The sequence below is a fragment of the Oncorhynchus keta genome, unplaced genomic scaffold (assembly GCF_023373465.1).
Source record: "Oncorhynchus keta strain PuntledgeMale-10-30-2019 unplaced genomic scaffold, Oket_V2 Un_contig_5916_pilon_pilon, whole genome shotgun sequence".
In the NCBI taxonomy this organism is placed as follows: Eukaryota; Metazoa; Chordata; class Actinopteri; order Salmoniformes; family Salmonidae; genus Oncorhynchus; species Oncorhynchus keta.
Genome location: NW_026288583.1, coordinates 406,195 through 550,373, shown reverse-complemented (window position 1 = coordinate 550,373; position 144,179 = coordinate 406,195). Strand labels below are relative to the sequence as shown.

Sequence of the window (144,179 nt, the reverse complement as noted above, 5' to 3'; positions counted from 1 at the left end):
CCATGTTTCTTGTGACATTTTGAATGACATGTAGATGTTTTGTTGTTGCTAGATGGAGTTATGGTCTCATTGTGCCTACCTAGACTTGTATTCCTGTAACTACACATTGGATCCTGTAAGACAGTCATATTTAAATGTATATCAAACCATTTTACAATTTTGACCATGATGTCACACATTGTAAGCATTTCACTGTAAGGTCACCTGTTGTATTTGGCGCATGTGACAAATAAAATTTGATTTGATTGGGCCCTTTATTTATAGAACGACCCACATTGTCACGATCGTGAGGAGAGACGGACCAAGTTGCAGCGGATTTATTATAAAGTGAAACTTAGCAAAACAAAACAATAAATCAAATAAACTAACAACGAAACGTGATGCACAAAACACAAAATAATATCACACAAATGCAGGTGGGAAAACAACCTGCCTAAATATGATCCCCAATCAGAGGCAACGATAAACAGCTGCCTCTAATTGGGAACCATATTAGCACCCACATAGAAATATCTATACTAGATCACCCCCCAGTCACCCCCTGACCTACTACACCATAGAAAACTAAGGGCTCTCTATGGTCAGGGCGTGACACACATACACATACAAACATATATATGCAAGCACACACACACGCTCTATATCACTCTGGCGCATGTAAGCACACCCCAAAAATATATATACAAAGTGTGTCAGTGCTTGCCTTTGTGTACATTTGCTTAAGTGTTGAGTGGAGACATGCTGCAGTTGATGTTTGTGTGTGCATCAATATCTGTTTCAACTTTCGCTGTATTTGTGTGTGTGCCAGAGTGATAGAGGAAGTGTATGTGGTTGCATACATGTGTTTGTGCAGTGTGTATATGGGTCTGTACAGTGTGTGTTCATAGAATGCATCTGTGTTCTTACAACAAGATGTCTGACATCAAATACTACAAATATTTGCTCCCACCACTAATTTCTTGTGACTACTAAGACTTTGTCATTGAATACTCTTGGTTGGAGGATAATTAACAGTGGTGTATTGTTCCACATGACAACTATCTGTTATTCTATGTGATCACTCATCACATTCTTGGCTTCTACCACCTCAGCACCCGGCTGCTACCCACTGGTGTCCTCACAGACCTGCTAAGGTATGCAATACTGCAGACCACCTACTACACTGCATGGTAAAAGAGCATTTTAAAAATAAGCCACGTGGGAGATGGCCCAGTATAATGCTTTAACAAACAGAAATGTGTATGTTGGAAATAGGAATGGACACAATTAGCTCTGGTGCTGGAAGATAGAAGCCATAGCCATTTATTTTGTATAGAGTAGAGAGCGAGAAAGGGGGGGAGAGAGATAGACCTGGGATTGGTTGTTGCTGCTACAGATGTAGGATCTTAATTTGATCATCCTGTTGTAGGATAACTTTCCTAGTGTATTTTTAAAAGGCTTCTGAAGTTTGTGATTTCCAATTTGACATTTCAGATTCGATTATCCCTTACGAAAAATGCATGAACCTCTAGAAAAATGTCCATTAATTATAATCCACATAATAATTCACATTTCCTGTTGCTGGAGGATTATTTTCCTGCTGTAGCAAACTGGCTCAAATTAAGATCATACATTTGTATAGCTGTCTGAGATCTTGCATTGGAGCTCGTAGAGAGAGAGTCATATAAAACCACATCTCTGCCCAAATATCAGCTGTAAAGGCCGTCCGGTTCAGCCACACACACATATAGGAAGCCTTTATTAAAGCCGTCATTTTGAACTGTCAGCCATGAAGTATAAGTCACGCAAACGCAAGTGCACACGAATGTGCGCACCAACACAAACAAGCATGCAAACACGCACCCACACACACACACTCTAATGTGGATACTCATTGAGTGTTCGACAACTCAGACTCGTTACGCAAGTGACAAGGACTACAGACTTTCTGTTCGATTGAAAGTTAGAATGGGCAAAACTAGTGACCTAAGCAACTTTGAGTTGTATGATCATCAGAGCCAGGCACGCCGGATCCAGTATCTCAGAAATGGCTGCCCTCCTGGGCTTTTCACGCATGACAGTGTCTAGGGTTTACCGAGAATGGTGTGACAAACAAAAAACATCCAGTCAACGGGCAGTTCTTTGGGGCGAAAACAGCTCGTTGATGAGAGAGGTCGAAGGAGAATGGCAAGAATCGTGCAAGCTAACAGGCAGGCCACAAACAGTCAAATAACAGCGCTGGATAAATCTTCTTTAGGGATAGGGGGCAGTATTTTCACGTCCGGATGAAAAGCGTGCCCAAAGTAAACTGCCTGTTACTCAGGCCCAGAAGCTAGGATATACATATAATTGGTAGATTTGGATAGAAAACACTCTAAAGTTTCTAATATGGTTAACATAATGTCTGTGAGTATAACAGAACTGATTTGGCAAGAACAAACCATCCAGGGAAAAAAAATTGAGGTCATAGTATTTCCCAATAGGTTTCTATGGGAAGCCCTATTTAATAGGAACCTGGTTGCAGTTCCTATGGTTTCCACTAGATGTCAACAGTCTTTAGAAATTGTTCAATGGTTTTCTTTTGAGACATGAAGAAGTAAGGCTGTTCTTTGTAAGTGTCACTCCAGGTGGACTCTACTGTTTGGTGCACTTGAACTGGAACGCGCTTCACGTTTTTTTCGTCCGGTATTGGAAACAGTTTATCCCGTCTTAAATTTGAGCAATTATTTACGTTTTAGGATACCTGAGGTTGGATTAGGAACGTCGTTTGAAATGTTTGGACCAAGTTTACAGCTAACTTATAGATACTTTGTAGTCATGTTGGGCGAGTTGGAACCGGTGTATTTCTGAATCAAACGTGCCAAATAAATAGACATTTTGGGGATGTAAAGAAGGAATTTATCGAACAAAACGACCATTCATTGTGTCACTGAGACGTTTGGGATTGCAAAATGAAGATCTTCAAAGGTAAGGCATTTATTATATCGTTATTTCTGACTTTTGTGTCGCCACCTGCCTGGTTGAAAATTATTTTCATGTGTTTGTATGATGGAGCGCTGTCCTCAGATAATCGTATGGTCTGCTTTTGCCGTAAAGCCTTTTTGAAATCTGACAGTGCGGCTGGATTAACAAGAAGTTAAGCTTTATTTTGATGTATTACACTTATATTTTCATGAATCCTGAATATTGATGTTTCTGTAGTTTGAATTTGGCACTCTGCAATTTCACTGGATGTTGTCAAATCGATCCCGCTAAAGGGATTGGCGTGCGAAGGGATCACTAACAGGATAACAGTAGTGTGCAGAAAGGCATCTCAGAACGCATAACTCCTCAATCCTTGTCATGGACAACCACACCAGGTTCCACTCCTCTATCAGCTAAAAACAAGAAGAATCGGCCAACACTGGACAATTGAGGAGTTCCTCGGTGTACACATCACGGACAAACTGAAATGTTCCACCCACACAGACAGTGAGGTGAAGAAGGCGCAGTAGCGCCTCTTCAACCTCAGGAGGCTGAAGAAATGTGGCTTGTCACCAAAAACACTCACAAACTTTTACAGATACACAATTGAGAGCATCCTGTCGGGCTGTATCATCGGCTGGTATGGCAACTGCTCCGCCCACAACCGTAAGGCTCTCCAAAGGGTAGTGCGGTCTGCACAACGCATCACCGGGGGCAAACTACCTGCACTCCAGGACACCTATACCAGCCGATGTCACAGGAAGGCCAAAAAGATAATCAAGGACAACAACCACCCAAGCCACTGCCTGTTCACCCCGCTATCATCCAGAAGGCAAGGTGCATCAAAGCAGGGACCGAGAGACTGATAAACAGCTTTTATCTCAAGGCCATCAGATTGTTAAACAGCCATCACCAACCAGTGGCTGCTGCCAACATACTGACACAACTCTAGCCACTTTAATAATGGAAAAATGTATGTAATAAATGCATTACTAGCCACTTTAATTAACTTCTTTGGGAACAGGGGGGCAGTATTGAGTAGCTTGGATGAAAAGCGTGCCCAAAGTAAACTGCCTGTTACTCAGGCCCAGAAGCTAGGATATGCATATTATTAATAGAATTGAATGGACAGCACTCTGAAGTTTCTAAAACTGTTTGAATAAAGTCTGTGAGTATAACAGAACTGATTTGGCAGGTGAAACCCCGAGCACATTCCATCCAGGGAAAACATTTTTTGAGGTCAATCTGTTTCCCATTAGTTTTCTATGGCAAGCCCGTGTTAATAGAAACATGCTTGCAGTTCCTATAGCTTCCACTAGATGTCAAGAGTATTTAGAAATTGGTTTATGTTTTTCTTTTGAGAAATGAAGAAGTAGCCCTGTTATTTTTGTGTGTCATTCCAGGTGCACTCTAATGTTTTGGTGCGCATGACGTGGAACGTGCTTCACTTTGTTTTTGTCCGGTATTGAACGCAGCTTATCCCGTCTTAAATTTTAGCATTTTGGATTTTGGATAGCATTTTGGATATATAACGACAGAATTAATCGAAAAAAAGGACCACTTGTGATGTTTATGGGACAGATTGGAGTGCCAACAGAAGAAGCTCTTCAAAGGTAAGGCATGAATTATATCTTTATTTCTGAGTTTCGTGTCGCGCCTGACGGGTTGAATTATGATTGTCTGTCTTTGTTTGATGGGGTGCGGTCCTCAGATAAGAGCATGGTTTGCTTTCGAAATTCTAATAATAATATGCACATTAATCCACTGCGCCAGGATTAACAACAAGTGTAGCTTTAATTTGGTGTATTGCTTGTGTGATTTCATGAAAGTTTAATATTTCTAGTTAATTTGAATTTGGCGCTCTGCCATTTCACCGGATGTTGTCAAATCGATCCCGCTAAAGGGATTTGATCCATAAGATGCCACTTTATATAATGTTTACATACCCTACATTACTCATCTCGTATGTATATACTGTACTCTATAACATCTACTGCATCTTGCCATCTTGATGTAATAAATGTATCAGTAGCCACTTCAACAATGCCACTTTATATAATGTTTACATACTCTACATTACTCATCTCATCTACGGCATCTACATCGCTTCTCTCCCTCCTTCGGCAAGTGTTCGGAATCAGAGCCTGAACCCATGGAGGTAGGGGTTTTACACACCTTCTCGTAGCGCAACAATGCCAGTCCATCTGCTCCTCCCCCCCAGTGTATGACGTCACCAGAGTACTAACCACCGGTCCAGGGATTCATCATCATTATGATTCACACCTGGACTCCATTACCTTTATAATTTCCTCCCCTTTATGTCACTCTCCCAGGTTCACTCACCAGTTGGTATTGTTCTTGTGCCTTATGTTAGTGTCGTGTTCTTGTTTTTTTGTTTTTTTTCACCTACTTCCAACTCAATTTTTCTTTAGGGCAAATGAAGTCTGACATTTCAAAGTTGAAATTCACAGCAACACAATCAAATTAAGACTACATCTGTACGACTAATAACATTTGAAACACACACAGGCCCTGTATATTTATCCTGATTCAGGTCACATCTTGAGGACTGTGGCCTGACAGTACTAACAGCACCAGTGTTTGTTTATTGGTCTACCCCGTTGTAATGGCAAAGGATTGAATACCTCTGAAAGGACGGGTGGGATGGATGGACCAGTGTGTCGGAATGCTCGGTCTGTGTCACTTGGGTCTGCTGGGGTTACTTTCTATCAGGAATTAAACACTCTGTAAACACTCTGTAAACCTTGACCATTTTCATATACAGTTCACTGTTAATTTCAAGGAAAGATGCAAGGGTGTACTCAAACAGGGGTTCACACACATACTATGCAGACATAGCCTGCTTCTTTCCTCCCCATTGTCTCATCTCTCTCATCTAAACACACACACGGCCAGAGCTATATTTAGGGGTGGCTAAATGACTGGAGGGGTGTGGGTCGCTGGCTCATCTTGCTAAAGTCCTTTTCAGGCATCAATGCTGAGGACAGAGCCTGACAGATTGGTTGGGTGGACTGTGTGTGTGCGTATGTGAGGATGCACGCTACATGAGGGTAAGTAGTGGTCAGGGACATTTGAGGGGAGGCCTGGAGAGTGATCTGTGGTGAAAGTGACCTGTCTCCTATGAGAGAGTCAGCCAACAGTCAGACTCAAGGGGTTAGACTGTTACTGGACACTCATATTCAGTGTGTCAGCATTATCCGAGTTATGAATGTCTTCCTCTTTTAGAGAACATTGCCATAGACGCACATCAAAACAGACATGTCCTGAACTGAGACGCCTGACATTAAACTTGGGGAACAAGCAGATAAGTGGCAGCAGGCCTCAAGTTGTCCAGGCTCACAGATTACTATGACCTAGGAAGTGAGTGACCAATCACAGTCTAGATGCTGAAGACCACTCATTAATGGAAGCTGGTGTCCTTTACATTGGAGGATGGGCTCATTGTAATGGCTGGAATGGAATGAATGGACACTGAGTGGTATCAAACATGTTTGATACCCTTCCACTCATTCCATTTGAACAATCCTCCCTCCACCACAATTCACTGCAGCTGACATGAGTTCCATGACATCAAATCATTTTTTTTTAATTGTCTCATGCTCCAAATACAATAGGTATAGATAGACCTTACAGTGAAATGCTTACTTACGAGCCCCTAACCAAAAATGTAGCTAAAAGAAAGACGGATAAGAATAAGAAATAAAAGTAACAATTAATTAAAGAGCAGCAGTAAAATAACAATAGCGAGACAATATACTTGCAATGAAGTCTGACATTTCAAAGTTGAAATTCACAGCAACACAATCAAATTAAGACTACATCTGTACGACTAATAACATTTGAAACACACACAGGCTTCCTGTACATGTAGGTAGAGATATTAAAGTACTATGCATAAATGATAACAACAGAGAGGAGCAGCAGTGTAAAAGGGGGGGCGGGGCAATGCAAATAGTCTGGGTAACCATTTGATTAAGTGTTCAGGAGTCTTATTGCTTGGGGGTAGAAGCTGTTTAGAAGCCTCTTGGACCGAGACTTGGCGCTCCGGTACCGCTTGCCGTGCGGTAACATGCTCTTGATGGTGCAGCTGTAGTACCTTTCGAGGATCTGTGGACCCATGCCAAATCTTTTCAGTCTCCTGAGGGGAATAGGTTTTGTTGTGTCCTCTTCAAAACTGTCTTGGTGTGCTTGGACCATGTTAGTTTGTTGGTGATGTGGACACCAAGGAACTTGAAGCTCTCAACCTGCTCCACTGCAGCCCCGTTGATGAGAATGGGGGCCTGCTCTGTCCTCTTTTTCATGCTGTCCACAATCATCTCCTTTGTCTTGATCATGTTGAGGGAGAGGTTGTTGTCCTGGCACCACACGGCCAGGTCTCTGACCTCCTCCCTATAGGCTGTCTCGTCACTGTCAGGCCTGTCAGGAAGTCCAGGATCCAGTTGCAGAGGGAGATGTTTAGTCCCAGGGTCCTTAGTTTATTGATGAGCTTTGAGGGCACTATGGTGTTGAACGCTGAGCTGTAGTCAATGAATAGCATTCTCACATAGGTGTTCCTTTTGTCCAGGTGGGAAAGGGCAGCGTGGAGTGCAATAGAGATTGCATCATTTGTGGATCTGTTGGGGCGGAATGCAAATTGGAGTGGGTCTATGGTTTCTGGAATAATGGTGAGCCATGACCAGCCTTTCAAAGCACTTCATGGCTACAGACGTGAGTGCTGCGGGTTGGTAGTCATTTATGGAGGTAACCCTAGTGTTCTTGGGCACAGGCACTATGGTGGTCTACTTAAAACATGTTGGTATTACAGACTCAGACAGGGAAAGGTTGAAAATGGGGAGAGGTTGAAAATGTCAGTGAACACTCTTGCCTATTGGTCAGCACATGCTCGCAGTACACATCCTGGTAATCCATCTGGCCCTGCGGCCTTGTAATATAATAATAATAATAATATATGCCATTTAGCAGACGCTTTTATCCAAAGCGACTTACAGTCATGTGTGAATGTTGACCTGTTTAAAGGTCTTACTCACATCGGCTGCAGAGAGCATGATCACACAGTCTTCCGGAACAGCTGGTGCTCTCATGCATGTTTCAGTGTTATTTGCCTCAAAGCGAGCATATAAGTAGTTTAGCATATCTGGTAGGCTCGTGTCACTGGGCAGCTCTTGGCTGTAAGTCTGTAATGGTTTGCAAGCTCAGCAACATCCAACGAACATCAGAGCCGGTGTAGTACGATTCGATCTTAGTCCTGTATTGACTCTTAGTCCTGTATTTACGCTTTGCCTGGTTGATGGTTCGTCAGGAGGCATAGAGGGATTTCTTATAAGCTTCCAGGTTAGAGTCCTGGTCCAGGTTAGAGTCCTGCTCCTTGAACGCGGCAGCTCTAGCCTTTAGCTCAGTGCAGATGTTGCCTGTAATCCATGACTTCTGGTTGGGATATGTACGTATGGTCACTGTGGGGACGACGACGTCATCAATGCACTTATTGATGAAGCCAATGACTGATGTCATTTCAGTCTGTGCCAGCAAAACAGTCATGTAGCTTAGCATCTGCTTCATCTGACCACTTTTTTATTGATCTAGTCATTGTATACTCTGCCTCAGACGAACAAGAGCTTGAGACTCCCTTAGATATCGTGCACTAGCTGTTATTTACAAAAATACATAGTCCGCCACCCTTTGTCTTACCAGATGCCGCTGTTCTAGATGCCGCTGTGCTCCAGTTTAAACTGTTCTGCCTTATTACCCATGCTGGTCAGAACATTTGTCTTGGTCATGTTGATAATCTCTACCCGGGTCATCCCGTTCAGGTTTCCATTTTGCTCCATGGCTGAACTTTGAGATATCAGCTGAGTCCTATATAAATAAATTTGATTTGATTTGATTTTTATTTGTTCTATCCTGCCGGTACAGCGTATTACCAGCCAGCTGTATGTTGATAGGGTCATCGTTCAGCCATTGCTCCATGGCTGAACTATAGTAGTCCCTTTGGTAGTTTAATCTTGAACGTCGGTCAGCGATTTTATCCTCCAAAGATTGCACGTTTGCTAGCAGAATGGAAGGAAGTGGGGGGTTTATTCGATCGCCTACAAATTCTCAGAAGGTAGCCCGCCCTCTGGCCCCTTTTCCTCCCCCTACTCTTCACGCAAATCACAAGGATCTGGGCCTGTTCCCGAGAAGGCAGTATATCGTTTGCGTCGGGCTCGTCAGACACGTTAAAAGAAAAAAAGGATTCTGCCAGTTCCTGTTGAGTGATTGCAGTCCTGATGTCCAGAAGTTGTTTTCGGTCAGTGGCAACATTATGTACAAAATAAGTGACAATATATGTTACAAAAAAATCTAATAAATGAACAAAAAAACACGATCGATTGGGGACAAGTAAAATGACTGCCTTTTTCTCCGGCTCCATTTTAATAGATCATATGACATTATCTATATATCCATCCAATTTGCGACAGAGTTTCATGCAAATATTCTCAAATCTGCCTAAAATAGAGATGTGTTTCCACCAAAATGATTTATTGAGGATAAAAGTCTGAGTGTTATGACGTAGTGCACATACAAATAATGTTACAGGTTCAATGGGTTTCCATTGGATTTCAACTCTACTGATAGTTTTGTCACAAAAACTGTTGCGCACACTCTGGTCTTGGCACGTGTGCTCTACCCAACAGCTGGCAGATACAGTGCGGGTAGGTTACTTACATTATGAGATTATTATGGATAATATATTTTTATTTGTCAAAAGGCAGGCAAGCATCAATCCTCATGTCACCAGAATAAGACCCTCAATATTTATTGGAAAGGAGCATCAAGCCTATCACGTGCACTTTCACCACCTGTGCAGTTCATCTTAATTTTTTTAATCTGTAGCCTAATAAACTGAGTTGTTTCCCAAATTGTAGTGGGAGGACCACACAGCATATCATTGTGTGACTCCAAGTTTACTTCGATATGCTGGTTATTATATCAATAATTCTGCATAAAGGCATGTCCACCGCAATTTCTGCATAATGAATTTTACAGACACAAAAATATCCAAAATTATGACAAACAAATTGGCTGCATTTATAAAATTGTACCTGCATATCCTGTTTCCATCAGCCCAGTCATTACTTTGTTCATGCGTCAGGTAATTAATCTGCATTAAATGGTTGGATCGAAACCTGGTTAATGTAAACCCCTTAAACATTAAAGGACATCTCCACTCGAGTCCAAGGCTGCTACACCTGACTGCCCTAGAGCCAGGAAAAGCCCTAGGGAGAGTAATGCAGAGCTGTGCCCCTTGTAAAAAAATCTATGGCTAAGTCAGTCGTTGGCTCCATGGAATTCGCCTCTTTGGAATTCCTTAACCCTTTTAATGAGTTGTTTTCCGAGAAATGAGCTATTTTCCAACAGTTGTATTCTCAGACAGTGTTCCATTCCTGAATTCCACGGAACAGACGGAGTTAGCAGTCCTAATTCTGATGGCATCAATCAGTTTGTGCAGCAATGGCATGACATGCCAGCAGTGCTTGAAAGAGTTACACATAGCTCTGTGTGGAATGTGTTGAGTGAGGGCCATTGTCTGTAGGGGTGGTGCATTGTGTCATTTCCTCAGGGCAGGTGGCTGAGGACAGGTGAGGGGGCTACAGCATATAGGACTATAAATAGCTCTATAAATAGCTCACTAACACATGCCAAGAAACTCATGAAGCAATTTCAGTTCACTCTTAAATGGCTTTTAACGAGTTAAAAACTTTATGGCAAAGATAACCAATTACATTTTTCCATGTCAACCAAATAATCCCGGCATACTCCAAAGTCATTCTAGTGAGACTCGACATGTTTTGAACGACCTTGTGAAAACATTTGGTTGCACTATAATTAGAATCAACTTTGTTCCCATAAAGGGCGATTAATTCTGCCCTGTTGTGCATTTTTTCGGTATCCTTCCCAGGTTTGTCATTCTACTTTGATTAAGTGTATTTATTTTAGGCATCGGAATGTAAATAGTGACCTCATTACTCTTCATCACACTTTTGGCGAGAAAAATAAAGAAAAACAAAAGAAAGAAGACATTTTATTGAGAGTTGTTTCTCGAACACAAGCTCAATGGAGAATATTTTGTTCAGGGATGTGTTGTATATGTGTTTCATATGTGTTCTACCATAGTCACTGCTGCTCACTTCTACTTATTCTTTCATCTGCGAGAAATCAATCCCTAGAGTCGAGCCTTGTTCCGCAATAGAACCTTGAATTTGTGTATCAATGTGTTACCCAAGCAGAGGATAACAACAGAACACAGTGCCTGACAAAATTACAAAAACATAGAGAAGAAACCCAACCCATATCCCAACACCTACACCCCTCCCCCCTGACCCTGCCACCAACCAAACAGCCAACACCACAGAGCACGAGACAGGGTGTTTGCGAAACACAGGAGTCGGCTCAATAAGTGATCCTACTCACGGGGCACAGATTTCAGTTCAACGTCAAGTTTTGATTTATATTTAGTTGAGTTGTCAACTAATGTGAATTCAATGTGGGGGAAAAATGTAATTGGAATGCATTTACACTGATTAGTTTTTTACAAATCCAATTCGTTTTCCACATTGATTTAACGTCATCACATAGATTTTTGGGGGTTGAAATTACATGGAAACAACGTTGATTCAACCAGTTTTTGCCCAGTGGCTACTTTTCCACACTGTGGTTTCACAGACTCTTTCCATCGCTGCACACATCTGCAGGTTATCAGTAGGACACACATTCCTGCTCTCTTTCTCTCCTTCTCCTCCCTCCCTCGCTTCCTCTCTCTTTCTTTTGAATCTGATATTTACACCTACAGTAGAGGATAATTGGAGGTGTCGTCATAACATGGGGTTGGACGGTGGGTGGAAGTGTTTGGGCAGTCAAAGGGCTGGGTGCTCCATGGCTGCTGCAGGAAAACCCATCACATAATCTCGCTCTGTAATTAAAGCCTCTCCTGTTTCTCTCCCTCTGTCAAAGACGCACACACACACAAATACACACACACAGAGAAAGCTGCATTCCTGCGACAGTTCTGGTTGCAATTTGTAGGATTAGCGAACGGAAAAGGGTTACAATGACTGAGGAGAAAGTCCACTCAGCATCACCTGAAAGGACAAAGGGGCCTAAGAAAAATATTGGAATTTAAGTCCAGGGTAATGAAATGAGACTCTGGCTGGGATTCAAACAAACCGGGATTCAGACAAAGGCAATTTTCCTGACGTTGGAGCAAATCACATTCAAAATACCTTTAAACCTCAAGTGCAGTGCAATGTTAGCACATTGCGGTTTGTTTGAATCCTGGCCTATATATATATTCTTAGTGTGTGCTGCAGGCAGTAGTCTTAAAAGGGCAAGTTCAACCGGTTAATCCATGATTCATGGCCACTGGACCATGTTGGTTATCAGTGAGGTCGACGGTCATAAAGAGAGAACTACATCAGTGGTCAGTAACGGCTCTGAGAGGACCCAATGTAGCTCCACTGTTAACCTGTAACATCTGAACTCTCTCTCTCTGAGGTAGGGACCATTGACCTCTGACCCCAGACTAGTTGGGGTCGTGAAGTCAGGTGCAGTCCTCTATGGGGCGTTAGGGTGCTTGCCCCCCTCCCCTTTAAGCCCCCAAGCCAGATGACTAGTGATGTAGTGGCCAAATAAATAGGTAAACTCTGCTTGCTGGTTTTGGTGAAAAAAGTCATGCTTCCAATACTTAATGCATTTGTCCACAAAAGATGAGAAGACTGTGCAGCAACAACGAAAAAGTGGGTAAATTGTGTTTACTCACATTTACCCTCCACTACACCACTGCAGATAACAAGGTTTAACTACAGTGAGGAAGTCAAACAATAAAACAAAAATAAACAAAATAAAACAAAATAAAACAAATAAAACATCTAACTTTATACACTCCCTACAAATGTTTCCATTTATTATGGTTTGGCATTAGTCATAAAGAAACAATACAACCCTTTATCTTGAGGTATCATCAAAATGTTATCATCAGAGTACTGCGTTTATGTTTTGCAGACTGTAGTTTCTGATTAGCTACATTGTATATCCGACTCTGTACTGTATATTACCTGGGACCCAACCCAGTGGATTTGAGATGGATGGAAGTGACACACTGTTAACTGTGTAGCCAGAGTTTAATAGCTGGGTTGTGAAACACTGGTTATTTGTAATTACAATGTGTGGGTGGTCTCAGCTTTCAGCTTCCACTAATAATGATTCAACAACAACAAAAACAGAGGGAAGGGGAAATTATTCTGCACAGGAGAGAAGCCTCACGTGTCCTAAAATTACCACAGCCTAGCCCCTGTGTATGTGTGCTTCTACACGCCGTACTTCTGCATTGCTTGCTGTATGGGGTTTTAGGCTGGGTTTCTGTACAGCACTTTGAGATATCAGCTGATGTAAGAAGGGCTTCATAAATAATTTTGATTTTATTTGATATGAGAGTGAGTGTGATGAGAGAGAGAGAGAGAGAGAGAGAGAGAGAGAGAGAGAGAGAGAGAGAGAGAGAGAGAGAGAGAGAGAGAGAGAGAGAGAGAGAGAGAGAGAGAGAGAGAGAGAGAGAGAGAGAGAGAGAGAGTGTGTGTGAGTGTGTTACCTGACACACACACACAAACACACACACAGACAATGTCCAGCTACTTGCTATTATCAGCTCTGAGGGAAGAAGCCTGGGACAATGTTCCAGGTCCAAGCTCAGGTCAGGTTTGATTGACTGCAGCTGCCAGGGGAAGGTCAACTTCTGTGTCTGTCCCACATCTCTGTTAGAGACAAATTTATATCTTTATTTTGGGAATTAACGAGCCTGTTTTGTAAATCAGACATTTCGGATTCCTTCACTCTTAGCTTTAAATTGAAATCATGTGGGATTTACAAGACATGACTAAAAGTATGTGGACACCTGCTTGTCATACTTCTCATTACAAAATCATGGGTATTAATGTGGAGTTGGTCCCCGCTTTGCTGCTATAAAAGACTCCACTCTTCTGGAAAGGCTTTCCACTTGTAGTTGGAACATTACTGCGGGGACTTGCTTTCAATCAGCCACAAGAGCATTTTGAGGAGTCGGGCACTGATGTTGGGCGATTAGGCCTGTTTTGCAGTCAGAGTTCTAATTCATCCCAAAGGTGTGCGATGGGGTTGAGATCAAGACCTCTTTTTGTGTACAGGGGCATTGTCATTCTGAAACAAGAAACAGCCTTCCCCAAATTGTTGCCCCAAAGTTGGAAGCAGAGAATCGTCTAGAACAGTGGTTCCCAAACTTTTTATAGTACCGTACCCCTTCAAACATTCAACCTCCAGTTAGCACCAGGGTCAGCGCATTCTCAAATGTTGTTTTTTGCCATCATTATAAGCCTGCCACACACACACTATACGATACATTTATTAAACATAAGAATGAGTGAGTTTTTGTCACAACCCAACTCGTGGGAAGTGACAAAGAGCTCTTATAGGACCAAGGCACAAATAATAATATAATAATAATTAATACATTGGCTCTTTATTTAATTAACCATCTTACATAAAAACACATCATCTGTATTTGACATTGTGTTGTTATTTCCCTCGTACATCCCAAATGTAATTTTATTTTGGGTTGTGAAACGAGGCTACTCATGCAAGAAAAAAAACTCACCCAAATCTATAGCCCCGTTGGAAAATACTGTTTGAAAATGTGAAGGAAAACAAATTATATATATATTTATATATATTTATATTTTATTTGAATCTCATTTTTATTTGGCGTACCCCCGACGGCATTGTGGTACCCCAGTTTGAGAATACCTTGTCTAGAATGTCATTATATGCTGTAGCATTAAGATTTCCCTCCACTGGAGCTAAGGGGCCTAGCCCAAACCATGAAAAAAAGCTCCAGACCATTATTCCTCCTCCACCAAACTTTACAGTTGGCACTATGCATTCAGGCAAGTTGCGTTCTCCTGGCATCTGCTAAACCCAGATTTGTCCGTCGGACTGCCAGAGAACGTGTTTCCAGTGCTCCAGACTACAGTGCTTACAAATCAAATCAAATCAAATGTATTTATATAGCCCTTCGTACATCAGCTGATATCTCAAAGTGCTGTACAGAAACCCAGCCTAAAACCCCAAACAGCAAGCAATGCAGGTGTAGAAGCACGGTGGCTAGGAAAAACTCCATAGAAAGGCCAAAACCTAGGAAGAAACCTAGAGAGGAACCGGGCTATGTGGGGTGGCCAGTCCTCTTCTGGCTGTGCCGGGTGGAGATTATAACAGAACATGGCCAAGATGTTCAAATGTTCATAAATGACCAGCATGGTCGTATAATAATAAGGCAGAACAGTTGAAACTGGAGTAGCAGCACGGTCAGGTGGACTGGGGACAGCAAGGAGTCATCTTGTCAGGTAGTCCTGGGGCATGGTCCTAGGGCTCAGGTCCTCCGAGAGAGAGAAAGAAAGAGAGAATTAGAGAGAGCATATGTGGGGTGGCCAGTCCTCTTCTGGCTGTGCTGGGTGGAGATTATAACAGAACATGGCCAAGATGTTAAAATGTTAATAAATGACCAGCATGGTCGAATAATAATAAGGCAGAACAGTTGAAACTGGAGCAGCAGCACAACACTTCATCTGACACTTGGCATTGTGCATGGTGATCTTAGGCTTCCGACGAATAGTTATTGTGCTGATGTCGCTTCCAGAGGCAGTTTGAAACTCAGTAGTGATTGTTGCAACTGAGGACAGATGATTTTTATGAGCTATGCGCTTCAGCACTCGGGGATCCCATTCTGTAAGCTTGTGCGGCCTACCACTTCATGGCTGAGCCGTTGCTGCTCCTAGACCTTTCCACTTTACAATAACAGCACTTACAGTTGACCGGGGAAGCTCTAGCGGGGCAGAAATTTTACGGATTGACTTTTTGGAAATGTGGCATCCTATGAAGGTGTCACGTTAAAAGTGACTGAGCTCATCAGTACAGCCATTCTACTGCCAATGTTTGTCTATGGGGATTAGATGGCTGTGTGATCGATTTTATACACCTGTCAGCAATGGGTGTAGCTGAAATAGCCGAATCCACTAATATGAAGAGGTATCCACATAATTTTGTATATATAGTGTATCTGCCTGGTTGTTTCCATAGAAATGCTTCTCTAGTATCACTGTGAGATTTGTGAGTTAGTTGTTTGTGCCTCTTGAACAGCTGGTGGGTCCATAGTGATACCATGAGGTGTATAACAGCAGGCAGGCTGGCTGGCTTTAACAGTGTCATGGAACTGTGGGTTACAACAAAAAACAGGTGCTTACGCAGGAAACTGGCCCTGTTGTCAGAGATCTGATTGGTCAGTCTGAGAAGGGTATTTCAGAAGGGAACTCATCACCTCCACCCAGCTGTAGCCTTGACACAGCAGCTTTATAACTAACCTGGTGGGGGTGGTGATGATGAACATTTTGAAAATAATCAAATCACCACCATCAATAAATCAATCAAATGTATTTATAAAGTCTGTTTTACATCAGCCGATGTCACAAAGTGCTGTACAGAAAGACAGCCTAAAAAAAACAGCAATCAATGCAGGTGTATTGTAACGGCTTTCTTCCGTAGAAGGAGAAGCAGAACAAAATGCAGCGTGTTGGTTACTCATGTTCTTTAATGGAAAATGAACGATACATGAAATAACTTAAATCTACAAAACAACAAACGGAACATGAAAACCTATACAGCCTATCTTGTGACAACAAACACAGAGACAGGAACAATCACCCACGACATACTCAAAGAATATGGCTGCCTAAATATGGTTCCCAATCAGAGACAACGATAATCACCTGACTCTGATTGAGAACCGCCTCAGGCAGCCATAGACTATGCTAAACACCCCACAAAAACCCCATGACAAAAACGCACCACAATAACCCATGTCACACCCTGGCCTGACCAAATAAATGAAGACAAACATACATACTTCGACCAGGGCGTGACATGTATAAGCACGGTGGCTAGGAAAAACTCCCTGGAAAGGCCAGAACCTATTAGCAAACCTAGAGAGGAACCAGACTCTGAGGGATGGCCAGTCCTCTTCTGGCTGTGCCGGGTGGAGATTATAATAGATCATGGCCAAGATGTTCAAACGTTCATAGATGACCCATAGATGGGTCAGATAATAATAATCACAGTGGTTGTAGAGGGTGCAACAGGTCAGCACCTTAGGAGTAAATGTCAGTTGGCTTTTCATAGCCGATCATTCAGAGTTAGAGACAGCAGGTGCGGTAGAGAGAGTCCATAACAGCAGCTCTGGGACAAGGTAGCACGCCCAGTGAACGTCCACCACCACCACCACGTAGTTATTAAAGTCAAAAGTGTTCTAATGAACTGTATTGAAAACCAGCCCAGAATAGTGTACGCAGTATATACTGTATTTTATGGCTTTAAAAGTCTTGATCAACTAGACATGAAGGTCACTGCTATATGTGTTAACCAACCCTGCACTGAGCAGCACACTATTAGTCCTGTCATCCTCACTTGATAAACTCAGATGAATCATCTGGTTTCTGAGGAGGTCATGACTGAGCAAAAGGGACTTCCGCTGCCTGACCAGTTCTCCTAAAATGGAGGATGTAGATTTGATAGGTTTGAGACTGGTTGGACAGTTAAAGAGCTGACCTGTTAAAATCTTTACAAATATTTACAAATCTCCTTGATGATTGTTCTCATGATACCAAATCAATACATCAACAAAACACCATTATTAGAGCTGGAGACATGGATTGCATTCATGCAGAAACAGAGCTCGCATAATTACAATTTTAGCCAAAATAGAGAGCATTGTCCATTATATTTGCCATTCTTTACAGTAGTAAAGCTAGCTCTCACAGGCTATGGCCACTCCCTAGTTGACTGTATAAAAAACAACCATTTTGATGACTTCCACTTACTTCTGTTCTAATGGTAATGGTAATGGTTTGATTTGGGGTCATGGTATCCAACTCTGTGGAGAACCACAGGAATATGGTCTAACCCTTAGCAATGAACATAAACTCACACCCCCAAGCTAAGGTCTTGGTAATGTGATCTATACGAGTTAGTAGTGGGCTAATGACCCAATGACCTATGGTTGTGTTTCCCTGCTCTACAATCTAACAAGGGTCTCCACAGAACACTCCACAGGGCTTGGCATCCCACTTTTGTGGGATGTGTTTCCCCAAAACTATTTATTTCAGCTAAAGGAGTGTGCATACGCACACTCACACACACATACATGGACGTCATACACACCAATTACCGCTGGTTGTGGTCATGTGTGATTTGTGATTCTGGTGTGAAGCATGGCTCCAAAATTATGATGTAGCGGCTGAATGGAAGAAGGATTGTTCTGATGTGGGCATACCCATCCGTCCCTCCCTCTCTCTACTTTCTCGCTGCCTGCCTCCCTCTTTCTCTTTCTCTCTGTTTCTCTCCATCTCTCTCTTTTCTCTCGATCGATCTCTCTTTCTCCCTTCCTGCCTCCCTCTTCTTTCTTTCTCCTTCTCTCCTCGCTCTCTTTCTCTTTCTCTCTTCCCTCCCACCACAGGCACTCAGGTGCATATCTGAGCAGGGAAACCCAGAGGTCAGTAAGCCCATGAAAGAGCCTCCTCTCTGGGGAAGAGAGAGAGAGAGGAGCCAGGGGGTGGTGGTGGCGGTGGTTGGTGCCTAGTGTGGATATGAGTGGGACTCCCTTAAAGATGCACTCCAGGATCTTAAGCACAACAAATCAGTAACATATACTACAAATTGGATTCATAATATAACATACAAGTAGAAGAAAAAAAAATATATATATATATATACAGTACCAGTCAAAGGTTTGGACACACCTACTCATTCAAGGGTTTTTCTTTATTTTTACTATTTTCTACATGGTCAAAACTATGAAATAACACATATGGAATCATGTAGTAACCAAAAAAGTGTTAAACATATCAAAATATATTTTAGATTTGCATTCTGTCAACCCTGCTGGTTAAGTGTGTCTTGAATTCTAAATAAATCACCAACAGAGTCATCAGGAACGCACCCACACACCATCACACCTCCCCCTCCATGCTTCACGGTGGGAACCACACATGCGGAGATCATCCTGTTCACCTACTCTGTATCTTATAAAGACACATTTTTGAAACCAAAAATCTCTAATTTGGACTCATCAGACAGATTTCCACAGGTCTGATGTCCATTGCTCGTGTTTCTTGGCCCAAGCAAGTCTCTTTTTTTATTGGTGTCCTTTTGTAGTAGTTTCTTTGCAGCAATTTGACCACGAAAGCCTGATTCACACCATCTCCCCTGAACAGTTGATGTTGAAATGTGTCTGTTACTTAAACTCTGGGAGGTGCATTTAATTGCCCATTTCTGAGGCTGGTATCACTAATGAACATATCCTCTACAGCATAGGTAACTCTGGGTATTCCTGTCCTGTGGCAGTCCTCAGTTTCATCGTAGTGCTTGATGGTTTTTGCGACTGCACTTGAAGAAACGTTCAAAGTTCGTGAAATCTTCCGGATTGACTGACCTTCATGTCTTAAAATAATTATGGACTGTCGTTTCTCTTTGCTTATTTGAGCTGTTCTTGCCATAATATGGATTTGGTCTTTTACAACAGGACTATCTTCTGTATACCAACCCTACCTTTTCACAACACAACTGACTGGCTCAAACGCATTAAGAAGGAAATAAATTCCACAAATGAACTTTTAACAAGGCACACCTGTTAATTGAAATACATTCCAGGTGACTACCTCATGAAGCTGGTTGAGAGAATGCCAAGAGTGTGAAAATCTGCCATCAAGGCAAAGGGTGGGTACTTTGAAGAATCTCAAATATAACATATATTTGATTTGTTTAACACTTTCTTGGTTGCTACATGATTCCATATGTGATATTTCTTCTCTATTATTCCACAATGTAAAAAATCGTAAAAATAAAGAAAAACAGTACTGTATATATACACATAAAATACATAATAATAATAACACTTTTTACAGGACCTAACATATCATACGAAATGAACGATGTGTTACACAATTTGATGGCGTGGTACACAAAAAACAAGGACCACATTTGGCTTGTGAGTGCCACATTCAGAACTATTGGCTGAAATTCTACAAAAGTTAGAGTGCATCTTTAATTGTACCGTAATCACAGCTGTTGTTCTGAGACATATAAAGTTGGGCAGCGATTGAGCTCCACGTGTGTCTGGTGCCCCCTCACAGCTGGTGCACTTAAGGGAAGGGAGAGAAGGTGGAACGGGGCATTTTCCAATATGGTGCTGGTGAGATTACAAAGGCAACAAACAGCTGAGTGACTACCATCGTGTCCACCACACAGGGCTGATCTCGCACCCTCTGGTGCTTAGTGCACAAGGCTCAGGTTGTAGTGTGTGTTAACATTTGTAACTTGGTATCAACTCAACCAATGTTACAACTTTTTAATCAGGTTTTTACCTATGTAACTTCTATCAATAAAGATACCTCTAAATGTGAGTATATGTTTGAATTTAAGCTTAACTCTTTACAGCATGGAAAATGGGTAATAACATGGTAATAAAGATGGAAACTAGTTGTAATTTATTTAAGTGCTACCGCGTTAGGTACTATAAGAATAACTAAAATATAATGCAAGGTTAAGAATACAGTACAGCGCTTGTGACCTATCCAGTGTGTTCTATTCCTATTATAACCTGTACCACATAACACTGATCGCAAGGTAGAGTTCACCATTAATATTAGCTCTAAATTGACGTGGCATATTGTCTTTGAAGGTATTTTTTTCTCTTTAAACACAACAACAATGCCCCCCACAGATTCAGCTTTCAAAAAACAACAGCATTTGTTTTTAGTTAAGTACACACAGCTATTAGATTTTTATGAGTTAAATCAAAAGCTTTTGATTTAAAGCTTTTTCCCAATAAAACCACACCACGTGACTATTCTCAGAACCTTACTTTATGCTAACGTCAGCATAACTACAGCCGGGAACTTCATCCCTGCCACAAACACAACCTCACAACTAAATAGGCCGATCGGTTGACCATAGAAATAGAAAGACTTAAACAGATACAATTCTAAATTACTTTTGACTGTCCATTTTTTGCAATCTTTTGTCAACGCAGGACCAATAGGCCATGGTCCTGCGTTGACAAAACCTATCTTTCACCCCTAAACATCAGCTTCCTTCCTCTGAAGTTAAGTGAACTGAACTCCTGTGGTGCTTTAGAGCTGTCACTACACTGACCACAGTCAGGCTAAACACCATAGAGCTCTATTTACTATGTAAAGCGCTTTGAGTACCTCAGTAGGTAGAAAGCACTATATAAATCAAATCCTTTCATTCATTAGAAGCCTCTGATGTGGTGGGAAGCATGTCCATTGACCCAGCAGGGGGTTGGAGTGTTGGAGGGTGGAAGTCTCTCCAGGGACTCTATGAACCCCAGGCGATAGGGGTGTGTGTGGGCCTCAATAGTGACAAGTGACAGCCTCCACCTCCACCCAGAGAGGCGCTTAAACAGGCTGTCAATCCTCTTCTATTGAATCATATGATCAAATAGGGTTGTATGAAGTCCAGCACAATGTACAGTTCACACATGCACGCATGCATGCAAGTATACATACACACACACAGAGAGAGACACACACACAGAGAGAGAGAAACTAAACCCTTTATAACAAATAGTAAATGCCTTTATCAGAGGACCGATAATCCTTGATGAGTGACTGGGCTGGCAGGTGTTTAAGATCAGTGTAAGTGATTGCATTAATTTATCCCTCCCCAGTCTCTGATTGCAGCTGGTAGTCAGATGCAGAGCAGTATGACATTACCGAAATTTCCAATGAAACACCACCCCTCTCTCACCTGTGACCTCTCAACCTATGTCTGAGGTGACGAAATCCCCTAAAACACAAACAGACACATGTGCAGAAACATTCACGCACCCCTCCGCGTGATAGCCTAACAACTCCTGTCAGAATGGTGGAACAGAGGAGGAGGTTTGGATTAAATTGAACGATTAAGAAAATATGAAATCCCTACCTTTGAGCATGCCCTGCATACCCATCTTCTTTCACCTATACCCCAAGGTCTGCCTCTATCTCTCTCATCTCGAGGCCCTGGGGTATATATTAAACTAAAGAGACAGTAGAGTTAACTGGACTTCCCTCAAGCCTAGGAGATGTCCCATCCCCCAACAGCTGAGCCAAGAGGCAGGAAGTTAGGGAGGTCTGAATGGAGAGGAGAGGAGGACACGTCGTGGGGAAGACAAGCACATCTGCAGAGATAAGAGTAAAGGGGAAAGAACAAATCACTTATCACCCCATTCCCTCAAGAAGTCATCAAATTAACCCCCAAACATGAATGAATGTAATGATTTAGATTAAACTAATGAGTAGATAATACAGTGCCTTGCGAAAGTATTCGGCCCCCTTGAACTTTGCGACCTTTTGCCACATTTCAGGCTTCAAACATAAAGATATAAAACTGTATTTTTTTGTGAAGAATCAACAACAAGTGGGACACAATCATGAAGTGGAACGACATTTATTGGATATTTCAAACTTTTTTAACAAATCAAAAACTGAAAAATTGGGCGTGCAAAATTATTCAGCCCCTTTAAGTTAATACTTTGTAGCGCCACCTTTTGCTGCGATTACAGCTGTAAGTCTCTTGGGGTATGTCTCTATCAGTTTTGCACATCGAGAGACTGACATTTTTTCCCATTTCCTCCTTGCAAAACAGCTCGAGCTCAGTGAGGTTGGATGGAGAGCATTTGTGAACAGCAGTTTTCAGTTCTTTCCACAGATTCTCGATTGGATTCAGGTCTGGACTTTGACTTGGCCATTCTAACACCTGGATATGTTTATTTTTGAACCATTCCATTGTAGATTTTGCTTTATGTTTTGGATCATTGTCTTGTTGGAAGACAAATCTCCGTCCCAGTCTCAGGTCTTTTGCAGACTCCATCAGGTTTTCTTCCAGAATGGTCCTGTATTTGGCTCCATCCATCTTCCCATCAATTTTAACCATCTTCCCTGTCCCTGCTGAAGAAAAGCAGGCCCAAACCATGATGCTGCCACCACCATGTTTGACAGTGGGGATGGTGTTCAGGGTGATGAGCTGTGTTGCTTTTACGCCAAACATAACGTTTTGCATTGTTGCCAAAAAGTTCAATCTTGGTTTCATCTGACCGGAGCACCTTCTTCCACATGTTTGGTGTGTCTCCCAGGTGGTTCAAGGGGGCCGAATACTTTCGCAAGGCACTGTATGAACAGATGTATGAATGAATGACGGATGTATGAATGAATGGATTTAGAGAATATATGCTATTATTAATTTAATAGAGATATAACCAGCAGTGGTGTAAAGTGGTGTAAAGTACTTAATCAGTGGTGTAAGTAAAAACACTTTAAAGTAATACTTAAGTAGTTTTTTGGGGTATCTGTACTTCACTATTTATATTTTTTAACAACTTTCAATTTTACTTCACTACATTCCTCAAGAAAATATTTTTAAGTACTTAAGTATCAAAAGTAAATGGAATTGCTAAAAGTACTTGTCACATTTTGACAGGAAAATGGTCCAATTCACACCCTTATCAGGAAAACATCCCTGGTCATCTCTACTGCCTCTGATCTGGCGGACTCACTAAACACAAATGCTTTGTTTGTAAATGATGTCTGAGTCTTCGAGTGTGCCCCTGGCTATCTGTCAATTCCTTTGGACGTCACTCAAATATTGCTTAATCTATGATGATGTAGGCCTACTGGGTTTGTGCCACTACTTGTGTGATGCTACTTGGTTACAGAGTTTGAGAGAAGCAGCTTCATTGTAACCTCATCGAATGCAGGCGTGTCCTCGGATGATGAGTTAAATTCAGTCCAAAAAGTAGGATTGCAATGGGCCACTTGTATCCATCTTCTCAGTCTCTCCACTGTCAGATTTTTTTCATAAACATGCTTATCTAAATACTCCTCCGTTCTTTTGCAAGCACACTCTTCAGTTTTCCCCGGATCAGATAGAGGGGATTTTCCTAATAGCGATGCTTCGGCCAGATAAGCGTCAACTGCGTGAGCAATTTTCCAAAAGCAGCAAGTGGGTGTGTAAATACAGTATATGTTGTCATTCGGGAGTTTTTCCTAGACACTGATCTAAGGTAAGTTTTGAGTTTCCCCTGACCTTCATTTGGGGAGTTTAAGCTGGTCCTAGATCTGTGCGTATGTGTTTGATAGGAAGCCTACAGGTGGGAGGGGTCAGAAAGCGCACGAAGGAAGGGCGGTAAAAAGGGAAGAGAGAGAGGAGTCTTGGGTAGGGGGAGAACAGTCATTCAGATTCTGCTGCGCTTGAAACGCAAGCCACCTTCCTCGCAGTTTTGCGTCGCAATAACTTCTTACTAACTGACTGAAATTAAAACTTTTTCTTGGCAAAACTGTAACCCATTTCAACGTCTGGAAAATAACGGCAGGCTCGTGGATGCGCCTGGAAGTGTCTTATCGCATTTACAAGAATAATTAAGGGAATAGCAGCTGCTTTTGGACATATTTGAAGGGAACATAAGTGCTATCAATCAGGGGACTAATAATATAGATGTAGAAGTGACGGTTTGAGATACCGTCTCACATCCCGCTGTAGCCTAACTATGGGTCGATAGTATGGACTTATCCGATTCTGGAGAGGAAGAGTGCGTCACGGCTGATAGGAATTTACTTCCACACTATTCGTGTGGAATAAAAGTTCATTGACAAACGAGAGGATTCTGCCGCATCACTTTTTTTGTTGTTTCTTGCGAAGGCATGGCGGGACCAGTTCTGTTTCTTGTGCTGTGGGTCTTCACATGGTCCGGGGAGGTTCGTTGTGCTTCGTACCCGCAGCGGTATAATCTCTATTCCGGACAGACCCAGGCGCAGCCACAGAACGGCGCACGGGCAGCGAGCAGACACAGGTAACACACACACACACACACACACACACACACACACACACACACACACACACACACACACACACACACACACACACACACACACACACACACACACACACACACACACACACACACACACACACACACACACACACACACCTCTCTCTCTCATCACACTCACTCTCATGTCAAAGGGTACCAAACATTCACTCTCATCACACTCACTCTCACTCAAAGGGTACCAGACATCTGGAAGGAGCATGATAAAGGAATTTAGCAGTGAAAAAAACAATAGATAGTGTTGAAATGACCCACAGCCATTATTCTATATAAGAAACTGAACTATTAGATGTTTTAAAACCAAAGTTATTTTTTATTTTTCTCCCATGTAGTCTAAACTCTAAACATCAAAGATTGTCAGCTAGAGTAGTCTCTCCCTCTCTCTCTGCTCGCTCTCTCTCTCTCTCTCTCTCTCTCTCTGTGTGTGTGGCTGAGTGTGAGAGTAAATGTAACACAGATGAGCAGTCCTTCTCTCATCCAAATGTTCCATGAAAACTGTCTCTTTCCCCCCTCACTGAGCAGATCTGAAAGGAGCTCTATGGAGGAGCCACAGTGTCTAATAACCCCAGCGAAAATTAATCCGGCCTGGTGTTGCTATAGATGTGACAATATAGGTGTTGCTATAGATGCGACAATATAGGTATTGCTACAATGCTAAAAAGACTGTCTTCAGCTATATTTATGATTTTCTGCCCTCATCAGAGCAGTACTCACAGTCACACATGGACAGAGATACACTTGCTTTGTTATGTTTTCTCTCTTTCACTGTACCTCTCTATGTATCCCTCCCTCCCTCTCTCTCCCTCTCTATCCCTTTTTTTCTCTCTCCCTCTTTGTCCCACACAGGCACACACACATACACACACACACACATTTCACACATTGCATTTCCTTGATTCTGCACATCCTCTCTCCTCGCCTCTTTCTCAAAAACCATTGGATGTGTAGTGTGTGTGTTTGTGCTGGTGCACCTGCGTACGCATGTGCACGTGTTTACATGTAAGTGTGTGTATGCACATACTCTCTCCGTCGGTTTCAAAGATGTATTAGTCATGCGCAGATCAGCAGTTTTTTCGCCTGCACCCACACACAATTTCTAATAACCCATCTACAACTGACTATATGTGTAATGATATTCGTCTGTTGTTTGAAAGTCAGACCGAAATGCAGCGTGTAGGTTACTCATGACTTTTAATGAAGCTAATACGGTACATGAAATAACGGAAGAAGAAAACAACAAACGAATGAAACTCATACAGCCTATCTGGTGACTAACACTAAGACAGGTACAATCACGCACGAAATACAACGCGCACTCAGGCTGCCTAAATACGGTTCCCAATCCGAGACAACGAGAATCAGCTGACTCAATTAGGAATCGCCTCAGGCAGCCAAGCCTAACTAGACACACCCCTAATAATACACACTCCCAATTAATACAAACCCCAATACGAAATACAACATATAAACCCATGTCACACCCTGGCCTACCCAAACATATAACAAAAACACAAGATACAATGACCAAGGCGTGACAGAACCCCCCTAAGGTGCGGACTCCGGGACGCACCTCAAGAGCATAGGGAGGGTCCGGGTGGGCGTCTGTCCATGGTGGCGGTTCTGGCTCGGGACGTGGACCCCACTCCATAAATGTCCTAGTTCCTCCCCTTCGCGTCCTAGGATAATCCACCTTCTCCGCCGACCATGGCCTAATAGTCCTCACCCTGATCCCCACATAACTGAGGGGCAGCTCGGGACCGAGGGGCAGCTACCGAGGGGCAGCTCGGGACAGAGGGGCAGCTCGGGACAGAGGGGCAGCTCGGGACAGAGGGGCGGCTCGGGACAGAGGGGCAGCCCGGGACCGAATACTGAGGGGAAGCCCGGTACTGAGAGGAGCCCAGTACAGAGAGGGAGCCCAGTACAGAGAGGAAGCCTAGTACTGAGAGGAAGCTCAGTACTGAGAGGAAGCTCAGGCAGGTAGTAGGCTCCGGTAAATCCTGGCTGGCTGGCGGAACTGGAAGATTCAGGTTGACGGGCAGATCTGGAAGATTCAGGTTGACGGGCAGATCTGGAAGATTCAGGTTGACGGGCAGATCTGGAAGAGACTGGTTGTCTGGCAGATCTGGAAGAGACTGGTTGTCTGGCAGATCTGGAAGAGACTGGTTGTCTGGCGGCGCTGGGCTGACTGGCGGCACTGGCGGCGCTGGGCAGACTGGCGGTACTGGCGGCGCTGGGCAGACTGGCGGTACTGGCGGCGCTGGGCAGACTGGCGGTACTGGCGGCGCTGGGCAGACTGGGAGCACTAGCGGCGCTGGGCAGACTGGCGGCGCTGGGCTGACTGGCGGCACTGGCGGTGCTGGGCAGACTGGGAGCTCTGGCGGTGCTGGGCAGACTGGGAGCTCTGGCGGTGCTGGGCAGACTGGCGGCGCTGGGCTGACTGGCGGCACTGGGCAGGCGGGAGACTCCGATAGCGCAGGAGAAGAGAACAGCTCTGGTTGCACTAAACAAGCGGGAGACTCCGGCAGCGCAGGAGGGAGAAAAGCACTGGCTGCGCTGAACAGGCGAGGCGCACTGGAGGCCTGGTGCGTGGTGCTGGAACTGGTGGTACTGGCGCGAGGACACGCACAGGAAGCCTGGTGCGGGGAGCTGCTACCGGAGGACTGGTGTGTAGAGGTGGCTCTGGATAGACCGGACCGTGCAGGCGCACTGGAGCTCTTGAGCACCGAGCCTGCCCAAGCTTACCTGGCTCGATGCCCACTCTAGCCCGGCCAATAGGAAGGGCTGGTACGTGTCGCAGCTGGCTCTGCACCCGCACTGGAAACACCGTGTGCTCCATAGCATAACACGGTGCCTGCCCGGTCTCTCTAGCCCAACGGTGAGCACAGGGAGTATGCGCAGGTTTCCTACCTGGCATAACTATTCTCCCTTTTAGCCCCCCTCAATATTTTTGGGGGATGACTTTCCGGTTTCCAACCGCGTCACCGTGCTGCCTCCTCATACATGCGCCTCTCCGCTTTAGCTGCCTCTATTTCCTCCTTGGGACGGCGATATTCTCCCGGCTGCTCCCAGGGTCCTTGACCGTCTAATTCCTCCTCCCATGTCCAAATCTCCAATTGATGCAGTCTCTCCCATTGCAACTGCTCTTCACGATCAACAGGGAGAGTAGGCTCAGGTCTATTCTCTGACTCAGCCACTCTCTCTCTGCGCTTTCCCCGTTACCTTCGGTTTTCGCTCTGTATAGCAATGCTTTCCTTCTCGATTCCATACTGTATAGCCCTCTTCGCATTGCTGTAGGGAATCCCAGGCGGGCTCCTGCACTCGCTCTGGGTCGGCCGCCCACCTGTCGATTTCTTCCCACGTCGTATAATCCCTGCTTCTGCCGTCCATAGCGTCCTCCTTTAGATCCTGCCAGTTCACACGCTGCTCGGTCTGTGAATGGTGGGTGATTCTGTAATGATATTCGTCTGTTGTTTGAAGTAAGTCAGACCGAAATGCAGCGTGTAGGTTACTCATGACTTTTAATGAAGCTAATACGGTACATGAAATAACGGAAGAAGAAAACAACAAACGAATGAAACTCATACAGCCTATCTGGTGACTAACACTAAGACAGGTACAATCACCCACGAAATACAACGCGCACTCAGGCTGCCTAAATACGGTTCCCAATCCGAGACAACGAGAATCAGCTGACTCCAATTAGGAATCGCTTCAGGCAGCCAAGCCTAACTAGACACACCCCTAATAATACACACTCCCAATTAATACAAACCCCAATACGAAATACAACATATAAACCCATGTCACACCCTGGCCTACCCAAACATATAACAAAAACACAAGATACAATGACCAAGGCGTGACAATATGTGATAAAGGGAAAATCTGAGGCCTGCACCCGACGCGCAAAAACAGAAAATGTGCTGCACAGTTCCCTTTTTTATTGAACAATTATTTTTACTTCAACATTTCTTCATTTATTTATTGAACATTTAGGCCTATTGAAGAGTAGCCTAAGGTTTTGCAAAAATAAATAGTCAAACAATTCCCTAAATTGACACCTTGCGCATGCTTTTGTTAAAAAAAAGTTTAACAATAATTTGACACCTTGCGCATGCTTTTGTTTAAAAAAAGTTTAACAATAAATTACACCTTGCGTATGCATTCATGAAAAAGCTTCCACACTAATGCCAGATAAAAAAAAACTTTAAAAAAAAAATAATGTAGCCTATAAATATGAATTGCACAATAATTCTACATTTATGGAATTTTTGTATGCATTGTTTTTACTTTATTCAACCTACTTGCCACAAAACCTCCATTCATCCACACAATATTTTCTGAAGCTAAACCTGACCCACCCGAGTTATGAATCAACCCGTGTGTGTGTGTGTGTGTGTGTGTGTGTGTGTGTGTGTGTGTGTGTGTGTGTGTGTGTGTGTGTGTGTGTGTGTGTGTGTGTGTGTGTGTGTGTGTGTGTGTGTTTGCGTGTGTGTGTGTGTGTGTGTTTGAGAGAGAGAGAGAGAGAGAGAGAGAGAGAGAGAGAGAGAGAGAGAGAGAGAGAGAGAGATAGTAAAGTGACTCTGACCCCGGTTCATAGGGCATTTTTTAAATTGATTTTATTTCACCTTTATTTAACCAGGTAGGCAAGTTGAGAACATGTTCTCGTTTACAATTGCGACCTGGCCAAGATAAAGCAAAGCAGTTCGACACGTACAACAACATAGAGTTACACATGGAGTAAAACAAACATACAGTCAATAATACAGTAGAAAAATAAGTATATATACAATGTGAGCAAATGAGGTGAGATAAGGGAGGTAAAGGCAAAAAAATGCCAAGGTGGTGAAGTAAATACAATATAGCAAGTAAAACACTGGAATGGTAGATTTGCAGTGGAAGAATGTGCGAAGTAGAGATAGAAATAATAGAGTGCAAAGGAGCAAAATAAATAAATATATACAGTAGGAGGAGAGGTAGTTGTTTGGGCTAAATTATAGATGGGCTATGTACAGGTGCAGTGATCTGTGAGCTGCTCTGACAGCTGGTGCTTAAAGCTAGTGAGGGAGATAAGTGTTTCCAGTTTCAGAGATTTTTGTAGTTCGTTCCAATCATTGGCAGCAGAGAACTGGAAGGAGAGGCGGCCAAAGAAAGAATTGGTTTTGGGGGAGACTAGAGAGATATACAGTGGGGCAAAAAAGTATTTAGTCAGCCACCAATTGTGCAAGTTCACCCACTTAAAAAGATGAGAGAGGCCTGTAATTTTCATCATAGGTACACTTCAACAATGACGGACAAAATTTGAAAAAAAATCCAGAAAACAACATTGTAGGATTTTTAATGAATTTATTTGCAAATTATGGTGGAAAATAAGTATTTGGTCACCTACAAACAAGCAAGATTTCTGTCTCTCACAGACCTGTAACTTCTTCTTTAAGAGGCTCCTCTGTCCTCCACTCGTTACCTGTATTAATGGCACCTGTTTGAACTTGTTATCAGTAAAAAAGTCACCTGTCCACAACCTCAAACAGTCACACTCCAAACTCCACTATGGCCAAGACCAAAGACCTGTCAAAGGACACCAGAAACAAAATTGTAGACCTGCACCAGACTGGGAAGACTGAATCTGCAATAGGTAGGCAGCTTGGTTTGAAGAAATCAACTGTGGGAGAAATTATTAGGAAATGGAAGACATACAAGACCACTGATAATCTCCCTCGATCTGGGGCTCCACACAAGATCTCACCCCGTGGGGTCAAAAGGATCACAAGAACGGTGAGCAAAAATCCCAGAACCACACGGGGGGACCTAGTGAATGACCTGCAGAGAGCTGGGACCAAAGTAACAAAGCCTACCATCAGTAACACACTATGCCGCCAGGGACTCAAATCCTGCAGTGCCAGACGTGTCCCCCTGCTTAAGCTAGTACGTGTCCAGGCCCGTCTGAAGTTTGCTAGAGAGCATTTGGATGATCCAGAAGAAGATTGGGAGAATGTCATATGGTCAGATGAAACCAAAATATAACTTTTTGGTAAAAACTCAACTTGTCGTGTTTGGAGGACAAAGAATTCTGAGTTGCATCCAAAGAACACCATACCCACTGTGAAGCATGGGGGTGGAAACATCATGCTTTGAGGCTGTTTTTATTTTTAAGGGACCAGGACGACTGATCCGCGTAATGGAAAGAATGAATGGGGCCATGTATCGTGAGATGTTGAAAACCTCTTTCCATCAGCAAGGGCGTTGAAGATGAAACGTGGCTGGGTCTTTCAGCATGACAATGATCCCAAACACATCGCCCGGGCAACGAAGGAGTGGCTTCGTAGGAAGCATTTCAAGGTCCTGGAGTGGCCTTGCCAGTCTCCAGGTCTCAACCCCATAGACAATCTTTGGAGGGAGTTGAAAGTCCTTGTTGCCCAGCAACAGCCCCAACACATCACTGCTCTAGAGGAGATCTGCATGGAGGAATGGGCCAAAATACCAGCAACAGTGTGTGAAAAACTTGTGAAGACTTACTTTGTTATTGACCAAATACTTTTTTCCCACCACAATTTACAAATAAATTCATTAAAAAATTCTACAATGTGATTTTCTGGATTTTTTTTCTAATTTTGTCTGTCATAGTTGAAGTGTACCTATGATGAAAATTACAGGCCTCTCTCATCTTTTTAAGTGGGAGAACTTGCACAATTGGTGGCTGACTAAATACTTTTTTGCCCCACTGTACCTACTGGAGCGCATGCTACAGATGGGTGCTGCTATGGTGACCAACGAGCTGAGATAAGGGGGGACTTTACCTAGCAGGGTCTTGTAGATGACCTGGAGCCAGTGGGTTTGGCGATGAGTATGAAGCGAGGGCAAGCCAACGAGAGCGTACAGGTTGCAGTGGTGGGTAGTATATTGGGCTTTGGTAACTAAATGAATGGCACTATGATAGACTGCATCCAATTTATTTGAGTAGGGTATTGGAGGCTATTTTGTAAATGACATCGCCGAAGTCGAGGATCGGTAGGATGGTCAGTTTTACAAGGGTATGTTTGGCAGCATGAGTGAAGGATGCTTTGTTGCAAAATAGGAAGCCAATTCTAGATTTAACTTTGGATTGGAGATGTTTGATGTGAGTCTGGAAGTTTACTGTCTAACCAGACACCTAGGTATTTGTAGTTGTCCACAAGTCAGAACCGTCCAGAGTAGTGATGTTGGACGGGCGGGCAGGTGCAGGCAGCGATCGGTTGAAGAGCATGCATTTAGTTTTACTTGTATTTAAGAGCAATTGGAAGCCACAGAAGGAGAGTTGTATGGCATTGAAGCTCGTCTGGAGGGTTGTTAACACAGTGTCCAAAGAAGAGCCAGAAGTATTACAGAATGGTGTCGTCTGCGTAGAGGTGGATCAGAGGCTCACCAGCAGCAAGAGCGACATCGTTGATGTATACAGAGAAGAGAGTCGGTCCAAGAATTGAACCCTGTGGCACCCCCATAGTGACAACAGGCCCTCCGATTTGACACACTGAACTCTATCAGAGAAGTAGTTGGTGAACCAGGCGAAGCAATCATTTGAAAAACCAAGGCTATCGAGTCTGCTGATGAGCATGTGGTGATTGACAGAATCAAAAGCCTTGGCCAGCGGAGAAGGTATGGTGGGATTCGAAATGGTCGGTAATCTGTTTGTTGACTTGGCTTTCGAAGACCTTAGAAAGGCAGAATAGGATAGATATAGGTCTGTAGCAGTTTGGATCAAGAGTATCCACCCTTTTGAAGAGGGGGATGACCACAGCTGCTTTCCAATCTTTGGGAATCTCAGACGACACAAAAGAGAGGTTGAACAGGCTAGTAATAGGGGTTGCAACAATTTTGGCAGATCATTTTTAGAAAGAAAGGGTCCAGATTGGCTAGCCCGGCTGATTTGTAGGGGATCAGATTTTGCAGCTCTTTCAGGACATCAGCTGACTGGATTTGGGAGAAGGAGAAATGGGGAAGGCTTGGGTGAGTTGCTGTGGGGGGTGCAGTGCTGTTGACTGGGGTAGGGGTAGCCAGGTGGAAAGCATGGCCAGCCGTAGAAAAATGCTTATTGAAATTCTCAATTATGATGGAATTATCGGTGGTGACAGTGTTTCCAATCCTCCGTGCAGTGGGCAGCTGGGAGGAGGTGTTCTTATTCTCCATGGACTTTAAAGTGTCCCAGACCCTTTTTTAGTTTGTGTTTCAGGAAGCAAATTTCTGCTTGAAAAAGCTAGCCTTGGCTTTTCTAACTGCCTCTGTATACTGGTTTCTAGCTTCCCTGAAAAGATGCATATCACAGGGGCTGTTTGATGCTATTGCCGAATGCATTGGATGTTCTTGTGTTGGTTAAGGGCAGTCAGGTCTGGAGAGAACCAATGGCTGTATCTGTTCCTGGTTCAACATTTCTTGAATGGGGCATGCTTATTTAACCTCTTAGAACTACCCCTCCTGGCTCCGGGAGAATTGTCATAAGCAACCGCTGAATAGCATAGCGCAACAGTCCAAAAATATTACTAGAAAATATTAATATTCATGAAATCACAAGTGAAATATTTTGAAACACAGCTTAGCCTTTTGTTAATCACCCTGTCGTCTCAGATTTTGAAATTATGCTTTACAGAGAAAGCAATACAAGCGTTTGTGTAAGTTTATCGATAGCCTAGCATAGCATTATTTCCACTTTGCATCAGGAAGCTTGGTCACGAAAATCAGAAAAGCAATCAAATTAACCATTTACCTTTGATGATCTTCAGATGTTTTCACTCACGAGACTCCCAGTTAGACAGCAAATGTTATTTTTGTTCCAAAAAGATATTTTTTATATCCAAATACCTCAGTTAGTTTGGTGTGTTATGCCCAGGAATCTACCGGACATAGCGGTCACGACAACGCAGACAAAAATTCCAAATTATATCCAAATTATATCCAAATTATATCCATAATGTCGACAGAAACATGGCAAACGTTTTTTATAATCAATCCTCAAGGTGTTTTCCAAATATCTATTCGATAATATATCAACCGGGACAGTTGGCTTTTCACTAGGACCGGGAGGAACAATGGCTGCCTCTCTCTTTTGTGCAAGAATCACTCTGAGAGCCCCCACCTATCCACTTATGCAATGTGGTCGTTCACGCTCATTCTTCAAAATAAAGGCCTGAAACTACGTCTAAAGGCTGTAGACACCTTAGGGAAGCCATAGAAAAAGGAATCTGATTGATATCCCTTTCAATGGTCAATAGGGATGCATAGGAACACAGAGCTTTCAAAATAAGAGTCACTTCCTGATTGGATTTTTCTCAGGCTGTCACCTGCCATATCAGTTCTATTATACTCACAGACAATATTTTTACAGTTTTGGAAACTTTAGAGTGTTTTCTATCCTAAGCTGTCAATAATGTGCATATTCTAGCATCTGGTCCTGAGAAATAGGCAGTTTACTTTGGGAACGTTATTTTTCCAAAAATAAAAATAGTGCCTAGCTTCAAGAGGTTTGGATGGTGAGGAAGGCATTTAAAAAACAATAACCAGGCATCTACTGATGGGATGAGGTCAGTATCCTTCCAGGATACCCTGGCCAGGTCGATTAGAAAGTCCTGCTCGCTGAAGTGTTTCAGGGAGCGTTTGACAGTGATGAGTGGAGGTCGTTTGACCGCTGACCCATTACAGATGCAGGCAATGAGGCAGTGATCGCTGAGATCTTGGTTGAAAACAGCAGAGGTGTATTTAGAGGGCAAGTTGGTTAGGATGATATCTATGAGGGTGCCTGTGTTTACGGCTTTGGGGTGGTACCTGGTAGGTTCATTGGTCATTTGTGTGAGATTGAGGGCATCAAGCTTAGATTGTAGGATGGCTGGGGTGTTAATTAAGCATGTTCTAGTTTAGATCGCCTAGCAGCACAAGCTCTGAAGATAGATGGGGGGCAATCAGTTCACATATGGTGTCCAGAGCACAGCTGGGGGCAGAGGCTGGTCTATAGCAGGCGGCAACGGTGAGAGACTTGTTTTTAGAGAGGTGGATTTTTTAAAGTAGAAGTTCAAATTGTTTGGGTACAGACCTGGATAGTAGGACAGAACTCTGCAGGCTATCTCTGCAGTAGATTGCAACATCGCTCCCTTTGGCCGTTCTATCTTGTCTGAAAATGTTGTAGTTAGGGATGGAGATTTCAGATTTTTTGGTGTCTTCCTATGCCAGGATTCAGACACAGCTAGAGTGTGTAAAAGCAGTGAATAAAACACACTTAGGGAGGAGGCTTCTAATGTTAACATGCATTAAACCAAGGCTATTACGGCTACAGAAGTCATCAAAAAAGAGCGCCTTGGGAATAGGAGTGGAGCTAGGCACTGCAGGCCCTGGATTCACCTCTACATCACCAGAGGAACAGAGGAGGAGTAGGATAAGGGTATGGCTAAAAGCTATGAATCCTTCTACACCAGCTCTGATGGCTCGTTGGATGTGGCAGGGTTTGCAAACATCATGGATTGCAAAGGGAAACACAGCCACGAGCTGTCCAGTGACTCGAGCCTACCAGACGAGCTAAATACCTTCTATGCTCGCGAGGACGGCAACACTGAACCATGCGTGAGAGCACCAGCTGTTCAGTACAAGTGTGTGATCACGCTCTCTCTAGCCCATGTGAGTAAGACCTTTAACAGGTTAACATTCACAAGGTCGCAGGGCCAGACAGATTACCAGGACGTGTACTCAGACCATGCGCTGACCAGCTGGCAAGGTGTCTTCACTGACATGTTCAACCTCTCCCTGACCCACTCTGTAATACCTACATGTAAGAAAAAGAGATATGCTCTTGTAACGGCTTTCATCGGAAGAAGAGGAATCGTCAGACCAAAATGCAGCGGGATATGTGTTCATCTTTATTATAAGGAAAACCCGAAACAGAAATACAACTACCCACAACTAAAAGTGAAAAAACAGGCTACCTAAGTATGATTCCCAATCAGAGACAACGACAGACAGCTGTCCCTGATTGAGAACCATACCCGGCCGAAACATAGAACTACAAAAATCTAGACATACAAACATAGAATGCCCACCCAAATCACACCCTGACCAAACAAAAATCAAAACATACAAAGCAATCTACGGTCAGGGCGTGACAGCTCTCTGCAAGGTTTTGTATATCTTACCTATCATATGAACATCCATTTTTCTGACTCATATAAGATTCCCTCAAGGTTGCTTGAAATCGAAATTTCGAAATATGTAACTTTTTCAGTTGCGTGTATTTGAAAATATCTACATTGGTCAGTTCAAAATTGCTTTTTAATTCTGTAATTTCCTCTTACCAATTAATTTACGGTTTATATGCCTTTAGCTTTCCATGTTGACCAATTTATCGGTGAATTATGTAAAGCTTTCCAAGGATTGTTCCACAGGGTTGTGTTTTAAGGGAGTGATATTGGTTCTTGTAGAATACGTTTAATTTTTTTCCCATATTGTTATAGTGTTCATAACTATGAAGTTGTTAATGTTCTTAGCTTTATCCTTTGAAAATTCTGGGAATGAGCATGCACATCTTCATTATGTACCTATTGTTTCTCTTTAGACATTTAACTATATGTCGTAAGTAAAAGCCTTGGGTAGCGAATTGATACAATTCCAAGTCTGGTAGGTTAAAATCACCCACAGACTTAGGGAGATAGAAAACGTCCCTTTTTATTCTATGATTTTTATTTTCCCATATGAAGTCTGTTTTGACCAAGTATACTTTTTTAAAGAATGTCTTCGTGGGTAATTGGTATTACCGAAAATATTACAGATATATATTTTATATATATTGTTGAGTAATGGAATACGGTTATCTTTATATATTTGTTGTTTGTTGTCACTTATTAAACATCCTAAGTATTTCATATTTTCTGTGGTCCACTTAAAGGATTTCTGTAGTTTGTGAGTTACACATGAGTGTTTTTCCAAAATATGAATCACCGTACTTAAAAATGTAGGCAAATTACTTACTTTGAAGAAGGAAAATAATAATTGATTAAAAATCCTTTGAAGAGACACAGGTATGGATGACAGCAGTCCAGCCCCTACACCATGCTGCTGACAGGTTTCTAATGGTTAATAATGGCCAGACACAGTGGCCCAAGGGCTTGACTGTTTCACAGATTTGTGAAGGGTCTCCAGAGGAGGTGACCAGAGGTCAGAGGTCAAGGGACAATGATCAAAACACAGGTGTCCTTTTAAAATTATGACGTCCACCTGGACACAGTACTTGGAGGGCAGGTAGAAGTTCTTTGTTGACACAAATGTAGGATCAGCTAACCCTCGCCTAATCCTATCTTCTTGGAGCTGGGGTGCACAACACCTTGAAGGTTGCAGTGTCTGCTGGTTTTTCATCTTTTCTTTCAAATCTGAGACTGATTACCTCATACCCAGACAACATGTGTGGAGTTTCTAGTTGATCAATGACATTCTCTGGAGAAAGTGGAGAAAGGGTCACCAGCAGGACTCTGGCTCATGAGGGTTAGAGTTGGTCACCCCTGATTTAACAACATATTGCCAGCCATATTGAAACCTGGCAAGGGGAATCGGTGTGAAAAGGCAAGATATTACCAATTCAACGGTTTAGACAGTTATTTGAGTTATTTGATCTCAGGCCAAGAGTTATAGTGGGACACACTAGACATAAAAATGGTGTCTGTGTTTGGGTTGTGTGTTCTTATATGAGTTAATAACTGATTTGTCATTCAACTGGCTACATTCAGGCATTACAATGTAAATGTACGTTTAATCTGTCTGTCTGCATATGTCAAGACATGGCATATGACGTGGTAGTGATATACCCGATGGCTTGGCCGATTTTCTTCTAATCACTCATCTTGAAAAAACGGATACTAAAAGCGTGGAAATGAATCAATCCACCATCATTAAAATAGTGGAAAAATCAAATTATTTGTTATTTAAATATTGAAAGTGTCTAAGCTATGGAGAGAAGCAAAATGGTGCCGTTTCAGGTTGGTGTGTGTGCTAGTGAGTCATTTATAAGACATTTATGTCACGTATACTCCCTCTCCGGCCTCTAGATCATCAGGCTGCTGATTATCCTGCACACCTGTCACCATCGTCAAGCGCACCAGTGCCTCATGACACTCACCTGAACTCCATCATCTCCTTGAATATCCTCCCTATACCTTTCACTCCACTTGGTTCTTTCCTCAGGTGTTATTGACTCAGTTTTAATGTCGGTGAGATGTTTGTGTTTTGTATTCATTGTTTCTTTTATTTATTAAAACACTCACTCCCTGAACTTGCTTCCTGTCTCTCAGCGCACTCGTTACCATTTGTGAAAATTCTATAGCAATATATAGTGGGAAAGCGGCCTTGTGTTTGGAAAATTAATAGTTACTGCCGTAAATACAAATCTAACAAAAACATCTGTCCTGTCCAGAACCGGAGTCTACGCAGACCGGTGCACCATAGACAATCAGATCTACAGTAGGCCTAAATAAGCCATTTGCCACACGGGCCCTGCCATTATTCACTTTGAACTGGACTGTGTGTTTACAGGCAGTAGCAACAGCGCAACTTTAGATCATTAGAAGGCATTCGCCAAAAGCCACTAAAATACACTCAATGGAATTCTGCAACTATGTAAATGTCATGGGAGTTCTCTTAAATTTGGAAACTTCACAATCCTATTGATCCAAACAACCATGAAAAGGTATGCTTTTCTCCCTCAGTTGCCTATCCACATAAACAACAACAAAATCAACAACTAATGCTAGCCAGAGTGAGGTGAGCTAAAATCTAAAGAGGAAACATCAGACAAACCCTCTCAAACCTTTTCAGCTAGTTGGCCGTCAAAATTGCACTGATAAACATTGGGGAATGCTGCAGCTTGCCTGCCAATGCATGCTTGTCCCTACCCACGTTTTGACAACTGAATGGGAACTTGCTTGCCTGCCCGCCCATTTGATGGATGCCAACTGCATTTGATTGACAACTAAGAGATATGTTATCTGTGGAAAACAGTCGTTCAAGTTCAGTGAAGGTAGCTAGCAATGTGATTCACATTTCTAGCTAGCTAACCAAATTACACCTGCAGCATTTCTAGCTGTAGCCAACGAAAATCTAAATGACTGTGGAAAAAGTCAGTCACTCACCCACTCCTCCAATGATAGGACATCCTCCCTAGGTAATGTTAGGTTTTGTGTTTTTAGGTTGCTAAATAAAAATCTAGTTACACAATGTGACCCGTTTTAAGAAACTAGTCATATGTTGCACGTCGCTACTTCAGAGGAGAGGCATGTTACCTTTTTATTCATTTTTAATCAAAATATGTTTTTTTGGGCAGAAATGCCTTCTGGAACACCTTAGTAACAAACTTGTATGTCATCTGTAAATACAAGTAAAATTGTTAAATGACGAGTCTAGTTTGTTAAGCTACTGAAACATACAGGAACCTTCCCACAAGCCGTGATTAGCTGAGATAATGGATGGACTGGACATGACGAGAGATTAATTCGGGTTGGTCTGCCATGTAGCATACTTCTGTCTATTACATGATTTGTTAAGTATGTGAGGATAATTCTGTCTACCGCAGCTTTTTTTTAAAGATATCATGAAGAAATGAAAAAGTTTTAATACTGCTCTTAACATTGTTGCCCTGAAGTTAATAGCACTATTGACAAAGCTCAGTGGGAAAACATTGTTAAATCTCTGATTTAAGTAAAAACATTTCAATTGAACCAGACATTTTAGAGTTTTCTGTTGAAAATGGTGGGGACAAAACAGTGTCATTGTCACAGAAGAAGTTGACAGAGTTTTGAAATCCGTGGAATGCCCAGTGGAAGCAGAGAGCAGCAGAGAGGTGATCGCCAAATACGCCAAATGGGGAGAGAATCCAAAAAGAGAACACAGAAAGAAGTCTGTTGTATAAAACGTATGTCTCTGGATCTTCACACTAAGGGAAACCATGGCATCCATGATAGAGGGAGAAGCCCTCATCCATGTATACAGCTACGTTTTCAGATATTATACATTTCTAATTTTGTCAAATTAATTTTCATTGCGAGCTAAAGCGTATTGTTAGCTAGCTAGATAGCTAAAGTTAGCTGACTGGCTCGCTAGCTAATGTTATGTGTATGATCTGTGTAGGAGCTCTAGAAAGAGGCCCAGTTGTTTTGAACGTGGCAGTAGAGTTGGGATTATGGTTAAAGTTTTTGATAGCTAACTAAATGTCTAAACAAAAGACTCCACTATGCAAGTAACCATTTCACTGTAACATTTACACTTTCTGTATCCTGTGCATTTGACAAATAAACTTAGATTTGATTTGATATAGTGTGTTTACCAGAGACGGTAAAGTGAAGAACAACATGACCTGCACCAAAGTTAGATTAGGATATAAACCAAGGACTAGATCAAGTGTATTTTTGCTACAATCAAGTGTATTTTTGCCGTACTTTCACCACTTTTAGTCTTGAAATCTTTGGTTGTTTACTACACCGTGAATCCTTAAAGAGATGGGTGGGACTAAGGCTTAAGAGTGGGGTTATAAATTCAAAGCATAATTACTTTCTCATTGTTCCTCAGCTACATTGTATGATATACCAATTTCTAGCTCGGAGTCTTTACATTTATGTAAAAAACACCATTTCAAATTTTGCTACATAGGACCGAATCCAGTTGGTGGGTCACAAAAAGATATGCTAACTCAGGGGTGTTAAACTCAATCAGCGCACGGGCCAATATAAAAAAAAAACACAACGAAATCGCAGGCCAGACATAGCCTATTTGATTTGACAAAAAACGGTAACTGTGACCCTAACTGTCCATTGTTTTATTAGAAAAAATATGTCACTTTTTAATGTCCACTTATGATGCTGTATATAGCATATATACACATATTAAAAAATAATAGATCAATAATATGTCCAGCTTTTTCTGCTATGCTTGCAGATGTGCATAATATGCTGCAACCCTAATTTAATAACTCCAAATAACAAAAACGTAGTTATAGGTTGTTGTAACATTTAAACTTTTAAACATGTTTTCTTTGTTTTTTTGCACTGCTTGGATCACCGATGGAGTTGAATGCCGTCTTGTTGTATGGTGCACTCAAAATGTAATGTAGTTGAATAGCCTACCTAGGCTACTGCTGTAATAGGCCTACACGTTTCTCTTTTGCATGGTGTTTTGGTTTTTGGTTATTCATTGTCAAGCTTTAAAAACCGAAGCCAGACAGCAGCATTTTAGTAGGCTAGCTAAGACTGTGGCATGTGTCTGTACACAAACACTGTAAACAGGACACACGAAAGCAGCGTAATTAAAGGTGAATTCGTTGAGTACATCACTCTGTAATTTCATAAAGTTCTACTTTTGGGTCATTTAGACTTGCTTGTGTGTCCTATTCAGCCCGCGGGTCTTGTGTTTGAAACCTGTGCGCTAGCCTATTAATGACTGACTTTTCTGATCATTGCCCTTGCTAGTTTGATTGTATTGACATTCCCAGCCTTAGTTACATTGGTCCGTTTCTGTTCAAAATATTGAAACTGAAACAGTGCTTCAGTTGGTGGAGGCAGCAAACAATGTCCCAAACCAGCTGTGATTTACAACCTGATAGCAATATTGTTTGGACTACAAAGAAATGTGTTGGTGAATTATATTAATCATGCATTGAACTGCCTCTCAAGTGATATCTATTCTGCCAACAATGCCTTATTGTACGTCATGGAATTTTGAGTGAAATATAACCTATTTTTAAAACCTTTTATGAAGTTTGTTTTGAAGCATAAACTGGGAATTTTATATTTTTGACTGATTCATATCTGCAAAGTAGTTAAAAAGCTGTCAGTTCCACTTTAATTTCCTCCCTGTCTCAGGTTCTCCAAGTTTTCTTTGGAATGTGTCATACCCTATGTAATTCTGGAATTCTGGTCAGGCTTATTCAGATGATGTGGTTGGTGGACAGTTTATTTTCCCTGTGTGTGTGTGTGTGTGTGTGTGTGTGTGTGTGTGTGTGTGTGTGTGTGTGTGTGTGTGTGTGTGTGTGTGTGTGTGTGCGTGCGTGCGTGCGTGCGTGCGTGCGTGCGTGCGTGCGTGCGTGTGTGTGTTTGTGTGTGTGTGTTTTTGCATGAGTCTGTGGGAGGGAGATCCCTGTCTTTGTCAGTGTGTTTAGTTGATAATATTGTTTGTGTGGCATTGTGTTTAGTGTGTATTGTATCACCTCTTAGTGTGTATTCAGGCCCTGATGGCAGGGGTGGGAGCTACCTTTAGACCCATGTTTATTACAGTCCATCAGTGTTAGGTTTTGGGAATGGGGGATACCTAGTCAGTTGGCAAACTGAATGTATTCAACTGAAATGTGTCTTCTGCATTTAACCCAAACCCTCTGAATCAGAGTGGTGCGGGGGGCTGCCTTAATCGACATTTACAGCACCCGGGGAAGAGTAGGTTAACTGCCTTGCTCAGGAGCACAATGACAGATTTTTTAACCTTGTCAGCCCAGGGATTCAATCCAGCAACCTTCTGGTTACTGGCCCAACGCTCTAACCACTAGGATACCTGCTGTCTAGTGTGTTTTATCCTCTTTATAGGCCTGTAGTATATTACCTGTCTTTTAGGGTCTTTTAGTACATATAATTAGTTATTCTCAGCTAGTTCCGTTGTTAGTGATAGAATTTGATGACCTTGTCTTCCCCTTTTTATCCTACGTCTCTTTCTCTTTAACTCGCTTTCTTCTCTTTCTCTCATCCCTCCCTTAACCCCCATCTTTCACTTTCCATTTCCCCCATCTCCTTTTTTGCTCTCTCTCTCTCCCCTCTCCTACCTATCCCCCCCCACCCCCACCCCTTGCTGGTTCTCACATTATTACACCCTCGAGGCACCCAGGCATATTCTACATCCACAATTATGGTAATATAAAACATGCTGCTGCCTCTCATCTCACACAGGGATAAGGCAGGACAAGGTCTTCACATTCCACTGTGGAGAACAAGCTGTTTCGACCACCCAGGGAACTCTGACACTCTCCTTACATGGGTTATTGAAGCATTTATCCCCGCAACATTGGGACAGATTTTTTTTTAAATTGCAACCAAAATCGCTATCTCTTTCAGTTTCTCTCTCTCTCTCTCTCTCTCTCTCTCTCTCTCTCTCTCTCTCTCTCTCTCTCTCTCTCTCTCTCTCTCTCTCTCTCTCTCTCTCTCTCCCCTCTGTCAGTCTCTCTTGAATGTGTCAGTGGCTGTTATCTTGGTGCCAGTCTAAACGCTGGCTGCAGTTCTACTCTAAAGTGGTGCCAGCAGTAGTGATAGGTATTCGTGGGACACTGCTGTTTTGTTCAGTCAGATCCTTGACTTCATCGACAGTATGCATGCATGCACCCAGGGACTCATTCACACACACACGCACGCACACACGCACACACACACGCACACGCACACGCACACGCACACGCACACAGTTTTGGTCAATCATTGAGCCTCCTCATGTTGAAGCTCCTCTGTCAAAGCCTTCCATTCACACCCCAGTCAGTCAGTCTCCTTCTATATGTTGTGAGTTCCACTGGATGATAAGATGATGAGACCTGTCTCAATTGGTTTCTATCTATGTTTGTTTAAACAATCAATTATTGATTAATGCAACTATCCCTGATGCTTCTCCCTCTTTTTCCTTTATTTACAAACTCCCATGGTTTGTCCTTTATTTAAAGAGGGAGATCAAGCTGATCCCAACTGTAAAAAGCCTATTTCTATTTTGCCCTGTTTATCAAAAGTGTTGGAAAAACTTGTCAATAATCAACTGACTGGCTTTCTTGATGTCTATAGTATTCTCACTGGTATGCAATCTGGTTTCCGCTCAGGTTATGGATGTGTCACTGCAACCTTAAAGGTCCTCAATGATGTCACCATTGCCCTTCATTCTAAGCAATGTTGTGCTGCTATTTTTTTTGACATGGCCAAAGCTTTTGATACGGTAGACCATTCCATTCTTGTGGAACGGCTAAGGAGTATTGGTGTCTCTGAGGGGTCTTTGGCCTGGTTTGCTAACTACCACTCTCAAAGAGTACAGTGTATAAAGTCAGAAAATCTGCTGTCTCAGCCACTGCCTGTCACCAAGGGAGTACCCCAAGGCTCTATCCTAGGCCCCATGCTCTTCTCAATTTACATCAACAGCATAGCTTATGCAGTAGGAAGCTCAGTCATCCATTTATATGCAGATTAACCTTGTTCTGAACACCCCCAAAACAAGGGTAATGTGGTTTGGTAAGAAGAATGCCTCTCTCCCCACAGGTGTGATTACTACCTCTAAGGGTTTAGAGCTTGAGGTCGTCACCTAATACAAGTACTTGGGAGTATGGCTAGACAGTACACTGTCCTTCTCTTAGCACATATCACAGCTGCAGGCTAAAGTTAAATCTAGACTTGGTTTCCTCTTTTGTAATTGCTCCTCTTTCACCCCAGCTGCCAAACTAACCCTGATTCCCCATCCTGGGAATCATGTTAGATTGTTGTTAGATTACGGAGACATAATTTATAGATCGGCAGGTAAGGGTGCTCTCAAGCGGATAGATGTTCTTTACCATTCGGCCATCAGATTTGCCACCAATGCTCCTTATAGGACACATCACTGCACTCTATAATCCTCTGTAAAACTGATCATTTCTATATACCTGTCGCAAGACCCACCGATTGATGATTATTTATAAAATCCTCTTAGGCCACACTCGCCCCATCTGAAATATCTACTGCAGCCCTCATCCTCCACATACAACACCCATTCTGCCAGTCACATTCTGTTAAAGGTCCCCAAAAAACACACACATCTCTGGGTCGCTCCTCTTTTCAGTTAGCTGCAGCTAGTGACTGGAACGAGCTGCAACAAACACTCAAACTGGACAGTTTTATCTCAATCTCTTCATTCAAAGACTCAATCATGGACACTCTTACTGACAGTTGTGGCTGCTTTGCGTGATGTATTGTTTTCTCTACCTTCTTTCCCTTTGTGCTGTTGTCTGTGCCCAAGTAATGTTTCTACCATGTTTTATACTCCTACCATGTTGTGTTGCTACCATGTTCTTGTCATTTTTTGTTGCTGCCTTTCTATGTTGTTGTCTTATAGGTCTCGCTTTATGTAGTGTTGTCTCTCTTGTGATATGTGTCTTGTTCAAAATGTATATTTTTATTTTTTATTTTAAATCCCAGGAGGCCTTTGTAAATAAATATGTGTTCTTGACTGACTTGCCTAGTTAAATAAAGGTTAGTTTAAAAAAAGTAAAAGGAATAATAATACTTTTGTGTTCACAGTACACAATCAGATTATGAGTAATGTGATACTCGTGACCCATTCCCCTTTTCCTGGGATTCTAAGGCTTTTTAACCCGCCTTCTCTCTCTCTTCACAGCTGTATCACTTTATGACATTCAATACCTCTCTTTTCGCTCAGTTAATTCATTATTGTGTACTTAGAGTAACCTTCTCCTCTTTATCGCTCTATTCTCAGTTGTCTGAGAAGAAGACTCCTCTTTCCACTCTGTCTGGTTCTATTGGTGACACAGCATGTCCTGGCCATTCTCCACCCGCGTTCCCCCTGCCTCTCCCCCTATTTTCCCTCTGCCTCCTGTCTCCCCCTTGTCTGTCTGTTTGTTGTGACTGTGAGGCAGCCTAGGGGACCCCTCACAATGCAGCAAAGCTTTCCGTCTGGATTTAGGAGACAGGGCCTTGTGTTAAGCGCCCTTGCTCCAGAGAAGGGCTCTCGTTTCTAGGTTAGTAACGTGCAGTTGTCTGGGTCAATGGTGCTTTTGAGTGGGTATTAGTGTTGTGGTTAGGATACCCAGGGTACAGGGCCTCGATGTGGTAGTGTCATTGCAATACACACGCACATGCACACTCACACACACATACACACACACAGTGATCTGTGCGTGAACCACTTGAGGATTAAATTAATGGAGGCTTTAGATGAGTAGGTAGTCGAGGAGTCGTACCTTCTTTATCTATGCTTTAAATACACTCAGGGAAACTTTAGCACTCTAAACAGTAATTGATGAATTAGATTAAAATACAGCCTCTATATTTTTCCCCAAAGTCCCACTTAAATTTTGGGTGTGGCTGAATAGGGAATCTGCACAGACTTATACACAGCACATTCTATAGGCATTTTGATAAAGGACAGATAATGAAGGTTGGTATGTCCTCTTTTACATTGTGAAAGATCTGCAGTGTGTAGGGCTTGGCTCTGTTTGTGGTAACAGTTACTGTGTTGACTGTGTGTTTAAATCATTGTGTATTCCTTAAGGCTCAGTTTACATGCAATATGGGCCTGTACACAGATTTACAGAGAGTGTTTGTGTGTGCGTGCAGCCATAAAATGGGCAAAAAATTGCTTTTTAGACAACTATTACTCAAGCTAGAAATTTGCTAGGACTGCCTGGGTGTGGTGTCAGTGTGTAATGGAAGACCCCGATGAAATGGACAAAAATTAATGGCAACTTATTGGCATTGGGTGAACCATGTACACACTCACAAATACCACACAAATGGCCGGTAGTTCATCAAAACCATATTGCAACCGGAACATTGCAAATGCCAAATGTCATTAACCAAAAATCCCATAGGGGGTGAGTGCGCTCCACCGTAGATTTTCATATGGGAAATGGTCCCAAGGATGACATTTTAAAACCTCATAAAAAGTGCTTTTTGGGCAGTTTTTCTTATTGTTTTTTCTTATTGTTTTGTTTTTGTCAATTATACATATAAAGTAACCATATGAACATACATTTGTCTTATTTTATTGAGTTTGTCCATAAGGCCAATGTTTTGTCCATATACAATTTGAAGTCGGAAATTTACATACACTTAGGATGGAGTCAAACCACTCCACAAATATCTTGTTAACAAATTTTAGTTTTGGCAAGTCGGTTAGGACATCTACTTTGTGTATGACACAAGTAATTTTTCCAACAATTGCTAACAGACGGATTATTTCACTTATAATTCACTGTATCACAATTCCAGTAGGTCAGAAGTTTACATACACTAAGTTGACTGGGCCTTTAAACAGCTTGGACAATTCCAGGAAATTATGTCATGGCTTTAGAAGCTTCTGTTAGGCTGATTGACATCATTTTAGTCAATTGGAGGTGTACCTGTGGATGTATTTCAAGGCCTACCTTCAAACTCAGTGCCTCTTTGCTTGAAGGAAGAAGCCCCTGTTCCAAAACCGCCATAAAAAAGCCAGACTACGGTTTGCAACTGCACATGGGGACAAATATCGCACTTTTTGGAGAAATGTCCTCTGGTCTGATGAAACAAAAATATAACTGTTTGGCCCTAATAACCATTGTTATTTATGAAGGAAAAAGGGGGAGGCTTGCATGCTGAAAAACACCATCCCAACCATGAAGCACGGGACTGACAAAGCGTGTGCGAACAACAAGGCGTTACATTTTTTTTTTAGAAGAAGAAGAAATTAAAATATAGCACTCTTTTGTTGTGGAATTTCTTACTTTGTGCAGTTGCTTTCTACCAACCTGACTCAGTTACACCAGCTCTGTCAGGAGGAATGGGCCAAAATTCACCCAACTTATTGTGAGATGCTTGAGGAAAGCTTCCCAAAAAGTTTTACCTAAGTTAAACAACTTAGGTCAATACTAATTGAATACTAATTAAATGTATGTAAACTTCTGACCCCCTTGGAATGTGATGAAATAAATAAAAGCTGAAATAAATCATTCTCCCTAATATTATTCTGACATTTCACATTCTTACTATAAAGTTTTAATCCTAAATGACCGAAAACAGGGGATTTTTACCAGGATTAAATGTCAAGAATGGTGAAAAACTGAGTTTAAATGTAATTGGCTTAGGTGTATGTAGACTTCCGACTTCAATTGTGTGATCATAGGAAGTTGGCATCTGAACCCAAACGCCATTGAAATATGTCCAAATGGCATACATACTGACCAAATGATATATGTTAAGCCCTGAATCAACCTAGAAGGTATATTTGTCATGTTTGGTCATAGGAAGCAAGAATTTCTCATTGATGTTCATTCAGCATGTCCATTTCGCAATAGGAAGTCCTTGTGGATAGAAACTCAGCAAAAAAAGTAACGTCCTTATTTCAGTACCCTGTATTTCAAAGACAATTTGTATAAATCAAAATGACTTCACAGATCTTCATTGTAAAGGGTTTAAACACTGGCCATGCTTGTTCAATGAACCATAAACAATTATTGAACCTGCCCCTGTGGAACCGTCATTAAGACACTAACAGCTGACAGACGGTAGGCAATTAAGGTTACAGTTATGAAAACTTGGGACACTAAAGAGGCCTTTCTACTGACTTCTGAAAAACACCAAAAGAAAACAAAGATGCCCAGGGTCCCTGCTCATTTGCGTGAATGTGCCTTAGGCATGCTGCAAGGAGGCATGAGGACTGCAGATGTGTCCAGGGCAATAAAATGCAATGTCCGTACGGTGAGACGCCTAAGACAGCGCTACAGGGAGACAGGACAGACAACTGATTGTGGCAGAACACATGTAACAACACCTACACAGGTTCGGTACATCCAAACATTACACCTGCGGGACACGTGCAGGATGGCAACAACAACTGCCTGAGTTACACCAGGAACGCACATTCCCTCTATCAGTGCTCAGACTGTCCGCAATAGGCTGAGAGAGGCTGGACTGAGGGCTTGTAGGCCTGCTGTAAGGCAGGTCCTCACCAGACATCAACGGCAACAACGTCGCCTATGGGCACAAACCCACCAGCGCTGGACCAGACAGCAATGTCAAAAAGTGTTCTTCACTGATGAGTCACAGTTTTGTCTCACCAGGAGTAATGGTCGGACTTGCGTTTATCATCGAAGGAATGACCATACACCTGTACTCTGGAGCGGGATTGATTTGAAAGTGGAGGGTCCGTCATGGTCTGGGGCGGTGTGTCACAGCATCACCGGACTGAGCTTCTTGTCATTACAGGCAATCTCAATGTTACCGGGAAGACATCATCCTCCCTCATGTGCTACCCTTCCTGCAAGTTCATCTTGACATGAACCTCCAGCATGACAATGCCACCAGCCATATTGCTTGTTCTGTGCTTGATTTTCTGCAGGACAGGAATGTCAGTGTTCTGCCATGGCAAGGAAAGAGACCGAATCTCAATCCCATTGAGCACGTCTGGGACCTGTTGGATCGGAGGGTGAGGGCTAGGGCCATTCTTCACAGAAATGTCTGGGAATTTGCAGGTGCCTTGGTGGAAGAGTGGGGTAATATCTCACAGCAATAACTGACTAATCTTGCGCAGTCCATGAGGAGGAGATGCAGTGCAGTACTTAATGCAGCTGGTGGCCACACCAGATACTGAGTCTTACTTTTGATTTTGACCCCCCTTTGTTCAGGGACACATTATTCAATTTCTGTTAGTCACATGTCTGTGGAACTTGTTCAGTTTATGTCTCAGTTGTTGAATCTTGTTATGTTCCTTCAAATAAACTCAGTTGACAGTGAGAGGATATTTCTTTTTTTGTTGAGTTTACATTGGCAATGGACACTGTCAACTTGCAGAAGAGCATGTTCACACTGACGATATAGGATATGTGTGATGAACACTGTCCAACACCGTTAGTATTGAGTTTAGCCTCTCCATTTGGGGATGGCAAATCCCTCATTAAATACATTGGAAATGGACAAATGTTAACTGTCCATTTGCAATGTCTTATAATGGGGACACCAATCGGTAATTTCAGACTACTGCTGAAATGCCCAATTTACATTTAACATTTAAGTCATTTGACTGGCTTGTTGAACTCAGGATGGCCGAGCAGTGATAGTGGTTCCTCTCCATCGCTCGTTTGTGTTGATTTCAGCCTGTCCATTTGGTGATGATAAATCCCCCATTAAATACATTGGAAATGTACACTGTCCATTAGCAATATAAAATGTACAAAGCCAATATATTATACTGCCATCAAGTCACCCCTCATTCAATAAGATATCATACTGACACCAAACTTATACATACTGATACCAAACTCACTTTGTCCAACTCTTTGAAAAGCCAACTATTACATATGTCAGAGCTGGCCCACAATTCATAGCGCCTTCTGTTAAAACCATTTTAAAAACTTGAAAAAAAAACAGTTACATTTTAGATGATATTCTGATATTATGTGTAGGCCAAGCTGAGGCGACCCGGAATCCCTAGTTTCAAGTCAATAGGTCATTCAGAGCCCGAGCAGCGACCTTAATTAGTGATGAAAATTCACTTATTTCGGGGGTTCCCTGGACAAGCTATCTGCCAGAAACATGTAGGGTCAGTCTCTATGGGCCGAGGCGGTTTCAATGCACCTAGGCTTGTGATTCTGGGACTTTTCTAAATGTTGTCATTTTTGAGACATTAAAAATTATTTGAAGTTATTGCAAGTGGACGAGGCTGTTTCTCGGCCTGAGAACCTTCTAGAGCCACATACCTCACCATGCATTACTGACTTAAGCTCTAGAACAGGTTTATGAAGTTTCAGAGCTCTAGGTCTGATGGTTCTTTGATGGCTCGAACGCAGGTAACTATTGCAGGCTCTGTGTTTCTGTAAGCCCCACACTGTGTCACTCCACATTAATAGTGTGTGTGAGAACAGAAAATCACATAATTCACGAAGAGCTCCGAAACCCGCCTTGACGGATTTTCCTTAACACGCTGCAACTGGATCTATAAAAAAAACATTGGTTTAACCATCATCATGGATGTTGTATGATTTCTTGTAAATTACGATAAATAAATGGCTGGTTCTATTTTTCCTTACACCTTAGGTTTATGTACTTTTACATGAAGTAGTCAAATTCGCGCTGTATTACCATTTTCAACCTTTAATCACAGGAAATGGGCATTAACTCAAAGAGCGTTGAGGCCTCAATGCCATCTTGTTTCTGGGCTAAAAGTACATTTGGTCAAACCTGTGCTCACCAAGTTTCATCTTCGAAGTCTTTTCTGTTTACGAGAAAAGTCCAGTTGGTGACGTTTTGTCCATTTGCAATAAGGAGCCAGTCGCTATCTGGTGGAATTTTCTGGTACAGCAGAAAAATATCCCAAAATGTAACATTTTATAATGCCAGATGTCCGAGAGACTTTATTTGATGACTTCCCGGAAGATCGGGCCCTGGGGAATGAACTGATGCCATCGGCCTATTTTAATAACACCCACGGACTTCTAGTAAGGGACCGTACATTTACAATATGGAGATCCTCATCAACCATTCCGGAAATGCCACACACGTCCCTTATGTAGCGAGGGTAAAACTGAAAATTATCTGGTATTGGCAGAGGTTTGACAATCTCTTGCTTTAGAAAATATCTCTGTTTTTATTTTACCTTTATTTAACCAGGCAAGTTAGTTAAGAACACATTCTTATTTTCAATGACGGCCTGGGAACAGTGGGTTAACTGCCTGTTCAGGGGCAGAACGACAGATTTGTACCTTGTCAGCTCGGGGGTTTGAACTCGCAACCTTCCGGTCCAACGCTACGCTGCCGCCCCTATTAACAAATTTACCACATGCTGATGTCACCATGGAAAGCCAAAACTCCCGCCCATGCGAACTTGCTGATTAGAAGGTCCTGTGTAGACTGTATTTCCAATCAGCAAGTATCACGGCATAACACTGATCGAAAACGTTCCAATTTTTATAGTGTTAGATTCATTAGCTGTTGTAAAATATGATATAAACCACAGGAAAAACAGGGCTTCCTAAACTTCTCTGGGTGGTGACCCACCTAAAATTGTATCCTATTTTCTTTTAGCTCTTCAAATAAAAACACATGTTTCTAGCCACAAACCCATGGCCCAATAGGAATTGTCTCACTAGTATGTCTAGTCGGTATGTGAAGCCCTGGTTTGGGCTCAAGAGTCTGTGGGTTGGATGTGACCAAAGATCGGAGGATTTGTGTTCCAAGTGCAAGTAAGACACATTGGTCCTGTTTTTCTTTCACCTTCTTCCCTTCTCTCTTCCTCCCCCTTTCACCTCCTCTCTCCTTCATATGTAGTGTTTGACCTCTGCCGATCTCTTCTCCTGACGGAGGTCCTGGTTTGAAAGGCCACAGATCCCACAGATGAAGAATGTGACAGGCCCACTGACCCCCACTGCCCTTTTCTCCCTCTATCTGTCTGTCTGTCTCTTTATCTATATTTTTCCATCCCCGTTCCCTCTCTCACCATTGGATCTGCTTTCCCATGCATTTCTCTCTCTCTCTTTCTCTCTCTCTCTCTCTAGCCCTGACATGGGTTTGGGGATAACTGATAAGGATGACAACAACATGGAGTCTTATCTACAGATCAGCATGTGAAATCAATTTGGATGAACACATCCCCGCGTATCCAAGTATTGTTGTGCTGATAGGAGAATGGAGACCTGTGGCCGGCTGGTAATGGTATTTATCCATGTCCTGAGGGTTCAGATCCCTCTGTGTGTCCCGCTTGGCTCTCTATTTATTTAGCACTTTTCTATATACATTGCCTTGCAAAAGTATTCATCCCCTTTGGCATTTTTCCTATTTTGTTGCATTACAACCTGTAATTTTAATGGATTTTTATTTGGATTTCATGTAATGGACATATACAAAATAGTCCAAATTGGTGAAGTGAAATGAAAAAAAGAACTTGTTAAAAAAAAAAATTAAAACATGAAAACGGAAAAGTGGTGCGTGCATATGTATTCACCCCCATTGCTATGACGTCCCTAAATAAGATCTGGTTCCACCAATTACCTTCAGAAGACACATAATTAGTTAAATAAAGTCCACCTGTGTGCAATCTAAGTGTCACATGATCTGTCAAATGATCTCAGTAGAAATACACCTGTTCTGAAAGACCCCAGAATCTGCAACACCACTAAGCAAATCAAATCAAATTTTATTGGTCACATACACGTGGTTAGCAGATGTTAATGCATATGTAGCGAAATACTTGAACGTCTAGTTCCGACCTTGCAGTTATATCTAACACGTAATCTAACAATTTCACAACAACTACCTTATACACACAAGTGTAAAGTAATGAATAAAAATATGTTCATATAAATATAAATATATGGATGAGCGATGGCCGTGCGGCATAGGCAAGATGCAGTCAATGGTATAGAGTACAGTATATACATATGCGATGTAGGGGATGCAAACATTATATGAAGTGGCATTGATTAAAGTAACTAGTGATACATTTATTACATCCACTTTTTAATTATTAAAGTGGCTAGAGATTTGAGTCAGTATGTTGGCAGCAGCCACTCAATGTTAGTGATGGCAGTTTGAAAATAAAAGAGAGCCGCACACTCTAGGAGCTCAGAGGCAAAAATGTAATACCATCGTTTCGACAGCCAAGCTGTCTTCATTAGGGTGTGTGTGATGGCTGTTTAACAGTCTGATGGCCTTAAGATAGAAGCTGTTTCTCGGTCCCAGCTTTGATGCACCTGTATTGACCTCGCCTTCTGGTAGATAGTGGGGTGAACAGGCTGTGGCTCGGGTGGTTGTTGTCCTTGATGATATTTTTGCTCCCAGACATATTAAAAAACTGCTAAGCTCGCTTTGAGGACAATACAGTGCCACCGACACGGCCCACTACCAAAAACTGCGGGCTCTCCTTCACCGCAACACTGGGACCCCACAAAGGTGCGTTCTCAGCCCTCTCCTGTACTCCCTGTTCACCCATGACCGCGTGGCCTTGCAGTCAATTTGGCTTGTCACCGAAAACACTCACAAACGTTTACAGATGCACAATCGAGAGGATCCTGTCGGGCTGTATCACCACCTGGTACGGCAACTGCTCCGCCCACAACCGTAAGGCTCTCTAGAGGGTAGTGAGGTCTGCACAGCGCATCACCAGGTGCAAACTACTTGCCCTCCAGGACACCTACACCACCCGATGTCACAGGAAGGCCAAAAAGATCATCAAGGACAACAACCACCCGAGCCACTGCCTGTTCACCCCGCTATCATCCAGAAGGCGAGGTCAGTACAGGTGCATCAAAGCTGGGACCGAGAGACTGAAAACAGCTTCTATCTCAAGGCTATCAGACTGTTAAACAGCAATCAATAACACTGAGTGGCTGCTACCAACATACTGACTCAAATATCTAGCCACTTTAATAATTAAAAATTGGATGTAATAAATGTGTCACTAGTCACTTTTAAGCAATGCCACTTTATATAATGTTTACATACCCTACATTATTCATCTCATATGTATATAATGTACTCTACACCATCTACTGTATCTTTCCTATGCCATTCGGCCATCGCTCATCCATGTATTTATATGTACATATTCTTATTAATTCCTTTACACTTGTGTGTAAAAGGTAGTTGTTGTGAAATTGTTATAGTACTTGTTAGATATAACTACATGGTTGGAACTAGAAGCACAAGCATTTCGCTACATTCGCATTAACATCTGCTAACCATGTGTATGTGACCAATAAAATTTGATTTGATGATTTGATTTGATATGCGTCGCAAAAGTTAGAGTAGCAATGATCCAGAATGCTGCCAGCCCAGGTCGCGCATTTGATATGCTAATAAAATTTTGGGAGCCTTGTCTTCAGATTAGCTTGTTCAATTAAGTTCTTTCAGGGCCTTCACCGTGTCTGGGGGCTGTGATTATAATCGAAGAGAATTCTCTTGGTAGATAATGCGGTCAGCATTTGTTTGTAAGGAATTCTGGGTCAGGTGAACAAAAGGACTTGAGTTCCTGTATGTTGCTTTGATCACACCATGACTCGCAAGGAATACACCCTGCCCTTCTTCTTACCAAAGAGATGTTTTTTTCTGTTGGCGCGATGCTTGAAGAAACCGGGTGGCTGTACCAACTCTGATAACGTATCCTGAGAGAGCCATGTTTCCGTGAAACAGAGAATGTTACAATCTCTGATGTCTCTCTGGAAGGCAACCCTTGCTCAAATTTAGTCTACCTTGTTGTCAAGAGACTGGACATTGGCGAGTAGTATACTCGGGAGCGGTGATCGTTGTGTCCGTTTACGGAGCCTGACCAGAACACCGCTCTGTCTGCCCTTTCTGCGGCGCCATTGTTTTAGGTTGTCTACTGGGAAGTGGCACCATGGGGCAAGTGGCACCACAAAGCAAGAGACACCATGAAGACCAAGGACCTCTCCAAGCAGGTCAGGGACAAAGTTGTGGAGAATTACAGATCAGGTTTGGGTTATAAAAAAGTATCAGAAACTTGGGAAAAAATGGAAAGAATATAGCACCACAACAAACCTGCCAAGAGAGGGCCGCCCACCAAAACTCACAGACCAGGCAAGGAGGGCATTAATCAGAGAGCCAACAAAGAGACCAAAGATAACCCTGAAGGAGTTGCAAAGCTACACAGCCGAGATTGTAGTATCGGTACATAGGACCACTTTAAGTCGTACACTCCACAGAGCTTGGCTTTATGGAAGAGTGGCCAGAAAAAAGCCATTTATTGAAGAAGAAAATAAGCAAACGCGTTTGGTGTTCGCCAAAAGGCATGTGGCAGACTCACCAAACATATGGAAGAAGGTACTCTGATCAGAGAAGGTTACTCTGGTCAGAGACTAAAATTGAGCTTTTTGGCCTTCTTGGAAAACGCTATGTCTGGCGCAAACCCAACACCTCTCATCCCCCAAGAATACCATCCCCACAGTGAATTATGGTGGTGGCAGCATCATGTTTGGGGATCTTTTTCATCGGCAGGGACTGGGAAACTGGTCAGAATTGAAGGAATGATGGATGGCGTTAAATACAGGTAAATTCTTGAGGGAAATCTGTTTCAGTCTTCCAGAGAATTGAGACTGGGACCGAGGTTCATCTTCCAGCAGGACAATAACATTGACAATGACCAAGCTTATAGAGACATGTCCTAAGAGACTTGCAGCTGTAATTGCTGCAATAGCAGGTATTGACTTGGGGGGTGAATAGTTATGCACGCTCAAGTGTTCTGTTTTTTTGTCTTATTCCTTGTTTGCTTCACAGTAAAACATATTTTGCATCTTCAAAGTGGTAGGCATGTTGTGTAAATTAAATGATACAAACCCCCCAAATCGATTTTAATTCCAAGTTGTAAGGCAACAAAATAGGAAAAATGGCAAGGGGGGGTGAATACTTTGTATATAGCCATTGTATATATTTTTGATAGCGCTTGTCCAAAAGGGACAAAGTCATATGGTGAATGTCACGCCTTGGTCATTGTATTTTGTGTTTTCGTTATATTATTTGGTCAGGCCAGGGTGTGACATGGGTTTATATATTGTATTTTCGTATTGGGGTTTGTAGTATTTGGGATTGCGGCTGATTAGGGGTGTTGTATAGGCTTGGCTGACTCAATCTGAGTCAGGTGATTCTCGTTGTCTCTGATTGGGAACCGTATTTAGGTAGCCTGAGTTTCGCTTTGTATTTCGTGGGTGATTGTTCCCATCTCTGTGTAGTTTCACCAGATAGGCTGTAATTAGGTTTCACGTTTCGTTTGTTGTTTTGTATTTTGTATAGTTATTTCATGTGTCACTTTTTCCATTAAAGTCATGAGTAACCACCACGCTGCATTTCGGTCCGACTCTCTTTTGACAAACGAAGAACGCCGTTACAGTGAAGGGTTCGTTATGGATCTTTGTCTTCAATACTAACAGTTGTGTTATCCAGGTGATGGTTGTTGTTGTGGAACCAGAGAGTCCTGAGACTTCATCACAAATTTAAGCACTAAAATTAAGAAAGGACCGTCTTCTCTGCTGCCAGTAGAATTCTTTATTGCCCTCCAGTATATCTCTATGCATTCATAATACACCGGCTGGGATTTCACATAAAGACTATAGACTCATAAACTATAATAGATTGGGCTTTCATGCAAAGAAGACTATGCTATACACAATCGCGAGAGTCATGTGATGGTGACAATGGAGTTTTTTTTTTTATCTTGCGTTAGGGTTTTCTCACGGTGACATAGATGAAATCCCTGTTTTAATGTCCTAAGGCTCAGATGACACCCTATTCTCCAGTGTGTAGTGCACAACTTTTAAGGAAGCAAACTGTATGACTATATCTAAGGCTCTGGCAGTGTGTCAATAATACCAAATTCCCCCTTTAGTGCACTATATTTAATGCACTTTGTGGAGAATAGGGCGGATGTGTCAGGGTTACCGGGACAAATTGAAAGATGGTCTGGCTGGCTAACTGCAGTGTAATCAGGGAGGAGGTAATGGCACAGTACGGCTAGTTTGTGGTCTCCCCTCCCTCCCTGACTTAATTCTACCCTTCTCCTCCCTCTCCTCAAAGCACCACTCCTGAAGAAGGAACTGTGAACGAGCCAGCTGTAAAGTGTGTGTGTGTGTGTGTGTGTGTGTGTGTGTGTGTGTGTGTGTGTGTGTACGTGAACGTACATGCCTGCATGTGCATGTGTGTCATTACCTGTGCACCTTCCTATTCCACCAATATCTCTATAGCATTTGGTTATTTTACAACATCATACTCTATAGTAGAGAGGCTGGAGAGATATTATACTACCTTAAACTACCTTTTATAATTACCTGTGCATGCCTCTACCTAGAAGCGCTAAGTATAGGTCTTCTGTGTAAAGCAGACTTTACTGTACATTTCATTACACACACTGTCCAGTGTGTGTGTGTGTGTGTGTGTGTGTGTGTGTGTGTGTGTGTGTGTGTGTGTGTGTGTGTGTGTGTGTGTGTGTGTGTGTGTGTGTGTGTGTGTGTGTGTGTGTGTGTGTGTGTGTGTGTGTGCGTGCGTGCTTTGGTCTGTTTGCAGTAAGTACAGCTGTAGGCCGGTGGCTCCAGAGGACTATCCTTGAGGATCATCTTAAAATCAGCTCATGTAATTACAGAGTTATTCTCATTCCATATGTAACGCTGTGATTATTACCGTCTGTTTCACTGTTGCATCTGTACTGAAGAAAGCAGAAATAAGCCATTGAGATTAGTGGCTCCTCTGAAGCATTGCCATTTCATTAGTAGCTACATGTGGGGGAACATTTCCTGTTTCTCACATCACAGAGAGGTCAAGCTCTGCGGCAACGACCTGCTTGGTCGAGCGGTGAGTTGGGTTCAAGGCGAGGGAAAGGTGACTGGTGACGAGCGTAAAAAGGAGGAGGGAAAAGGGTATTGTAAAAGGAAGAGGTCATTGTGACAATGTGTCTGACTAAGTGGTTAAGAGAGTGGGAGGATGGATGGTCAGATGTGTGTGTGTTTTTTTTTATGTGTGTGTGTAAGCGTGTGTGAGGGATTTTTGCTCACTGACATCGTCCAGAAGCCCAAGAGACATTTTCTCGAAACACAAGCTCCCCTTGGCAGCCTCAGCACCGTGATGTCAACAGCACAGCGAACGTTTGTAAATGAGGGTCCAAACTAGAGGTCGACCGATTAATCGGAATGACCGATTAATTAGGGCCGATTTCAAGTTTTCATAACAAACGGAAATCGGTATTTTTGGGCGCCGATTTCCAAAATATTTTTTATTTGATTTTTTAATACCTTTATTTAACTAGGCAAGTCAGTTAAGAACACATTCTTATTTTCAATGACGGCCTAGGAACGGTGGGTTAACTGCCTTGTTCAGGGGCAGAACGACAGATTTTCACCTTGTCAGCTCAGGGGATCCAATCTTGCAACCGTGCAGTTAACTAGTCCAACGCTCTAACCATTGAACTCCACGAGGAGCCTGCCTGTTACGCGAATGCAGTAGAAGCCAAGGTAAATTGCTCGCTAGCATTAAACTCATCTTATAAAAAACAATCAATCATAATCACTAGTTATAACTACTAATCCAATTTAGCAGGCAATATTAACCAGGTGAAGTTGTGTCATTTCTCTTGCGTTCATTGCACGCAGAGTCAGGGTATATGCAACAGTTTGGGCTGCCAGGCTCATTGCGAACTAATTTGCCAGAATTTTATGTAATTATGACATAACATTGAAGGTTGTGCAATGTAACAAGAATATTTAGACTTAGGGATGCCATACCGAACGGTCCCGTATTTCACTGAAATAATAAACGTTTTGTTTTCGAAATGATCTTTCCGGATTCGACCATATTAATGACCAAAGGCTCGTAATTCTGTGTTATTATGTTATAATTAAGTCTGATTTGATAGAGCAGTCTGACTGAGCAGCAGCAGGCCCGTAATCATTCATTCAAACAGCACTTACATGCGTTTTGCCAGCAGCTCTTCGCAAGCACAGCTGTCACGAGTCCGACCGAGGGTGGTTCCCTTCCCGGTCGGGTGGTGCTCGGGGTCGTGGTCACCGGCCTATTAGCTGCCACTGATTGTCTTTCCTCCCCCTCCTTGTATGTTTATTGGTAGCACCTGTTGGTGAAGGATTAGTTTGTCTTTATTAGACAGCCGGCCCGCCTAGTTGTTGTGCGGGATTATTCATTGTAACCTTCGGCTCTGTAGTAAGAGGAACGTGTTAGTTCCTGGTCGTGCATTTTTCAGTAGTCATTTTTCATTCCCTGTGTTTTGGGGCCGTTATTATTGTGAGCACCCTGTGGTGCGTTGGTGCAATTAAAGAGCGCAGCATTGTACTCTCTGTCTCCTGCGTTTGACTCCACACCCATGACACCCGGAGTATTACAACAGCGCTGTTTATGACTTCAAGTCTATCAGCTGGTGTAACCAATGTGAAATGTCTAGCTAGTTAGCTGGGTGTGCGCTAATACCATTTCAAACATCACTCGCTTTTAGATTTGGAGTAGTTATTCCCCTTGCGCTGCAAGGGCCGCGGATTTTGTGGTGCGATGGGTAACGCTACTTCGAGTGTGGCTGTTGTTGATGTGTTCCTGGTTTGAGCCCAGGTAGGAGCGAGGAGAGGGACGGAAGCTATACTGTTACACTGGCAATACTATAGTGCCTATAAGTTGTCCAATAGTCAAAGGTATATGAAATAACAAATGGTATAGAGAGAAATAGTCCTATGAATACTATATTAACTACAACCTAAAACCTCTTACCTTGAAATATTGAAGTCTCATGTTGAAAGTAACCACCAACTTTTATATGTTCTCAAGTTCTGAGCAAGGAACTTAAACGTTAGTTTTTTTACATGGCACACATTTTTTACATGGCACACATTTTTACATGGCACATACATGGCACATATTACTTTCTTCTCCAACACTTGGTTTTTGCATTATTTAAACCAAATTGAACATGTTTCATTATTTATTTGAGGCTAAATTGATTTAATTGATGTATTATATTAAGTTAAAATAAGTGTTCATTCAGTATTGTTGTAATTGTCATTATTACAAATTTAAAAAGTATAAAAAAAATTGCCCGATTAATCGGTATCGGCCTTTTTGGTCCTCCAATAATCGGTATCGGTATCGCCGTTGAAAAATCATAATCGGTCGACCTCTAGTCCAAGCGCTTTCCCATGGTAGAAAGGCAGAGTGTGAGTGTGCGCACACCGGTCTGTACTCATGCTCATGGCACACTGCCTCTGGTGGTCTATGACGTCAGGTTACTATCAGCATTAATCAAACTCCTAAACACAGAGAGAAACACCATAGCTTTCTACTGATAGGGAGGGAGGGAGGGACTTGCAAAGTTTGTAACAAGTAAAACACAAGGACTATTGCTGCTACGAAAGCATTATGAATTGTTGCTACGAAAGCACATTTTATAATTGATTGGGAGAATAACTGTGTTGGCAAAAGTTATGGAAAGGTATTTGACACCTTGGTTCAGCATTTCTCAATATTCCAAGTGTAATGTAATGTTTGTCAGTACTATCCCATTTCCTGCAGAAGTTTAGTCACCCAGTTCCCAACATTTCATGTGGAATACAATGCCATTCTGTGTATTCTAGATCAAGAAGGTATCATCAATGCCAAGGTTGCAGCTGCTCTGTTATTAAAACTAAATCTAGATATGTCACACATTTCTGTACCCAACAATGCATTCTTCAGAGAGTGTTTATGATCATGCAATTGTTGTTGGATGAGTTTTGGCTGGGTTCCTATACTTCTCCAGTATAGGTTCCCCAGAACCATTTGACCATGTGCGTTAGTTAATATGGACATGCTGTTGGCTGTTCTCTGTGTGTAGAGAACGTGATCATAGAACATAGCAGTTTCCTGCATGGTCAACTTTAGGGCTGTTGTCAATATTAGATGGTTGATTGAACACACAACCACACTGACATGCTACCAGGGTATGTGTGAACATACACTTGTGTGCGCACTCTCACACAGTACAAACATCACATGTGGAAGGATGTATACATTGACACACACACACACACAATTATTCAGTTCTATTATATCAAATCAAATTTTATTTGTCACATACACATGGTTAGCAGATGTTAATGCAAGTGTAGCGGAATGCTTGTGCTTCTAGTTCCAATAATGCAGTAATGACCAACAAGTAATCTAACTAACAATTCCAAAACTACTGTCTTATACACAGTGTAAGGGGATAAAGAATATGTACATAAAGATACATGAATGAGTGATGGTACAGAGCATCATAGGCAAGATACAGTAGATGGTATCGAGTACAGTATATACATATGAGATGAGTATGTAAACAAAGTGGCATAGTTAAAGTGGCTAGTGATACATGTATTACGTAAGGATGCAGTAGATGATATAGAGTACAGTATATACGTATGCATATGAGATGAATAATGTAGGGTATGTAACATTATATTAGGTAGCATTGTTTAAAGTGGCTAGTGATATATTTTACATCATTTCCCATAAATTCCCATTATTAAAGTGGCTGGAGTTGAGTCAGTGTCAGTGTGTTGGCAGCAGCCACTCAATGTTAGTGGTGGCTGTTTAACAGTCTGATGGCCTTGAGATAGAAGCTGTTTTTCAGTCTCTCGGTCCCAGCTTTGATGCACCTGTACTGACCTCGCCTTCTGGAAGATAACGGGATGAACAGGCAGTGGCTCGGGTGGTTGTTGTCCTTGATGATCTTTATGGCCTTCCTGTAACATCGGGTGGTGTAGGTGTCCTGGAGGGCAGGTAGGTTGCCCCCGGTGATGCGTTGTGCAGACCTCACTACCCTCTGGAGAGCCTTACGGTTGTGGGCGGAGCAGTTGCCGTACCAGGCGGTGATACAGCCCGCCAGGATGCTCTCGATTGTGCATCTGTAGAAGTTTGTGAGTGCTTTTGGTGACAAGCCAAATTTCTTCAGCCTCCTGAGGTTGAAGAGGCGCTGCTGCGCCTTCTTCACGATGCTGTCTGTGTGAGTGGACCAATTCAGTTTGTCTGTGATGTGTATGCAGAGGAACTTAAAACTTACTACCCTCTCCACTACTGTTCCATCGATGTGGATAGGGGTGTTCCCTCTGCTGTTTCCTGAAGTCCACAATCATCTCCTTAGTTTTGTTGACGTTGAGTGTGAGGTTATTTTCCTGACACCACACTCCGAGGGCCCTCACCTCCTCCCTGTAGGCCGTCTCGTCGTTGTTGGTAATCAAGCCTACCACTGTTGTGTCGTCCGCAAACTTGATGATTGAGTTGGAGGCGTGCGTGGCCACGCAGTCGTGGGTGAACAGGGAGTACAGGAGAGGGCTCAGAACGCACCCTTGTGGGGCCCCAGTGTTGAGGATCAGCGGGGTGGAGATGTTGTTGCCTACCCTCACCACCTGGGTGGCGGCCCGTCAGGAAGTCCAGTACCCAGTTGCACAGGGCGGGGTCGAGACCCAGGGTCTCGAGCTTGATTGACGAGCTTGGAGGGTATTATGGTGTTGAATGACGAGCTGTAGTCGAAGATCAGCATTCTCACATAGGTATTCCTCTTGTCCAGATGGGTTAGGGCAGTGTGCAGTGTGGTTGAGATTGCATCGTCTGTGGACCTATTTGGGCGGTAAGCAAATTGGAGTGGGTCTAGGGTGTCAGGTAGGGTGGAGGTGATATGGTCCTTGACTAGTCTCTCAAAGCACTTCATGATGACGGAAGTGAGTGCTACGGGGCGGTAGTCGTTTATCTCAGTTACCTTAGCTTTCTTGGGAACAGGAACAATGGTGGCCCTCTTGAAGCATGTGGGAACAGCAGACTGGTATAGGGATTGATTGAATATGTCCGTAAACACACCGGTCAGCTGGTCTGCGCATGCTCTGAGGGCGCGGCTGGGGATGCCGTCTGGGCCTGCAGCCTTGCGAGGGTTAACACGTTTAAATGTCTTACTCACCTGGGCTGCAGTGAAGGAGAGTCCGCATGTTTTCGTTACAGGCCGTGTCAGTGGCACTGTAGTCCTCAAAGCGGGCAAAAAAGTTATTTAGTCTGCCTGGGAGCAAGAGATCCTGGTCCATGACTGGGCTGGTTTTCTTCTTGTAGTCTGTGATTGACTGTAGACCCTGCCACATACCTCTTGTGTCTGAGCCGTTGAATTGAGATTCTACTTTGTCTCTATACTGATGCTTAGCTTGTTTGATAGCCTTGCGGAAGGAATAGCTGCACTGTTGTATTCGGTCATGTTACCAGTCACCTTGCCCTGATTAAAAGCAGTGGTTCGCGCTTTCAGTTTCACGCGAATGCTGCCATCAATCCACGGTTTCTGGTTAGGGAATGTTTTAATCGTTGTTATGGGAACGACATCTTCAACGCACGTTCTAATGAACTCGCACACCGAATCAGCGTATTCGTCAATGTTGTTATCTGACGCAATACGAAACATATCCCAGTCCACGTGATGGAAGCAGTCTTGGAGTGTGGAGTCAGCTTGGTCGGACCAGCGTTGGACAGACCTCAGCGTGGGAGCTTCTTGTTTTAGTTTCTGTCTGTAGACAGGGATCAACAAAATGGAGTCGTGGTCAGCTTTTCCGAAAGGAGGGCGGGGCAGGGCCTTATATGCGTCGCGGAAGTTAGAGTAACAATGATCCAAGGTTTTTCCACCCCTGGTTGCGCAATCGATATGCTGATAAAATTTAGTGAGTCTTGTTTTCAGATTAGCCTTGTTAAAATCCCCAGCTACAATGAATGCAGCCTCCGGATAAATGGATTCCAGTTTGCAAAGAGTCAAATAAAGTTTGTTCAGAGCCATCGATGTGTCTGCTTGGGGGGGAATATATACGGCTGTGATTATAATCGAAGAGAATTCTCTTGGTAGATAATGCGGTTGACATTTGATTGTGAGGAATTCAGTTCATTTCATAAGTAGATACTGTACCAAGCTTATATATTATAAACTGAGAGAAATTGGAGACTTTGGAAAACCACAAAACCATGGCAGTTTTGGAACATGCATACAGCACTGCTACAGCATTCCAAATCCCAATCCCCTCTCCTCTTCCTGGGGGCTGTGGGTCTCTACAGAGCAGAGCGGGGCTGAGGAGGTGCAGGGCTGGGAAGGATGGCACAGATGTTTGGGAAGGAGGACGCGCGAACAGGAAGGATAGAATCCGGTCAGACACAGGAAGTGGATGGTGTCAGAGGTCACGGAGAGACATGCTGATTGAGCAATTGGATGAGGGAAAAAAAAACAGCGAATCCGGTGCTGCTTTGAGATCCCTGTACTGTACAGCTCCTTGAATGAATAATGACATGTACTGTACTATTGACAGTCATTTGCAGTGTTTTATATGAGCCCACTGTGGTTAATGGGGGGTAATTGGGAGGTAATTGGAGGCCAGGGAGCTGCATGCCAGGGATATATTGTCAGATATATGCATTGAAGCAGGGTGACTGGCAGGAGAGGGAAGAATGGGATGTGTGTGTGTGGTGGGGTCTAAAGTAGTGTGTATTTGTGGACAATGGCATGACTGTGCGTTGTGTCAGGGTGGGTTGCTGTGTGGGTGTATAGGCATATGTGAGAGTTAATGGGTGTGCTGTGTTTGTGCATGTGTTGTGCCATTCCACACAGAACAGGCTGTGCCTATTCACTTTCTGCATGTCTATGCTGCAGGTGCTGATTGCATTTGATGTATTGATTATTATAGTGTCACACACTCCATAATCTTTCACTTGTACGTTCCACCCCCACACTTTAACTAGGCAAGTCAGTTAAGAACTAATTATTATTTACAATGACGGCCTACCCTGTCCAAACTCTAACCCGGATGACACTGGACCAATTCTGCGCCGCCCTATGGGATTCCCACAGCCGGTTGTGATACAGCCTGGAATGAAACCAGGGTCTGCAGTGATGCCTCTAGCAGGGTAGCCTAGTGGTTAGAGCGTTGGACTAATAACCGAAAGGTTGCAAGTTCAAATCCCCAAGCTGACAAGGTACAAATCTGTTGTTCTGCCCCTGAACAGGCAGTTTACCCAATGTTCCTAGGCCGTCATTGAAAATAAGAATTTGTTCTTAACTGACTTGCCTAGTAAAATAAAGGTTAAAAAGAAGATGCAGTGCCTTAGACTGCTGCGCCACTCAGGAGCCCACTTTTAATGCTTCTGTTATTCCGGGGTTACTTTTGACTCTCTGAGAAGTACTGTAGCTTGTTCTATGGCAGCTCTATGGTAGAAGTTATCCATCCTTTGGGAGGTTTAAACTGTGTGTGTAACCTTTTCCCTGGCACACTCTCTCTTGGATTAATTTGTCTCCCAACAGCCACTCTGCCAACATGAGAAGTTGTTTGTCCACCTCTATTTGTTCCTCTCTCTTTGACTCTCTCTTTGACTCTCTCTTTGACTCTCTCTCTCTCTCTCTCTCTCTCTCTCTCTCTCTCTCTCTCTCTCTCTCTCTCTCTCTCTCTCTCTCTCTCTCTCTCTCTCTCTCTCTCTCTCTCTCTCTCTCTCTCTCTCTCTCTCTCTCTCTCTCTCTCTCTCTCTCTCTCTCTCTCTCTCTCTCTCTCTCTCTCTCTCTCTCTCTCTCTCTGTGTGTTCTGAAGGGCTGTTTCCAAACCTACACCATCATGGCTGCCTGATGATGTTTTTTCTGGACAGCTCTTCGTGAAAGATGTGGTGGAAAAAGAGAAGGGGGTGAACAGTGACCTGACAGAGATTTGGCCCTAAAAGAGCAAATGTTGTGGAGAGCAACACCTTTGCAGTTCTACTACAGGATATCTTTCAAAAAAGCCTCCTTAGAAAGGATTACCTACACATACTGACCAGCTCATGTTATAGACAGAAGCGTGCTACATGGCAGACCAATCCAAACTCATCTCTCTGCATTTCCAGCCCAACCATTATCTCAGCCAATCATGGCTAGCAGGAAGGTTCCTGACTTTTTCTTTGGCTAAACCAACTAGGCTTGTAATTTAAACAATTTTATTCGTATTTACAGATGGCATTCAAGTTTATTATGAAGGCACATGAAAGTTCACATGTATTTCAAAAATGCATTATGATAAATAAAAAAGTTTAGGTTCAAATGGCTCTCCTGTGAAATAGTGACACGTGACATACACCTAGTTTCCTGAAATGAGTCACAAAAGAATGCAGAGGAGAAACAGAAAATAGTTAAGTTTAACTCTAAGATTAAACTCTCTAGGATTCATGTGGACTCTAACATGCTCTCACATTCTAGAAAGAAACATAAAAAGTATTATATTATGTGTAGTTGCATATTAACTGTAACAGAGTAAATATTAGATATTCACTGTAAATAAAGAACTTATTGCCTTGCCTGTTGATACACAAGTGTTGCATCCTGCATATAGTAGCTGTAATGTATAATATAGATTACATTTACACTGTAAATAAATAGAGTTATTTAAGTCTCCTGGAGCTACTTTCCTATAAAAAATTATAACCAGTAATTCCTCTTGCATATTTAATAGAGAGAAGAGATCTACATGGTAAATAAAGAACAAATCCACTGGTGCAATACATTTCTACAAACAAGACAAGAAAATATACAATACAAGCTCCCGTACGGCCACACAAGCTTCCGTTAGGTCTATAGAAATAATTTGAATTTGTTATCTGTAATGGTTATGATAAATTAGGCATTGTTGCGCACTGTTGGCATATTACAGTGCCTTGCGAAAGTATTCGGCCCCCTTGAACTTTGCGACCTTTTGCCACATTTCAGGCTTCAAACATAAAGATATAAAACTGTATTTTTTTGTGAAGAATCAACAACAAGTGGGACACAATCATGAAGTGGAACGACATTTATTGGATATTTCAAACTTTTTTAACAAATCAAAAACTGAAAAATTGCGCGTGCAAAATTATTCAGCCCCTTTAAGTTAATACTTTGTAGCGCCACCTTTTGCTGCGATTACAGCTGTAAGTCGCTTGGGGTATGTCTCTATCAGTTTTGCACATCGAGAGACTGACATTTTTTCCCATTCCTCCTTGCAAAACAACTCGAGCTCAGTGAGGTTGGATGGAGAGCATTTGTGAACAGCAGTTTTCAGTTCTTTCCACAGATTATCGATTGGATTCAGGTCTGGACTTTGACTTGACCATTCTAACACCTGGATATGTTTATTTTTGAAACATTCCATTGTAGATTTTGCTTTATGTTTTGGATCATTGTCTTGTTGGAAGACAAATCTCCGTCCCAGTCTCAGGTCTTTTGCAGACTCCACCAGGTTTTCTTCCAGAATGGTCCTGTATTTGGCTCCATCCATCTTCCCATCAATTTTAACCATCTTCCCTGTCCCTGCTGAAGAAAAGCAGGCCCAAACCATGATGTTGCCACCACCATGTTTGACAGTGGGGATGATGTGTTCAGGGTGATGAGCTGTGTTGCTTTTACGCCAAACATAACGTTTTGCATTGTTGCCAAAAAGTTCAATTTTGGTTTCATCTGACCAGAGCACCTTCTTCCACATGTTTGGTGTGTCTCCCAGGTGGCTTGTGGCAAACTTTAAACAACACTTTTTATGGATATCTTTAAGAAATGGCTATCTTCTTGCCACTCATCCATAAAGGCCAGATTTGTGCAATATACGACTAATTGTTGTCCTATGGACAGAGTCTCCCACCTCAGCTGTAGATCTCTGCAGTTCATCCAGAGTGATCATGGGCCTCTTGGCTGCATCTCTGATCAGTCTTCTCCTTGTATGAGCTGAAAGTTTAGAGGGACGGCCAGGTCTTGGTAGATTTGCAGTGGTCTGATACTCCTTCCATTTCAATATTATCGCTTGCACAGTGCTCCTTGGGATGTTTAAAGCTTGGGAAATCTTTTTGTATCCAAATCCGCCTTTAAACTTCTTCACAACAGTATCTCGGACCTGCCTTGTGTGTTCCCTGTTCTTCATGATGCTCTCTGTGCTTTTAACGGACCTCTGAGACTATCACAGTGCAGGTGCATTTATAAGGAGACTTGATTAGACACAGGTGGATTGTATTTATCATCGTTAGTCATTTAGGTCAACATTGGATCATTCAGAGATCCTCACTGAACTTCTGGAGAGAGTTTGCTGCACTGAAAGTAAAGGGGCTGAATAATTTTGCACGCCCAATTTTTCAGTTTTGATTTGTTAAAAAAGTTTGAAATATCCAATAAATGTCGTTCCACTTCATGATTGTGTCCCACTTGTTGTTGATTCTTCACAAAAAAATACAGTTTTACATCTTTATGTCAGGCGCAGGACAGCAGATATGAGTAATGAACGTACTTTACTCAAGAATTCAAAATATATACAACACAATAAACTAGCCCACAGTAACAGACCGTATACATACAAACAATCACTCACAAAAACCCATGGGGGATCAGAGGGTTAAATAATGAACAAGTAATTGGGGGATTGAAACCAGGAGTGTAAAACAAAGACAAAAAAAATGGAAAATGACAAGTGGATTGGCTAGAAGGCCGGTGACGTCGACCGCCGAACGCCGCCCAAATGAGGAGAGGGACCAACTTCGGCGGAAGTCGTGACAGTAGCGTGCCGACACTGACCTCGGGGATGACCCGGAGGATGAGGCGCATGGCGATCCGGGTGGAGACGGTGGAAGTCCTGCAGCAATGAAGGGTCCAGGACATCCTCCACCGGCACCCAGCATCTCTCCTCCAGACCGTACCCATTCCACTCCACAAGGTACTGAAGGCCCCTCGCCCGACACCTCTAGTCCAGGATGGCTCGAACAGCATACGCCGGGTCCCCCTCGATGTCCAGAGGGGGTGGAGGAACCTCCCACACCTCAGATTCCTGGAGTGGACCAGCCACCACCGGCCTGAGGAGAGACACATGGAACGAGGGATTAATACGGTAATCTAGGGGAAGCTGTAACCTGTAGCATACCTCGTTCAGTCTCCTCAGGACTTTGAATGGCCCCACATACCTTGGACCCAGCTTCCAGCAGGGCAGGTGGAGGGGCAGGTCGAAAGCCAGACCCGGTCCCCTGGTGCGAACACCGGGGCCTCACTGCGGTGACGGTCGGCGCTCGCCTTCTGCCGCATAACAGCCCATTGCAGGAGCACATGGGCGGCGTCCCAGGTCTCCTCCGAGTGCTTAAACCATTCGTACACCGCAGGAGCTTCCATCTGGCTCTGATGCCAAGGTGCCGGAACCGGCTGATACCCCAACACGCATTGGAAGGGAGAGGGGTTAGTGGAGGAGTGGCGGAGTGAGTTTTGGGCCATCTCTGCCCAGGGGATGAACGCCGCCCACTCCCCCGGCCGGTCCTGGCAATATGACCGCAGAAACCTACCCACATCCTGGTTTACTCTCTCCACCTGCCTGTTACAATCTGGGTGAAAACCTGAGGTGAGGTTGACCAAGACCCCCAGACGTTCCATGAACGCTCTCCAGACCCTGGACGTGAACTGGGGACCCCGATCAGAGACTATATCCTCAGGCACCCCGTAGTGCCGGAAGACGTGAGTGAACAGGGCCTCTGCAGTCTGTAGGGCCGTAGGGAGACCAGGCAAAGGAGGAGATGGCAGGACTTAGAAAACTGATCCACAATGACCAGGATCGTGGTGTTGCCCTGTGAGGGAGGAAGATCTGTCAGGAAGTCCACCGACAGGTGCGACCATGGCCGTTGTGGAACGGGTCGGGGTTGTAACTTCCCTCTGGGCAGGTGCCTGGGAGCCTTGCACTGGGCGCACACCGAGCAGGAGGAAACATAAACCCTCACATCCTTGGCCAAGGTGGACCACCAGTACTTCCCACTAAGGCAATGCACCGTTCGCCCAATGCCAGGATGACCAGAGGAGTGTGACATGTGGGCCCAATAGATCAACCGGTCGCGGACAGCTGGACACGGGGGGGAAGTGGGCTCTGTGTGTAACACCCGCTCGATGTCCGCGTCCAGCTCCCACACCACCGGTGCCACCAGGCAAGAGGCCGGAACTATGGGAGTGTGATCCATGGTCCGCTCCTCTGTGCCTTACATCCGGGACAGTGCGCCTGCCTTAGTGTTCTGGGAACCTGGGTAAAGAACATGGCCCACCTTGCCTGGCGAGGGTTCAGTTACCTCGCCGCCCAGATGTACTCCAGATTGCGGTGGTCAGTTGTTACGGTTTTCTTGTGGTGAAGGAGAGTCAGACCAAAATGCAGCATGGTAATTCTTGATACATGTTTAATGACGAAGAAAAAACTAACAATACAAAAACAACAAACGTAACACGAAAACCTAACAGCCTATGCTGGTGCAAACAAACACAGAGACAGGAACAATCACCCACCAAACAATCAAAGAATATGGCTGCCTAAATATGGTTCCCAATCAGAGACAACGATAATCACCTGCCTCTGATTGAGAACCACCTCAGGCAACCATAGCGTTTCTAGATAACCCTACTAAGCCACAATCCCAATACCTACTAAAACACCAAGACAAAACACACCACATAAATAAACCCATGTCACAACCTGGCCTGACCAAAATAATAAAGAAAACACAAAATACTAAGACCAGGGCGTGACATCAGTCCAGATGAGAAAAGGGTGTTTAGCCCCCTCAAGCCAATGTCTCCACACCTTCAGTGCCTTGACAACAGCCCCTCGTCCCCCACATCATAGTTTCGCTCCGTCGGGCTGAGCTTCTTCGAAAACAAAAAGCACAGGGGCGTAAATTCAGTGGCATGCCCGAGCGCTGAGAGAGCATGGCTCCTATCGCGGCCTCAGACGCGTCCACCTCCACTATGAACTTCAAAGAGGGATCCGGATGAGCCAGCACGGGAGCCGAGGTAAACAGAGCCTTCAGGTGACCAAAAGCCCTGTCCGCCTCAGCCGACCACTGCAGCTGCACCGGTCCCCCCTTCAACAGTGAGGTAATGGGAGCTGCTACCTGACCAAAACCCCGGATAAACCTCCGGTAGTAGTTGGTGCTGCACTTCCTTTACTGTGGTGGGAGTCGGCCAATTACACACGGCTGAAATGCGATCACTCTCCATCTCCACCCCTGACGTGGAAATGCGGTGCCCTAGGAAGGAGACGGACTGTTGGAAGAACAGACATTTTTCAGCCTTGACAAACAGGTCATGCTCCAACAGTCGACCAAGTACCCTGCACATCAGGGACACATGCTCGCCGCGTGTAGCGGAGTATATCAGAATGTCGTTGATTGCCAACACTACACCCTGCCCGGAAAATCTCATCAACAAAGACCTGGAAGACTGATGGAGCATTCATCAACCCGTATGGCATGACGAGGTACTCATAATGCCCTGAGGTGGTACTAAATGCTGTCTTCCACTCGTCCCCTTACTGGATACGCACCAGGTTGTAAGCTCTCCTGAGATCCAATTTTGTGAAGAAGCGTGTCGCGTGTATTGACTCGATTGCACTGGCAATGAGAGGCAGCGGATTTCTGTACCTCACAGTGATCTGATTGATACCTCGATAGTCAATACACTGGCGCAGACCCCCATCCTTCTTCTTCACAAAAAAAGGAACTTGAGGAGGCAAGTGAAGTGGAGGGCCGAATGTATCCCTGCCCCAGGGATTCGAAGACATATGTTTCCATAGCCACCATCTCCTCCTGTGACAGAGGATACACGTGACTCCTGAGAAGTGCTGCGTCTACCAGGAGATTTATCACACAATCCCCCCATCGATGAGGTAGTCGCCCTCTTCTTACAGAAGGCGAGAGCCAAATCGGCATTTTCTGAGGGGATGCGCACGGTGGAGACCTGGTCTGGACTTTCCACCGTAGTCGCACCGATGGAAACCCCACACACCTCCCTGAGCACTCTCGTGACCACCCCTTGAGAGCCCTCCGTTGCCACGAAATAGTGGGTTTAATGACAGGCCAACCAGGGTAGGCCCAGCACCACGGGAAATGCAGGAGAATGAATAAGGAAGGGGCTGATTCTCTCCTTGTGACCCTCCTGTGTAACCATGTCTAGTGGAGCGGTGGCCTCCCTAATCAACCCTGACCCTAATGGTCGACTATCTAGGGTGTGCACAGGGAAGGGCATATCCACAGGAACAAGGGTGATCCCTAAACTATGGGCAAATGAACGGTCAATATAATTCCCAGCTGCGCCTGAATCTACTAGCGCCTTATGCTGGGAATGCGGAGAAAACTCAGGAAATGAAATAAACACATACATGTGAGCAACAGGGGGCTCTGGGTGAGCCTGGTGCCGACTCACCTGGGGTGACACGATTGTGCCCTGCCTGCTGCCTCGACTCCCTGTGGAACCCCCTCAGCACCGACCAGCAGTGTGCCCTCTGCAGCCACAGATGGTGCAGGGAATGGTCCACCAGCTGGTTCAATGTGAGGGTGGTGTCTCGGCAGGCCAACTCCCGACAGACATACTTGCTCAGACTGCATCGGCAGTGATCGATCAGGGCCCTGTCGTTCCATCCCGCACTGGTGGCCAGGGTCCGGGAGTCCAAGGCGAAATCATGCTCGCTCCTCGTCCCCTGCCTCAGGTGGAACAGACGTTCAGGGTGAACTCTGCGTAATGGTCCAACACCATGTCTCCTTCACACCATATGGCGTTGGCCCACTCCAGGGCTTTGCCTGAGAGGCAGGAGACAAGGGCAGGGTGGACAGTCGCCAGGTAGAACTCCAGCTGTAGTAGAAACTCCTGGCATCCAGCAGCCATCCCATCATACTCCCTCGGGAGCGCGAGTCAAATCCCGCTGGGACCGGGTGAAGGAGGGGTGGACAGTGGGACCTGCTGTAGTGGGGCTGGTGGAGGTGCTGGAAAAACTCCTATCTCCATATGATCCATCGTCTGCAGCACGCGATCCATGGCGGTGCCCAGACGTTGCAACATGGTTGCGTGCTGCTGAACGCGCTCATCCACTGCAACCGGTAGGGCATCTGCTCCTGCTGACACCCTTCTTCGGGTCAGTGATTCTGTAAGCAGTCTGTGTGTAGCTGGTTTGGAAGTCAGGCGCAGGACAGCAGATATGAGTAATGAAATTACTTTACTCAAGAATTCAAACATACAACACAATAAACTAGCCCACAATAACAGGCCGTATACATACAAACAATCACTTATGGGGGAACAAAGGGTTAAATAATTAACATATAATTGGGGGATTAAAACCAGGTGTGTAAAACAAAGACAAAACAAATGGAAAACTAAAAGTGGATCGGCGATGGCTAGAAGGCCGGTGACGTCGACCACCGAACGCCACCCAAAACAAGGAGAGGGACCGACTTCAGCGGAAGTCATGAGACTGACGATGTTCCACGTTAACGCGAAGCCAACCCAGTTGTCAGACAATCGGCAGCAGCCCCACTCTTCATCTTCTTTACTTTTTTCAGATTGTGAACAAACCTGATCGTTCTCTATTTTTCTTTGGACATCGGTATCAGTGTTGAAATGTTGTGATGTCTCCCTCCATCTTTTGTGTTCGAATACAACTGCATCTAAGGATTGTAGAGGTTACCGAATCGTTTCACCTCCTTGCACAGACGCTCCTCAAAACATGACAGAGACATAATTACATGGAGCAAATATTGAAATAAAAGCACAAAAAAGGACGCTTGCAAGTAGAATAGCAAGTAGAATTGCAATAGCAGCGAAGTAGCAGCACGTCTATCTCTTCTGTGTTTATACCAGAAGTGATATCGGAAAATATGTGATGTAGATATGCAACATCCGTTGCAACACTCACCCAATACTGCCCCTCAAGTCAATCAATCAATCAAATGTATTTATAAAGCCCTTCTTACATCAGCTGATGTCACAAAGTGCTATACAGAAACCCAGAAACCCCAAACAGCAAGCAATGCAGGTATAGAAGCAGGAACCTAAGATGAAACCTAGAGAGGAACCAGACTCTGAGGGGTGGCCAGTCCTATTCTGGCTGTGCCGGGTGGAGATTATAATAGATCATGGCCAAGATGTTAAAATGTTCATAGATGATCAGCAGGGTCAAATAATAATCACAGTGGTTGTAAGTGGGTGCAACAGGTCAGCACCTCAGAAGTAAATGTCAGTTGGCTTTTCATAGCCGATCATTCAGAGTATCTCTACCACTCCTGCTGTCTCTAGAGAGTTGAAAACAGCAGGTCTGGGACAGGTAGCATGTCCAGTGTACAGGTCAGGGTTCCATAGCCGCAGGCAGAACAGTTGAAACTGGGTCAGCAGCACAACCAGGTGGACACGGGGCATGGTCCTAGGGCTCAGGTCCTCTGGGAGAGAGAAAGAAAGAAAGATAGAGAAAAAGAAAGAGAGAATTAGAGAGAGCATACTTAGACACTGAATAAGACAGGAAAAATACTCCAGATATAACAGACTGACCCTAGCCCCCCGACACAAACTATTGCATCATAAATACTAGAGGCTGAGACAGGAGGGGTCGGGAGGAATGAGTCTTCCCAAGGAATGTTAAAATTGGGGCGGCAGGGTAGCCTAGTGGTTAGAGCTTTGGATTCGTAACCGAAAGGTTGCAAGTTCAAATCCCTGAGCTGACAAGGTATGTCCCTGAACAGGCAGTTAGCCCACTGTTCCTAGGCCGTCATTGAAAATAAGAATTTGTTCTTAACTGAGTTGCTGAGTAAAAAAATAAAAATTCCAAGTAGAAAAAAACAAGTTTTTTTGTGACAAAAATCGACATTGCAACACATGCTCTGTACCTTACATCTCCGTAATGTGTGAATTTACCTAAATGTATCCTAAATGTATCCCTTAATTGTAACCCTAAACCTAACCCCTAAGCCTAAAATAGCTTTTTTTTCTTTTGGGAACTAGCAAAATGTCCCCACTTGTCAAAATGTTCCTTGTTTTACTATGAGTACTTCTATACCCTACAAAGATAGTAAAACCTAACACACTAACCCTAAACCTAACCCCTAAGCCTAAAATAGCATTTTTTATTGTGGGAACTGGCAAAATGTCCCCATTTGTCAAAATGTTCCTTGTTTTACTATGAGTACTTCTATACCCTACAAAGATAGTAAAACCAAACGCACACATATACAAACAAACACACTACTCCCAATTGGGCCCAGGAGGGTGGGCCGTGTGGTTATACTTTATGTTCAGACTTCACAGGATGCACTTAGATTGATGAGGTCCTGATCCCCTGGGAGGCTGAGACTGCATGGTGGTGAATGTTGGTGACGTAAACCAATAGGGTCTGGGTGAGGTGCCTGTTTACAATGTCTGCTGGATTAACTGATTGGGGTGGAGGCCCCTCACATCATCATCATCTTAGGGCGACAGCAACATGGGTTTTCTCCCATCTCTAGTCATACTGTATGGGAGAATGCCAAGGGAGGGGGATGCAGGCAGTTACTGGGAAAGGTTATGGTGGAAGCGGATGGAGACCTCGTGTCATGTATTGGACAGAGAGAGACTGTTTTGAGGATGTCAAAACAGTAAACATGTAGCCAAACCCTTTATGATTAATGAGAAACATCCTCTCAGTTAATTGGGGTGTACTCTGGGACCATCTGTGTTTGCGTGTGTGTGTGTTGTAGGAACGTGACATGGCTTTGTCATGGGACTCCCTTGCATGGTCTGCAGCTGTGGGACAGAGGAAATAGGTCAACGGTCGTTGCTGATGTAAGGCCAACGCCCTGGCCTTGAGGCTGTAAGCTGGGGCACAGGGGCACAGTGCCTCTGTGGAAGTGATTCTGGGTCATAAAGATAGGAAATGTGGGGGGTTTGAAAACAGACCTGGACCATATAACATGGCTGGCTGCAACTGCAGACCACACATACTGTAGCAGACCACACAGCTCTAAGCCTGGCCCAAAAACCAACCTTTAGGCTTAGACTAGAAGATTAGTAGTTAGTCAGTGGTGTAAAAAGGAACCAATTGTCATACTTGAGTAAAAGTAAAGATACCTAAATAGAAAATGACTCAAGTAAGTGAAAGTCACCAAGTAAAATACTACTTGAGTAAAAGTCTAACAGTATTTGGTTTAAAGTATACTTAATTATCAAAAGTAAAACATTGAAATCATTTCTAATTCCTTATATTAAGCAAACCAGATGGCACATTTAATTTTTTTATTTTATTATCGATAGCCAGGGGGACACTCCAACACTCAGACATAATTTAGGCAGTAGGGATGGTGCACGAATTGGACCATTTTCCTGTCCTGCTAAGCATTCAAAATCTAACAAGTACTTTTATAATATAAATAATAAAGTACAGGTACCACAAAAAAAACGACTTAAGTACTACTTTAAAGTATTTTTACACTACTGTAGTTAGTTGATCAACCTAGACTCAGGGGTTGACGTAACATAAATAAAGGAAAATCCAGGACACTGAAATTAGTAAGATATGTTACATTTGGTATGGTATGTATTCATTTGTGGATATCCATCTATTTCGTATGTGTCACGCTCATCGTAATGATTAGACCAAGGCGCAGCGCACATAGAGTTCCATATATTATAATAAATCGAAACTCACCAAACAAAAACAATAAAGCACAACCGAAACAGGTCACTACTGGTGTGCACACAGGCAGACAAGATCCCACAAACACAATGGGGAAAATGGCTACCTAAATATGATCCCCAATCATAGACAACAATAAACAGCTGCCTCTGATTGGGAACCATATCAGGCCACCATAGAAATACAATTCACCTAGATGACTCACTCTAGACACTATCACGCCCCAACCAACATAGAGAATAAACAGCTTTCTGTGGTCAGGATGATATGTTACGAACTACAATTTGACACCTTGTAGAACAGGGTTATCCAACTGGTGTCCCACTGTCACACCTTGGTCTTAGTATTTTGTGTTTTCTTTATTTATTTGGTCAGGCCAGGGTGTGACATGGGTTATTGTGGTGTGTTTTTGTCTTAGGGGTTTTGTGGGGTGTCTACGTAGTCTATGGCTGCCTGAGGCGCTTCTCAATCAGAGTCAGGTGATTATCGTTGTCTCTGATTGGGAACCATATTTAGGCAGCCATATTCTGTGAGTGTTTCATGGGTGATTGTTCCTGTTTTTGTGTTTGCACCAGATAGGGCTGTTTTGGTTTTCATTATTTCATTTCATTATTTTTGTAGTTTCTGTATGTATAGGTTTTCCTTCATTAAAATATCATGAATCATCATCATGCTGCATTTTGGTCCGATCCTTGTTCTACCTCTTCGTCAGAGGAGGAGATAGAAGAGAGCCGTTACACCCGCGGCTCGAATTTGGCTGGTTTCATTTGGCCCCCCAATTTTTCAGAGCAAAAACATGTTTAATTATTTTTTTTAAAGGACATAAAAGACTAAAAACACCAGGAAATCAGCTCCAAGTGATTTTGTTTAAGGAATGGTTCCAAGTATTCCCACCCATAATAGAGAGAAATGTGATCGTATACAAATGTAAGCAAGGTTTAATATTATTATGTTTTAGTCAAACATACTTTATCTGTTTGGACTTATTGAGGTCAATTTGTCATCTACAAATTATTTGTAATTATGTTCTGCCCCCCCCCCGACCATCCGCTCCCCAAAAAAAAGGCCTGTGGCTGAATCTATTTGATGATACCTGTTGTATGCCCTGACGAGTTAAGGCAGTTCTGGGCGAAAGTGGGGGTGCAACTCAATATTAGGAAGGTGTTCCTAGTGTTTGGTATATGTAACATGTTTCCTATGGGAGCAAACAACATCTTAGACATTTCGAATGTTCACTTTTTGGTTGAGGGCAAACACTGGTTTTGAAGTTCGCAGGCAGGGTTACTTCACCACATAACCATGACCGACTCATGTCTGCTACATATACTCAGTGTATATTATAAACTGGGTGAATCGAGCAGTGAATGCTGATTGGCTGACAGCTGTGGTATATCAAACCGTATACCATGTGTATGACAAAATATTTATTGCTCTAATTACGTTGGTAACCAGTTTATAATAGCAATAGGACACCTCTGGGGTATGTGGTATATGGCTGCTTTGCATCGTGCATAAGAACAGCCATTAACCGTGGTATATTGTCCTTATGCCACACCACCTCGGCCTAATTGCATAATTATGCAATGTCATTTTAGAATTCTTAATTCTGATTGGCTTTAAGGGCATTCTAGAGCATGACTCCCTATAATGCATGGTAAATCAGCACAGTAGAATTCAATGGCTACAGTTCATTCTTAAGTGTTCTGCTTTTGAAAGCACAAGTCGAATTGAAAATATTATTGGCATTGTTGAAATCGATTTTCATTAAAGCAAGCTAGGACTACTTTGGTTTGTTTAGCTAAACTAGCAAGTGGATACCAAGGCAACTACTGTAGCTATCTAGTAAACTTGCTTGCTACTTCAATGAATGTTGAACACATTTCTACCTGCAAATGAACACGTTTCTTGCAGCAAAACTATTAAGTAGCATATAGCCATGGTATAAAAAGGATAATCAACTCAGGGCTCTATGCGTTCTCTGGAAAATGATACAACTCCGTGGAAGGTTAGGTACTCTCCGCATAGCCCCTCGTTGATTATCCCTTACAGAAATTGTAGTATTTTTTCATGTGGTTGTTGTGACACTGAGTCAGCACACTGCCAAACAGCACACAATTTAGTGGTCTGACCCAGTTAGCAATGAGCACAAGGAGAGGCCGGTCTCCCTCCAGAGAGGTTGAGTGCTATGTGACAGCTTTTTTGCCCATTGCCTCATTCACAGGGCACCCGCAATAGGCCACTTTGTCAAGTAGCAGCCGTGCTCCTGCCGTTCACATGCCATTTTCCTCACACAGCCCAATCGCCCTTCTCCCAACCGACGACACTACAAATGCCAGTTGGTCTCAACGACAAGCCAGTGGTGTGCCCACTCCCTTTTGCCATTTATTTTTTATATATTTATAGATAAACTCAAAAAAGAAAAAAAGAAACGTTCTCTCACTTTCAACTGCATTTATTTTCAGCAAACTTAACATGTGTAAATATTTGTATGAACATAACTAGATTCAACAACTGAGACATAAACTGAACACGTTCCACAGACATGTGACTAACAGAAATGGAATAATGTGTCCCTGAACAAAGGGGGGAGGATCAAAATCAAAATAACAGTCAGTATCTGGTGTAGCCACCAGCTGCAATAAGTACTGCAGTGCATTCTTTCTGTGAGATGTTACCCCACTCTTCCACCAAGGCACCTGCAAGTTCCCGGACATTTCTGGGTCCCTAGCCCTCACCCAACAGGTCCCAGACGTGCTCAATGAGATTGAGATACGGGCTCTTCGCTGAAAACTGACATTCCTGTCTTGCAGGAAATCACGCACAGAACGAGCCTGCAGGAAGGGTACCACATGAGGGAGAAGGATGTCTTCCCTGTAACTATGCCACAACTGTCAGGTGGATGGATGGATGGATGGATGGATGGATGGATGGATGGATGGATGGATGGATAGATGGATGGATTATCTTGGCAAAAGAGAAATGCTCACTTACAGGGATGTAACAAAATTTGTACGCTTTTTATGCTTACGGACAATTTCTGCCATATTTTATTTCAACTTATGAAACATGGGACCAACACTTTACATGTTGCGTTTATATTTTTGTTTAGTGTATCTTTAAAGACGTATAGTGTATATTCATATAGTATGGAATAGCTACAGTGCACTTGGAATTATAATGAAAGTACTGTATTTCTACATAATGCACTTAGGTGACATAACTATTGCACTGTTCCGGTAGACTAAAGTGATTTAAGTGTGTACCGAATGTGAATAAATGGTATGTCTGTGGTAGGGTGCAGTAGTTATCCCAGGGTTCAGCTTCTAGATCAGTCTTGTGGCTTGGGGGTAGGGCTGGCTTTGAGATAGGTGGTCTGAGACTTCATGTTAACCCTCATTGCAGAGGATCCTTCTCCCCTGTGCGCCACCATCACAATCGAAGAACCCTTTCAGATAAAGGGTGACCTGAATCTGGACTGCCTCAGTGGCCTCTCGGGTTGCAGGGTTATTCCAAATGGTTCCTATACACAAAGAAAGTACATTGAGTTACAGTTCAATTGCACAATGTCTCACACAACAAGTTTTTAAAAATAACTTAAAAGAAACACATTTAATAATATCAAAACTTACTGTGAAGAATGGTCTTCACAAAAAACAAGTCATTGAAACAGGCCTTATCCCCTGCTCTGAGCCTGCCTGCCGTCCTGTACCTTTGCCCCACTACTCTGGATTACCGACCTCTGTCTGAACTGACAATGAGCCTGTCTGCTGTCCTATACCTTTGCCATACCTTTGCCTGCACTTGTTCGATTTAATAAACTTTTGTTACGTCGACACTGTCTGCACCTGGGTCTTACCTTCAAACCTTATGTATGTACAGTGGGGCAAAAAAGTACTTAGTCAGCCACCAATTGTGCAAGTTCTCCCACTTAAAAAGATGGGAGAGGTCTGTAATTTTCATCATAGGTTCACTTCAACTTTGACAGACAAAATGAGAAAAAAAAATCCAGAAAATCACATTGTAGGATTTTTAATTAATTTATTTGCAAATTATGGTGGAAAATGAGTATTTGGTCACATACAAACAAGCAAGATTTCTGTCTCTCACAGACCTGTAACTTCGTCTTTAAGAGGCTCCTCTGTCCTCCACTCGTTACCTGTATTAATGGCACCTGTTTGAACTTGTTATCAGTATAAAAGACAACTGTCCACAACCTCAAACAGTTACACTCCAAACTCCACTATGGCCAAGACCAAAGAGCTGTCAAAGGACACCAGAAACAAAATTGGAGACCTGCACCAGGCTGGGAAAACAGAATCTGCAATAGGTAAGCAGCTTGGTTTGAAGAAATCAACTGTGGGAGCAATCATTAAGAAAGACATACAAGACCACTGATAATCTCCCTCGATCTGGGGCTCCACGCAAGATCTCACCCCGTGGGGTCAAAATGATCACAAGAACGGTGAGCAAAAATCCCAGAACCACATGGGGGGACCTAGTGAATGACCTGCAGAGAGCTGGTACCAAAGTAACAAAGCCTACCATCAGTAACACACTACGCCGCCATGGACTCAAATCCTGCAGTGCCAGACGTGTCCCCCTGCTTAAGCCAGTACATATCCCAGCCAGTCAGAAGTTTGCTAGAGAGCATTTGGATGATCCAGAAGAAGATTGGGAGAATGTAATATGGTCAGATGAAACCAAAACTTTTTGGTAAAAACTCAACTCGTCGTACTTGGAGGACAAAGAATGCTGAGTTGCATCCAAAGAACACCATACCTACTGTGAAGCATGGGGGTGGAAACATCATGCTTTGGGGCTGTTTTTCTGCAAAGGGACCAGGACGACTGATCCGTGTAAAAGAAATAATCAATTGGGTGATGTATCATCAGATTTTGAGTGAAAACCTCCTTTCATCAGCAAGGGCATTGAAGATGAAACGTGGCTGGGTCTTTCATTATGACAAAGATCCCAAACACACCGCCCGGGCAACGAAGGAGTGGCTTAGTAAAAAGCATTTCAAGGTCCTGGAGTGGCCTAGCCAGACATCACAGCTCTTGAGGAGATCTGCATGGAGGAATGGGCCAAAATACCAGCAACAGTGTGTGAAAACCTTGTGAAGACTTACAGAAAACATTTGACCTTTGTCATTGCCAACAAAGGGTATATAACAAAGTATTGAGATAAACTTTTGTTATTGACCAAATACTTATTTTCCACCATAATTTGCAAATAAAATCATTAAAAATCCTGCAATGTGATTTTCTGGATTTTTTCTTCTCATTTTGTCTGTCATAGTTGAAGTGTACCTATGATGAAAATTACAGGCCTCTCTCATCTTTTTAAGTGGGAGAACATGCACAATTGGTGGCTGGCTAAATACTTTTTTGCCCCACTGTATATATGTATGTATATATTTGCGCCCATCTCAGTGAACTAATCCATTGCGGAGGCCTAGACTAAAAGCCAATTCATGCTTCATCTGAAAAATGTGGTCAGAGGCTCCATATGGAGGGTGTGACGCAATTACAGTGTCTCCAGAGGCCAAATCGAGATCTGTACTGCATCGCCATGCGCCTCCCAAATTTTGTAACAATGCGGAGGGCTCTGTGTTGCTCCGCATTGACATGATTAATTGATGGTAGGTGGGGGTGGTACATCCTGTAGAAAACACAAACTCACTTCCTTGACAAAAGCTCTGCACTGCTCTGCGAAGTGTAAGAAATATGAATGCCCTGACTTCTGCAGAGGCTGTATCATCGTAAATGCTGCATGGCCAATGTAGATGTCGGATTGACCATGTGCCCAGATGCACAATGCACTTCTCTCTCCAGACTGAGCTCTCTCCAGCCAATTTCTGCACATTCATTGTTTCCAAACTTAATTGTGTGAATTGTTTGATTGTTAGGGTATATCAATTCCCCATTACATAGTGCATTCGGAAAGTATTCAGACCCCTTGACTTTTTCCACATTTTGTTACGTTACAGCCTTATTCTAAAATTGAGTAAATTGTTTTTTTTTACTCATTAATCTACAGACAATACCCCATAATGACAAAGCAAAAACAGGTATTTAGACCCTTTACTCTTCAACTTTGTTGAAGCACCTTTGTCAGCGATTACAGCCTCGAGTCTTCTTGGGTATGAGAAGACTACAAGCTTGGCACACCTGTATTCGGGGAGTTTCTCCCATTCTTCTCTGCAGATCCTCTCAAGCTCTGTCAGGTTGGATGGGGAGCGTTGCTGCACAGCTATTTTCAAGTCTCTCCAGATATGTTCGACATGAGAAACAGACGCCTCACAAGTCCTCAACTGCCAGCTTCATTAAATAGTACCTGCAAAACACCAGTCTCAACGTCAACAGAGAAGAGGCGACTCCTCCAGGCAGAGTTGCAAAAAAAAGCCATATTTCAGACTGGTCAATAAAAAGAAAAGATTAAGATGGGCAAAAGAACACAGACAGTGGACAGAGGAAATCTGCCTAGAAGGCCAGCATCCTGGAGTTGCCTCTTCACTGTTGACGTTGAGACTGGTGTTTTGCAGATACTATTTCATGAAGCTGCCAGTTGAGGACTCGTGAGGCATCTGTTTCTCAAACTAGACACTAATGTACTTGTCCTCTTGCTCAGTTTTGCACCGGGGCCTCCCGGTGGAATAGACTGACGAGTTTCAGAAGAAAGTTATTTGTTTCTGGCCATTTTGGGCCTGTAATCGACCCCACAAATGCTGATGCTCCAGATATTCAACTAGTCTAAAATAAGTTGTATTGCTTCTTTAATCAGAACAACTGTTTTCAGCTGTGTTAACATAATTGCAAAAGGGTTTTCTAATGATCAATTAGCCTTTTAAAATGATTAACTTGGATTAGCTAATACAACATGACATTGGAACACAGGAGTGATGGTTGCTGATAATTGGCCTCTGTACTCCTATGTAGATATTCCAATTTAAAAATCAGTCACTCTCAGCTACAATAGTCATTTACAACATTAACAATTTCTGAACTGTATTTCTGATCAATGTTATGTTATTTTAATTGACAAAAAAGAATGACATTTCTAAGTGACCCCACATTTTTGAACGGTAGTGTGTACGTTTTCCGACGCATGTCTCTTGTCGGCGCCACAGTGTCTTAATTGTAACCGTGGTTGCGTTCCGACCCCAGTGCAGCTCAGTGTAAACATTTTAACGGTAGGGTCGGTACCTGCTGGCAACAGAAGTATTTACATTCAAGTTGGTAACAGCTATGTTCTTAGCTACCTTCATGATTGGGCCCAAACTTGGCACCGTTGTCCCGTTGTAGTGTCTTACTCTTTCTATTGGTGCTCCATCTATCTACACTGAGTACATCCAACATTAGGAACACCTTCCTAATATTGAGTTGCACCCACTTTTGCCCTCAGAACAGTCTCAATTCGCCGGGGCACAGACTCTACAAGGTATTGAACGTGTTCCACAGGAATACTGGCACATGTTGACTCAAATGCTTCCCGCAGTTGGGTGGTGGACCATTCTAGAAAAATACGTGAAACTGTTGAGCGTGATAAACCCAGCAGCGTTACCGTTCTTGACACAAACTGGTGCGCCTGGCACCTACCACCATACGCCGTTCAAAGGCACTTCAGTATTTTGTCTTGCCCTAAGTCTCAATTGTCGCAAGGCTTAAAAATCCTTCTTTAACCTTTCCCCTCCCCTTCATCTCCACCGATTGAAGTTAATTTAACATGTGACATCAATAATGGATCATAGCTTTTACCTGTATTCACATGGTCAGTCTATGTAATGGAAAGAGCAGGTGTTCTTTTTTTTCCTTTTTTATTTATTGAATATTCGAAACATACAATATACTTGCAGTGAAGCCTCTCAATAACTACATCATACCAGTCCTCCAACAGACTCCCATTCAAGGTGACACACAGAAGCATCCAGGGTCATTGCCCTGCTCAAGGGCATGTTGACCGATCTACCACCAGGCCAAAAAACGTGAACCCGAACCCTCCAAGATTCTCCACAGTTCCCCAATAGCTGTCCCTCAACTATTTGAGACCCCTCCCACAGTCCCCCCACAGGAAGAAAAATAAAAAATACAATCAATTCCATTCCCCACCCCCAAGAATCCCCCAATGCACCAACAACCGAGAGAACTAAAGAGAAAAAAGGAAAAGACGGAAGAAAACAGCAAACAACAATGCAAACAAAAAAAAACAATAATACATTTAAAACAAAGCACATCAAGGACAACTAAAATCATAACAGCAATGCAATTTGTATATGTTTGTGTGCATGTCTGGCACTATTACATGTGTGTGTTCTTTTATGCGTTTATTTAAATGAGAGTGTGTATATATGCATGTGTACAAACACCTGCACGGCATCAGCCTCAGGCAAACCGGCATTAGTTGTAAAAACACTGCCACTTAGTGTCATTCAAATGTACTTTTTCTTATGTTATATTTGGACTTTTTTGGGGACTTTTATCTTTGACCATCATTCTATCACTCACACAGCAACTCCACTCCCACTTTTCTCCAATTCCCCATCCCAACCCTCAGCTTCCCTCAGCCCATCCCATCTATCTCTGCTGGCCACCCACTTCAGATTTCTACGCAACACATATCTTTCAACTATGCTGTGATGTTTAACATACAATTTCAATCTATCTAATCGAATAGAATCCACAGATTGCGAGTTTAAGATGAATACTTTTACTAAGAGTATTAGTAATTGACTGACCCAGTCTCTCCAGAACAGGACTATTTCTTGGGTCAATTTTAGATCAATGCTATGCACTTTTAGCCATTCCTGAACCTGAGACCAGAAACAGGCTACCTGAGGGCAATACCAAAATAAATGGTCTATTGATTTTGTATCGTCACAATAAAATCCGCAGAGCTTCAATGATTTTATGCCCCAAATATTCAACATTTTGTTGGTGGCAAGAATTCTGTTTTATACTTTTAGCCTAAAAGCACGAAGTCTTGAATCTTGCTTTGTTTTATATATCAACTCATACACCCTGTACCATGGAATCAGTACATCAAACATCTCTTCCCAACTAGTTTTCAATCTATATGGCACAGTTGTCAAAGTCCTGGTCCTCAAATGAAACTGGTGTGCTTTCCTATTTATGATATTTTCATTCCTTTGACAGTTTTGATCCTTTATATTGGGCAGACAGACCAGTTCCCTACCTCCTCCCGCTGACACCCGCCTCCTCCATTTTTGGCGTAATGTTGTAATCAGTTGGTTGTACTCTTGGATTGATCAGACCTTTCCGTACAATTCTGATAACTCCACGAAGGACATAACTCAACCATTCCAATTTACAATATCATTTAAGAACAAAATACCCTTATCAAACATATTTTAAAAAATACAGGTATTTTATCAACCATTGAGTTCAGCCATAATATTTGTTGTAATATTTGTTCTATATTTTCAGGGGGATGAAATTGAAATTGTAGTCAGCTCTGCAATGCTTGTTTAAAAAAGAAAGATATTTTGAAAAAAGTATCATTTGCAATTAATCAAAAATGAGACATGGCAATCAGCACAAAGGCAAAGAGGTCATTTTTAAACAATGGATGAGCTTTTCTTAGTAATCTACTTGAGAACCATTTAGGGTTCAAATAAAACTTTTGAATGAGTGAACCTTTTAGAGAGAGATTTAGTGCTTTTATATTTAATTATCTCAACCCACCCAATTCATATTCATTATATAGATAGGCACGTTTTATTTAGTCTGGTATAGCATCCCAGATAGAGCAAAATATTTTTTTTCTCATATCATTTGAAAAACGAATCATCAGGAGTAGGCAGCGCCATAAGTAAGTGAGTAAACTGAGATATAACTAAGGAGTTAATCAGGGCAATTTTCCCATAAATAGACAGGTATTTACCTCTCCATGGTTGCAGGATCTTGTCTATTTTTCTATTGAAATTCATTGCGGAGAGCTTATTTATATATTTTGTGATATGAATACAGAGTCTACTTCACCATCAACCCATTTTATAGGTAAACTGCAAGGTAATGTAAAAGTTGTCTTTTTGAAGGATTCAATACGTAATATTGTACACTTAATAATTATCATAATCATATCATAATAATTTATCTACTTAAACTGTCAATTATTAGGTGTATCACTTTTGTGTTTCATCCTCAATTATTGTAAATGCATTATGCCCACATCTGTGGCTGTATTGTGTTTTTAAATTGGCAAATCTAATAAAATTCAAATCACAACAAATGTAAGGTATTTATAGAAACAACAAAAACAGCTTGCAGCCTCGGCTGTGGTTAGCTGGAAGGTGTCAGGCCCAATTTGAGACGAGAAAAATTCCTTGCTATTGTCTTTCAAATTAGCTCATGGCTAGATGGCTTACCTTGGCTTGATAGCTGTCCTCTGAGTGGAGGCAAAATGCTAGAGACGCAAAAGTGGCCTGCCAAGGGTTTCTAGCAGTCCTCTGAGTAGGGGCTACCCGCCAGAGATGGAAATCACATCTTGAACGGCAAAGTCCATTCGCCCCCTGGCGGTAGGAATTTATAGCCTTGGGTGTAAGAAAGGCAGCAAACAGCAAGTGGGAGGATATTTTTTGCTATCTGGGGAGTGAGAGCATGTCATACTGAGAAAGAGAAGCAGGGGAGAAAAAGAGAAAGAGAGGAAGGGACGGTTTTGGGAAGAGATTACATTATTGCCATGTGTTATCATTTCCAAATGAGGGTTGCAACATAGACACACCAAAGACTTTGTCCCAGTGCCAAAAGCGCATCATGGAGGAATGTAGCTGCTCGAATAAATCTCAATCAAGAGCCATGCCGGATGGTTAGGCTAGTTAGAACCCTCTGTGTTTGTCCCTATAAAGCTGCACACTGGCTTATCTGCTCAAACACAGGACAGATGTCAGATGTGGGGAGAAACAGGGCTTCTCACTGGCACTAGAAGTAGTAAGCTCAAGCTTGAGAATATGAGTAATACAAATGCCTGGCCTGGTTAGTTTGGTATGCTAAGAAATGTATTGCATGATACTGTGTCTTTCCCATGTGTCTTAAATCCAAGCGTTTGAAAAGTGATGCAATGATGATGAATCCAGAATGTAAAGCCTCAGTGGCAGACAGACCACAGCCAATAGTCTGATGGAGGATCACTGTGTCAGGCCAGTGACAGTCAGACAGCTGATCATCTCCTCCCCCTTTCCTCTCCTCTCCCCCACAATGTGGTCTGTTTGTTGATCTTGCCTGGCAGACTAAAACCAAACCTGTTTTTCCAGGAGGGAGTTAATGGTCTGAATTTGGTCTGGTGTTCTAGTGTCACACTGGTCGCAGGTTAGCATTTTTTGTCATGAATCTAGTTCTGGAGGCAGCTCTGCAGAGGGGTCACTAGCTGGCACAGCCACGAAGTCATAAAATCTGATTTAAACTTAACCCTAACCTTAACCACAATGCTAACCCTAATGTCTAACCATAACCTTAGATTAAGACCAAAAAGGACATTTCATCAATTTTAACAATATAGCTCATTTTGACTTTGCAGCTAAGGGGAAATTGCTCAGCTCTGCCTCCAGGAAAACTCATTACAATAAACGCCAACCTGCTGTTTGGTCTATCCGTCCCACATTAAGAAATGGAATGGTTAGAAGTGGCCCAGTACCATCATTGAATGCCTGAGCATTTGTGTTTTGTTCGGAACAGTTCCTAGTTTATTCCTACAGTTCTCTGCCAGTGGTCGGTCTCAGTGCTCTGTACCATTCTTCTACAGTACAGTGGTACAGGTTTTTGTAACCAACTAGCACTAGGACATGATAAAGCATCATGATGTACAACCAATAGCAGAGCACAACTTTTTAATGCCTGCAAGTCTACTGTTCTATCCCAGTGTTTACATCCCATGCAGTGTTCTATCTGTGTTAAACTCTGCCAGATTAATGTGACTGAGCGTCCAGAGTCCAGCTGCTGTGACCACAGAGAGAGTTGGTTTTCTCTGCAGCGGACCCCAACTACAGCACAGTGACTACACACTGGCTACACAGCTCCTTTCTCTGCAGAACCTAGTCTTTTACCAGGCCATAGCGGCTGCAGAAAAGACCAGCCCTAAATCAACAGTGGCCCTGGGGCTGCTATGGAAAAAGTGACAGACCAGCTGCCCTAAATCTTACTGCCACTCTCTCTGCAGTCAGCTCAGTGCTGTCTCCCTCTGGTTGAGTCCCAAATGGCACTCTATTTCCTATGGAAACTGGTCAAATCTAGTGCAATTTTTACTGTACATAGCTGTAATTCTACTAAGCACCTACTGCATGTTAGTTAAGACAGAAGAGGCAAGCTCTCTGTTGGAGTCCTGATTTGTTGTTAGAGGAACCAATACTTGAGATCGTAGTCAAATGTGCACTACTGTATTTGCCTCACCATATATTTTTGTTCCTATGCATGACAAGACCATGATAGTTACTCATACTGGAGATACTGGACTATTCCCAGCAATGAATCACTTACCGGTACCTAACTTATACATGATTAAACTGTACACTCCCTCTCTTTCACTAATTTCTCATCTCAGCTTTGAATACTTAGTGTATTCCCTTGATTTGTATGCAGTCTCTGATCTCTAAGCCTATGTGCGTACAGTATGTGCATGAATCAATCTCAAACTAAACTCCTCCTTCTCTCGCCCTGTAGAAACTGGTGTGCGTATGTGGTGACAAAGACAGTGACCTGTGTGGTGGAGGATGGAGTGGAGACCTACGTTAAGCCTGACTACCACCCCTGCTCTTGGGGCACACAGTGCTCTCGCATGGTGACGTGAGTATGCTCCTAACACACAAACACACGCACTACCACCTGGTGCCGTATACTTACTCATACACATTTCATTTAAACATGTATACCCAGATACCCACTGCATGAATCAGTCTTTGCCCATCTACTGTAGACAGACAGGGGATATTGTGATGAAAGAATGCCAAGGCTGAGGGGAATTGTGTAAGAAGGACCTTTTGGACCTAATGCCCCTAATGTCTGCCAACACACACTCACACACGCTGCTTATGGAATGAACAGAATGGAAAGACAGACGTGACGACTCGCAAAACTTAACCAATATTTCTGGTAAATCAGGAACTCTTTGACTAATCTGAAGCCCATACTATACAGCATCCCTCTCTTTCTTTTTCTCTTCATCTCCCTTCTCTCTTGTCTTTCTCTATCATTCTCTTGAATGATTCTAAGCATGGCAGTGGTAGGGAAAGAGCTGTCATACTGTAATTGACATTTGTGTGATGGACAATGCCGTGGCTGTACAAGCTGAGTCCTGTTGATTGAAGGCCCACTACTGCCAGAGCCTCTGTCTCTCTCTCTGACGCTCCCTCACAGCTGGGTAACAGATGACTGTGTATGAGCCTGAACCATACAGAACATATACAGGAAAGGAAACAATATATGCCTTTTCGCGCACAGGGGGATTAATTATGAAACATTTATTTCCTTATCAGTTTAAAGAGGAAAATAAAAAGCAGTTTCTTCTGAACGTGGTCCAAGCAAAATTTAGAAATCAGTGTGTGTGTGTGTCGAGCGCATGTGTGTGGAGCGTGTGTGTGCATGTGTGTTTGTTTATCTTTTCTAATTGTTTGACAATGCTTTAGGATCTAATTTTGGAGTTTGGCTTCTACTCTCCATTGCAACATACAGTGCATTTGCTACAGCCTGAGGAGTTAATTCAGGAATTTGCATACAGTGGAGTATTCTCATCCATCAGAGAGGGGAGGGGTCTCCTATGAACTACGGTTATCTGACCAACGAAAACTAAGGGTGGTGGTCAGCTTGAGTTTGAATTAGGTTCATGTAAATATTGGGCCACTTGACGTGGGTATTAAGTTTGTTCATACAGTAATTAAGTATGTTTTGGCAGTTATCACAAATGTGTGCTATCAAATGCAGTGCAATCTGTTTCCCCAATCCTGAAATTCGTGTTACTTTTTCCAGATTACATAATTGGGTAAAAGGAGAATGCTGCGCATACCTACCATGCTTAAGTCTTTCAGAGTGACAGGCATTTCTGATACTATGTGGAAAGGAGCTGGTGGAATAATTACAAACATGTTAAGGTCTGAATAGTTTCCCTGTAAATGATTTAATCAACGTTGGTATCCGGTGAATACCGGGGTTTAAAGTTACCTCAAAGTGCCTGTCAGGGCAGAAACCAGCGTCTGCTGTTTAAGCTTTGTGTTCATGCCTCCAAGCCCGGGAACAAAATTAAAACCCCAAATTAAATAGAAAATGTAATTAGGCAGAAAATGCCTGGCCTCTGGCTTTGTGGCCTGTAATGACTGAGTTTGGAATGACACATAAACATTCTACAAACTGAGGCCTTTGACTGAGAGCAGTTTCAAGAGTTCAGAATTGCAGACAGGCCCATTGAAACTCAATGGTAATTTCCCTTACTCAACTTGTAAGGGAAATTACGGATATTGTACAAACAAAATGAGTGAAGTAGTAAAATAAAACAATGTCCAAGGCTCTTCAGTTAATGTGTAATGTTATGTTCTGCCAACGACTACTGGTGTTATGGGGCAAAAGGCAGATGGACAATAAGTTAAAAATTACCACATGCGACCATTTATGATTGCATAGCATCAGTTACATAAGCGTTTAGCAGACACTCCTGTCTAGTGTGACCCAAATTTTTTGCATTCAATTTAGATAGGTGAGACAACCTCATTGCGAACCACTTCACCATTGTTGTCATTGTTGTCGTTGATTCTCAACAGGTATCGAACATATATGAAGCCGCGGTACAAGGTGGCCTACAAGATGGTGACGGACATGGAGTGGAAGTGTTGCCATGGTTACACTGGGGACGAATGTAGCGAGGGGCCGAGCGGAGGTTCTGGGACCCAGATTGCTACAGCCAGACCCCGGCCGAAACCCTCCCGACCGGGACAGACTGGAACCGGCACAGGTCACGGAGGACAGAATGGGGGAGACGGTGGGTGGATGTCTGTTTGTTCTGCTCCTCCTCTACGTCTCCCTCTTCTTCTTCTTCCTACTTCTGTCCTCCTCTATGTCCCCATGGCACTCCTCAAATGGTATACATGATGAATCTATAACTATATACAGTAGATTATATACTGTAATATAATGTGTTTGTGTTCCAGGGCGAGGAGACGGCGACAAGATGCGGCAGCTGGAGGACAAGATCCAGAGCCTGACCAAGGACCTCCATGACCTGCAGTCCACCCTGAGGGGCATGAATGAACGTTTCCAGGAGGAGATGCACAAACCGGGTTTCACCGGTGGCGGCACCAAGACCCCTGCGGACTCAGCCCAGCCCGAGATGAAAGAGACCATCCACAGCATCCAGACCAAACTGGACCAGCTGGACAACCGGACCCAGGCCCATGACAAGACCCTGGTCAGCATCAATAACCACCTGGTCAATGGGAATGCTGGCAGTGGGAATGATCTCGGGGGTGGCACTGGCGGCTCCTCTGGAGGCACCGGTGGGTTTAGTGGCGGGACGCTCAGCACGCTGAAAGAGGAGATCCTGAGAGAGCTGGAGAGGAGGGTGTCTCTGTCCTGCTCCTCCTGCCAGTCTGGGGTGGAGGACCTGCGAATGCAGCAGCAGGAGATCAGGGAGAGGATCCAGGTAATGGAAAAGCAGCTGAACGCAGTGGACGGACACTACCGCCAGAGCCTGGACGGCCTACGCCGGGAGGTCACACGCTCCCAGGGCTGCTGCAGCACTGTCACCGACCTCAAGAACAGGGTCACAGATGCAGAGAGAAAGATCAGCTCTGCGTCGGAGAACTACAATGTCATCCAGAACCGCCTGGATAAGGAGTTGGGAAGTGGAGGTAGTCATGGTGGTGGAGGTTTCGGAGGAGGTGGCTTTGGACCCGGTGGTGGCTTTGGACCCAATACTGACACCGGCTTACCCAAGGTTATAGAGGACAGGCTGGATAGCCGTCTGAACGACATGGAAAGGCGGTTGAACAGCACAGTGCAGCACACAGAAGAGAGCTGCACCTTAATAGAGAACGACTTGAAGGACTACTTCCACCGTGAGCTCGGTGATCTCCGGACCATGTTCCTGGACCGCTTCGAAGCCCAGGGCTACCGCATCGAAGACATAGAGCTGGACGTGGGCACCTTAAAAGACAGAGTGTTGGACCACGACAAGAAGCTGACCCGCCTGGAGAACTCTACGGCACTCCTAGACAAGAGTCTGACTGACTGTGGCTGTGGAGGATTAGGAGGAGGAGCTGGAGGAGTGGTAGAAGGTGGAAGAGGAGATGGAGGAGGAAGAGGAGGAAGTGGAGGAACATGGGGAACAAGAGGGAGAGGAGATGGAGGAGGATGGGGAGGAGCTGGAGGAGGAGCAGGGGGAGGAGGGAAAGGAGATGGAGGAGGAAATAAAGGAACTGGAGAAGGATGGGGAGGAGCAGGGGGAGCAGAGGAAACCGGAACTGGAGGAGTTGGAGATGGCGGAAGAGGAGGAATAGGGGGAACCGGAGATCGATGGGGTGGAGCTGGAGGAGACAGAGGAAATGATTACAACGGAGACTCTGTGAAGTCTATCACGTGGAGGGTGGTGGCTAATGAGGACGAGATCCGCCGCTTCGACACACGTATCAAGGACCTGTCCGTCTCAGGCGACTCGCTAATGGACAAGGTGGTAGACCTCAGCCACGACATCCGTAAAATCAAAGCCCTGACCGGAGACAATGGCGAGCACTTCAACCGCATTGTCACAGAGATCGAGACACTAGGTCGTTGCGTGGACGACTGCGACATCTGCGGAAGAGTGGAAGACGAGTTGAAGAAGCTGAAGAACCACACGCAGCACACTCTGAGCCGCTGGGAGAAGGACATCAACGCCATCTGGACACGGGTGGACTCAGACCAGAGCTCCTGTTCGCAGGTGTGCTCCACCCTGCAGGAGGAGGTGGGAAAACTCCAGGAGGAGGTGGACAAGTGTAGTGGCCAGTGTAAGATCCGCCTTGTGACCCCAACAACAGGTGGCGGAACTGGAGGAGGCCTGGATGACCCCCAGAAGCCTCTGGATGGCCACAGTGTGATTGGAGGAACATCTAACAACGGCCACCTCAAGTCCCTGCAGGGCGAGCTGTCCGAGGTCATCCTGACCTTCAGCTCCATTAATGACACACTGAGGGGCCTGGAGCACACAGTGCAGAAACACGGCAGCATCATCACCGACCTGGGCAACACAAAGAACAAGATCATCTCGGAGCTGGACAAGATCCAGCAGGACGTGACCGAGCACATTGAGGAGAGTCGCAACCACCTCGACGGGGTGGATCGTGATGTGCGCCGTTTCGAGAACACCCTGGTGGTGGAGATGGGTGACTGCAAGCGCTCTGGTGACGGCCTGGAGAAGAGGCTGTCCAAGATGGAGGGTGTGTGTGGACGGCTGGACGGCATCTCGGACTCGCTCCAGAAGATCAAGGAGGGGCTGAACAAGCATGTGTCGGGCCTGTGGAACTGTGTGAACGGCCTGAACGCCACGGTCATCTCCCACGGAGGGGTCATCAAGAACATCCAGACCACTCAGCTGGACGGGATCCACGGGAAAATCAAGAACCTCAATTCGTCCATCAGCAATATCCTCAAGGAGTTCCAGAACCTCTCGGAACAGGACCTGACTGGTGAGTGTGTTGACTTGACACTACATTCCTTCCCTTTCTCCCAGCTGTTTCAAAAGATATGATCTAGATCAGGGATGAGCAACTCCAGTCTTCGGGTGCCTGATTGGTGACACACTTTCCCTCCAGCCCTATAGCTAACACACCTGAATAAACTAATTGCAATCTAAACTGAAGACCATGATAATTTGATAATTGGAGCCAGGTGTATTAGCAGGACTGGGGTTGCCATTCCCTTGATCTAATGTAGGTATCTTCAGAAACTAAACAGTGCATGTTTTGGACATACAGAGCATGTTCATTTAGACATGATTTACATTGACAATGTTTGAGAATTTGTTGAGTTCATACTGATTCAATATGTTAAAATTAATGAAACCTATCCTCACTCACACATGTTTTGCTTTGTGTGCAGTTGGTTAGAGGTTTGAATGATACATTGCTTTTGGTAGAACTGTACAAAAACCATAATGTGTCTTAAAAACGCCAGGCTAACCTTGTCCTGTCTATACTAGACAAGTATATGAGACACAGCACAACCAGTTGATATATGAACACAATGAACAATGGTCTGTAAAGTTTAAATTGACACATTTGCAACGAAGTGTCAACATACAAATCGATGCTAGCTACAATACACACAGAGACCTATCAAACACCAACAAAGATGATTACAAAAACATTAATAATCCAGTAATTGAAACAAATGTTTGTAATATGTGAGTCTCACACATTCAATGGATTCAGCCTGCTATTAGTATGTGTATGTCTGTTAGTGTTATGCAGTCTTTCATAACTCTCCTTGAAGCTTCTCGGTCTTAGGTCTTAGTGTTAAAATAATACAATTATTCTGTGTCTGGTGGGAACATAGAAATATAAAGAGGACTTTAGATGGATGTAATTAATTTTAGCATGGACATTGCTAGTAGCCCTATCCACTCACTCCCCCTGTAATCCTGTATAAGAGTTGAAAATGGCAGATTTGTATCATTGATAATCACCTAAATTTACAGTAACATGCTATACATGACGTCAGAGCTCAGGTTCTCCACTTGTTGTCTGAGTGAGGGGAAATGCTGTAAATCAAGTTGATGTTTTCTGAAAGATGAGTCGTTGAGAATTATTATAAGTACCGCTTTGATGTCATACAAGCAAACCACACACCTGTGAGTCCAAATGGGCACTTCATATTTCTATATTTTAAAAGTCATGTAATTGTGTCAACATCTATGATCGCTATGTTTGAGCTACTGTTACAAAGATGACATACATTATACCCTGGGTTGTCCTGACCACAATTTTTGCCAGATTGTGAAGATAATTAGCCGTGGAACCCACACTTGAATGCACTTATGACTCCATTCTATGCGTGCCAAAATTACAATGTTTGTAAAATCATATTTTATAGAATAAGTGTTCAAATTATGCCCACTTGACCCAGATTGTGATTTATAATGGAATGTTTTTGGATTGCTTAAACAACAAAAATTCTGTGACGGTGGGGACGCAAACAAAAAACTATGAGTATGTTGCTTCAGTTAATCAATGGCAAAGGTAGGAGAGCTCAAAACAGCACCTTATAGACTTCCGGCAATGGCAAAGCTCTAACAAGTGAGTTGGAAGTTAAAACATCTCTTATCACCAAAACAAAAAATGCCAATCTTGCAGAGACTCAGACGAGGCATGTAATAGTGCTCTCCTCTGACAGCCCTTCTTGGGCCTCGGCGGATGCTAGCTCGGAAGAATCACCAGCATGATTCAGAATGGAGATTGACAAAGCTATAACAAAAATCCAAGAGACGCTTTCTGAACACCTCATCAAAATTGATATGCTGGTCGATAAACTCCATGAAGACCAGAAAGTCACAAAGGGACGAGTGACAAATACCATTCTGACCACTAGGCTGCCATCCTGGACGTCCGCAAGGATATGGAGCCAAAGTACAAGAAATTGGAAGACGCCATCTCTAAACTCGAGGAGAAATTCGACATTCACGAAAATGTCCAAAAGCGCTTGAATTTGAGATTTCCAGGTTCCCTGGGGGCTGTGGAGGGAAGAGACACCATCTCATTTCTACAGAAATGGATTCCCAAAATTCTGAACCTACCCCGTTCCGTGCACCCACTGGAAATTGAGAGGGCCCATCGCACTCTATGGAGGTGACTACCTGGCCCGGTTGCACATAGGGCATTTGTCATGAAATTTCTACGGTGCCAGGACACTGTCCGCATCCTCTGTCCTGCCCGAGCAAAGGGAGAGCTCAAGTACGGAGATGCCAGAATCATAATTTTTCCGGATCTTTCTCCCATACTACATCAGAGGGGGAGGGCTTTCTCCCCACAGATGAGGCTCCTGCAGCAGGCTGGCTTGGCATGCAGCCTGCGCTACCCGGTGACTTTGTGGATTGAAACCAAGAATGGTGAGCGCATATTTGACTCTGTGAAGATGGCTGAAACATACACGAGGAAAGAACTCCCTGACTTGTTCACTCCTACTACATCATGATTTATTGTCTTTTAACTTGTAGTAGATATAGATATAGTTGATAGTGACCTGTTAGAACATGAGGATACAGCAAAATGACTTATAGGATCGACTGGCTGGCACATCTGGCTGGCTAGATGGCTAGCTTGATAATGACTGGCGAGGTAACATTGGATCAAATCTAATGTTGGCTGTGCTATTTAGCCAGCTCGCTAAGTTTAGGCTGTGACTCTAGCTATAGCCACACTAATCCAGGTAGTTACATTTTTTCTGTATACTTTTACTTTACGCACAGAGGTACAGTCGGGTTTAGTTAAACAGTTACGTGGCTTTAGACTGGTTTGAAGCCTAACTACAATTGAAGTCGGAAGTTTACATACACCTTAGCCAAATACATTTAAACTCAGTTTTTCACAATTCCTGACATTTAATCCTGGTTACAATTCCCTGTTTTAGGTCACTTAGGATCACCACTTTATTTTAAGAATGTGAAATGTCAGAATAACAGTAGAGAGAATGATTTACTTCCGCTTGTATTTCTTTCATCACATTCCCAGTCGGTCAGAAGTTTACAAACCCTCAATTAGTATTTGGTAGCATTGCCTTTAAATAGTTTAACTTGGGTAAAAGGTTTCAGGTAGCCTTCCACAAGCTTCCCACAATAAGTTGGGTGAATTTTGACCCATTCTTCCTGACAGAGCTGGTGTAACTGAGTCAGGTTTGTAGGCCTCCTTGCTTGCACACACCTTTTCAGTTCTGCTCACAAATGTTCTATAGGATTGAGATCAGAGCTTTGTGATGGCCATTCTAATACTTTGACTTTGTTGTCCTTAAGCCATTTTGCCTCAACTTTGGAAGTATGCTTGGGGTCATTGTCATTTGCGACCAAGCTTTAACTTCCTGACTAATGTCTTGAGATGTTGCTTCAATATATCCAAATTTCTTACCTCATGATACCATCTATTTTGTGAAGTGCACCAGTCCCTCCTGCAGCAAAGCACTCCCACAACATGATGCTGCCACCCCAGTGCTTCACGGTTTGGATGGGGTTCCTCGGCTTTCAAGCCTCCCCTTTTTTCCTCCAGACATAACAATGGTCATTATGGCCAAACTGTTCTATTTTTGTTTCATCAGACCAGAAGACATTTCTCCAAAAAGCATGGTCTAAGTCCCCATGTGCAGTTGCAAACCATAGTCTGGCTGTTTTATGTTGGTTTTGGAGCAGTGGCTTCTTCCTTGCTGAGCGGCCTTTCAGGTTATGACGATATAGTACTTGTTTTACTGTGGATATAGATACTTTTGTACCTGTTTCCTCCAGCATCTTCACAAGGTCCTTTGCTGTTGTTCTGGGATTGATTTGTACTTTTCGTACAAAAGTACGTTCATCTCTTGGAGACAGAACCCATCTCCTTCCTGAGTGGTATGTAGGCTGTGTGGTCCCATGGTGTTTATGCTTGCGTACTATTGCTTGTACAGATGAACGTGGTACCTTCAGATGACCTTCAAATTGCTCCCAAGAATGAACCAGACTTGTGAAGGTCTACAATTATTTTTCTGAGGTCTTGGCTGATTTTATTTTTTGATTTCCCATGATGTCAAGCAAAGAGGCACTGAGTTTGAAGGTAGACCTTGAAAGACATCCACAGGTACACCTCCAATTGACTCAAATTATGTCAATTAGCGTCTAAAGCCATGACATGATTTTCTGAAATTTTCCAAGCTGTTTGAAGGCACAGTCAACTTAGTGTATGTAAACTTCTGACCCACTGGAATTGTGATACAGTGAATTATAAGTGAAATAATCTGTCTGTAAACATTTGTTGGAAAAATGACTTGTGTCATGCACAAAGTAGATGTCCTAACCGACTTGCCAAAACTATAGTTTGTTTACAAGAAGTTTACCCCGAATCCAAAAATAATGACCAAGAACCTGTAGTGGAGGCTTCATTAGATGAAGAAAAAGCTTTTGACTGGGTAGAATGGAACTACCTGTCACGTTCTGACCTTAGTTCCTTTGTTTTGTCTTTGGTTTTGTCTTTGGTATGGTCAGGGCGTGAGTTGGGTGGGTTGTCTATGTTAGTTTTTCTATGATTTTCTATTTCTGTGTTTGGCCTGGTATGGTTCTCAATCAGAGGCAGCTGTCAATCGTTGTCCCTGATTGAGAACCATATTTAGGTAGCCGGTGTTCTATTGTGTTTTGTGGATGGATGTTTTCCGTGTTTGTGCCACACAGGACTCTTTTGTTTGTTTTACGTTGTTATTTTGTATTTTGTAGTGTTCAGTTTTTTTCATATTAAAATGGACACATACCTCGCTGCAAATTGGTCCGACCTCTCTTACTCTTCATCAGAGGAGGACCTGTTTGAAGTTTTACAGAGGATGAATACTGAACCTAAGTATGTAGGTCTGATTAGATTCCGCTATGTGTGGCCACTTGGAGACACCAGTTAGACCTATCATTCAAACCCTTGTAATATTTTTTTTCTTATCTAGCACCTACTCCAAAATGGCAATTCATATTCTTATTATGTTACTGAGTGTATCCAGAATATTTTCAGATTTTGTTATTGACAAATGCTGTGAAAAGTATAGTAAATGTAAAATGCACATACAATCAACAGTGTAATTTTTGGAATCAATCTAATTTCCCCATAGTCTCCAAAGTGTTCTCTTTAATTGCTACCTTGGTCATGCATATGCTTTTTATAATTATTCTGTTGGAAACATTTCAATTTGGCCCTATCCATAAAGGCCAATTTCTTCTGGTGTATGGGGTTAAGGGCTTCCACCATTTGAAGTAGTAAACTGGGTGGGGATTCCTATTGATCGGGAGCGATGTATTCTTCTTCAAATTGTGTTGCCTATGGTTTGTAAATGGCTTTACGCAACAACACAAAAATATCACTGCCAATTTAGCAGTCAAAATAAATGAATGACACACTATATTTGGTTCAGGATCCAGCACTGCATGTGGCAGTAAATCACCAATATAAACTTTATGCTTTTTTTCAAACACAAAAGAAGAAGACACTTGACTATTTTAAAATGGCACCAGAGTGAATTTTGGTTTAATCACATTTTTGTCATTTAATAATTTGTTAATAACTAAAACTATAAGTTGACTTAAACTCTAGTCTAGTTTTAGTCACAGCCATTTTAGTCACATAATAGTCTGCATTTTTTTCTGTAAAATAATGACTATTTAGGCTACCTCTAACTTCTAACAAGTATTTTTCATCATAGTTATTGTTGACAAAATTAACACTGAATGGCACAGATACAAAGATGAGTCCTCTGTTTATGTGGTTGGAATTCAATTATATATTTGAATGAGAAAACTCCTCCACTGTATTGTTAACACAGTCTGGAATTTGTTCTATGTCCTGTGTCCAATAACAGGCAGTCTTTGGGTCAACACTGATTATTTCAGTTAAATATATGTAAATTAAGAAAGTTACATGTATTAATATTGTTGTCATTGCCTCCCACCACCCCAGGCCTGCCTGGTCCTCAAGGTCCCTCTGGGGAAAGAGGGTTCCCAGGCTTGCCCGGCCCCAAGGGGTCTCAAGGTAGGGACGGACCTGTGGGCAGGCAGGGAGAGAACGGGCCCAGAGGACCACCAGGTAACAGGAACCATATAAACCCTTCATAATACGTGTTAATGCTTCAGGAAGTGTTGTTTTGCTATATGTTGATGTTTGACATCAAATGACAATTTATTTTAAGTGCAAAGTCACAACACACTTTACAGAAAGAAAAAATAATAAAAATAGTAATGAATACTTAAAAACGAACATGGTTGAACAGTTTGAATTGGTCCAACTACTGAACTCATCTCTTCCTGTCTTCTTCATTCCAGGTCTCAAAGGTGAACAAGGTATGTTGATGTTTGTTTTAATCATTGCATTTGAGTCCTACTGTTGCAATGTGCTAATGCCTTCAACAGTGATGTGTGTTTCACCCCATTACATCAAAATAAAATGTTATTTATCACATGCGCCAAAATTCAACAGGTATTTTACAGTGAAATGTTTATGCAGTTTTAAGAAGAAAAAAAAAGTGTTAAAGTATTTACTAAAATGTAGTATTCTGTAGCATTCCCATCACAAAGGCAGTATAGCTGCGTCTGATCTACAGAAGATTAGCCTATTACAGGAAAACATCTTTCTCACTATGTTCCCTACACTTTATTTACCTTGCCATTTTGTCTGTAATGAACCGTGAAAATAGATTTCCTCATGTCAGAACAATGAAAAATCACATATGGTGTAGATAAAAATCATGTTCTCCCTCTACTCCTGCTGGGTTATTTTCTGAGACTTGATGTGATTTTGCCCGCAGGTATGCCAGGTGCTGATGCCAACGTGCCCAAGCTCTCCTTCTCTGCAGCTCTCACCTACCCCGTGCTCAACGCTGGCACCATCGTCTTCGACAAGATCTTTGTCAACGAGGGAGAGTTCTATGACCCGCGGACAGGTACTGAATTTGTATTTGTATTTATTTTTTATCCCCATTAGCTGCTGCCAAGGCTACTCTTCCTGGGGTCCGGCAAAATGAAGGCAGTAAAACTTTACATAACATTCATTACAGAATACACAACACACTAAGTGTGTGCCTTCAGGCCCATACTCCACTACCACATATCTACAATGCAAAATCCATGTCTACATGTTTGTATAGTGTGTATGTTATCATGTGTTTGTATGCTTGTGTCTGTGCCTGTGTTTGTGTTACTTCACAATCCCCGCTGTTCCTTAACCTTTTTGGGATAGGGGGCAGCATTTTCACTTTTTGAATGATGTCTGTGAAAATAACAGAACTCAAATGGCAGGCGAAAACCTGAGAAAAATCCAACCAGGAAGTGGGACATCTGAGGTTTGTAGTTTTTCGAAGCTTGGCCTACCGAATACACATTGAGATATGGATAAAGTTACACTTCCTACGGCTTCCACTAGATGTCAACCATGTTTAGAAACTTAAATGAGGATTCTACTATAAAGGAGGGGCTCATGAGACCTCTGAATCAGTGGTCTGGCATAGTGCCTTGGTCTCATGATGCGCGCTCCCAACAGAGTTACCTCTCGTTCCAGTGCATTTCTGAAGACAAAGTATGTTTTTATGTTAAAAACATTCTAAAGATTGATTCCGTACATCGTTTGACATGTTTCTAAAGGACTGTAATGGAACATTTCAAGTTTTTGTCTGGATGAAGTGCCTGCACCTCATGAAGATGGATTACTGGGCTGAACACGCTAACAAGAAGTGGCTATTTGGACATAAATGATGGAACTTTATGGAACAAATCAGTAATTTATTGTCGAACTGGGATTCCTGGGAGTGCCTTCTGATGAAGATCATCAAAGGTAAGTGAATATTTATGGTGTTGTTTCTAACTTTCTTGATTCCAAAATGGTGTATATTCCTCTGGCTGTTTTGGGTTCTCAGATTATGCTTTTTCTGTAAAGTTTTTTGGGAAATCTGACACACATTAAGGAGAAGTCTAACTTTAATTCTGTGAATAACAGTTGTATCTTATATAATTTGCTCTATTGGACTTGTTTAATGTGTGAAAGTTACATATTTCTAAAAAATATTTTTGAATTTCACATACTACTTTTTCAGCGGAATGTTGTCGAGAGAAAGGTTCTAAGGTGTATTTTTACTTGCTTTTTAATAGAAAGGCATTGTTGTTGTTTCGAGGTTGAATAAGTATACACAAACATGATCAGTGCATACTACTGATGCCAATGTATACTGTGAATTCAATCTGCATGTGAAGCAGTGGAGATTCCTCAGAGGACGAAGGTTAAACATTAAAATAGTGAAACATAAAAAAGTTATTATTTTTAGATAAAACTATACTAAATATATTCACGTCACCAAATAACTGATTTAAACACACTGTTTTACAATGGTCTACAGTAGCCTCAACAACACCCTCTAGGCAAGCACCATGGTGTAGACGGAGGACAGCTGTTTTCTGTCCTCCTCTGGGAACATTGACTTCAATACAAAACCTAGGAGGCTGGCTTTTCACCCAATTCCATAGACTTACACGGTAATTATGACAACTTCCAGAGGACGTCCTCCAACCTATCAGAGCTTTTGCAGCATGAACTGACATGTTGTTCATCCAATTAAAGGATGAAATAATTAATCTAGTACTGAAAGCATAAGCTATAGCTAGCTAGCACTGCAGTGTTGTGAGTAGTTGACTCAAAGAGAGAGAAAGAGAATAGTTGAACAGTTTTGAACAAATTAATTTCTTCAAAGGTTAAGGAAAAGCAGCAGAGAGAGATCGTTGTATTTTTTTTCTTCCTCTTGGCTTACCTTTCACTTACTTAGCTAATACAGCTAATTTAGTCTACTCAACAAACTGACTCAAACAGAGGGGAATGCTATGTACAGTGGGGAGAACAAGTATTTGATACACTGCCGATTTTGCAGGTTTTCCTGCTTGCAAAGCATGTAGAGGTCTGTAATTTTTATCATAGGTACACTTCAACTATGAGAGACGGAATCTAAAAAAAATCCAGAAAATCACATTGTATGATTTTTTTTAGTAATTAATTAGCATTTTATTGCATGACAGAAGTATTTGAGTCATCAGAAAAGCAGAACTTAATATTTGGTACAGAAACCTTTGTTTGCAATTACAGAGATCATACGTTTCCTGTAGTTCTTGACCAGGTATGCACACACTGCAGCAGGGATTTTGGCCCACTCCTCCATACAGACCTCCAGATCCGTCAGGTTTCGGCTCTGTCGCTGGGCAAAACAGACTTTCAGCTCCCTCCAAAGATTTTCTATTGGGTTCAGGTCTGGAGACTGGCTAGGCCACTCCAGGACCTTGAGATGCTTCTTACGGAGCCACTCCTTACTTGTCCTGGCTGTGTGTTTTTCGGGTCGTTGTCATGCTGGAAGACCCAGCCACGACCCATCTTCAATGCTCTTACTGAGGGAAGGAGGTTGTTGGCCAAGATCTCGCGATACATGGCCCCATCCATCCTCCCCTCAATATGGTGCAGTCGTCCTGTCCCCTTTGCAGAAAAGCATCCCCAAAGAATGATGTTTCCACCTCCATGCTTCACGGTTGAGATGGTGTTCTTGGGGTTGTACTCATCCTTCTTCTTCCTCCAAACACGGCGAGTGGAGTTTAGATCAAAAGGCTCTATTTTTGTCTCATCAGACCACATGACCTTCTCCCATTCCGCCTCTGGACCATCCAGATGGTCATTGGCAAACTTCAGACGGGCCTGTACATGCGCTGGCTTGAGCTGGGGAACCTTGCATGCGCTGCAGGATTTTAATCCATGACGGCGTAGTGTGTTACTTATGGTTTTCTTTGAGACTGTGGTCCCAGCTCTCTTCAGGTCATTGACCAGGTCCTGCCGTGTAGTTCTGGGCTGATCCCTCACCTTCCTCATGATCATGCCCCACGACGTGATATCTTGCATGGAGCCCTAGACCGAGGGTGATTGACCGTCATTTTGAACTTCTTCCATTTTCTAATAATTGCGCCAACAGTTGTTGCCTTCTCACCAAGCTGCTTGCCTATTGTCCTGTAGCCCATCCCAGCCTTGTGAAATTTTATCCCTGATGTCCTTACACAGCTCTCTGGTCTTGGACATTGTGGAGAGGTTGGAGTCTGTTTGATTGAGTGTGTGGACAGGTGTCTTTTATACAGGTAATGAGTTCAAACAGGTGCAGTTAATACAGGTAATGAGTGGAGAACAGAAGGGATTCTCAAAGAAAAACGAACAGGTCTGTGAGCGCCGTAATTCTTACTGGTTGGTAGGTGATCAAATACTTATGTCATGCAATAAAATGCAAATTAATTACTTAAAAATCATACAATGTGATTTCTGGATTTTTGTTTTAGATTCCGTCTCTCACAGTTGAAGCGTACCTATTCTGCCCTTGAGTTGCGTTCCAATGCAAAACTAGACAGATAGCTAACAACTAAGTCTTCAATAAAACTCCCAAGGCGTGACTTTTCTTGAATTAATATATTGAAAATGTTTATGTTGTGAAACTGCAAAATACAGAAAAGAATATACTTTAGTATTCAATTCACACCGACATACTGTAGCTGTACATTAAACATTTGAAGTTGCATAAATACAAAGCACGCGCTAAGGTACCATGCATCTGGCATGATGCCAAACCATATAGCTAATTGGTAACCATATGGTAATTGGCTCCTTTCATTACTCTAATAATGTATAACCATCTATGTAGAATAACAAAGCATATTACACTAGAAACAGTAACAAAACTACAGTATTGTATATTTTACAATTCGTTTGCATGACGCATGAGCAAAGTAATACTGCTAACGACATACATTAAAGGCATTGCAATTTGTGAGTAAATGCAACCAACATTGAGATGTAAGCAACTCTATCAATAACAAGATTATCATCATTAGCTAAATGCTTGAATCGAACTTACAAACAAATATTTTTCCAAGGCAGAAGCGTGACAAGAAATAACTACATTGAAAGACCTGCACCGTAGCGTTGTTTGTAGCTGCTTCTATGCGTGCAAAACAAATTCTGTACTTCCTGTTTGCGTCGTCTTTCTAAGTACCAGAAAGCGCCACTAGGGGGCAAATAACACCATTGAACACAATGAAAATCCAATTTAACCATTGTAATAAAATAATCTGTTACCTTCTAACAGGATGGCAGCACAGTACCTATGATAAGAATTACAGACCTCCACATGCTTTGTAAGTAGGAAAACCTGTAAAATCGGCAGTGTATCAAATACTTGTTCTCCCCACTGTATTCTAGCTAGCTAGCTAAGGCTATCCAATACTGCAACTCTTCAAAGTCAAAGTCAGCTTTAGGTTTTCTAAATTTATTGCCACCTGGGATCGCCGGTGTAACTGCTAAACGTCTTGCTGCACACTGTACTGCATGCATGTACACATGGATTGGATTGTGCGTTCACTAACGTGTTAGTTCTAGTTCGCTGACAACGATGTAGGCTCTGTAGCGGTTATGGTATGAAGGTTTGGCTTGGAGAGGTTTTTGCACCTGGTCACAGACAGTTGTTGTGTTGCGCAATGAGGTCAACAAGCAAAATTAAAAGGTGAGAGGAGGAGAGTGGGTAGATGCGAGAAGGAATTATACCACAAGCAAAGTGATTATGCTGTATGTGGCTGCTATGAAAGTGAACTGTGTGTGCAGGTGATCAGGGGTGTATTCATTCCACCGATTCTGTTGCAAAAAGTCTTAAATGGAAGCAAACGGAATTTGTCCAGCAGCAACTCTCGTATTAGTTGCAAAATGTTCCCGTTTTGCAACTGTTTGGACTAATGATTACACCCCAGATCAGCTGGATGCCGGCACGTGTGTGCAAGGTGGTATTAAATGTGTCACTGTCTTTCACCTTGATTATTTCAATTTGTCTCTCGACCTGTGCACCTACTTAAAAACATTCATTTGTAGGCTAGGTTGTAGTAACCTCATGATGGATATAGGGCAAATTCGAGTATCACGTAGTAGCCTAAACCTATCAAAGTTACATTGAGCTGGGTGAATGAAATATGAATGACAGTCATCAAATATGCTGTAATAGAAATAAGAAAAATCGTCCTCCCTAATCTGAAACGGCACTGACCGTAAACATGAACCTTCTACTCACAATGTACAGTAATTAGCTTGTCCATTGTTTTAGTTCATGTAGAATGAGCTAACTTTCAAACCAAGTTATAAGCCTGAACAGGCAACTGTTATTGCCTTCAACATCAGTGGAGTATGCTAAGCTAACTCTAACCTTTTCCTCTCTGTTTCTGTGTTCCCCAGGCATCTTCACAGCGCCCATTGATGGACGCTACTTCTTCAGCGCCATCCTGACGGGCCACAAGAACGAGAAGATTGAGGCGGTGCTGTCCAAGTCCAACTACGGAATGGCCCGGGTAGACTCCGGGGGATACCAGCCAGAGGGCCTGGAGAACAAGCCAGTGGCTGAGGCCAAGATCAACCCCGGCTCCCTGGCCGTGTTCAACATCATCCTTCCCCTCCAGGTTGGAGACACGGTCTGCATTGACCTCGTCATGGGCAAGCTGGCCCACTCTGTAGAGCCTCTCACCATTTTCAATGGAATGCTGCTGTACGAACAGATGTGAGCCAACGGGACAGCATCCCCTAGGCTCTCAAGCTGGAACACGGGAGAGGGAGAGGAATGGAGGGAGGGAAGAGGAAAGTGAGAAAGAAGAGAGGGGTTGGGGTTTTTACGCTCCGGAGCCATTTAGTCTCACAGTTTTATTTGACAACTGCTTTTGAAAGCAAAATGATCAGTCCAGAGAATGAGGTTAGACTGACTTTATATCGACTCGTGAAACATGGGAATGAAAGAGAACTAGGAGATGACGACAATGACAGAAAAGTGTTGTGTTTTTTCCTCCGCGTTTCATTCCTGGCCCTCTGGTGTTGTGAGACCTGATGAACTGCTTGAAAAAAACATAGGATATACTGTAGACTGCGCAGCAGCAGACTGAGTGATGTTTAGCTTGCCCAGCATTTGGAGAAGTGTTTTCACAACGAATTTGTACTACTGCAGGATTTGTATACGGTTATTGGTGTCTCCGTCTCCTTATTACTCACTCCAGGCATGGGGCTCGGAGTACAGTAGTCCTTCATGCACCAATACCGGCCATAAGGTCTCCTTGACATCCCACGTACCCCTTTGCTGCAAAGTGTTTCCCTGCCATGGAGCCAGACCCACAGTAAAGGTCTGAGGTTAACCTTAAGTAGTTAACCTTAAAAACCACGAATGAGAAATCAATTTCTTGATTTTCTCTAGCTGTTTTCTATTGTTCTACTGTTTTCTATGAGATTAATTCACACATTTTGTGATTGTTTTGATATTACCGTGCCCTTTTCTATCTCCTTGTATGTGTGTTCTGGTCTTTATACCCTGTAATGCCTTTGGCCCAGTGAATCCAAAGTTTGCCTGTGTGGATATTATTTTAAAGCTTCAGTACCTTTACTGGCAGGTTCCAAAGCATTTTCTGCGCCGTCCGTCACTTACCTAAAGCCTTCCGAAATGTCTGTGATACTTCCAGATTAATGAAAGAATGTTCCTAACTCAAAGCACAGCCTCAAGCCACAACCAAGTAGGAATTTACCTCAACCAGAGGGAAACGCTGCCTTTACACCACAGTACAGTAGGACCAAATGGGCTATAGCCCCTTTATTACATCAGTAGGGTTGCAAAAATCTGCAACATTTCCCCAAATTCCCAGGTTTTCCAGGAATCCTGGTTGGAGGATACCAGATGACCTTCTTGTTCTCTCCTGATTCCAGGAATCTTCTAACCAGGATTTTTTTGGAATACCAAGTTTTTTTCAACAAATGACAACACATTTCACTTCAACCTTACCCATACCAGATGCAATGTAGCAGGCAACGATATCAGAACAGCATCAGGACGTTATTAACCAGTGCATTAGGTTGGTAGGCTATTGGAGCATATGTTTATGTGTTCTTTACTTGGAAATTCAGCTTACAGATGATCAAATCAGACCTGGATTCTAATAAAATAACAAATCTGTGTATTTGAGTATTTTCTAATAATGTGGCCTGAATCAACTACTTATATTGCAAGTATTTGAAGGTATTTTCCAAAAAATAGCCTACTATTTGAAAGTACTTTCAAATACTATTTTAAAATACCTGGGTTAAATGCATCGGAGTATATTTGAGTCACTGACTGTGTCCGAATATCCATTCCTGAGTCCTAGATTGTAGGCCGTTTGAGTATGTGAAAAGAAATGCTTCGAAAATCAAGTATTGTTTAAATGCCAGGATGTAATACTAATTTTGTCTCTTCATCTAGTAGAATTCGATGCACACTTTTCCACAATGCATTGGAAGAGGTGGGTTGCGAATGATAGGCTCTCGTTCCCTTCAAGTAGCCAAATAACAAAACTAGACTTCTTAATTGGGCAGATGCAGAATAGCGAAGTTTCTGCGGTGGTGTTCAAATTATATGTTTTTTGTAGATTTCTGTTTTCGTATTCAAAAGGGTTTCTTATTTCTTAAGGGTTTCTTATTTTTGAATGTGTGGGAACCGGGGACTCGGGATGTGGCTGTGTTATTGATGTCATGTTAATCTGGCCTTTTGATTTCAACATATGGATTGTTTTAGTTTTGTAGACTAGTTTACTGATTGTATTATTTAATTTATGGGTCAAGCCTTTGCAGTTATTCTTATCTCATTCCCAATGATCAGTGTTTTAGTTTAATATGTTGCTGTCCAGCGGTTCAGAATTTGTGATGCACCCGACTGTCCACATTTTTCTGTGCAATAGTCTTTTGATTTGAACATCTGAAGAGTTTTGGTGTGTGCACTAGGCTATTTGATATAATTTATATATGTTACAGCACTTTGGTTTCACTACTAAATATGTTGAAATGGAACCAGTCTTCAGTCTTTTTTAAATAGGATAGATGGGCGATATGGGCTACGATATAGGTCGAATGTGATAGCCTGAGTAGGCCTATAACTCCATTCCTATTTTATTCAGAGTTTAGAGAAATTAATAAAATTGGAAATAAGCTATTATCAGGCTTGAAATGCGATACGTCTATTGAAAAGAATACACCCTCATTTGGCCCCGCCCCACCTTCTCAGCCAGCGTTGCGGCCGTGGCATACTTTTTACTAAACGGTACGTGCTAAATAGTATGCAGTTTAAGTATGTAGTACAATAGTATGGGTATTCAGACACAGCCAGTGTATTTGAGAATTTTCAAATACATGTCAATACTTTCCAAGTGTATTTCCAAATACCTTCCAATATTCAACTACTTGTCTTTTCAAATAAAACATATCTGAATACTTACTTTGAAATGTATGTGAAATAGTATTTGAAATATTATTTGAACCCAAAACTGTATCAAATGGATACCAACATGTTTCGCAGAGATGTACACCATTACAATCAAATACATGGAGTTTTTTTTATTTTTAAATATCACTATTGGAAGACGCTGTATTTAGTTGAGAAGTTGCAATATTGCTCCCCTGTGCCTTTGAGTATTTATCCACTTCAAACAATCAATCAAATGTATTTATAAAGCCCATTTTACATCAGCCGATGTCACAAAGTGCTTGCTCCTATCTGACCTCCGTGCCTGTTATTGCTAAAGGAATCGGTTTACTCAGTCTATGAAGTAAGTCATGAATAACTGGTTATACCACATGCCAATGAAAGCAATGCTAGGTATTTAAGATCTTCTTTTTACAACTCCTCCCTATAGTCCAACCTGTTACCTTGAATTTGTGATTTTGCGACACATGTGGTTCAAATAAAGATATAACATTTTACACAGCCCTGCCCTCTCCATAGGAGTTTCGGATTCACTCGCTGCTCAGAGGGTTATGACTCTAATCTAGTGGGAAAGGAGTGAGAAAGGTGACGATGTCATGTTTTGTGATGTCATCTGTCTAGTTTGAGCAGACCTCTTGGTACTTTGCTCTTGTGTGATTGCTGTGATTTATTAAATACAGTATATCGTACGGAATCAAGTATTTCAGTATCTGGAAGAATTTTCCATTAGACTTATTAGGCCATTTGGAACTTAAGTCAAAATGTTTGATACATTTTTATTCCTGCACATTAATAAACATGACATTTTGCGTCTCTCTTGGCCCGTGCTGTAAAGGCTAAGAAAGAAAAAGTGTAGAGCCTTGCCATTTTCCAGTCTGCAAGGCCAAAAAGAGAGAGTCATTGGAGATCTCCCTATAAATTAATGGAAAGAATAACATCTCACAGCTGTCCATCAACAGACACATATGTCTAATTTATGATGAACAAAGTACCCTTACGTTTCTCCTGCGTCGAGCTGGGATGGGACTTCGTCAAGTTCTGGATGTCTAGACAAAGAGATGGAAGGAGGAACACTTACTGCATTTCCTCTCACCGACTCCAGGGAATACAACTTTATCCATGTTTTCCCCCCTTTTTCTTTCTTCTTCTTCATTAGATTTCCGCTGTCCTTTATCTGTGTAATGAGCTCAGGTTTTGACATCCAAAACCTGTCGTTCCGATGCCGGATTGTCTCCTCCGGTTGGATTGAGAGACCCTGGAAGGGCCTGAGCTGCTGGTTTATATCAGGAATCAAGGTAAGACCCAGATGCAGGCGGTCGAAGTAACACTGTTTAGCTCAGTAGTAAGGCAAAGTGAACAAAGGCCTGAAAGCAACACAAGATCCGAAAGCAATTATTTTCGTCACGGATCACCTTTACTCATACTGTAGGTCCCAAAGGGACATTTTTAAGGGGCACAGGGCAAATGTTGTGTGACCCTGACGGACCATTTGTGCATATTTTGTCAGTCAATCATCAACGGATGACTCCCTTGTCACACCCTGATCTGTTTCACCAGTCTTTGTGCTTGTCTCCACCCCCATCAAGTGTTTCCTGATCATTTGCAATGGCCAGTGTAGGCCACTGACTTGCCTGATTAAATAAAAACATTTAAAAAGTGTTGGCAGAACATTTGGCTGCAATTATAGCTGTAAATCATTCTGTGCAACTCTTAGGGAAACATATTTTGTTTTTGTCAGAATTGCTCAAGCTCAGTAAATTTGGTTGGGAACCATTAATTGGCAGGATTATTCAAACCTGGTTTTAGGACTGGACCCCTTAGGAACACTCAACATCTCTTGGAAAGCCATTCTGGTGTCTTTGGCATTGAAATGTGTGTATTGTCCCACTGAAGAATAAAACTCAGGGTTAGGTATTCACCCTGTCTGTTCTTACTTCTATCTTTTCAATCTAATCAAAAGCACCAAACACATGTTTCCAGTGGTCATTTGCAAAGACAAACAGCTGGCAGACTTTCTCCACGTCTAGTTCATCCAGTCTGTCCCAATGAATGTGACAGACTGCCACATGGTTCAAACTGCTTTGCACCAATGCACTTCTGAGCCAGGTCTTAAGCCTTAGACTACTGAAACTCCTTCAGAAGAGGATGCAGGGTCAACCATTAGTATGAGGGATTCTTCTTCCTGAGAACAGATGCAGCTTCTGTACTTGTTTTGTACTGGAATTGCATCTTGAACATGGCCAGCTGCACCTCAATGTGATCTCCTGTTCAACTCTGGATACTGGTCCACCACTGCAGCATCCATCTCCCCAGAGAGAAGAACTTCCTCCAGCTTAGCCAGAGTTTCCAGGCCACCCTGTTTGAACCTCTCCGATAGCTGCACATCAACTATGTCGACCACATTGAATAACTTAGCCCTGTAGAAATCCTCTGGGGATGTCGGTGAGTATGAAGCAGCATTGTCAGTGAAGCTCTTTGGTGGATTACATCTGAATAAACTGGATTTTTATATTGGCAATCAACTTTGTCACTCTGCTGTAGATCTTTTGAAATTACACCTCTGATCTCTTTGCCTTCATTTTAGTCTTAACACAGTCCACTGCAGCAAGCATCCCATCAACTTTCCTGTTTGTTTTTGTAAGGTGCGATTGAGGCATTCCAACTCTTCCATTACCTCAAAGGCTGCAAGGAGCCATAGGAATGTCATCCCCTTCTCAAACCTATCCAGCAACCCTCTTGCTGTTGTTGCTGTGTCGGATTAATCAGATGTGCTAATTTCCTCCAGGCTGAGCAGCACAGACTCGTATAGACCCAACACAGACCTCAGTGTTGGAGTCCTAACAGTCTACCTTGTTGGACACAGGGGCTTTAGGCTTGTGAATGACCCCCACTATTTCCTTGAATGTTGTTTTGTATTTTCCTGACTGGTTGTACAGGCAGCCGAGCTTGTGGAGCCACTTCAGTGCATCACATGTCACAGAGGAATATGTGCAGGCAGCCTGAGTGACTAGAGGGCCACAATGCACATACAGAGCCAGTGGCTGCACTGCTCTCACCCTAGCCTGTGTTCCTTTGATTTCCCCAGACATGTTTGCCGCACCATCTTATGTTTGTGCACTCAGACCTGAAAGAGGTAAGTTCAAGTGGAGTAGCACATTTGTGGCAACTTCTGACAGGTTCTCTCCAGTTGATAGGGAGACTTAATAAAAACCTACAAAGTCCTCAAGAGAAACCAGATTTTGATCCACATAATGGATACAGAATTACTCTTGTTCTGTTCCCCTTTGTGTACCATCAATAATTATGGAATACTGGAGCAGTGGCAGATTGTGGATTATCTTTGTGATGTCTCTCACAATGCTGTTGGCCATTAAACTCTGGATTTAATTTTGGATTTGTGATCTTATATAATCCTGACTGCCTTTCAGCCATGTAGTGAGTACAGGAAATTCTTCAGCTCTAACTTTCAGTGGCTGGTACAGATTATCTTCGGTAGCTTCATGGCCCCTGAGAGATGATTCCTGAAATACTAGAAGACGGACAGAAACCACTACTTTCCTAAATCAAGACTTTGCTTCACTCTGCTTTATAGCTCTTACTGTAGAACGTTGGGTATCCACGAGCTTTGATTGCTGACAGCGAGTGGTAATGGCAACCTTGTGTGCATGGCTGCATGCATGTGAAGAAAACTTATCCAGTGCCTTTTTCCAGTTTCAAAATCCAGAGTGCACAAATGCAGGATCTGCATTTTTTGCAAGAGGTGGGTGATTTCTTGCTTTTAAAAGCTTTTGTGCAGGAAAAGCACATGACTCCTTTGATACTGGGACTATAGTGGAGCCACTGGAATTCTTTGTACCACCTTTCCTGAAACCGAAGTTTGACAGCTTCTGCTCTACCACTAGTTTTGGCTTTGGCTGATATGGTGTGACGTGGATATTGAAGTCTACTTCCTCCGCCTCTCCTGTGGGATCCATTTCTTTAACTTCCCCTGGGGAATGTACTTCATCAACCTCTCCTGGGCTGATCTGCTGTTCAAATTTATGCTCATTTTGTCTACATTGTGCATCCATTTCCTCCCTGATTTTATTGGGTCTAGGGGTATCCCTGGCACTGACTACTGCCTGCTGCTTGCTTCCCTAGAATGAACACAAACATATGAAGCTGCAAATATTGTACAACCAGATGTGCAAACCTCTTAGATACTTAACCAGAAAGACTCATACAGCTGAAGCTGTAATCACTGCCAGAGGTGACGCTAACATGTATTGACTCAGGGGTGTGAATACTTATGTAAATGAGATACTCTTGTATTTAATTTCCAATAAATTTGCTAACATTTCTAAAAACACTTTTTCACTTTGTCATTAGGGTGTATTGTGTGTAGATGGGTGAGAAATGTTTTTATTTAATCCATTTTGAATTCAGAATATAACGCAACAAAATGTGGAATACAATGGAATTACTTTCTGAAGGCACTGTACATGGCATGTACAGTAATTACGTAGAAAGAATATAGTTATTTTAATATAAATTACATCTGAAAAGATAGTACTTAAACACATGCGGTAACATTAAATATATGTTTTTATATTATAGAACATTAGCTTTTAAACCCACCCCTCAGCTACTCTGTCCATCCCAACTATCTCCGTGTACCGCCCTCTTATGATTTCCATCCGACATATATATTTTTAACTGTGCTGTGATGTTTCACATACATTCTGAACCTTTCTAATAACCTGTAACTTTGTTGATACATCTAAAAAATCTAATGGGTGGGCCAGGTTTCCACTACATAATGAATTGGTAGGGTAGCTACAATGGAAAAGCCAACGCAAGCATACAACTGGATCTTCTGCAGTTGTAATATGATTGAAATGCCTTTTCCATAATTGTACATTTTCTGTATTTTACCACTATCCATTGAGGACCAACATGTCTCTCTCATTGGCACATATGTACAGACGCCTGTTACCATCTGATCCTGCTAAGATGAGGCAAGCATGACAACGAATTACCTTGGTGTATACATGAATTCATTATATAATCCAATAATAGAATCAATGGTTCAATAATTCAAATGACCATTATTCCCAGATCTGTAGCTTTTTAATACAATAGGTTGACTAACGCACACAAAGCGGAAAGAGGACCGTTTCCAAATAATCTGTCGAACCCCCCAAAAAATGTCATCCCAAAGTCGTCTGTCTGACCGCCCACTCCCAGCCACATAAACAAATCTGACCACGCAGCAATGATCCCGCAAGAATAGTGCAGTCAGTACACAACACTATGCTCATCATGTCTTAGCAGGATCAAATGGTGACAGGGCTCCCAGCAGTGTCAGACAGCCAGGGAAGACCAGTCTACGGAGCTCAGGTGAATTTTGCAGTAGGCCTACATTAACAATATCAGTGAATGACACCAAGTTCCATTTTGAACAGGACAGCAGCTTAAGTTTAAAGCTACAGTCCGGGATCTGGGAATAATGGTAATTTCAACTATTGGACCATTGATTCTATTCTTGGATAATATAATGTATGAATGTCGGAAGCCTTGGCCAGGTCGATGAATACAGCTGCACAGTATTGTCTCTCATCGATGGTGGTTATGATATCGTTTAGGACCTTGAGCGTGGCTGAGGTGCACCCATGACCAGCTCTGAAACCCGATAGATAGAGAGGGACCAGATTTTCTAGCCCGGCTGATTTTCCAGATTTTGCAGCTCTTTCAGAACATCAGCTATCTGGATTTGGGTGAAGGAGAAATGAGGGAGGCTTGGGCAAGTTGCTGTGGGGGGTGCAGGGCTGGTGACTGGGGTAGGGGTAGCCAGGTGGAAAGCATTGCCAGCCGTAGAAAAATGCTTATTGAAATTCTCTATCGTGGATTTATCGGTGGTGACAGTGTTTCCTAGCCTCGGTGCAGTGGGCAGCTGGGAGGAGGTGCTCTTATTCTCCATGGACTTTACAGTGTCCCAAAACCTTTTGGAGTTTGTGCTACAGGATGCAAATTTCTGTTTGAAAAAGCTTGCATTTGCTTTCCTAACTGCCTGTGTATATTGGCTCCTAACTTCTCTGAAAAGTTGTATATCGCGGGGTCTATTCAATGCTAATGCAGTGTGCCACAGGATGTTTTTCTGCTGGTAGTCAGGTCTGGAGTGAACCAAGGGCTATATCTGTTCCTGGTTCTACATTTTTTGAACGGGGCATGCTTATTTAAAATGGTGAGGAAAGCACGTTTAAAGAACAACCAGGCATTCTCTACTGACAGAATGAGGTCAATATCCTGCCAGGATACCTGGGCCAGGTACCCGGGCCAGGATGCAGCAGAGCCTTTCCATTTTACGGCAAAGGATTTACTTGAGCTACTGGCACAAGCAGTACCACCATCTCATGCCCGGGAGCCCGTGGCGCTATGGAATATGTTTTAGTGTGGATTTAGCAACCCCTCCGCCTTTTCTTTATTGTTCGACCCCTGTACAGTTGGTGGCGGTAATGCACCATAAACACTTGATGCCAACCGCCGTTAAACCCCACAGAAGAAGTCTGCAGGTTTTAGCCACAGTAAAGAGGTGTCTCGCTTTCGGGCTAAAAGTTTCTCTAACGTTAGTTATAAAGCTAGCTAGAACAACTTGTCAACATGTTTCGAAGAAAACTGACAGCTTTGGATTACCATAATCCCTCTGGGTTTGACTGTAAAGGTAGCTATAAAACCACGACAAACGAGTTATCTGCTAATGAATGACGTACATTTTCAGAGCTAGCCATGGCCATGCTCAAATATGTTAGTTAGCATCTAACAAGCTCTTACTCTGTCTAAAACATTTCAATACAGCCACGCCTGTATTATGTATTTAGGCTTTGTTTATATTGGCTGCGTTTATGTCATTAAAAATTATTAACATGTGATTCGTGTTAGGTGGTCAGGTTTTGTACTTTTGTGCATTAGCTCAGGTAACGTTAGCTAATTAACTAGCTTTTTGGGAGCTTACTAACAGTGCCAACAGGCAGGGGAGGCCGAGAACCTAACTAGGTTAGGGGTGGCATCGGAAATTGATACAGTATCAATGCCTTGTTTCTTTGTATTGTGACTAGTCGTATGTGAATTTCAGCCGGTTGTATATACAAACTATAATTTCAAAATCTACTACCACTGGCACATTTGTGCAGGTCAGTTAGCTTTGCAGAGTGAATCTAGCTATGTGTCACTGATTTAGCTAATATTCTGTTTTGCACAGATGAGACAGAGTTCAGGAATTTCATTGTGTGGCTGGAGGACCAGAAAATCAGACACTACAAAATTGAAGAACGGGGCAACCTGAGGAATATCCCCAGCTCGGGATGGCCCAAGTCCTTTGAGCAGGTGAGCAGCAAGGCTAGTTACAGTTACTATACTGGAATCAACCCTTGGGTCAGAAAAAGTGTTGTTCATATTACATCCAAGTAACACGACATGGATTGTGTTCAGTAGGGTGCACTGTAGCAATACATTTTGCAATGTATCTGTGTCCTTTCTTACTGGAGAAGTTTATGTAGTATCTCCATGTGTTATAACATTTTCTCCTTGCTGAACCATGGTGGGGCTCTTTTCCCACTTTATCACCATATCAATTATCAATGTGTTCTCTCAACCCTTTCCCTAACTGTTTACATCATGAGCAAAACAATCAAGCCAGTTTAGTTGTCGAATGCTTCAGAGTAAAATTCCATGACTTAATTAGTTCTTCTAAATGTTGGAGAGGCATGTTTGTCCTACATTAGCCTACATCTATCTGAACATTCCAAAACGTTGTGTCCGTCCGTGTTCAACGTGCCCCGAGATCAGTCAGTAGGCCTAAAAATGCTTAAATGCTCATAGTAAGCTGATTTACCACCCTCATCACTGGTCTCCATAGCTGTGATACACTCTTCTTCATTGAATAACCTCCATTGGGGTTGTGAAGTTACCATCCTTGTTCCCTGACCAGAAAGCGCCCTCTGTCCTCGAATCCTCATTCCAACTGCCATTTTTGAGAGAGCGGTAAGGGGAGGCTGGGATGAGGAAAGACTACTGTGACACAGACCGTCAGCGCTTGTTTTAGTTTTTCCAGTGCAAAATGTTTTCTACGGTGTGCGCTGATGAATAAACCCCTGGCCCCAAGTGCTCTGAAAAAAAGATCTACCAGGGAACAGCTAGTAACAGCAACATTCCGATGGATGTGAACCGCTGAAGAAGCATGTATCACAGCTATGATCTCAGGCACCTGGTATACACGGTACACCTATTCAGGAGGGCACACTGGGGCAAGTTTTCTCCTTACGGAACATGATCCTGACTCTGTTTCCTATGCAGTATCTTCAAGATGTGAATTGCCCATTCACTGTCGAAGAGAGACAGGAGTCAGTGGACTGGTTGCTGGGTCTAGCCGTTCGGTTGGAATATGGCGACAATGGTACAGTATTTTCTCTCTTGTGCTTTATTCCAAAAAATGTGGCCCATTGTTTGTACTTGGGCTACTTGTTGTGACATATTACTAGTTTAACTATTGTAGTCCATTGAAGAAGACAATACAGTATATTTTCAACCAACCTTTACTTGGAGATACCGTGTAGCAGGGGAACTCAACTCTTACCCAATGAGGTCCGGAGCCTGCTAGTTTTCTGTTCCACCTGTTGTGCCAGGTCTAAATCAGTCCCAACTTCTTTTTTTCTTTTTTTTAAGCAGTGGAACTGGCTTCGAGGTCCGGAATTGAGTTTGAGGGCTGTACTGTATAGTTGTGGGGGTGGTGGTGGTGGTCATGTGTCTTTTAGCCACTAGATCGCAGCATTGTCTTAACAGTGGCATCTTGGGCTGCTCTACCATAAGGGATAATCTAGTTGTGGTTCCACCCTCTCTTGCCATACACTGTATTGTCATCATTCAGGAATGTTAAATATATGTGCTTATACACTACTAAAGCAAGTCTTTGTTTTAAAAACAGTTTGATGGTAGTATGTAGTTATTGGGGGGCATGGACTAAGTGGTCACTGTCTGGATGTTGTGTGTCCTACTGGCTCCCCAGTTGAGAAGTACAAGAATTGCCCGCTAGCCACAGCCACCGAGGCGGCGAAACCCTCGGATCCCCTCATCCATCTGGACAGTGAGCATAACCACTCCTTCCTCTAAATGTCTATCCCCCTCTCCCATTACTTCTCTCCTCTCTCATCCTCTTTACTCCTTTCTCTGTACCTGATGTTCTGTGATAGAATCGTTTGATTATAGAAACCAGTGAAAAACGTAGTACTAAAGTGGGTTAGCTCAACCGTGTCTGGGCCAGACCACCAGACTTATTAGACACTCTAATGTACTTGTCCTTTTGCTCAGTTGTGCATCAGGGCTTCCCACTCTTTCTATTCTGGTTAGACAGTTTGTGCAGTAGTACACAGCGTTGTATGAGATCTTCAGTTTCTTGGCAATTTCTTGCATGGAATAGCCTTCATTTCTCAGAACGAGAATAGACTGATGAATTTCAGAAGAAAATGAATTGTTTCTGGCCATTTTGAGCCTGTAATCGAACTCAAATGCTGATTCTCCAGATACTCAACTAGTCTGTAGAATGCAGTTGTATTGCTTCATTAATCAGAATAGTTTTCAATTGTGCTAACATAATTGCAAACGGGTTTTCTAATGATCAATTAGCCCTTTTAAAATGATAAACTTGGATTAGCTAACACAACGTGCCATTGGAACACAGGAGTGATGGTTGCTGATAATTGGCCTATGTAGATATTCCATTCCATTTTTAATGTTGTACAATAGTAATTTACAACATTAACAATGTCTACACTACACTGTGTTTCTGATCAATGTTGTTATTTTAATGGACAAAAAATGTGCTTTTCTTTCAGAAACAAGGACATTTCTAAGTGACCTCAAACCTTTGAACGTGTGTGAGTGTGTGTGGTACCAGTCAAAAGTTTGGACACCTACTCGTTCAAGAGTTTCTTTATTTTTTATATTTTCTACATTGTATAATAATAGTGAAGACATCAAAACTATGAAATAACAAATGGAATCATGTAGTAACCAAAAAAAAATTAAATCAAAATGTTATATTTGAGTGTTGAAAGTAGCCACCCTTTGCCTTGATGACAGCTTTGAACCTTCTTGGCATTCTCTCAACCAACTTCATGGGGTTGTCACCTGGAATCCATTTCAATTAACAGGTGTGCCTTGTTAAGTGTATTTGTGGAATTTCTTTCCTTAATGCGTTTGAGCCAATCAGTTGTATGGGTGGTATACAGAAGATAGCCATATTTTGTAAAATACCAAGTCCATATTATGGCTTGAACATCTCAAATAAGCAAAATGGAAACGACAGTCCATTACTTTAAGACATGAAAGTTATGAGGAAACTGGCTCTCATGAGGACCGCCACAGGAAAGGAAGACCCAGAGTTTCCTCTGCTGTAGAGGAAAAGTTAGAGTTAACTGCACCTCAGATTGCGGCCCAAATAAATGATTCTCAGAGTTCAAGCAACGAGACACATCCCAACACCAACTGTGAGACTGCGTGAATCAGGCCTTTATGGTTGAATTGCTAAAAATAAACCACTACTAAAGGACACCAATAGTAAGAAGATTTGCTTGGGCCAAGATACACGAGCGATGGTCGGTGGAAATCTGTCCTTTGGTCTGATGAGTCCAAATTTGAGATTTTTGGTTCCAACCGCCGTGTCTTTGTGAGATGTAGAGTAGGTGAACGGATGATCTCCGCATGTGTGGTTCCCACCGTGAAGCATGGAGGTGATGTGGGTTGCACATTTTGGAGAATATTCAGCGGTGGAAACCTTCCGTGGGAATTAACGGAAATATATGCAAATTAAAATGAATATACCATTTAAATGTAGATTTTTTTGTTGTTACATTGGATATATTTACCATATCATATGGAGATAGAAACAGAAACCTTTTTTACCTTGTAATAAGTAGACATAATTGCAAATGATTTAAATCCTTCCAATAGAAAATTGAAAAAACAATTTAGTTATGAATTGAACTTTAAATGAGTTGACTTCACATGGGATGATTTCACAGAACAACTAAAGGGAATATTGAATGATCCCCAATTAACCATCGCATCTCCCAAAAATGTTTTCAACATACATCTGTAAAATGATAGTCTATAAACTAAACTTTGGTTGTCTTCCTCTCAGGCTTCCATGTCTTTTCCCTGGACCTTCTCAATGTCCACCTCCTGAACATTAGACTGAGGCCTTATCTTCACTGTCCCTTTCTAACCTTGAGGATGGCATGTTGTCAGGCTCAAAAGGCCTCAAATTTGCTTGGATGGCCACCAATTGTTCAACCCTTATATTGGTCAGCATGTTGTGTACTTTGGTGTGGGTGTTCCCAAACAAGCACCAGTTGCTCTCTGAGGTGGCTGATGTTGGTGGGATTTGGAGGATGATGGAGGCAATAGGGGAAAGAGCCTCAGATCCCCAAAGTCTCTTCCACCAGGTGGCTGATGAGATATGTTGGTATGACTGCCATATTGCATCTCCATCCAAAAGCCCTTGCTTGGAAGTGTACTTTTCCAGACTGCCAAGAACCTTGCCCTCATCCAGGTCAAGGTGGCAAGACACGGTAGTGATAACACCATAGGCCTTGTTGATCTCTGCACCAGACAGGATGCTCTTGCCAGCATACTTGAGGTCCAACATGTATGCTGCTGCGTCTATGGGCTTCAGGCATTTCAGAACTCCAGTTTCCTCTGCTTGGAGCAACAGTGAAGTGGGCAGGGCAGTACGGATTTCTTCTCTTACATCCTCAAGCAGAGTCTGAACATCAGACAGGATGGCATTGTCTCCCTCAATCCGTTCAATGGCTACTGCTATAGGTTTCAAGCTGCTTACCACTCTCTCCCAAAATACATAATCCAGGAGGATCCTCTTGAGGGGGCTGTCCACATCGGCAGACTGTGATATGGAGACTTCTTCCCCTCCAGGAGACTGTCAAACATGATGACAACACCACCCCAACGGGTGTTGCTGGGCAGCTTCAAGCTTCTTCTCACTTAGCTTGGTGAAGTAGATTGCTGCTATAACTTGATGAACCTTCACATACCTAACCGTTTCTTTGGCTTTCTTGTAGAGTGTATCCATTGTTTTCAATGCCATGATGTCCTTGAGGAGCAGATTCAATGCATGAGCAGCACAGCCAATGGGTGTAATGTGAGGGTAGGACTCCTCCACTTTAGACCAAGCAGCTTTCATGTTCGCAGCATTGTCTGTCACCAGTGCAAATACCTTCTGTATTTGGTAATTGATGACTGGTCGCTGACGGCAATGTAGAGAACGGTGTGTCTGTTGTCCCTTGTGTGCTCTTGTAGAATACTGGTTGAAGGGTGGAGATGATGTAGTTAATTATTCCTTGCCCATGAACATTCGACCACCCATCAGAATGATTGCAATACAGTCTGCTTTCTCTATGATTTGCTTGACCTTCACTTGAACTCTGCATCCAGCAAATAAGTAGATAAAGCATGTCTGGTTGGAGAGGTGTAAGCTAGGTGAAAAACATTCAGAAATCTCTTCCAATACACATTGCCTGTGAGCATCAGAGGTGAACCAGTTGCATACTCAGCTCGAGCAAGACATTCATCAGCATTTATGACTTCGTCCCTCCATTGAGTCACAAAAAAAAATCTGATCCAGGAGGACCATGAGCTGTTGCTATCGATAAGGTGTCTGATTCATCATTTTCACCTCGAATAGAATAGAGGAACTTTTGTCAGAGGTTGCTTGTTGTGAGCGCTGAGGGAACTGTATGCACTTGGCCAGATGATTCTGCATCTTTGTTTCATTCTTGACACATGATGATTGGACACAGTATTTGCAAATGTACACAGCTTTTTTTTCTACGGATGGTGCCTGCGGCATTTTCCTGTAAAAAAAAAATTGGGGGAAAAAAATGAAATTCCATGTACAGATAAATAGTTAAGCAGTTAGATTAACGCTTTTTCAGTTCTTGCCCACAAATGTTCTATAGGATTGAGGTCAGGGGTTTGTGTTGGCCACTCCAATATCTTGACTTTGTTGTCCTTAAGCAGTTTTGCCACAACTTGAGGTATGCTTGGGTCATTTTCCATTTGGAAGACCCAACTTCATGACTGATTTCTTGAAATGTTGCTTCAATATATCCACACATTTTCCTTGCTAATGATGCCATCTATTTTGTGAAGTGCACCAGTCTCTCCTGCAGCAAAGCACCCCCACAATATGATGCTGCCACCCCTGTGCTTCATGGTTGGGATGGTGTTCTTCGGCTTGCAAGCCTCCCCCATTTTCCTCCAAAACATGACGATGGTCATTATGGCCAAACAGTTATTTTTGTTTCATCAGACCAGAGGACATTTCTCCAAAAAGTAACATCTATGTCCCCATGTGCAGTTGCAAACCGTAGTCTGGCTTTTTTATGGCGGCTTTAGAGCAGGGGCTTCTTCCTTGCTGAGCTGCCTTTCAGGTTATGTCGATATAGGACTAGTTTCATAGAGTTTATAGGTACTTTTGTACCTGTTTCCTCCAGCACCTTCACAAGGTCCTTTGCTGTTGTTCTGGGATTGATTTGCACTTTTCGCACCAAAATACGTTCATTTCTAGGAGACGGAACGCGTCTCCTTCCTGAGCGGTATGACGGCTGCGTGGTCCCATGGTGTTTAGACTTGCATACTATTGTTTGTACAGTTGAACGTGGTACCTTCAGACATTTGGAAATTGCTCCCAAGGATGAACCAGACTTGTGGAGGTCTACAATTGTGTTTCTGAGGGTTTGGCTGATTGATTTTCCCATGATGTCAAGCAAAAAGTCACTGAGTTTGAAGGTAGTCCTTGAAATACATCCACGGGTACACCTCCAATTGACTCAAATGATGTCAATCAGAAGCCTCTAAAGCAATGACTTAATTTTCTGTAATTTTCCAGGCTGTTTAAAGGCCCAGTTAACTTGGTGTATGTGAACTTCTGACCCACTGGAATTGTGATTAAGTGAAACAATCTGTCTTTGTAAACAGTTGTTGGGAAAATGACTTGTCATGCACAAAGTAGATGTCCTAACTGACTTGCCAAAACTATAAGTTTGTTAACAAGAAATTTGTGGAGTGGTTGAAAAACAAGTTTTAATGACTCCAACCTAAGTGTATGTAAACTTCCAACTTCAACTGTAGTCCTTGACTCAGACAGTGTAGTAGTGTGGGCTCAATAGCGTCTCATTAGTGTGCAAGATCTTGAGAATCAGCTGTACATGTGATGGAAGAAGGTGCTTTGCTGGTGACACTCAGTGATTTATTTAGAATTCAAGGCTCACTTAACCAGCATGGCTACCACAGCATTCTGCAGAGATATGCCATCCCATCTGGTTTTCACTTAGCGGGACTATCATTTTGTTTTTCAACGGGACAATGACCCGACATACCTTATTTCGTAGTTTTGATGTCTACAATGTAGAAAATAGTTCAAATAAATAAATAACCCTTGAATGAGTCTGTGTATACAAACGTTTGACGTGTGTGTTTAACTTATACAGTATATCACAAAAGTGAGTACACCCCTCACATTTTTTTAAATATTTGAAATATCTTTTCAGGTGACAACACTGAAGAAATGACACTTGTGTTAATTTTCTGTCCCCTCTATAACTCAACACACAGCCATTAATGTCTAAACCGCTGGCAACAAAAGGGAGTACACCCCTAAGTGAAAATGTCCAAATTGGGCCTAATAAGCCATTTTCCATCCCCGGTGTCATGTGACTCGTTAGTGTTGTTAAGGTCTCAGGTGTGAATGCGGAGCAGGTGTGTTAAATTTGGTGTCATCGCTCTCACACTCCCTCATACTGACTGGTCACTGGAAGCTCAACATGGAACCTCATGGCAAAGAACTCTCTGAGGATCTGAAAAAAATAATTGTTGCTCTACATGAAGATGGCCTGGGCTATAAGAAGATTGCCAAGACCCTGAAACTGAGCTACAGCACAGTGGTCAAGACCATACAGAGGTTTAACTGGACAGGTTCCACTCAGAACAGGCCTCGCCATGGTCGACCAAAGAAGTTGAGTGCACGTGCTCAGCGTCATGTCCAGAGGTTGTCTTTGAGAAATAGACGTTTGAGTGCTGCCAGCATTGCTGCAGAGGTTGAAGGGGTGGGGGGGCAGCCTGTCAGTGCTCAGACCATACACCGTACACTGCATCAAATTGGTCTGCATGGCTGTCGTCCCAGAAGGAAGCATCTTCTAAAGATGATGCACAAGAAAGCCTGCAAACAGTTTGCTGAAGACAAGCAGACTAAGGACATGGATTACTGGAACCATGTCCTGTGGTCTGATGAGACCAAGATAAACCTATTTGGTTCAGATGGTGTCAAGCGTGTGTGGCGGCAACCAGGTGAGGAATACAAAGACAAGTGTGTCTTGCCTACAGTCAAGCATGGTGGTGGGAGTGTCATGCTCTGGGGCTGCATGAGTGCTGCCGGCACTGAGGAGCTACAGTTCATTGAGGGAACCATGAATTATTACTTCCGGCGCCGACAGAGATGGCCGCCTCGCTTCGCGTTCCTAGGAAACTATGCAGTTTTTTGTTTTTTTTACGTGTTATTTCTTACATTTAGTACCCCAGGTCATCTTAGGGTTCATTACATACAGTCGAGAAGAACTACTGAACATAAGAGCAGCGTCAACTCACCATCAGTACGACCAAGAATATGACTTTCGCGAAGTAGATCCTGTGCTCTGCCTTTCACCCAGGACAAGGAATGGATCCCAGCCGGCGACCCCAAAAAACTACTTCGTAAAAGTGGGAAACGGAGCGGTCTTCTGGTCAGACTCCGGAGACGGGCACATCGTGCACCACTCCCTAGCATTCTTCTCGCCAATGTCCAGTCTCTTGGCAACAAGGTTGATGAAATCCGAGCAAGGGTAGCATTCCAGAGGGACATCAGAGACTGTAACGTTCTTTGCTTCACGGAAACATGGCTCACTGTAGAGACTCTATCGGAATCGGTGCAGCCAGCTGGTTTCTCCACGCATCGCGCCGACAGAAACAAACATCTTTCTTGTAAGAAGAGGGGCGGGGCATATGCTTCATGGTTAACGTGACGTGGTGTGATCATAAAAACATACAGGTACTCAAGTCCTTCTGTTCACCTGATTTAGAATTCCTCACAATCAAATGTCGACCGCATTATCTACCAAGAGAATTCTCTTTGATTATAATCACAGCCGTATATATTCCCCCCCCCCAAGCAGACACATCGATGGCTCTGAACAAACTTTATTTGACTCTTTGCAAACTGGAATCCATTTATCCGGAGGCTGCATTCATTGTAGCTGGGGATTTTAACAAGGCTAATCTGAAAACAAGACTCCCTAAATTTTATCAGTATATCAATTGCGCAACCAGGGCTGGAAAAACCTTGGATCACTGCTATTCTAACTTCCGCGACGCATATAAGTCCCTGCCCCGCCCTCCTTTCGGAAAAGCTGACCACGACTCCATTTTGTTGATCCCTGTCTACAGACAGAAACTAAAACAAGAAGCTCCGCGCTGAGGTCTGTTCAACGCTGGTCCGACCAATCTGATTCCACACTCCAAGACTGCTTCCATCACGTGGACTGGGATATGTTTCGTATTGCGTCAGATAACAACATTGACGAATACACCGATTCGGTGAGAGAGTTCATTAGAACGTGCGTTGAAGATGTCGTTCCCACACAACAATTAAAACATTCCCAAACCAGAAACCGTGGATTGATGTCAGCATTCGCGTGAAACTGAAAGCCGGAACCACTGCTTTTAATCAGGGCAAGGTGACCGGAAACATGACCGAATACAAACGGCAAGGCAATCAAACAAGCTAAGCGTCAGTATAGAGACAAAGTAGAATCTCACTTCAACGGCTCAGACACAAGAGGTATGTGGCAGGGTCTACAGTCAATCACGGATTACAAAAAGAAAACCAGCCCAGTCACGGACCAGGATGTCTTGCTCCCAGGCAGACAACTTTTTTGCCCGCTTTGAGTACAATACAGTGCCACTGACACGGCCCGCAACTAAAACATGCGGACTCTCCTTCACTGCAGCCGACGTGAGGAAAACATTTAAAAGTGTCAACCCTCGCAAGGCTGCAGGCCCCGACGGCATCCCCAGCCGCGCCCTCAGAGCATGCGCAGACCAGCTGGCTGGTGTGTTTACGGACATATTCAATCAATCCCTATCCCAGTCTGTTGTTCCCACATGCTTCAAGAGGGCCACCATTGTTCCTGTTCCCAAGAAAGCTAAGGTAACTGAGCTCAACGACTACCGCCCCGTAGCACTCACTTCCGTCATCATGAAGTGCTTTGAGAGACTAGTCAAGGACCATATCACCTCCACCCTACCTGACACCCTAGACCCACTCCAATTTGCTGCCAACACACTGACTCAACTCCAGCCACTTTAATAATGGGAATTGATGGGAAATTATGTCAAATATATCACTAGTCACTTTAAACAATGCTACCTAATATAATGTTTACATACCCTACATTATTCATCTCATATGTATATGTATATACTGTACTCTATCATCTACTGCATCTTTATGTAATACATGTATCACTAGCCACTTTAACTATGCCACTTTGTTTACATACTCATCTCATATGTATATACTGCACTCAATACCATCTACTGTATCTTGCCTATGCCGCTCTGTACCATCACTCACTCATATATCTTTATGTACATATTCTTATCCCCTTACACTTGTGTCTGTCTATAAGGTAGTAGTTTTGGAATTGTTAGCTAGATTACTTGTTGGTTATTACTGCATTGTCGGAACTAGAAGCACAAGCATTTCGCTACACTCGCATTAACATCTGCTAACCATGTGTATGTGACAAATAAAATTTGATTTGATTTGAATGCCAACATGTACTGTGCCATACTGAAGCAGAGCATGATCCCCTCCCTTCGGAGACTGGGCCGCAGGGCAGTATTCCAACATGATAACGACCCCAAACACACCTCCAAGACAACCACTGCCTTGCTAAAGAAGCTGAGGGTAAAGGTGATGGATTGGCCAAGCATGTCTCCAGACCTAAACCCTATGGAGCATCTGTGGGGCATCCTCAAAAGGATAGGTGGAGTGCAAGGTCTCTGACATCCACCAGCTCCGTGATGTCGTCATGGAGGAGTGGAAGAGGACTCCTGGCAACCTGTGAAGCTCTGGTGAACTCCATGCCCAAGAGGGTTAAGGCAGTGCTGGAAAATGGTGGCCACACAAAATATTGACACTTTGGGCCCAATTTGGACATTTTCACTAAGGGGTGTACTCACTTTTGTTGCCAGCGGTTTAGACATTAATGGCTGTGTGTTGAGTTATTTTGAGGGGACTGCAAATTTACACTTATACAAGCTGTACACTCACTACTTTACATTGTAGCAAAGTGTCATTTCTTCAGTGTTGTCACATGAAAAGATATACTCAAATATTTACAAAAATGTGAGGGGTGAACTCACTTTTGTGATATACTGTATATTACGCACATACATAGAATCGCACCAACGGGGACAGTTGTGACTCCAGCTGACTTCATGAATGTAACTGGGTCAACAGCCTCCATGTTGTGTTGACAATAAGTGTGTGTGCTCCTCAAGGCAGCAACCCAGACTTTAAGGCTGGTGTCTTAGGCCTGGCTAGCCTGCTGAAGATCCAGCGTCACGACGACTACCTGGTCATGCTGAAGGTGAGAATCCGCGGCCACTGAGACCCATATCAGACGTACTCATATCCTTTTCACACTACTGAGCCAAGCCTAGCTGTAGTGCGAGAACCTGGTTACTCACCCAAAATATCTGAGCCAGTACAGTTCAGGTCGGCACTTTTACTAATTTCTTATGAACAGGGTATAAATGACAAACTTGTGCTGATTTCAGATTTGATAACAATGGTGTGGTCATTTCCCTTGTCTAACAGGCTATAAGGATCCTTATCCAAGAGAGGCTGACTCCAGAAGCCATAGCCAAGGCCAGCCAGTCGAAAGAGGTGATTTACTTTTGAAGATTGAGTCTTTGCCTGACTGAGATCCACCTACACATTTAGGCTTCATCAAAATGCGTTGTTTTGAAATGTGATTCAAAAGAGTACCCCAATATTTCATACCTGGGTCCAAACAGTATTTGTTTTCATTTACGTTGAATTGAGCCTGCCTGGTGTGCCAGATGGACAGGTTTTGCACTGGGAAAGCTCAATTAACTTCTTGCGTCGAGCAATCCCGTATCTGGGAGCGTAATCATAGCCTCAAGCTCATTACCATAACGCAACGTTAACTATTCATGAAAATCACAAATGAAATGAAAGAAATATATTCACTCACAAGCTTAGCCTTTTGTTAACAACACTGTCATCTCAGATTTTCAAAATATGCTTTTCAATCATAGCTACACAAGCATTTGTGTAAGAGTATTGATAGCTAGCATAGCATTAAGCAGGCAACATTTTCAAAAACAAGAAAAGCAATTCAAATAAAATCATTTACCTTTGAAGAACTTCAGATGTTTTCAATGAGGAGACTCTCAATTAGATAGCAAATGTTCAGTTTTTCCAAAAATATTATTTGTGTAGGAGAAATCGCTCCGTTTTATTCATCATGTTTGGCTAAGAAAAAAAAACCTGAAAATTCAGTCATTACAACGCCAAACTTTTTTCCAAATTTAACTCCATAATATCGACAGAAACATGGCAAACGTTGTTTAGAATCAATCCTCAAGGTGTTTTTCACATATCTATTCGATGATAAATCATTCGTGGCAGTTGGGTTTCTCCTCGGAAGCAAATGGAAAAATACACGCAGCTGGAGATTACGCAATAATTGCGACGGAGGACACCAAGCGAGCACCTGGTAGATGTAGTATAAAATGGTCAATCTTCCAATGATATGCCTACAAATACGTCACAATGCTGCAGACACCTTGGGGAAACGACAGAAATTGTAAGCTCATTCCTGGCGTATTCACAGCCATATAAGGAGACATTGGAACACAGTGCCTTCAAAATCTGGGGCATTTCCTGTTTGAAATGTCATCTTGGTTTCGCCTGTAGCATCAGTTCTGTGGCACTCACAGATAATATCTTTGCAGTTTTGGAAACGTCAGTGTTTTCTTTCCAAAGCTGTCAATTATATGCATAGTCGAGCATCTTTTCGTGAAAAAATATCTTGTTTAAAACGGGAACGTTTTTTTATCCAAAAATTAAGAGCGCCCCCTATATCGAAGTTAAGCGCAGTGTGTATTTGAAAGAAAACAAATGTAATTTGATCACAAGTCTTACACTTCTATTCTCTCAATCTGACATGATAATACATGGGAACTCTCAGCACACGTTACTGCTCAGGGCCCGTATGTATCAAGCATCTGAGTACTAATTCAGGATCAATTTTGCTTTTTGAATCACAATGAATTGGATTGAACGTGGACCTGATCCTAGATCAGCACTCCTACTCTGAGATGCTTGATACATACGGCCCCATAGTATGATTAGGTAAGGCCTGTGTTGAGTGGTCTTGGAGTTGTCTAGGTGGCTATGGTATTTTAAGTGGCCGGATATACAGTATATTGGCACTTAATGTGTCCGGATTTGCTTTTAATTGCCGTGATGTATTTCTTCCTGTTTTTGCCTTGTCTCCTCAAGGGTCTCCCTGTGGCCTTGGACAAGCACATCCTCGGCTTTGATACCGGAGGTGAGTGCTCACAGTCGAGTTTTTGAAGTAATACACACAAACTCATTTTTAAACCATGTGCCTTGTCATCCTTAATTTCCTCATAAATGGACTTGACTAGATTACATTTTAAACACTTAATTCTCCCATCTTCTTGTGCCCAAGGCAATTATAATAATCTAAATTGTCTCCAAACATTCTGTCCTATTGATATGATAGTCATGGCATTTATCTTGACTCTACTGTTGATGTAATACTCTGTAGGATTGCTTGGGTGGGTATGGCCATCACATTGTGTCAAGATCTGTTCCAGATCAGTTGGAGACACATCTGCACAAAGGAAACACGGCATGGAACGTCTCAGTCAGTCTTTCAGTCAGTCAGGTCCTGTAAAAGTTGCAGTACACCTTGCGGGCTGCCGCAGAATTCTGTGGCACGTTATTTAAGTGTCAACCATTGTTGCATTAATGCTAGTTAGTGCTAGTTTGACCACCAGGGGGCTTCTTTGAGAAGCATTTGACAATCAGGGAAAATGGTGCTTGAGCAGCACTCAGCATTCAGGGAAAATGGTGCTGGGAAAATGGTGCTGTACAACGTGATTGGTCGGGAGTAGGTTACAGTACTAAGACTAAAATTATCCTAACATTTCCACACCCTCATTGTAGTCTAACCAATAACCAAACAAAGATTCAGTGAAAATCTAATTGATTTATCAAGACCATGCTTGTTGTCGAGCATGCTGAAATGGTTGACCACATGGGTAGGCTTTTGCTTAATCCTATTGCTTCTATCATCAATATGCTTTAAATGCTACAATGTCACAAATAATTGAACACACAATTCTTAACTCTGAGAAGGAGGTGATCTGCACTGCTTATTAACTTCTTATGGGCGTCCCACCTGGCCAACATCAAGCTACAGTATTTTAAATATTTAACTTTCATAAAATCACAAGTGTATAACATAAAAATAAAGCTTAACTTCTTGTTAACCGTGTTTCATTGGTCTGTTTCGCTTGATGGCCCTCCGACCTGCAATCGTTTTCTACGTTTTGTGTGTTCCCTTGTAAGTGTATCTTATTTCCCGTTTTACTATCGTCCTGGGCTTATAGATCACGTCAATCCTTCATTAGATGAACCGCATTATTGAAACTTTATTTACAGTGGCTGCGAAAGTATTCACCCCCTTGGCATTTTTCCTGTTTTGTTGTCTTACAACCTGGAGGGGGGGTTGTTGTATCCTTTGATTTAGACAACATGTCTACCACTTTCAAGATGCAAAATAATTTTTGTGAAACAAACAAGAAATATTACACACAAAAAAACAGACCTTGAGCGTGCATAGCTGTTCTCCCCCCAAAGTCTATACTTTGTAGATCCACCTTTTGCAGCAATTACAGCTGCAAGTCTCTTGGTATGTCTCTATAAGCTTGGCACATCTAGCCACTGGGATTGTTGCCCATTCTTCAAGGCAAAACTGCTCCAGCTTCTTCAAGTTGGATGGGTTCCGCTGGTGTACAGCAATCTGTAGGTCATACCACAGCAATCTGTAGGTCATACCACAGATTCTTAATTGGAATTAGGTTGGGCCTTGATAGGCCATTCTAAGACATTTAAATGGTTCCCCTTTAACCACTTGAGTGTTGCTTTAGCTGTATGCTTAGGGTCATTGTCCTGCTGGAAGGTGAACCTCGGTCGCAGAGTCAAATAGATGCACTAGATGCACTATTGTAAAGTGGCTGTTCCACTGGATGTCATAAGGTGAATGCACCAATTTGTAAGTCGCTCTGGATAAGAGCGTCTGCTAAATGACTTAAATGTTAAATGTTAAACAATGTAACTAAGTCAACCACACTTAGGAAGCAACACTGACAAATTTCACATGCTGTTGTGCAAATGGAATCGACAACAGGTGGAAATTATAGGCAATTAGCAAGACACCCAATAAAGGAGTGGTTCTGCAGGTGCTGACCACAGACCACTTCTCAGTTCCTATGCTTCCTGGCTTTTGGTCACTTTTGAATGCTGGCGCTGCTTTCACTCTAGTGGTAGCATGAGACGGAGCCTACAACCCACACAAGTGGCTCAGGTAGTGCAGCTCATCCAGGATGGCACATCAATGCAAGCTGTGGCAAGAAGGTTTGATGTGTCTGTCAGCGAAGTGTCCAGAGCATGGAGGTGCTACCAGGAGACAGGCCAGTATATCAGGAGATGTGGAGGAGGCCGTAGGAGGGCAACAACCCAGCAGCAGGACCGCTACCTCCGCCTTTGTGCAAGGAGGAGCACTGCCAGAGCCCTGCAAAATGACCTCCAGCAGGCCACAAATGTGCATGTGTCTGCTCAAACGGTCAGAAACAGACTCCATGAGGGTGGTATGAGTGCCCGACGTCCACATGTGGGGGTTGTGCTTACAGCCCAACACCGTGCAGGACGTTTGGCATTTGCCTGAGAACACCAAGATTGGCAAATTCGCCACTGGCGCCCTGTGCTCTTCACAGATGAAAGCAGGTTCACACTGAGCACATGTGACAGAGTCTGGAGACGCCGTGGAGAACGTTCTGCTGCCTGCAACATCCTCCAGCATGACCGGTTTGGTGGTGGGTCAGTCATGGTGTGGGGTGGCATTTTTTTGTGGGGCCGCAAAGCCCTCCATGTGCTCGCCAGTGGTAGCCTGACTGCCATTAGGTACCGAGATGAGATCCTCAGACCCCTTGTGAGACCATATGCTGGTGCGGTTGGCCCTGGGTTCCTCCTAATGCAAGACAATGCAAGACCTCATGTGGCTGGAGTGTGTCAGCAGTTCCTGCAAGAGGAAGGCATTGATGCTATGGACTGGCCCGCCCGTTCCCCAGACCTGAATCCAATTGAGCACATCTGGGACATCATGTCTCGCTCCATCCACCAACGCCACATTGCACCACAGACTGTCCAGTAGTTGGCGGATGCATTAGTCCAGGTCTGGGAGGAGATCCCTCAGGAGACCACCTCATCAGGAGCATGCCAAGGCGTTGTAGGGAGGTCATACAGGCACGTGGAGGCCACACACACTACTGAGCCTCATTTTCACTTGTTTTAAGGACATTACATCAAAGTTGGATCAGCCTGTAGTGTGGTTTTCCACTTTAATTTTGAGTGTGACTCCAAATCCAGACCTCCATGGGTTGATACATTTGATTCCATTGATCATTTTTGTGTAATTTTGTTGTCAGCACATTCAACTATGTAAAGAAATAAGTATTTAATAATAATATTTCATTCAGATCTAGGATGTTATTTTTAGTGTTCCCTTTATTTTTTTGAGCAGTGTGGAGCTTTTTGATAAAAGTCGTCGTGTTTGGAGGACAAAGAATGCTGAGTTGCATCCAAAGAACACCATACCTACTGTGAAGCATGGGGGTGGAAACATCATGCTTTGGGGCTGTTTTTCTGCAAAGGTACCAGGATAACTGATCCGTGGAAAGGAAAGAATGAATGGGGCCATGTATCGTGAGATTGAGTGAAAACCTCATTCCATCAGCAAGGGCATTGAAGATGAAACGTGGTTGGGTCTTTCAGCATGACAATGATCCCAAACACACCGCCCAGGCAACGAAGGAGTGGCTTCGTAAGAATCATTTCAAGGTCCTGGAGTGGCCTAGCCAGTCTCCACATCTCAACCCCATAGAAAATCTTTGGAGAGAGTTGAAAGTCTGTGTTGCCCAGCAACAGCCCCAAAACATCACTGCTCTAGAGATCTGCATGGAGGAATGGGCCAAAATACCAGCAACAGTGTGTGAAAACCTTGTTAAGTATTGAAGTATTTCTCAAAGTATTGAGAAACTTTTGTTATTGACCAAATACTTTTTTTCCACCATCATTTGCAAATAAATTCATTAAAAATCCTACAATGTGATTTTCTGGATTTATTTTTCTCATTTTGGCTGTCATAGTTGAAGTGTACCTATGATGAAAATTACAGGCCTCTCATCTTTTTAAGTGGGAGAACTTGCACAATTGGTGGCTGACTAAATACTTTTTTGCCCCACTGCAGATAAAATTAATCACTAACCTTTGATGATCTTCATCAGATGACACTGATAGGACATCATGTTACACAATGCATGTATGTTTTGTTCGATAATGTGCATATTTATATCCAAAAATATAATTTTACATTGGCGCGTTACATTCAGTAATGTTTTGATTCCAAAACATCCGGTGATTTTGCAGAAATACTCATAATATTGATTAAAGATACAACTGTTATTCACAGAATTAAAGTTAGACTTCTCCTTAATGCAACCGCTGTGTCAGATTTCAAAAAACTTTACGGAAAAAGCATAATCTGAGAATGGCGCTCAGAGCCCAAAACAGCCAGAGAAATATCCGCCATTTGACTCAACAGAAGTTAGAAATAACACCATAAATATTCACTTACCTTTGATGATCTTCATCCGAAGGCACTCTCAGGAATCCCAGTTCGACAATAAATGACTGATTTGTTCCATAAAGTCCATCATTTATGTCCAAATGGCCACTTGTTGTTAGCGTGTTCAGCCCAGTAATCCATCTTCATGAGGCGCAGGCACTTCGTCCAGACAAAAACTCAAAGTTCCATTACAGTCCTGATGTATGGAATCAATCGTTAGGATGTTTTTAACATAAAACATCAATGTTCCAACCGGAGAATTCCTATGTCTGAAGAAAAGCACTGGAACGAGAGTTAACTCTGTCGGGAGCGTGCGTCATGAGCCCAAGGCACGATGCCAGACCACTGACTCAAACAGGTCTCATGAGCCCCTCCTTTATAGTAGAATCCTCATTCAAGTTTCTAAAGACGGTTGACATCTAGTGGAAGCTGTAGGAAGTGCATCTTTATCCATATCCCACTATATTCGGTAGGCCAAGCTTTGAAAAACTTCAAACATCAGATGTCCCACTTCCTGGTTGGATTTTTCTCAGGTTTTTGCCCGTCATGAGTTCTGTTATACTCAAACATCATTCAAACAGTTTTAGAAACTTCAGAGTGTTTTCTATCCAATGATAATAATTATATGCATATATTAGCATCTGGGAAAGAGTAGGAGGCAGTTCACTCTGGGCACGCTATTCATCCAAAAGTGAAAATGCTGCCCCCTATCCCAAAAGACTTCATGCCCTCCTTCCCTGGTCTGTGAGTTTTGGTGGGCAGCCCTCTCTTGGCAGGTTTGTTGTGCCAAATTAAATAATGGATTTAATGGTGCTCCGTGGGATGTTCAAAGTTTCTGATATTTTTTTAGAACCCAACCCTGATCTGTACTTCTCCACAACATTGTCAGTGACCTGTTTGGAGACTTCCTTGGTCTTCGTGCTGCCGCTTGCTTGTTGCTGCCGCTTGCTTGGTGCTGCCGCTTGCTTGGTGCTGCCGCTTGCTTGGTGCTGCCGCTTGCTTGGTGGTGTTGCAGACTCAGGGGCCTTTCAGAACAGGTGTGTGTATATATAATGAGACAGATCATGTGATACTTAGATTGCTCACAGGTGGACTTTAATTAATTGTGACTTCTGAAGGTAATTTGTTGCACCAGATCTTATTTAAGGGCTTCATAGCAAAGGGGGGGTGAGTACATATGCATGCACCACTTTTCCGTTTTTTTATAATTTTTTGAAACAAGTTTTTATTTAACTTCACCAATTTGGACTATTTTGTGTATGTCCATTACATGAAATTCAAATAAAAATAAATTTAAATTACAAGTTGTAATGCAACAAAATTGAAAAAACGCCAAGGGGATGAATAGGCACTGTAACTAGGCAAGTCAGTTAAGAACAAACTCTTTATTTACAATGACAGCCAAACTCGGACGACGCGTGGCCAATTGTGAGCCGCCCTATGGGACTCCCTATCACGGCCGGCTGTGATACACCCTGGATTCGAACCAGGGACTGTAGTAATGCCAATTGCACTGAGACCACTGCGCCACTCGGGAGCCATGACATTTGTTTTTCAGAACATTAACCATGTGTGTTCTCTTTTTGCACTGTGCAGTTTCGATCCAATGATTCGTCTGACAAACATAACTTTGCGTCCTTCAGGCCCAGACATGGATCAAAGCTGACGAGAGTATGTTTTATTATTAACTAAAGCATAAAGATGTTGATGAAGAAGCCACATTTGCCTCGGGATCCATCCTAGTTGGTATTCATGACTTTTTTCGGGGGCAGCCCTTTGTCCACTGATCTCAATGGATGGTTGTTGGCATCGTTGTGTGCTCTGTAAAAACACTCTTTTTAGTTTTGGTGATCCTCTCAGCTCCGGCTCATTTAAGTCCTCCACTGATCACCGACTGAGCATAATCTCTTCCTCTGTAATATGGTCTCTAACGGTGTGTGCCTCCTTTCTCTGCAGACGCCACCCTGAACGAAGCGGCTCAGATCCTACGTCTGCTCCACATCGAGGAGCTACGTGACCTGCAGACCCGGATCAATGAGGCCATCGTAGCCGTCCAGGCCGTAATTGCAGACCCGAAGACAGACCACCGCCTGGGCAAGGTCGGCAGATGACCTGTCTTGCCTGACCCCTTGACCTCTGCCTTTAACCCCCAACATACAGTCTGTGAAAAAGAAGTACCACACAAACTATACATGGATATTGGTCCAAGACCTTGTCCTTATTTTATTTTAGTCCAACAACTAGGACTAATCCTTTGAGGTTTGTTTTTTTTAAGGATTTGGGACAGTTGGAATGAAATGGACTAGTTTTTTTTGTTTTTGAGAAAGAAATGCATTTGTCGCATGAGTGTTGGAATGAGAATGTATGAAATACATTGGGGGGGAAGAAACTTTGGTTTGTGTTCATAAGAAATTGGAAGTGCTATCAGATTCTGTGCTGAAATTACCCTTGGAGTTGGAGATGGAATCAGCGATAAAAGTCAGGAATTACATCTTAGGAAAGATAAAGGATTAAAAAACTGTAAGAACAAATATTTGGCGACAATGTGGTGAAATACAAAATGATTAGTGCACAGAATACCCAAATACTGCATTGCTGTGTGTTCATTCAATACACATGGATAGATATAACTGGACCTGTGGCTCAAAGATCTAGTTTTATTTTATTTTTTATAGAAAGCCAAAGTATGAAAATGAGGTAAACAAATTTACAAAACTTTTTTTGCGGGGGAGGGAAGTCACAGTTGACGTTTGGAAATTTACTTTGGTGGTTGGTGAAATCCTTGCTTTGTCGCAGGTGTCCTTCATTCAACGCCTCTGTAGAAGTCTATGACAGAAGGGTTCTCATAGCGGAATGCACTACAAGACTCGTCCGAAATAGCACCATAAAACGATCCCCTATCATTAGTCTCCCTGCATCAGATAACTACATTAAGTCACATGACAGTGAACATCCTTGACAACTACACCACACTCGGCTATCATCAGTCACAGAACAAACAATACTTTCCAAACCTGTTATTTTTGACATCCGTAAATACCAGGGGAGAATGACTGCCCCCTCTCATTGAAGCCACTGAAGTTCAAGGCCAACTGCGGAACTGCAGGATCCCTATTATTGTGAATGAAAATCTTTGTGGTCAATCAGTGTAAAAAAATCCCCCCCAAAAAATCAAGGACAATTATGATAAGAATAATTTAAGCTAGTACACCAGCAGTATGTCCTTGAATCGATTATCAAAAAAATGCGCATACAGAGGATCATTTAGTTGCTAATGGCAGCCTGCAGTACCCCGGGTCAGCTTTCAACTTGAGTTACTCAATGAGATGGGGCAACACAGCTAGCCTGCAACCTAATTTCCTGGAGTTGCTCAAACTGCGCATGTCTCCATGAGACACCGTCTTTGATGTTGCGGCGAAGACCGGTCACATTTCGTCACCTGGGCCTTTAGTACAGTGATTTGGCAGCAGTTGCCTTCTACTTGAGGAACTTGCTAGTTGACAGGTTCTATGCTAAGGCTCTTTGTACAGCCTCGGTCATTTGGCGTCTTTTTGTTTGTTGAAGGTGTCCGCTCCGATACGTAACATCAAAATGATGTCCCCCAGTACAGTGCATTCAGAAAGTATTCCTACCCCTTGACTTTTTCCACATTGTATTATGTTACAACCTTGTTCTAAAATGGATTAAGTAATGTTTTCCCCCTCATAAATCTACACAACACCCCATAATGGCAAAGCAAATACAGGTTTTTAGAAATGTTTGCACAAAACTGGAATATTACATTTACATCAGTATTCAGACCTTTTACTCAGTACTTTTTTGAAGCACCTTTGGCAGTGATTACAGCCTTGGGTATGACGCTACAAGCTTGGCACACCTGTATTTGGGGAGTCTCCCATTCTCTGCAGATCCTCTCAAGCTCTGTCAGGTTGGATGGGGAGCATTGCTGCACAGCTATGTTCCGGTCTCTCCAGAGATGTTCCATCGGGTTCAAGTCTGTGCTCTGGCTGTGCCACTCAAGGACATTCAGAGAGACTTATCCCGAAGCCACTCCTGCGTTGTCCTGTTGGAATGTAAAACCTTCGCCCACACAATCCTGTCTCGGATTTCTGCAGACAATTCCTTTGACCTCATGGCTTGGTTTTTGCTCTGACATGCACTGTCAACTGTGGGACCTTTTTATAGACAGGTGTGTGCCTTTCCAAATCATGTCCAATCAATTGAATTTACCACAGGTGGACTCCAATCATGTTGTAGAAACATCACAAGGGTGATCAATGGAAATGTGATGCACCTGAGCTCAATTTCCAGTCTCATAGCAAAGGATCTGAATACTTATGTAAATAAGGTATTGTTTGTTTTTGTTTTTTCAAATGTTTCTAAACCTGTTTTCGCTTTGTCATTGAGGTATTGTCTGTAGATTGAGAATTTTTAAAATCAATTTTAGAATAAGGGGAAGGGGTCTGAATACTTTCCGAATGCACTGTATTGAGGCTCCCTGTTTTCGCACAAGCTAAATCTGCAAAGGAAAATTGCGTTTCAGGCTACACGAACTGCTTCTATCCTACATGACCCGCAAAAGGCATAAGTGTTGTGGAAATTCAGTACTGAGAGAGACTTGGTCTTGGTCATTTCTTCAAACAATCTTTATTTAATATCAATTAATTATTACAATAATGAGACCGTTAGGCTGAGAGTCTAGCCTTTTATAGAAGATGCAGTTTTTATATAGCTGATAGCAAGATTGCGTAGTCAGTCACTTCTAACCTTCCCATAAGCCACCGTGGTTATCTACACAGGATGGTCTGTTACTTAGTTTCCCAGATGCCAGGAAGATGAGACGATGCGGCATTGTTCTTAACTCTTCCAGGCTCTCTCTATCTCGAGTCACACACACACACACCACATCTATAAAATGCTAGCTTTTAGGTTTTTATCACCAACACATCAATTGTCAGCTTCAAGCTATCTCTAGTAGAACCCATGTCCTCAACAGCAGGTGCTAGAGTGGAGACCATAAACCACAGCATTAGCAGGACAGAAATATCTTAATGTTCGTTAAGTAAATAATTGTCACATAGCCAACAAATAAGGTGAATACGGGGCGGCAGGGTAGCCTAGTGGTTAGAGCGTTGGACTAGTAACCGAAAGGTTGCAAGTTCGAATCCCCGAGCTGACAAGGTACAAATCTGTCGTTCTGCCCCTGAACAGGCAGTTAACCCACTAGGCCGTCATTGAAAATAATAATTTGTTCTTAACTGATTTGCCTAGTAAAATAATAAAGGTGAATACATAATTTCTCTCTCACATAAGCCATACAGTCCAATTCAAGTTGGAGAGTTCATCTGATTTATTTCCACCAAAACCACTGGCGACAGTGGATACACACACCACATCTATAAAATGATAGGTTAAGGGTAATATTGACGGCATTCCAGATTGGCTTTTTCAGCAGGCACGCTGAACAGACGTCTAAGGAGGTGTCTTGTTACCACTTCATATAGCAAACTTCAAAGAGACATCAGAGACTGTAACGTTCTTTGCTTTACGGAAACATGGCTCACTCGAGACACACTATCGGAGTCGGTACAGCCAGCTGGTTTCTTCACGCATCGCCCCGACAGAAACAAGCATCTTTCTGGGAAGAAGAGGGTTATGCCTTATGATTAACGAGACGTGGTGTGATCATAACAACATACAGGAACTCAAGTCCTTCTGTTCACCTGACTTAGAATTCCTCACAATCAAATGTCGACCGCATTATCTACCAAGAGAATTCTCTTCGATTATATTCCCCGCCAAGCAGACACATCGATGGCCCTGAACGAACTTTATTTGACAATGTAAACTGAAAACCACATATCCTGAGGCTGCATTCATTGTAGCTTGGGATTTTAACAAGGCTAATCTGAAAACAAGACTACCGAAATTCTATCAGCATATCGATTGTGCAACCAGGACCGGTAAAACCCTGGATCATTATTGTTATTCTAACTTCCGCCCTCCTTTCGGAAAAGCTGACCACATCAATTTTCAATTATTAAAGTGGCTGGAGTTGAGTCAGTAGGCAGGCAGCAGCCACTCAATGTTAGTGGTGGCTGTTTAACAGTCTGATGGCCTTGAGATTGAAAAACTGCTTCGGTCTCTCGGTCCCTGCTTTGATGTACCTGTACTGACCTCACCTTCTGGATGCTAGCGATTATAGCCACTTTAAACAATGCCACTTAATATAATGTTTACATACCCTCTTCTCATATGTATATACTGTACTCGATACCATCTACTGCATCTTGCCTTTGCCGTTCTGTACCATTACTCAGTCATATCTTTATGTACATATTCTTTATCCCTTTACACTTGTATGTGACAAATAAATTTGATTTGTGTGTATAAGGTAGTTGTTGAATTGTTAGGTTAGATTACTTGTTGGTTATTACAGAATTGTCGGAACTAGAAGCACAAGCATTACGCTACACTTGCATTAACATCTTCTAACCATGTGTATGTTACAAATAAAATTTGATCTGAGATGCGCCGCACGGCTGCAAAAAAAGACAACCTGGAACGTCACCAAACACAAGTCAAGAGTTGTTTGTTTGTGCGCATGCAAAATTATGTTTCTGTTGAGTGAGGCAGCTTGATGTACAAGTTCACCACTTGGACAGGTCGCTAGAAAGATTACAGTATTACCTTATAGACAGTGGGTGGTTGCTATGGTGATGCCGTACAGGTGAGACCTTGGGTCAGGTAGGTACTCTTCTGTGAACTGGCTGCTGTCCCGACTCAGAGCAATGACTCCGTCCCTATGAACACCACAGAGAAAAAAACTAATCAACTCAACTACCATCACATTAAACATTACATTAAACATTAAAACATTAAAAAAAACACTATAAACAATTCACAGGGTTTGCACTTTTGGGACTATTATGTCAGTTCCGTTGCACCCAGCAACCTCAAATGCAGCTTAAGTATTTGACAGAAAACAAATTCTATTTGAAACCAGATCTGTCCCTGTCTTACCTCCTCCAGTCTGTGAAGTAGAGGTGGTTGGCATAAAACATACTGAAGGGGTTGTTCAAGTTGCTGTGGATCACCCTTCTTCCCATCCCATCGGACGCAATGCACTCCAAACGCTTGGTCCCTGAGAGTGAGAAAGAGTGTGTATGTGAGAGAGAGGTTAGAAGGAGAGAAGGGAGAGGTTTCATTTGGTTGATAACAGTATAGGTTCCTATCTTAGTATGTAGAGTAGTATCCAGGCTGTATGCATCTGAACTGCATCTGAACTGTGTACCACCTCTTTGACTGCTCCAGAACAACTTGGCCCCATCCCCACTTCTTACGGTACTGAAAAGTGACAGTGGCACATTTTTTGAATAGCTTACCATACATTTAATAGCATACCATTTTAGTATCATAAAATAGTCATGATTACAGTATAGGTATAGCTCAACTTTATAATGAGAATAGAAGAACCTAAAAACGGTAGGATACATAGAGAGACTTGTATCACAGAGACATAGCAACTGTTTAGCATTTTTCCCTTATGATGAAAGTGAGGATTTGGGGAGAGTAAGCTGGTTGTAGTTATAGGCCTTCAGACCCCTTAAGTGTGGTTCTTTACACACCAAGCTCCTAGAGGAGGCAGGGGATTCATACCTGTGTCCGCCCAGCACACTTGTCTCGTTGCTGTGTCAAAGCAGACAGGGCAATCATGGTGGTGTTGATGGTGGCTCAGTTGGTTCGTAAATGCTGTAACTAGTAGGAATCGAACCCGGGTCTCCCGCTCTCCAACCCAACGTTTTAACCAAGTCCAAGAAGACCAAGTCTCAAAGGGAGACATTTTGGGTTTTTAACTCTAATCAATTTGTATTTGTTATATGCTTTGTAAACAACAAGTGAAATGCTTACTTATGGGCCCTTCCCAACAACTCTCCGGCAGGGAGTGCAACCGAATCACGAGCATGATTCCAAATCCCCTTCTCTACACACCAAGGTTGTAGGTTCAATTCCCTCATACAGTTCATATCCGTAAAAGTTTCTACTTTCTACCTAAATGACCATATAAAAATTTGAGCCATGAGAAAAACCTGTCCAATGCTTAAATGTATTGTCATTGTCAATACCTACATAGGGCTGTATTCAATCTGCGTTGCGGAAGCTCAGCATACAGCGTAATTGAAATGTAAAGACAATGTTCACGGTAAGAATGCATTCACGGTAAACGCAACAGCATTGTATTTTTGTGTAAGCCCGAGGGGTGCGAAGAAATCCTACACAAATTTACACACACAAAGTACCCCCTGGGTCTCTTGCGATGCTACTTGCCACATTATCAGATCAAATCAAATGTATTTATATAGCCCTTTGTACATCAGCTGTTATCTCAAAGTGCTGTACAGAAACCCAGCCTAAAACCCCAAACAGCAAGCAAGCACGTTGGCTAGGAAAATCTCCCAAGAAAGGCCAAAACCTAGAGAGGAACCAGGCTGTGAGGGGTGGCCAGTCCTCTTCTGGCTGTGCCGGGTGGAGATTATAACAGAACATGGCCAAGATGTTCAAATGTTCATAAATGACCAGCATGGTCAAATAATAGGTCTGGGACAGGTAGCACAGATTTTTTTTATACATTGTAAGGCTGCATGATGCGACTAATGATGATTTGAAAAAATTTGCTTGAAAGGCATGAGCTCTGCTTTGTTTTTTTTGAGCAAGCTATACACACTTTATAAATCCCTCATTCACAATTTGACAATCACTTGATAATGACTCAAATTCTCCGGCGGTATCCCCTTTGTGTGGCCGTAATGCACCCCAAAGAAAGCCATGCCTTTTCAAACAAATCAAATTGTCACATGCGCCGAATTCAACCTTACAGTGAAATGCTTACTTACAAGCCCTTAATTAACCAACAATGCAGGTAAACAAAATGTGTTAAAGTATTTAAAGTATTGTGTTAAAGTATTTACTAAAATAAACTGAAGTAAAAAATGCAGCAGGGTAAAAATGGGGGGTGGATCTAGACTTGGCGCTCCGGTACCGCTTGCCATGCGGTAGCAGAGAGAACAGTTCATGACTAGGGTGGCTGGAGTCTTTGCAATTTTTAGGGCTTTCCTCTGACACCGCCTGGTATAGAGGTCCTGGGTGGCAGGAAGAATGGCCCCAGTGATGTACTGGGCCGTACGCACTACCCTCTGTAGTGCCTTGCGGTCGGTAGGCCGTGCAGTTGCCATACCAGGCGGTGGATCAACAGGCCTAATTATGTGAGGGCTAGGGCCAAAATGGTTCCCCCCAGGAATGTCCAGGAACTTGCAGGTGCCTTAGTGGAAGAGTGGGTAACATCTCCCAGGACAAGAACTGGCAAATCTGGTGCAGTCCTGGACGAGATTTGAGGAGATGCACTGCAAGCATCAGCGGACAGAGCTTGTTGTCATTGCAGGCAATACTGTGTGTTAGCTGGTGGCCACACCAGATACAATGACCAGCCA

At 42.9% G+C, this 144,179-nt stretch overlaps 2 protein-coding genes across 3 annotated transcripts; both read left to right on the top strand.

Annotated features, from left to right (window-relative positions):
* The first annotated feature begins 24,281 nt into the window (after positions 1-24,281).
* Positions 24,282-109,588, top strand: LOC118362221 (EMILIN-1-like). Its single transcript, XM_052510624.1, has 8 exons — positions 24,282-24,919; positions 89,264-89,386; positions 91,351-91,568; positions 91,738-94,248; positions 100,228-100,353; positions 100,590-100,607; positions 101,072-101,206; positions 106,546-109,588. The coding sequence occupies exons 1-8, from the start codon at positions 24,771-24,773 to the stop codon at positions 106,866-106,868; spliced, it is 3,603 nt and encodes a 1,200-aa protein (XP_052366584.1). The 5' UTR covers positions 24,282-24,770; the 3' UTR covers positions 106,869-109,588.
* A 6,484-nt stretch (positions 109,589-116,072) lies between these two features.
* LOC118362797 (RNA transcription, translation and transport factor protein) lies at positions 116,073-141,084 on the top strand. 2 transcript variants are annotated; one of them, XM_052510628.1, is made up of 8 exons: positions 116,073-116,276; positions 116,814-116,938; positions 117,908-118,008; positions 118,609-118,694; positions 128,225-128,313; positions 128,544-128,612; positions 130,257-130,305; positions 136,648-141,084. In XM_052510628.1, exons 1-8 carry the CDS (start codon positions 116,216-116,218, stop codon positions 136,800-136,802), a joined length of 735 nt encoding a protein of 244 aa, XP_052366588.1. In that variant the 5' UTR covers positions 116,073-116,215; the 3' UTR covers positions 136,803-141,084. The 2 variants fall into 2 exon arrangements, with proteins under 2 accessions (XP_052366588.1, XP_035599309.1); XM_035743416.2 differs by having other exon boundaries at positions 116,075-116,276; positions 117,908-118,007; positions 118,617-118,694.
* The last annotated feature ends 3,095 nt before the right edge of the window (positions 141,085-144,179 follow it).

Coding starts and splice junctions, on each gene's coding strand:
- LOC118362221 (XM_052510624.1), top strand. CDS start 24,771: ATGGCGGGACCAGTTCTGTTTCTTGTGCTGTGGGTCTTCACATGGTCC. Junction 91,569..91,737: donor AGGACAGAATGGGGGAGACG/GTGGGTGGATGT, acceptor TTTGTGTTCCAG/GGCGAGGAGACGGCGACAAG. Junction 101,207..106,545: donor GTTCTATGACCCGCGGACAG/GTACTGAATTTG, acceptor TGTGTTCCCCAG/GCATCTTCACAGCGCCCATT.
- LOC118362797 (XM_052510628.1), top strand. CDS start 116,216: ATGTTTCGAAGAAAACTGACAGCTTTGGATTACCATAATCCCTCTGGG. Junction 128,314..128,543: donor ACTACCTGGTCATGCTGAAG/GTGAGAATCCGC, acceptor CTTGTCTAACAG/GCTATAAGGATCCTTATCCA. Junction 128,613..130,256: donor AGGCCAGCCAGTCGAAAGAG/GTGATTTACTTT, acceptor TGTCTCCTCAAG/GGTCTCCCTGTGGCCTTGGA.